The following is a 144,179-nucleotide window of genomic DNA, read 5'->3' on the forward strand; positions in this document are numbered from 1 at the left end:
TTAAAATTTGGATTTTAATATTTACAGAACAAAAATTATCACACTGATTTATATAATATAACATTAATAATGTAATTAAATTATTATTTGATAATTTAAAATTTATTATCATTATTATTATTTTTTATCTCATTATTTAAATCTAAATTCAGAATTTTATTATTATTTATTTTTAAATCTAAATTGAATAAGGTTAAGGAAGATATTAATTTGGACTTTGGATACTATTATTATTATATAAATTATTTTTTACAACATTATATCAGTATGATTAACTTGGCTTTATAATTGATTATTTAAATTAATAAATTTACTTTTATTTGATCATTTAATATAATTATTATATTACCTTTATGTTAAATTGTTAATATCATCATTTACATAATTTTTATTTTTATTTTTTTTAAAATAATAAATTATATTTATCACAACTTTTATATATTATCAGATAAAACCTTTTTACTTATAACATAATCATATAAATAATATTAAATACTTATATATTAATTATGTAATATAATATTATCTTACACATGTTTACTTTAATTATGTTATATATTTTGTCATTATTATTATTATTTTATATAACCTACAGTTATATTGTATTACTACTATATTATTACGAAACATAATATTTATATTTTACCATACCTTAATGATCTTATAAACCTTTTTATTTTATTTTATTTTATTATATATCTTATTATATATCATGTTAATACTGATTACAAATTACAATTATATAATTTATAATTTGTTACTATTATTATATATTTTTATTTTCTTTTCATAATCATATTTGCTTATATATACTCATCAATCTTACATCACTTATATTCACAATTCTCCATAATGAATCATCAATACTTTAAATAATTAATTATATATTCTGTTGTACTATAAAATATTGTAAGATATTATAATTTATTTGAGATTTAGTTTAATAAATTTTTTTTAACAAAAAAAAATTTAAGAATTAATAAAATAATCTTAAATAAACTATTTATTTTATTCTGTAAATTTATTTTATTTTATTTATATATAAATTATTTCAATATTAAATTATTTTTTAAAAAATAAAATAGAAATTTCTAAATGAGTAGATTCCCTATATATAACAAAAAATTCAACTGACAATAATATTTCTATGAAAATTTGGATTAAATAAACATAATAATAACTGAAAATAATAAATTTCAGATTAAGATCACCTACCTTAAAGTCTAATGATCCGGCCCCGCTTTAATCTCTCTCTTTCTTGATTTACAGCGCTCTCTCTCTCTCCCACTCTAATTTTTTTTTATTTGATTGATTCCTTCGATTCTTTCTCTCTCACTTTTTTTTTTTTATTTTTATTTTTATATAAAAGGATGTGTAATGGAATAGAGGAGTGAAAATCATGGAACGGTTTCATTTAGTGGGAGGTTCGGCGGCCATTACCGTACAAAACGGAAGGAAAGTGGAAAAAGTGGTTTAGTCGTGCGGAATATATAACTTTCATTTTTTAATTTTATTTTTATTTTTAAGATATAGTGGGTCCCACTAACAATAATTTAAATCTACTCCATTCATCATCTCGGTCTGGACAAGAAAAGATATAAGGCAAAAAAAAATGAGGCTGATCTGAAACACAGGTGAGCCACACACAAGCGGACGGTGGGGTTGGTTCCCACAAAAAAATGGGTTGTTCTCGATTTTTATTTTATTTTTTAACAACAATCTAGTGGTTAAGATCAGATTAATCTCAGTGCACAGTCAATAGTTGATGTTGGCTAGATTTAGATTAGTTAATACTTAAACACGTGGTCTTAAGTATATGAGTTGAGAGAGTGCATTATAAATAAACTTATATATATTCTACCAAAATCATGTAATCATTAATGACATTAATTAATAGTTCGTACCAAGCAAAACGATCACACATCAACGGTCACAATTTACATGAGCCAATAGATGCATGTGTGCATGGGTGCGTGGATGTATGCATGAGTCTATGTGTGTATACTCCAATAAAGGCAATTGTACATACATGTATGTGTACACACGTGTACCAAAATTCTGGGTCATTACATTCTACCACCCTTACAAGAATTTCGTCCCCGAAATTCAAGCACACCCACCAAAAGGACTGATAAGGATACCTTTTTATAATCAGCTGTGTGTCTAGATGTTTACTACATTCCATGTATAGTAGTTTTGTGTAAGTACAAGCGTGTGTAAATTACTACACAAATTTGAGTTATTACACTTATGCCCCAAAATGATCTCTCCAAATGGATGGTTGGGGTGGATACAAAACATATATCATGGTAGGACCCACATAATTAACTAGGTGACGTCACTTTAGTAGCAAGTCTTGCTACTCAACCCGTTGTGCTGAGTCCCCAAATGGAAGGAAGCGGATTGCGTGGTGAGTAACTTAGCGTACCGAGTACACTGTCTCTAAAGTTTACGTGATAATTTTAGGGCTTGAGGCCAAAAATGAAGCATATACAATGTTCAAATGGACCACACCATAGGAAACACTTGAATTGATCGTTTACTATTGAAAATTTCTTGGGGCCACAAAATTTTTGGATCAATCTTATATTTGTGTTTTCCCTTCATCCATGTCTGTATGAACTTATGAATGGGTTGGATGACAGATAAACATCACTGTGGGGCCTAGCAAGGTTTCAACGGTGGAAATCATTATCCCCACTGTTTACTGTGTTATGATCCACTTGATATTTAGATACACTTTAATTTTGCGCTCAACCCCCATAAATTAGATGGAAAAACGGATGGACGGTGTGGATAGAAGGTAAATTTTTTTTTTTTTAATATATGTAATAAAACTGGTGACGTGGACCAATAATAAAGCTGGATTCAGCCGCTGTTTCCACGAAACAGAGGATCCGCACTCGTGTCGGTGAGGATTGCGTGTGTATTTGCCTGCTGAGAAAGTAGACTACACGAAATCCGGCTGGACGTATGTAACAGGGACAGAAAGGGACACATGGACGGCTGCCAACCAACTTGACCTCAACATCCTTTAATGATAGCTAACCAGAGATCAGTTCTTTACCTAGAAACAACAACATACATCTACTGCATGTGAGCTTTCACGTGCAGCCACTTCATTCCCTCCAACGTATTACAAGTATCGAATAGCCAATCCATGCAAAAGCGGGGCCACGCCATGATAATCCCCAAGTATGCAAATCAGGGTATCGGGGTGGCCCACCAGTGATTGGATCCGTGATAATCAGGGTGCAACTCACTTTTTTTTTTTTTTTTTGCTGGAAAGAAATGACTGTATGTAAAAATTCACGTACAGCCGTGAATGTGATAATTTCTCCTTTAATGAGAAAATCTCTGATGTGATCACATACAACCGTGCATGTGATTATTTATCTTTTTAACCAATTGAGTCGTGAATACAAATGATATAATATTAGATGTTCTGATCATGTGATGCTGATATATGTGACTAAACGGCTGACTGGTGGACCCTACTTTAAATGTGTCATGTGCCAACAATTAATATGAACTTATCCCCCAAGTCACTGATTAATGGGAAATTAATGTATGATTCTTTTTTCAAATCATTAAAGTTGAGAATAAGTACCAACGGATAGATCTATATTAAGATTGTCATTTATTGCTTGGCCTCCGTGACTTCCTCCAGCATTGCCATTGAAAATCTTCTAAAAGTTGGTTCATGCAACCTCCCATTCCAGCTAGTGAAGCTACGGTCACATCCTCATATGCTAGCTAAATCTAGCAGTTTGTCGATGATGATGGACTTGTATAGCTTCTAGTGCTCTATACGAAACGCCGGATATGAGAAATTGGTAATATATCTCTGTATAAAACTCTACCTGCTACCAAATTGATACAGTTCAATTTTTTTTTTTAATTAACAAAAATTACAGTAAATCACAACAACAATAGGAAAAAAAGATGGAAGAAGGAAAATTGGGGAAGTTGAGGGCAATTAAGAAAACAAAATCAACTCAAAATCCACCGGAGGATAAGAAAGAATAAGTGTTGGACGTAGGCCAGTGGTGCCCACTTGTGAGCAATCACTAGTGGGTACGTCCCATGTTTTCTCCAGTCTCTTCCTTTGAATTAAATTTCAAATTCAAATATGAATTTGATTTTTAATTAAAAATAGAAATTTGATCAGATTATTTTGCCTTATTCCAATCCCACTCAAACTCTCCTTCCTCTGTTATAAAAAGCAATTCGCTTCTCTTGTGTAAAGCAATTGAGTCATACGATAAACCGAGAGTATATAGAGAGATATTGTGTGCGCTATAGTTTGTCCATTTTAGCTTGTTCTTGGGATGATCTGATCCATGGATCGCAATCCGGGGCCACTATATACCGTAGGATCAGAAATGTGAATAGTTCCATCTGCTCCAGTAGTAGATAGGCGGGCCGTTGAAGCACCGTTCTTCTGTTTTGTGAAGGTTCCAAACTTCGTATAGACCGTCAGGTCTTGGGGCTCACCTTCAGCACTTTCCAACAATAAGAAATAAAGATTTTCTATCACAATCCTTTATTTTATTCCAAAATTCATGTTAAATTTTTTTTTTTTTTTGAGGTTTTGTACAATCCCAACTAATTAAGGTGATTAGGACTGAAAGATTCTATATTAGCACTGATACAACTAACTTATTACTAGTTACAAAGAAAAGTACAAAATCACCATTCATATCTCATCTCAGCCAAAATAAGAATCACATCTGCACTGTTAAAACATGAGGTGTATCATGTCTACCTGACAGAGAGCTCCTAGATACAACTAGGAAAGTCCACTGACCGGCGGAAATCGCTCCCTGACAACCGGGAGCAACCCCTTTCCTTGTGTGGTCACTGGTGGATGGCGCCCTTTGGCAGTTGTGTCTGAAAGTTTGAGGCACTATAGGACCGTTGTATATGCAATATTAGCTATACATGAGAGGATTAGATTATCAGAACACCGACAGGATTGGATTATCAAAACACCAACATCATGGTCATGTGGACACAACAGTACTGAACCAAAATGTATTTTTTGCGCGAATTGACCAACAAAAAAATATTAAAAAAGGGACTTATTTCTTGCTTTTTATTCTCTCAAGTGTTATGGTTATTATCAGTTCTCTCTTCACAGGCCACCTTAAAATGAATTTCATCGACTAATCATATGTTCGATGAAAAGATAAAAATTTGCCGATTGATCATATGTTGGATAAATATTTAGTTATGATTGAAAACATCCTAAAATATGTCAAATTACCAATTTGAGTTGTAGTCTACTCAGAGGTCCCTACCTTGGATGGGAACGGATTGGTTACCCCCCGTCACCAGCCAATGGCTGATGGTCGGTGCTCTGGGGCCCACCATGATGTATTTGTTTCATCCATACTGTCCATATATTTTTCCATATCATTTTATGGTATGAGACCAAAAATTAGGTATATCATAATCTAAACTGGAACACATTACAGGAAAGAGTGTTGAATGAGCATCGACCATTAAAAACTTTTTGGGAGCCATAAAAGCTTTGGATCAATCCGATCTTTGTTTTTTCCATTCATCTAGGCCGGTATGACCTAATAAACAGATTGGATGTCAAATAAACAGTACAGTGGGTCTTTGGAGGATTTTAATGGTGGATATCCAATCACTATTGTTTTCCTGTGGTGTGGTCCACCTGAGATTTATACACCTCTCATTTTTGGTATAAAGCCCTAAAATGATCTTTAAAAATGGATGAACGTAATGGATGAAACACATACATTATGATGGGGCCCACAGAGCACCGACTACCGGCCACCAGGCTGGTGCCAGGGGGAGTAGCCGATCCGTTTCCGCCTTAGATTGCTTACAGGTCTAAATAATGATTTTTTTTCCATAAATGCTAAGCATCCAATCATTTTGACTTAAAAACAGATGGTTATCTAAAAGAGAAAAACTTGGATACTCTGGTAGAGATTGTAACAATGACATGTGGCTACTTAAAAATTACTTAGGAATTGCCTAAATTGCATGCAAGTAATTCAAATTAAAATAATCCAAACGATGGGGTCCTAGTTTAAATGCATCATGAACCAAAAATTATGATTATTTGACTCTGACTATTGAATTGGTAGCCATTTATTGGACAATTAAAAATGAATTAGGTATCCAAAGTTCCTATTTCAACAAACAATTAAGTTCCCTAAATTGAATGCTGATAAAACTGTTCAGCCAAGTTGATTTTAGGACAGTTACTTTAGGCACGGTGGTTCCACAATTTAATTTAAGATAGAATTATTCCATGTGTGCACCACCTGTACGCCTTCCTATCAAGTGTCATATGTTGTGAAAGTATCAGGTAATTCTCCTTTATAAAATGGGGAATGTATGGTTTTTTTTTTCTTTCACAGATATTGCTAACTTTTTATTACTCTCACCCCCCCAGGGCAAGTGCATAATACCCCAATGCTACTTGAATCAACCTCACTTCACCTGCACCACCTATTACTTCAGCTTAATTAGTGTTAGTGAAAATGTAATAGGGCACCAGAGTACTAAAGAGAGTGGAAATGCATGTATTGGAGTACAAAGAGAATATTACAATTTGATGAGTTTTGAGTCCCAAATGAGAGAGATCTCCCATACAGTCCTGGGAATTTTCTAGAAATCCTACATTAAGAGCTTGGATTGTGCCACTTAACACTCACTAGCAAGCAGCTAAGAATATCTGGAACACTTTTAGATACTTCCACACTATCCTTACTACAAATGTCATTGGGGGCTGGTTTGGATGCTTGTAATTAGAATACGTTGAAATCCAAATCGCGTGGTAAACAGAATTCATGTGAATTGGAATCTTTAGTTGTATTTGGATGCCTATACATAGAATACATTGGAATTCAAAAATTGTATTTGGATGCCTATAATTAGTTGTTGTTTGGTTGATTGTAAACAGTTGTGGTCAGTGGTGAATGGATGCAATTGAAATCCATTTACTTAATGCATTTCAATTATAGGCATCCCGATGTAGGGATGGACGTGATGAGGTCGATCACCATCTTCCTCAATGGGATAATTAATCCGAATCTACGAGCTTCTTTGGACTTCTTATAGAGATTCCTCGAATCCATAAAGAAATTTTTTTTTAAAAAAATCTAATAAATTTGAAAATAGCTTTATTCATAATAAAAATGAATTGACAACCCTCTAAATAATGATACCAAATTAAGGAAGAAGTTTCAGAATCAAACTCCCTAAAATTCGGGGCTTACTATACTATTTATAACAGTCATGATTTCTACTAGACGTCATGGTTTCAGCCAAACATAGTAAGTATTCAATTTGGCCTAACCACATTATTCTCTTAAAATTTCTAAGCCCTTTTCATGTTGGGCACGACTCCTAAAACTCAAAGGATCAAGAGTTACGATCGAATTAAAACTTACTATAAATAGTAAAAGTGAAATTAATTTTTTTAAACCGTCGATCTGATGAAATCTCGCAAATTCAGCATGGGCAACCTAGCGTAGCGGGTTGGGTGACTAAAGTAGCTTCTCCTACCCCAAAATCATATATGGTATGTCGAATAACTCATTCCGGTTTGCGAGATATGCCTGTTTTAGGATTCTGACGGTCCTGATCACTTCCGCTTCCGATTGGGTCTTCTCTGGTCCATCCTAGACATGAAAGTGTCTACGCAACCTGCTCTACATCACATCCAAACATAATTTTTGGATTCAAGTATACTCTAATAACAGGCATACAAGCACAACCAAGGACTCCAAGTCGAATTCCATTGATTAACCGTGATTAGGATTCCAGTCTATTCCAATTACAAGCATCCAAATGAACCTTAACAAACTTTGAAATCTCTCAAATATCCCTACACAACTTTAAAGTTCTAGCCATTTCTAGAATTCTCAATGCAACACTTTAAGACTCTAAATTTCTCTGCACTGGCCATGTACAAGACTACCTAAAGTGGATCCAAAAATGGCTAAGCCTATAGTCAACCTCCACGCCTAGTGCACTGTCTCATCTCTAATTAGTACATGTTATTGGAATTAATAGTCCAAGGCAGACTCTTTGCATAATAAAGAATGCAGCCACATGGTGCAGAGACCCCTCGCAATCAACCAATCATGCCAATTTCAGACAAGTGGGGCCTTGATTTACAGTCTACCCCACCAATCAGAGATCTTAATTAACAGATCTCCTCATGGAACCATCCTCGCCGCTGTTGTAGTAGTTACAGTCGTAGCTTGTTTTCTTTTTACAGGGTAACAATTTACGGTGCTTCTGACGCTGGCTGCTGTCACTGGCGCCCTCCCTGTCGGGCTATCAATGGCTTGGGCCAGGCATGCAACAAAGAGATTTTTGAATAGAATCGGCCTGAACAGTTCAAAATCTGGGCGAAAGCCAATCCCAGGTCTGGACCATTGACAAGACCTACTTCTGAGTCAGTAAACCTCCTTGATTCTTATGCAATCTGACCTTTCTAGTGTCCAGTACGATGGCTTAAACGATCTCTTTCAGTAACCTGGCGAGTGGACTACCGTAGCCTCCAATCAAACGGTTTTCTTTTGCTGAATTTCAACAATTGACTTTTTTTTTTTCTTTTTATTTTAGTCGTCCATTTCAAGTCCACTGATGAAATACTTAGGACAATCCATCCACTATGGGACACTTCGACTCAGTGGTTTGGATCAATATGCATGCATCCCCTATACTCAACTATTGATTTTCCTAAAGTGCTAACCCCTTTAATAAACGGCTCAGAATCCAGGACCAACCGAGTCCCGGGCGTGAACCAGGCCTGACCCAACACAGTCTTAGAACCCATGACATTTAGCAGGGCTGCACGCAGGGAGGGATATGATGAGGTCGATCACGGTCTTCCTTAGGGGATAACTACTCTGAATTTACTGAGCTCATTGGACTCCTCACAGAACGAATTAATGAGGGATAAAAGCATAAATAATTATAATAAATTTGAAATAACTTGATTAATAATAAAAAATGATATTACAACTCTTTTGATAAGTAACTCAATTGTAGGACGGAGTTTTAAACCTAGACTTAACTCAAACACTCTAAAAACACTCTAAAAATGTGACTTACTATAAATAATAAATTTACTGTTTATAGGCCACCTCTATTATTACTTAGACTTGGTGGTTTTCATCCAAAAAGAAGTAAATGTTCAATTTGGCCTAACCACATTATTCTCCTAACTTTTGTAAACCCTTTACATAGGATCAAAAGGGATATTTGAACTAAAATTTATTGTTTATAGTAAAATGAAACTAAATTAGACTTTTGACTGTTGATAGAATAAAATCTCACAAATTTGGTGTTGGCAACTCAGTATGGTGAGTTGGTTGCCTTAAGTAGGTCCTCTTACCCCCAAAATAATATATTGAAAATCTCATTCCGGTTTGCGAGATAGGACTGATTTAAGGTTCTGATGGTTGGGTCGTTTTTGCTTTTGATCAGCCCTTCTCCGGTTCGTCTTTGCCATGAAGGTGTTTGCAATCTGCTTTACATCAGTTCCACACCACGGGCTAAAGACTTTGCAATTCAACCTGACTTGGTCAGCCCTGAGTCGAGTCATGCCCTACCTGAGTTGGGGCTGAATCGGTCTGACTTGCTTGAGTGGGGGTTGATTCACTGCGAGGTAGGGAATGGGGGTTGACCCATGATATCGAACTGGATCAGGTCAGACCGAGTCCGAGTCAACTCGGACGAGTTGCATAAGACTCATCCAGTTTGAAAACCATGTTCCTGTGCTCCTGCTTATTTATGCATATATGGATTAAATGGCCACGTTCTCAGCTGTACTTTTCTGATGCCATGACTACAAATATTTCTTTCCAAAAAACAAAAAACAAAAAAACAAAAACAAAAAAGAAGAAAAGTGGGTCTCCCACGGAAATGGCCTACCTTTTCTCACCTGATCCAAAACCCCAGAACTCATCCCAACCCTGGCTTTTAAGTCAGCTAAGTTCGTTGGCCTGCAGGTCAAACCCGACCTATCGCTAGCTAGCTCTATCAATAAGCGAGGCCCATGGTTTGGTAATCTACACCATTTGTCTGCATGTGGTCTATCATATACACTTACTCGTCCAACAATATTCCTGATAAGAAGATCCAGCCTCCAATTTGGGAACCTTTTTGATTGAATGAGGCTTCATCTCGTATTTCTCTTCCCAAATACCAATTCCTAGGACACAATCGGAGGGTCCGGTTTGTACCAAAGAAGAAATTTTTGCGGCGTAATACATCCAAGGTGGCACCCAAAATATCAAGTGGTTTGGATTACCTAACCATGGCCCACCTCTCATAATTGAAAACAAGCATACTACACAGAGCCCACGTACTTTTTGAAGGTTGAAGCTGTGCTAGACATAGTGTGATGTTTAATTAATGCCATCCAAACAGTCTATTAGATGCGACACCGAATGTTAAGTGTAGATCCCAAAATCTAGTTTGGTCCATGATTAAAGTGGGCCGCTTAATAAAAATGAGAGACATTGGGTAGGGATGCTCACCATAGAAACTTTTACATGTATGGAATGTGAGTTCACCATGTTGTGCATATATCATCCAATCCAGTCATTCGACACAACTCACCGGCACAAAGGAACACATCAAAAACTCGAACCCATTAAAGCTTGTTTGTTTCAGGTACCAAGGTAATATAAATATAAAGAACATGGTGCAATCATTATAAATTATTTTACTTGCTTATAAGCACATGCATTGTATATAAACAGTAAAATCATAATTATGATATTTTCATATTATTTTTAATTTCAAATTATTACAAAACATAAAACAATGCCTTGCTATCCAGATTTCACCATAATATTATAAAAACGTGCAATGATTATAATATTTTTATCTTTATCATGAATACATTTACAATTGATATACTTACAATTTAACGGCGGTAAAATTGTACTGATGACATTTTTTCCCCCCTCAATTACTAGAATAATTGGGGAAACAAACAAACCTTAAAAATATTTAAGTGGGCTAACAATAATTAGTAGATAGGTGTAACTGTGCATGTCCCTACTTGAGTTTTCGATAGAGATGACTCTTGTGATACACCGTGCCCATGAGGATTTTATCTAAACTCACGGTTTAGATTCCACATATAAATCATGTGTGGGCTCCACACAGCTGATACATACGGTAATTAGCGTAGGTTGATATGCATGTGATCATTCCCCGTTCGTGAATGCCAAAATGTAATGTAGGGACATTTTGTGAGATTTCCAAAAATGCGTTTATCTTTGGGTCGAGAACCACCCCTGCCGTTAAAATCAGGGCCGCTCCTTATTCAATCCACGTGCATGTACGCGTGAATTCAATGCAGCGACCAACTCTCTCAACTGTAAAAGCCCATACGTGGTCATCATCTCTCCTCTTTCTCTACTTTCCTTCTCATACTTCCATCTCTATATATTTCCCTCTTTCCACTTTTCATTTCCCACACCACCTTTTTCCACTTACTCTCTTTCTCTCTCACCTTTTTTTCTTCTTCTCTTTTCATGGCTGGTGTAATTAGGCAAATTTGGGTGGTGGGGATCTTGTTCTTGGTCTCGGTTTCCCTCCATGGGGCCCGATCAGAACCACAAGTTCCTTGCTACTTCATCTTCGGTGATTCATTGGTCGACAATGGCAATAACAACAGGATCGCTTCGTTGGCGAGAGCCAACTACCAGCCTTATGGGATTGATTTCCCTGCTGGGCCCACCGGAAGGTTTTGCAACGGTCGGACCACGACTGATATCATCGGTGAGGTTTTACTCAAGTTCAAATGTTTACCCTATGATTTAGAACATGAAATGTGAATGTGAAGGCTTGATCCCATGTCTAAATACCATTGTAGGCTGGTTGTTTAGGTGGACCACACCACACTAACTTGTTGCACTAGAGTTACTCTTTTATTTTTCATTTTTTGATAATTCATCATCTGAAAATCAGTTACATACTGTTTTTGGTCCAGCAGACCAGCACTCGAAACCAATAAGCTGTGGGGCCCACTGGCATGAAATGTGGTTCCCTTAAAAAAGATTGGAAGGTCCTTAAGCAAGAAAAGAGAGTTTTTCTAGATACGTATAAAGGCATTTTCTTCTGATCTTTGCGCACCACAGGGAATTAACATTCAATTGCGTATACGATCTCTTCAACTTGTGTCATTTCTATCCTGAGAATTTTTTTATTTTTTATTTTTTTTTAAAAATGCTCTGACAGTGTATGACGCTTGATACGAAGGCACTCAGAAATTGTACACCTGGAATGCATTAACTCAAACTAAATAAACTAAATTATGGTACCCATTGTCCCTAAGTCACAATCTTAAAATCAGATTAGCTGAGCAATCCTAACATGTGATTGGTGGACACTTATTTGTTGTAATTGGATCATGGGATAATTTTTATTTTTAACATGTCCACTAAACATCCACCATTAATCCAATAATAAGATAATAAAATAAGTATAATATTTTTCTCAAGGCATATCTAAATTGGGACCTATTTTGGATAGTTTAATTTGAATAACTTATATGCAACTTTTGAAAATTTTAAGAGCCCTCGTAACATCCAAGACAATCCTCAAGAGTATCTAAGCTTCTCTTATCTTATTATTATTTATTGTTATTATAGTCATTATTGTTTTACCATATTTGTTTGCTTTGGCCGTGAAGATATTTATGGTGTGAGCTCTTGTAGCCGTTGCAACGTACGCCCACGAGACTGAATTAGGTTCACGTGAATGGCACCTCTCAAGCCAATACAAATGTTCCCATGCAACACTTGTTTTTGTACTAATATATCAGTTATGTCACACATGAAAGATTTGGGAGAAAATATGATTAGTTGATTAAGTGGGCCACACCTGTGCTTTGAGTCAGATTACGTCTTTCGGTTGATTTCGACTCTAGTCCACCCTGATGCTCGCCCAAGGTGATCTTTATGGTGTGGGTGACATTTTGGACGGCTCAGATTTTCTACACGGGTGACATGTTGGCATCAAAGAAAGTGTTCTCTGCCAACATTTTTCCAACTTGATATCGCGTGCTTGTTTTGCCCATGTGGTGACTCGATATCACCTTTGCGGCATGGGCCCACATGCGGAGATGGTCGGGTAATCTGAACCATCCATCCCATGCAAACTCTTTTAATCTAATTGAAGGATGAACCTCACCCTTGATTTGTTGAATTAATGTCAGCCATCCAAACTTCATGGTTAATTAATTGCTACTCATTCAGTCATACATTTATAAGTTCCGAATCATCCTTTCGGCTCAAATTTCTATCGTTCACATTCTAAGGTGGCAGACGAAATCTGGACGGTTCCAATCACCAGATCATATATACATGTAGGGCCCAATGGGGCGACACGTTGCTAGTCCTGAGCCGCCAATGGTCAAAACGATCATGTATGCACACACGTCCGTGCATGTATATAAGCAAGTAGAAATGGACGCGGATTGCGTCCTGCCCCCCCGGGTCTCCAGCTAGGAACGGGCAGGAGCTCTTTGTGGCCACCTTAATGTATGGGTTTTATCCACACCGTCCATCTACTTTTCCGTGATATTTTATGGAAAATAACCAAAAATTAGGAAAATCGAAGGCTCGAGTGGACCGCACTACAGGAAACAGTGGCGGTGATGATGCTCACCGTTGAAACTTTTCTACAGCCCACGGTGATGTTTATTTACCATCGAATCTATTCATAAAGTTACAATGACTTGGATGAAGGGAAAAAAAACATATCAGCTCGATCCAAAACTTCTGTGGCCCCTAAGAAGTTTTCAACGGTAAGAGTTTAATACCCATTGTGTAGTCCACTTGTATCTTTTATCTGCCTCATTTTTTGAAATATATACTGAAATTACACGGATAAATGGATGGACGGTGTGGATAAAATCCATACATCACGGTGACCACTCAGAGCTCCTGCCCGTTCCTAGCTGGAGACGGGCGGGGGAGGACGCAATCCGCGTTCAGTAGAAATACGGTATTTCTCGTAACTTTCAAAAGCCCATCCCTAAAAGCGGCATTCCCGGTACAAGCCATATTTCCGGTAGATACAGTACAAACTGGAGAATCGGATTCTGGAGAAGCCATCTCGGTACATATACGTGGCTGGGAGGTGTGTCGAACGGATATGTACACCTGGTGGGCCTGACTATGGATGGAAATGGTTATCTTATCACTAGCCTACAAAACGGGTCCTATTAATGGTCACTATTAACTGATGAAAAGTTAAGGGCTATGATTGTCTTATTACTTTGAATTTTTTTAACATAGACCATCCGTAATGATTCCATCAAGATGTACAGTCCAGATTGATGAATAACCATTCTAAGTATACTGTAGAGAGAAAGGATTCGCTTAGGTTCGGTGGTCCAGGCTCTCGCAAGAGGCCTTTGACATAGACAGAGCACTGAATTTGGGCCGACACATGCAATTTACTCGGCTAAAAAATCGTGAGTCAGCATTAAATAGGGTTGCGGTTGGGTTCAATGCATTATTATTAAATGCGTGTCTATGTACATGTGTTATGTACGTACAGTAGGTATGCACGCGAGTTCAATGATCCAACGCTCCTAACCATGTTTTACAGTGCTCCTTGCTACATTGGTATATATTGACTGTCCGATCAATAAATCTGGAGTGGAGCTTATCTCTACAACTCACTGTCTGGGCCATCATGTGAAAATCACACTGTTAGATATCATCCTATCCGTCCAAATGGCAGGCCTTATATGTTTTATAGCTCTTTCCCAGGCCATTTATGAGATGGTTGAGAATTGATCAAGATCATCCGATAGAAGTGATTCTCGGGGAATATAAGAAACCCGTAATGAGACCCACCAACAAAACCGCACACATCGATGGTTGACCATTTTCTGACATACAATCTTGACCGTCCATTTTATAATCCATTGGTCGGATGGTTAGAATTGCGACCAGTGCGATTACCGCATTTTCTGACAAACAATCTTGACCGTCCATTTTATAATCCATTGGCTTGGACTTGGTAAGACCTGATCTGGTTTGATACCACTGAGTCATCCTTGACTCGGGTGAGTCATGATTCGATTCAGGACAGAACAAATCAGTCCGAGTCGCCGAGTCTCTTAACCACGTATATTAATAATGATGGAAAGCTTAAATATATAACTAATAGGATCTGTTCGTGGTATGCAGCTCAGCTGTTGGGCTTCGATGATTTCATTCCACCTTATTCAAATGTAAGAGGCCGAGAGATTCTAACAGGCGTAAATTACGCGTCTGCCGCTGCTGGAATCAGGGAAGAAACTGGGCAACAATTGGTAATCACTTTCTCAATACTTTTTTTTTTTTACATCATGTATGTGTGAAATCCGGATTGTTCATCTGGTGGGCCACAGCAAGCATGCACCCCACCATCATTTGGGCCACATCAGTAAGAAAAAATAACTAAATCAATTGCTTAAAAATCACACCAGAGGTCTGTATTTGTCAGACCCATGCGGCCCAAATGATGACAGGACCGACCTGATTTTCTTATCATGACACAAGCATACTTGGGTGGGCCCCACACGATGAATGAATTGGGGATTACTTCATCGTCGCTCATCCATGATCAACGGTTAGTAATTAGGCATATAACATGTTATGTACATTTTGTTCACATAGGGAGATCGCGTCAGTATGAGTGGGCAGCTACGTAACTACCAAGCAACAGTTCAAGAGGTGGTGAATATATTGGGAGATGAAGATTCTGCAGCTAATTACCTAAGCCAGTGCATTTTTACAGTTGGAATGGGCAGCAACGACTACCTTAATAACTATTTCATGCCTGCTGTTTACTCCACCAGCAGGCAATACACTCCAGAACAGTATGCCGATGTTCTCATCCAGCAATTTTCTCAGCAACTTCAGGTAATTTTGAGCCATTGGAAGAGGAGATCTGCAGCAAAAATGGCACGTTTATGGTTTGTCCATTCTTCAGGTGGCCCCACGAGTGTAGATGATAGGTTATTTTTCTCATAAGCTAGTGGCCTAAATGAAGAATGGACCAGGGATGAGTATGATGGACCCCACCTGCCAGACGGCTCATTTTCTTCGCTAACCAAGTATAATTAATTCATGAGAAATAATTTTAAGGATTAGTTGTCCACTAATGGCAGCATTATTCATTTCTTGTTTTGATAGACATTATACAATTATGGGGCGAGGAAAGTGGCAGTGTTTGATGTGGGACTAGTCGGGTGCAGCCCGAGCGAATTGGCTCAATACAGCCCTAATGGTGCCACATGCGTCGACAGAATCAATAGCGCCATCCGGATATTCAATGCCAGGCTCCGATCTCTCATTGATGACATCAACAATAGTCTCGACGGTGCGAAATACATCTACATAAATGGGTATGGGATTTTTGCGGATATCCTTAGTCGTCCATCGTCTCACGGTAATAATCACAACTTCACTCAATTTTTTTATTTTTATTTTTTCTTCTAGGTCTTATTTTGTGCATCCATTTAAGAATACAGTCTCTTATTAGTGCAATAGCACATACCAGGAGAAAAACAAGTTTAAGTATGATTTAGAATGGCACATGTGTGAAATCCAGCCCGTTGATCTGGTGGGTGTCTCAAAGATCAGACCAACACCCCCATCTGTCCACCAGTGTTTGAAAAAAAGAAAAAAAAAAGAAAAAGAAAAAAGGACAGCCCAAAGAATTACTAAACAGTCTATGTTCATTAAACACATGTAGCCATCATGATGACTGGACCAGCCTAATTTCAGGCCACATTAAATAGATGGTGGGGTCAGCTTGATGAACTGCCCATATCTCTCGAAGAGAGTCGAGAGTAGCTATTGCAGGACTCTGATTAGTTTGTCATACCTTTTCCTATTAGCACTAATAGAACTAATGTTGGGTTTTTTTCTTTCTTTTCTTCCCAGGTTTTACAGTTACAAATAGGGGATGCTGTGGGGTCGGCAGAAACAACGGTCAGATTACATGCCTACCTCTACAAACTCCGTGCCAAAACAGAGATGAATATATCTTCTGGGATGCTTTCCATCCAACGGAGGCTTTCAACGTGATCTTTGCTGGGAGATGTTACAGTGCCCAATCTTCGTCCGACGCATACCCCATCGACATCCGTCGCCTCGCTCAGCTGTAATGATGATGGATGATGGACGGTGATGATGATGATAATAATGGTGAGTCGGATCTTAGTAGTAGTCTCCAATTTCTATCTATACTATGGTAATAAATGTGACTTGGTAATATAGGTAGAGCATGGATGATAGGTCCATTTCGTACTAGAGTGCTTGCACATGAAATGCACTAGGGTTGTGACCATATAGTCTTTGGTTAAAAAAAAAAAAAAAAAAAAAAAGCTTTTTGGGTTTGTGATGTTAGTACCATCGTACTCAAATTGGGTCTTGGGTGCTTGAATTCTTTTGTAAGAGGATTTTTCCAAGTGAAATAGATTGTATGTTTTGCTTAATGTAGATGGTGATGATTATGAAGATACAATGATGGTTGTGGTGTTTTTATTTTTATTTTTTTACTTTCAAGGATTCCTCCTGTTTAGTGGTAAAAGTTGGATTTTAGAGATGATTCTAGAGGAGTGAAAGCGGTCCTTGTTGCATAGGGACATTTGGCCAGTCAAAATGATCGTCTGGACTGTAAATTAATTCAGCCCACGCTTCATGGCCCACCATAAAGATAAAAGTCTTGAGGGCCTGACATATTGACAAGTACAGCTATTAGACATAAACAATCTTGTCCGTCCATTTCACGAATTGTCGATCGGGTAAATGTTACTTTTGCATGGTGGCCCGGCCCGTTAAAATTGAACAGGACCTACTCGGATGTCCAGATTGATTGATTGGATCACGTGTTTCTTGTGAAGGTAGCAGTACTCCCGAGTGCTGGATGTATCGTTCAACATGATTAGGCTGTTGAAAATGATGAGTGGGCCCATGGTCTGCTCTCTGTGTAGAGGTGTTCATCTCTACTTAGTAACACAAATAGCATTTAGACAATTTTATTCCTGCAATTAATCTTTTAGAAAATGGGCTCCAAGGCCTTTTCTCTTTGCATCTACCAGGCACCGACAGTCATATTAGGGAGCCTATTCAAACAATTGCTCTCTGGGCCCAACCCAATCGTAGCTCTTGAACTGGTTTATGTTAGGATATCATCCCAATAATACTACAGATGAAAAAGTAGTGATGGGTTATCCACTATTGAAATTATTTTGAGAACCCTTCTCTCTCTAAGTACAGGTTTGCACCCGGCCATAATATTGTCCTCGTTTTCTCTCCTACTTTCTCTACATGTGTTGCATGTGCCATACTCTAGCAATGAAGAGTGTGATGAAAATATTGTGATAATATCCCAAAAACTCAAAATGTGATAATATCACAAAAATACAAAAGGATATTACAAGATTATCAAGAGATTTTCGTTATATTATAATGTTTTATTTTATTGAATTTTGCTACAATAATATCACAATATTAATGAGAAAATGGTAAAACTTTGAGAGCCTATTTGAATTTCCATGGCATATAAAATGAGGAGACATCATTTCCATAAAATAGACATTTGTGTTGTTTGGTTTTGTGAGGGGTCGTTTGAAAACATGGATTTTGATATATTTGAAAGGATTTTAATTTTTCAAGACATTTGGTAGCAAGTATTTTGAAAGATTAGAATTTTGATTCCTCCAAAATTTCTCTATAGAGCTCTCCGAAGAGCCCTTCTGCATTCCCACTTCAAAGTTGATTCACGGAGATTCGCTCAACTCCATGGGTTTACCTGAGATGATAAATGATTATTCAATTTCTTTAAATGCTATTTCCACTAAAAGGAAAATATCTCTTTTTCATTTCCTTACCCCAATAAGTAAATAAATAAATTGTCATTTCTAAACAATTGAGAAAAATAAGAAGAAATGATCAAATTTAAAATACCTCAAATAATAGTCACATAAGCCATAACTCATTTCTAAGTGCTCCAAATGCGATGATGTGGTAAATGTGCAAGATGCATGTACCACAATCCATCTTAATGTGTGAGCATGTGCTATTATTCTATATGTGTAATGTGTGTGAGATGTGCCATCACCAATATTTTATTGATCCGCACTTTAATGTGCCGTACACCCGAATGTGCTAACCTAATCTTCAAATGCTTACATGCTCCATATGTGTCAGATGGCTGCCATCCATCTTCAATCACTTCACATGGGCAAGGTGTGCCAATGTGTAATATATACTTGTGCCATGCACCAACCGCGTTTAAGCTTCCCACTATTCAAGTGCCCTTACATGTGTCACAATCCATCTTATAGCACCATACACGTGTCAAAGTGCAACATCTACAATAATCTAGTATCACATGTGCCAATGTGCCACCCTCATGTTGAAGCAACCCACGTATGCAAATCACATGCATGTGTCACATGTTACCATCCATTTTAAGTGCTCTAGATATGCACCATGTGTCAACATGGGAAACATGCAACACATGCCACCGTTCACCTTCTAGCATTCTATACATGCCAATATTTCACATGTGCCAATGTGTCATATATAATAATGTGAACAATAGCCCATCAAAGAGGTGGTGAATCATTTCTTCGGTCCTAATTGATAGATGCACTCACCCATCATTTTTTATATATAAGGTTGATGCCATGTACTGATAGGTCTCTTTATTCATCCACGGGCAGATAGCCTTGCTACCCTGCATTAATGACAGCGACTCGGTCCTGTAGGCACCTATTTGGCTACGCCTTAGTTATTGGCCCTTTCGATTAGAGCAGTAAATAAATTACTTACTATCCATCTTAAAGTGCACACATCTGGTGTGGTCCACTTGATCCTTGGATCTGCCTCATTTTTTTATGGACAGCAGAGATAAAGCCTATACATCAGGGTGGACCCCACAAAATCCCAGCCTGGATATATAGATTTCAGTCCAGGCAGAGCTCTATGATACCCACCATGATGTATGGGTTTCATCCACACCGTTCATCCATTTTTACATATCATTTTATGGTATGAACCCAAAAGTGAGTCAAATCCAAGGCTCAAGTGGTCCATACAAGGCGAATTAATGCAAACCATTAAAAACTTCTTGGGGGCAAAGGAGGTTTGGTATCAAGCTGGAATTTGTTTTTTCCTTTCATCTAAATTTGTGTGACCTTATCAACAAGTTGTATGGAAAATAAACATCATGGTGGCCCTAAGAAGGTTTCAACCGGGGGCATCATTATCACCGCTGCATCCCATGGTATGGTCCACTTGATCCTTGGATTCTCCTCATTTTTTGGCTCGTTGTATAAAATCATCTAGAAATTTTGATGAACAACATAGATAAAGCCTAAACATCATGGTGGACCCCACATAATTCCTGCCTGGACACGTCCAGGATGCAATCGGTTATACCTCTTAAAAGTAACTTATTAATTGTTTAGGTAAAAGATAAATTATTCTTCTAACAATTTTACTTTCCTTCTCCTTTTCTCTCTTTCTCGGTCTCCAAGTGATTGATGGATGGTCTAGGTGGAGCCCAGGCGATTGATGATCTACATCAAAGTTGGGCTCCACATGATGGGATGTGGACATTGAAAGTGGCCCACATGATGGGCAATTAAATTGATGATGGTCACATCAAGGTGAGCCCCACATGATGGACCGTCCACATCAAAGGTTTGCCCTAATGATGGATGTGCCACATCCAATGTAGGCCCTGCATGATGGGCATCCCACAGGTGGCTTGTACAATGGATGGTCCACATCAAAGGTGTGCTCCATGTGATGGCCGGTCGACATTTGAAAGTGGGCCCCACATAATGGACTATTCGCATCAAAGGTCAACAATGATGAATGGGCCACATCCAAGGTGTCCTTGCATGATGGATGGTCCACTTTAAAGTTAAGCCCCACATGATGGAGGGTCTACATTAAAGGTGGCCCCTCATGATGGATGATCCATAACCAATATCCAATATGATGGACAACCTGCATCCAAGGTTGGCGTGGAATTATAGATAGCTCACATTGAAGGTGGAGCTCGCGAGGTGGATTGATCACGTTACGGGTATGCTCCACATGATGGACAATTCACATTGAAGATAAGGTCAAGGTGGGCCCAACACAATGAATGGTCTATATTGAAGCTGTTTTTTAGTTAACCCTTCCTAGATCGTTGAGTACTTGCAGAGAGAGCAAACAAGGAAGACCCTGGCTAATGCGGGAGACCCTCCGATCCAGGTCTTTGTAGAGGTTGTATAAAGGTAGAGTTAATATGCGCGTACCTTTCAACATTAGAGGTCTCTCTATTTATAGTAGAAGGGAGATCTATCGTAAAGGGATCCTTCCTGTTTAGTAGGTGTATATTGTAGTTGGATTAGAACTCTTAATGTATACAAAATCTCCCGAAATCTTCAGCTGGAATCTCAGAATCCTGAACTAATCACAAGTTAGTTTCTGCGATCCTTGGAGGAAAGATCGGACATATCTTCTTTCATATTAGGTCGATCTTTATCTAGAGACCAGGTCATAGTCATTCGAGCTTTGATTAAGGTCGACTGATGGAAGTTATAATGCCGGCTGAGCTATAAGAAGGTCGGCATCATTCACTTACTAAACCGATCAAAGGTCATTATGATGTCTTTGTGATATCCAGTTCCTGTAACCTTTGAGCTTCCTCATTGTCTTCCTCGGAGAGTCCGTTCTGAATTGTGCCGACCTCTCTCCTTAAACAGTTGCCGGATTTCTTGCCTCTTTTAGCCATCAATACCCGTCAGGTCTTGCTCTGACCTGCTTTTATAGGTCAATCCATTTCTCTTCATAATAGTCTACCTTAAAAGTTAGCCCCACATGATGGATGGTGGATATTAAAAGTAGCTCACATGAATAAATAAATAAAAATGAAAAAAAATTTAATGAAAAAGATTCAAAGAAAGAGAAATGGGAGAGAGAGAGAGAGTAACTAAGAGATTTGAAAAATAGTTATTTAATGTTGATAGCCAAATGTATATTTTTAACTTTTTAATTGATAAGTATGCTACTTATCAAATGATTAAGTTACTTTAAAAAAAATAAAAAATCATGGAAGTTAGTTTGGTAAGCATGGTTGTAAAAGTAATTTTTGTGCCAAAACCTACTCATCTTAGTAAGTTTTTATTTTATTTTATAGCCTTTTAACTTATAACTTTTGTACTTATCTCTCTTAGGCCTGTTTGGATGCCACTGAATAAGTTACTTTTCTTATATAGGTAGCAGATAAGTAACTTATTTCATATAAGTTTGGTTTACAATTGATTATAAGTAACCTTTTTTACTTGCAAGTCCTTTCGCTTTATATATATATATATAATATAGTTTTTTTTACTTTTCATAAATTAGTGAAGAGAGACATATAGAGAGAGGAAAGAGAAGAAAAGTTAATAAGTATATTGTTTACCAAACATACTTACCTTCTTAATAAGTACAAACTATTATAAGCTACTTGTAATATAGGTAGTTTATCTTAAGCAACTTGTGATCAAAACACTCCCTTAAGGTCCGTTTGGATACCACCAAATAAGTTACTTTTTTACTTATAATAGCTGATAGCTTATTTCTGATAAGTTTGGTTTATGCTAAGTTATAAGTAACGTATTTTTACTTAAAATAACTAAATCACTTCAGTCAATTTTTATAGCTTTTAAACTTTTTATAAGTTGGCAAAGAGAGCCATTGGAAGAACCGAAGGAGGAGAGAAGTGAAAAATATATTACTTACCAAACATACTTATTTACTTAATAGTTATAAACTAAGATAAGCTAGACATAAGTGGCTTATCTTAAGTAACTTATGATCTAAACGCCCCCTTATAATTTATATCAAAGGAGGTCTCAAATGATGGACTGTCCACATTGAAGGTGGCGCTCATTTGATGGACCACATTAAAGGTGGGATCTACATGATAGATGACCCCATATTAATGTGGGCCAACATAATGGATGGTCCACATCGAAGGTTGGCTTGGCTCATAATGATAAATAGCTAAAGCTATCTAGTGTGATGGACGACCCACTTTAAAGGTAGGGCTTATACAATGGACAATCCACATCAAAGGTGGGCTCCAAATGATGGGCAATGGACATTAAAGTTGTGTCCCACATGATGGATGACCTATATTGAGGTGGCCCCACATGATGGACGGTCCACATCAAAGATTGGCTCCTAATGATGAATCGCCCGCGTCCAAGGTGAGCCCTACATAAGGAGCAACTTGCATTGAAGGTGGGACCCACATGATGGACAATCCACATCGAAGATAGGCTCCACATAATGGGCAATTAATAATGGTGGGCCCCACATGATGGATGATCCACATCAAGGTGGGTCCCACATTATGGACGGTCCACATCAAAGGTCAGCTATAATGATGAGTGGCCCATATCCGAGGCAAACCCTGCATGATGGATGACCCGCACCAAAGGTGGGGCCCACATGATGGATAGTCCACATTAAAGGTGGGCTCCACATGATGGGTGGTGGATATTGAAGGTGGGCCCCACATGATGGACAATAACATTGATGGTGGGCCCTACATAATATATGAGCAACATCAAAGGTGAGCCTTATATAATGAACGATATAGGTTAAAGGTCAGCTCCTAATGATGAATGACCCACATCCATGGTAGGCTCTGCATGATGGACGACCCACATTAAAGGTGGGGCCCACACAATGAACCATCTACATCAAACGTTGGCCCTACATAATGGATAATGGAGGTGAGGGGGGACCAAGTAGACTTGAGTAAGATAATTACCTATAATGTTGGAAACAAATCATGCTTTTCTACTTTTTAGCTGGTAGGTATATTGTATTCTAAACATACTTATTTCCTAAGTAAAAAACTAAGATAAGCTACTTACGACATAGGTAGCTTATTTAAAGTAACTCACAACCTGAACACCTCCTAAATAAGTGACACAAATGTGTGTCAATCCACGCCATCAGTATTGCAGGCCCCATTTATAAATAGCGCATAGCCCAAAAAATACACCAATTGGACGATCTCAACCACCTGCTTTCTCCTAATGATCATTTTCCTTTCAGCTGCTGACCATTTGGACTATTGGTATCATCAGTGATCATGATTTTGGGCTGTGCTCCATTCAAAGTGAGCCGGTATATTGTGTGCAAAGGGTGTGTACCTGACCTAATGATTAGGAGTGCCCCATCTTAATTGACAGGCCCACCAAAATAAATGAGCCGGACATTGTGCTTGTGTTGTCGGTCATATCATTATATTGGTGGGCCATCTTTTTTTTCCTTCTAATATTGATAGGCCATTAAATAAGTGGGCCTGTCGATGTTCATGTCAAAGACAAGTGGTCCTGGCCAATTTGAACCTCGCTGCCGCTTAGATGCCCACAATGTGGTCTTCCCTTCCGCCCACTATGTGATGATCTGTGCCGTTCATCTAAAAGTCCCTGCCAAGGTGACTTGGAATAACCGTTCAGAATAAGCATTATAAAACTCAATTTTGCATGAAAGGCTTTTTCAAAATTCAGATTTACTAGGCCCGAGCCCGGCCCATTGACACCCCTGCAAATGTAATTGTATGATGTGAGAGAGTGGATTAGGTGGGCCCCACTTTATTGATGTGTTGTATATCCACGCTGTCCATCCATTTTTTCAGTCCAATTCAAGACGTGCAGATCCAAATTTCAGGTGGACCAGTCCAAAGAAAACGGTGGTGACTGAATGCCGACCATTAAAAACTTTTCAGGCCCACAGTAATGTTTCTTTACCACCCAATCAAATTTGGACGCGTTAAATAAAAAGATAAGCTTGATCCAAAATATCTGTGGTCCACAAAAAGCTTTTAAGGTCATTCACCACATTTTCCAGTGGTGTGGGCCACCCAGGTAACAACTAATCCGCTCCCGTACGATGAGACCCGGTTTGCAACGAATCCATGACGTACACCGACACATGGCTGCGGGTAAAACGAGCATGGATGGGGACTGAACCTGTCCAACTCGCTTGTACGAACTCAACGACTGAGCTTTCAAATCAATAAGTCGACTCAACAAACGACAGGAAGAAAAGGACGATTTCCATCTCGCGGACGGTGAAATTGTGAGTAACTCACGCGTACTGAGTAAACTCTTTGAGGTCCACCGTGATTTATATACTTTATCCTGCCCGTCCATCAATTTTACCAGATCATTTCAGAGCTCTAGCCCAAAATGAAACATATTAAATGTTCAAATGGACCACACCATAGGAAACAGTTGAATTGAACATCTACCATTGAAAATTTCCCGAGGGCCATAGAAATTTTGGATCAAGCTTATATTTGTGTTTTTTTCATCAATGTCTTTATGATTTTATGAAAAGGTTATATTACAAATAAACATCACCAGGGCCTTGAAACGGTTTCAATGGTGGAAATCATTTTCTCCACTGTTTCCTGTAGTATGGTCTACTTAATCTTTGAATATGCTTAAATTTTAAAATCAACCCCTTAAATTAAATGAAAAATGAATGGACAATGTGGATGGATCATGTACATTCAAGGTGGGTCCAATTGAGTTTCCTCTGTATGCAATCTGATTTCCGTACTTTGAATGTATGCCGTTTATCTACTCCGCCCATCTAATTTTTTCGTATCATTTTAGGGCCTGCTTGGCCGTGTCATTGGTTTGGTGCAAGGTCTATGGTACACCCTGATCCATCATACACCGAGTGAAGATACCTAGTTTCAATATTGAGGTCTTGCTATCGATTCCCTAGTGGGGGTGGCTAACATTGGGGTGTGTACTGACACTGTTGTGTACTAACAAGCTAACACAAAAAATATAAATAATTTTTTTTTAAAGAAAAAAAGAAAGAAAGAAGATTCAGGTATGCTTTAATTATTTTTGGGCTCACCTTAAAATAATTATCTAATAAAGTAGATGGATATAACAGATAAAATACATAAATCAGAGTCAGTTTACTCTGGCGAGTAAAGGAAGCAGATTGCGTGGTGGGCTCCACTAACGTCATTGGTGTGTTGATGTCACCAGGTTATGTGGGGCCCACCATGATGTATGTGTTATATCCACATTGTCCATCCATTTTGTGAGATCATTTTATGGTAGAAATGAAGATCCAAAGCTTAAATAGATCACACCACATAAAGTAGTAGAGATTGAATGCCTACCATTGAAAAAAAATTTAGGCCACAAGTTTTGGACACCATGTTGAGCCTTAAGAGGGTTTCAACGGTGGGATAATTGTCTCCACTGCATTAAAAAATTTAAAAAAAAAGAGAAAAAAGAAGAAGAAGAAGACCACTTACATGCTTTTGAAACATGATTTGGAGGTTGTTAGATGTCTTTAATTTGTTTAGAACTAGGTTTATTGATGACATCGACAGACCACTCAATTCCATTGAGTAGTTGTCGATCCCATAGACAACTAGCTCAATTCATTTAAGAAAATCTCATTTTTGAAACCTTTACTTGCTGTATAGTTTTTGAGTCCAAATCGATTTGATTGAAGATAGCTTTGATCCCATCAATGGATCATCGATGGCACTTAATATGATTGAAGCTTCCATTGATCGACTCGCGTAGTTTTACAGAATTGCAAATTTTGTTTCTTAATTTAGTTTTAAAAAATTTTAAGGATTTATAATAGTGAATTAGGGTATTGTAAATATGCTTAGTGCTTTTGGTGAGCAAAGGGAGAACACAATAAGAGGGATTTTTTTATTTTTTATTTTTTATTTTTATATTTTTTTTATTTTATTTTTGTGTGTGTGTGTGTGTGTGTGTATTTTCAGGTTGGTAAGCTCTTCCATCTCTTGTAATGTTGATTATAATGATGGATTCGTTATTGCTTTGTGTTATGATTTTTTCCTACGAGAATTTTTCCATGTAAAACATTGTGTTTTCTTTGTTTTTAATTTGTTTGGTCTCGTGTTGTTTAATTCTGACTTAGAGTTACTTTTACCCGTCCCCCAACATTAGGTGGGTCTCCAATTGAACGATGGATGGGAGGAAAGACATACCCTCCTTTTGATGGGCCTAGTCATAGGCGGATTACTGTTAAAAAAAAAGGAAATGAAGCCCAGAGGAATGATCCAGTGCAGCAAACCCGTCTGATTAACGGGATTGTCCACTAGGTGGACTGCACCTTGGATTGTCCATCTCCCAAATGACGTTGATCAGATGCTCCACTTCTAACCTTTCGATCAAGAACTTGCAAATAGACGGTCCAGATTCAGTGTCCGAAAATTCATTCAATGAGTGGTAATCACATTTTTTTTTTTCATCAGAATGATTTTTGTGCCACGTGCAGCCCATACGCCCACATTTGAAATACAAGCACAACCTCACGGTATTATGATACGAACATCAATGGCAAGTCATAGAAATATCTGGGTAGCTCATTTGGTGGGCCCCAATTTGCATATATCGTGCTCAGAAAACCAGGCTGGTTCGGTTATCAAGTGGGCCAGAAATGCATGTTGAATGTGAACCGTTGGTCATTTTTGAACCATCCATTGCTTCTTATATGCTTACAACGTACACACTGTTTTGGCAAATATAATTGCATGATTTACTATTGGCCAGCCGTTGATAATTACAGCAGCTATTAGGGTCGTCAAAGGCCTGAGCCAGGGTTTGTTTGGGCTGAGCCTTCAGGTCATTCCTAAAATTCAAAATTCTAGAGCCCAGGTCGGGCCCATTTCGGCCAAGTGGCTATTGTAGTATTTCAGAGCTACTGTTTTGTGTTGCACGCCCAATGTAGACTTCTTTTCCCAGAATTGGATGGTTTGCTCAGTAAGTGTGACACAAGTGCACATAAGGACAGTCACACTAATGTACATGTCTGGCCCACTAGATGAGTGGACCGTCTTATTCTTATTCTATTTCTTTTTCTTTTTCGGAGAATATTCAAAATAGTGATTGCTGTACTTAGGTTTTGGATTTTATTCTTTTTCTTTGTTGGAGAATTTTCAAAATAGTGTTTGGTATACTTAGGTTTTGGATTTTATCAAAATAGTTGGTACTTGTTCCAGTGGTAGAGGTCTATCTACCGAAGTTCAGGTGTCCAAACCATCCACACCCAATTCACCATGCTCCCTTCATTTCATTGGTTTACCTTCTTATAGTAATTAAGGACTGGTTTTATCTCCACTGTTCATCCACACCATTTCTATCTGCTCATTCAAACTGGTTCAATATTCTAAGTTAGGGATAGGAATATTGGTCCTGATGGCCGGATGGATCCAGCTTAGTAGAGCCAGGGTTTGGACCCCTAAACTTAGACCGACTGCTGGGCCTGGTCTTGAAATCTACAGCTTCGTGTCTGTGTCTGGCTGATGATGAATGCCCCGTTGGCCTGGTCTAATCATCAAGTGGGCCACCATTATCGGAAAAGAATGGACATTTTAAAGACACTTTTATAGCAATTCTCATTCACCGTCCATGTGTAGTTTAACGATATTTAATTGGATTTAGGTAATGTTTCAGCAATCCAAACTGTTTGTACAATGAGACTGTTGAAGATGGAGGGTTGCCACGAAAAATATATTTTAAACTGATTGGATCAGGTCTGTCACATTGGCCTTTCAAAATTTCAATTTTGGTTGGCCGAGCCGTCGCCCATTTACAGTATTGGTGGGTCACTCCACTCAAGGCTGGTGTGAAAATGCTCTTGCATTAGACCTCCTGCTCTAATGCCACTTTAATTCAGGGTAATTAACCATTCGCTCTAAAAGCTTAAATTGATAGAGCGTGGCGAATCAATCCCTTTTTCTCACAGCTCAGGCCCAACATCTCATGGGTCAAGTCCTAGGCTGAATCCCCTCATAGGCCCTACATCACATGAGTTCTACCTTACATGACTTATCTGCCTCGTGCAGGCCGCCCACTCTAAGTTTGCCCCTGCATCTCCCTGGCCATTCCACTCGAGCCCGGTGTAAAAATGCACATGCATTACTCCTGTGTTCATTTTCCAGTATTGGGAAGATTTGGTAGTGACCCTTCAAAAGTAGTATTCGGGACTGCCAAAATAGCTCCAAAATGTGGGAGTGGGAGGAAAAATTGCACAGAGAAGATAATACCAACCAACCGTCTAATTTTTACCTTCGAATTAAGACAACATACTATTTTACTTTTAACCATCTATTTCATAGGCATTACTTTCTAGATTTGGATCAAACGATGGGACCGATAATTTGGATGCTATGAATAGCAGCCGTACATCAGCGCCACATGTGAGGATAAGTGGTGAAAAACTAACATAGTAAGTCTATCTCCTGGCGTAGAATTAAACTCCTCCATTCCTGTGTTTCCGACGAAAAAAAACTTGCATTGAGCACCCATGTGTGTAAACTCCTTTACAAGCACGGGCTTCAACTTCATACACGGGAGAGATGAAATAAAAAGGGATATATATATATATATAGGTAAGGTACAACATACATTCATGGAAATGAACCGTTCTCTAACAAAAACAAAAGACGAAGTTATGAGTCTTATCGGACCATCTACATATATCAAGAGAGAAGAGGATGCGAAGGCTCTAACTTCTGCGTTTCGACCCCTTGGATTTAGTTTTCTCAACACTAGTCAATGCCTCTACCTTTCATTTTGATTTGAAGATGCCAAGAATCCAAATCTGTAAGAAAGCTACTGAGAACTTCCATCCTTTCAACATCTCATCTGCACCCCAAAGTCATTAGATTTTCAAATCTAATGCATGCTTGTTGCAATCTGTTCTAGAATGAGAAATTATTCAAGTGTGGCTTATGGTTCAGTGGTCTAGACCATCTAAGTGATGGGATCCAAAGATTAGATGGATATGATCTTCTGTACTGGAGTTTTGTGGGTTGGTCCATCCATAGTCAGACCCATCATATCAAAGGTCTTGATCACTGATCCATAAAAATATGAAGAGGAAAACATGTATTGCATTCATGCTAAACATGTATCTCAATCGAAGCTGTCTAGATCATGGACCTCACTGCAGATGGGGGCTACATCCATTCAGTGACCATTATTTAGACGGTTTGATCATATCTGTTCGATGTGATTTTTGGTCATGACCCATCTAGAATGGGCCTCAAAATTTGGATGGTTGGCATTGAATGGGTCATTCCGGCGAGCAATGACTCGAGTCAGGATTGAACGGGTCCGTCCGAGTAGCCGAGTCTTAAAACCATGCCTTGTGTTTACCATATGTTACTATGCATGCATGAATGCTGTGGGGGGAGATATTTACCCTAGTTGGAGGGCTGTTTGCTCCTGGTGAGAGTAATGGTGATTAGCTTCCAATACATTCACGTGTAGGAAGTTCCGAGAGTCAAATCCGGGCATGACTTCATAGTCATGTCCTGGCAACATGTTCATGTGTTGTTGGGCTCTCTCGTTTTCAGCTATCTGATCATCCACAAACTACGTCATTGCTACATAATCACCTGCATGAATGCACACACACACACACACACACACACACACACACACACACACACACATATAGAGAGAAATAGGTACCTTAGCCCGGAGATACATATTATCATTTTGCAAGTCAATCTCCTGCATAATAAGGTAAGAAATAATAAAATCATGAAACAAATTTCTATTTTGGGGTGCATTTGGTTGAACCCAAATATCACGAAATTCATGATATTTGGTACACCGAATGTACCATTAGCAAATGAATGGCATCGGAATTACAAGAATGCTACAAATTACATAATATTAATGCTGATGTCATGGTATGCATCTGATGGTATCAAAGTCATCGATAAGCTAGGTTGAATGATAAGCAGTGGGGCCAACCAATGCTCTAATGCAAGATATATGCATGAATGCAAGAATAGATGTGAGAATTTATAGTTACCCTCTTCTGCATATACTCTATTTCTGCAAACAGCAGTTCATTCTGGTAGAATTCAAGAACATTGTAGAATCCATGAGAAGAGAGAAACATCAAGAAGAAGAAGAAGATTAAAGAAAAACACTTCTCCTAATGTATTTCTAATGACGAGTAATTTCATAGTAAAAATAGTTTTATCTAAAGTGAATACCTTTTTAGATCTTATTCTGCTAATGCCTTTCTCCAATCTATTCTCCAGCTGCTTGAGCTCCTTAACACTCATGGCACTAAGGGCCTCACCCATCAAATGCCTGGACATTAACCATTTGTAAACTATACAGTTTCTGAATTGTCCTGTTACAAACTCAAATGCCCGGAAGTTACCTGTTTGCATTCTGTAAAATCACGATTTGCTGGCGCAGTTTTCCTGCTTCTTGTTGGTAATACTAGGACAAATGCAACCGAAGTTAAAACCTCATACTAAGAAGATGAGTATAACTCAGAGCAGTTTCAGATGGTTTTATTAAGGCATTCTGGTGTTGCTGCATTCTCTTCTCTACATAAGAAGTATAACTGGAAATGTTTCATTCTGCTCATCATATTCAGGCCGTTGAATATTTTCTGGGTCCATTCTGCTTAAATCTTTGGTCCATGCGGCTTACTTGATTTCAACTTGATCAGTTTGACATTAGATTCAAAACTTTCAAAATTATGCAGCCTAAAATCAACTTGGGTTTCTAGATCAAAGTTTAAGAAAAACAGATTAGAAAAGAAGAAGAAGAAGAAATTAAACACCTTGATGCATTGCCACAAGCAATGAGATCCAGGACGTGAAAATTAAATATGATATGCAAGATCTCAGGCTTTAGATTATACTCATTCAGAAACAATCAAATAAAATTTCACATCCTACACAAAAGTTCAAACATTCAAGCAAGGGGAATCTGTGTGGGCCTAGGCCTAAACAGGCTAGGGCTGGATCAGTAAAATTATGGACCAAACGATACTCAAAGGGAAGTAAAAATCATATACACATGCACAACAATCAGTCTCTAATCTAAGGGATTCACCAATTCCAAATCAGAGAACCATAAGGTAAGAAAATGGATAAATAAATTGAAAGTAATGCAATCTAGGGTTAAGGTTAGGGAGAACAGGTATGAGAGGAGTAAAATATACGGAAATCTGAACCTAGAGATAGTCCCCGTGCATGGATAGCGGGCTAAACTTGTCACACATGCGTAGGGGTCTGGCTGCACGTGCGAGGGGGCACCGAACATGAAAAGCGCCTCATTGGCTTTGGTCGGCCAGGGGAGGGCTTTAAAACTCCCAAGTTTCGTGTCGATCGGATGCGCGGTCTGTTTATGGTGCTTTGCCAAAGTTTCAGCCCTCTTACAGGGCCAAAATCTGTAATTCTACTGTAAAGAGGAAAACTATTGTAATAAATGACAGATTTGAAGCGTGGATGGTGGTAGGAGATGATAAATAGAAATATTAGATGATGAGGGTGAATTAGGATCGATGTGGTTTCGCACCATGGTAATCAGCCCTTCGATGAAGGGAGGGCTTCGCACCCAATTGGATTTCCACAACTCGAGAACTCAAAGGAGTAGAAAAATGTAAAATTTTTATAAGCTTCAATGAGAAAAAAACCTACAAGGGGTGCCTATTTATAGGAAAACCTATACCCTAAAACCCCCGCCATGTGTGCAACCTATTACTTTTTTTTTGGAAAGAAGACAAGTAAAATTGTGGTTTTTCCTGATAGCCATCGCAATGTGCATTCAACATGCTTTCCTAATATGTCACAGACGTGTTTCCAAACATGGTTATTTAAAGAAAATAAAGCATTTCAGCCACATAACTAAGAATTAACATGAAAGTGAATGATCTTCTGCTGATGGTATGGCCCCTTATATACATATCTACAACAATAAATACCAAACAATAAAAAGGTAGAAAGTAAAAAATAGACCCATCTTAATGGTACATGCCCTAAGGTAATGTACATAAGCTTAGATTACTTTTTTTTTTCCAAAAAGAATTCATATTTTATATCATCAAAAGGAGAATGGATTTACAACCTAAAGCTAAAAGGACAACCCTGAAGTAAAAAAAAGGAGGGCTATCCTTGCACAACAGCAAAAACTGAACATCAAAAGAAGAAACGAGGGATGGGAAGGCTAACTGGCGGTATGAATAGTTCCAAGCCCAACCTTATCTAGGAAAATGAGGCCCCTAATCTCCTTGGGAATGGAACGAAAATGCTCATGAATGATTAACGCCTGGGACCTGCTTCCTTCTTTTGCCAAGCCATCAACCGGACCATTACCTTCACGAAAAATGTGATTGAAGTAAAATATTCTGGAATTCTTCAATGCTAATATCCTGTCTACCCAAGGCTTCCATTTCCACAAGCACCTTGTTTCTCCCAGCAGAATGCCTTTAGCCAACTTTGAATTCGTCTCGACGATTACCCTTTCCATGCCTTTTTGTAAGCAAATCACCATACCATCATGAATAGCGCGCAATTCTGCGAGGTTATTTGATCCAAAACCATAACCTACAGAGAAAGTGAAAAGAAGCGATCCATCATCATTCCTGCAAATACCGCCACCGCCAAAGTTGCCTGGGTTTCCCCTTGCAGACCCGTCTACATTTAATTTTACCCAACCCGGGGTTCGATGCATCCATTTGATCACTGAGGAAGTTGATCTAGGAAGCCTGGGAGAAGGAGTTAATGAAGGCGCTGTGTTCCGAATTGAGGGCCGAGTTAGCAGCTGAAAGTTATGAATAGTTTGGGAGCCCCACCAATTGATCCGACCAATAGAATTTTAGGCGTTCATCGACTTTTCACCGAAGGTTGCTTCATTCCTAGCTCTCCACAATTCCTAGAGAATGAGCAGGGGAAGGGTGAATCTGATATGATTTGGGGCGGAACTTGGTGCGTCAACACTCCTCCAATGAAGGATTCTAGTAAACACCGAAATTGTGGAGGAGGTGGATACGCCACAAAGCCTTTCGAAATGCTTCCAGATTTTGATCGCCTGTTGGCCCTCTAGGAATAGGTGATTGATTATCTCCGTGTTGGGAAGAGAAGAATCTTGCAGATGGCAACAATGGCAAATTGAAGCTAGCGCAATACCCTTTGCTTGGACTCTGCTATCGACCAGGATGGCATTTTGAAGCAGCCTCCACATGAACACTGATATTTTTGGGGGTAAATGGTTATGCCAAATCTAGTTTCCCCACATGACAGAATTGGAGGAACCTCTAAGCAGCTTCCACGCAGATTTTAGACAGAAGTCGCCAGATGGATCTTGTGACCAAACACACACAGTCGACTCTTCGGACGTAGCATAACCCCTTGTGAAAATTCCATCAATGATATTCTAAGGCAGGAAATGAAATATCCTGGATGGGGGTAACGGGCTTGCCCTGCCTAGGAGATCCTTCACCTGCAGATCTCGCAATTCGTTAGGGATCTGACTTTCCACATATTGCACAAGCGGACCTAAATCACTCCAGCTATCTCTCTAGACGTTTGCGTCTCCCCGCCCCACAATCCACTAGGTATAGATTGGAGAGGCGTTTTGCTGGGCAGACGTAGGTTGGATCTCCTGCAAATCCCTGACGTGCTTATGTTGCATTAGTTTTGCCCCAGGCCCCTGCATATTTGCATGTTTTACATTCCAAGCAAGCTTTAAGCGAAGGGCATTTAAGACTTCCCTGAGATTTCGAATTCTTAGACCCCCCCCTCCTCTTTTGGTTTGGAAGCTTTTTTCCATGCAATCCAATGGAACTTCTTCTTTCCTTCGGCCCATCCCCAAAAGAAATTGGCAAACTTACTTTATAATTTTTGAATTACCTGGGCAGGAATGTGGAGAGCTGCCATTGTGTGTATCGGATAGCTTGCTAAGACATGGCAGATCAGCGTCGCACAACCTCCCTGAAAAATGTGTCTAGCCGCCCATCCTGCAACTCTATTGTTGACCTTGTTTAGTAAAAGTTGAAAATTTGCAGATTTAATTCTTCCTCTGAGTAACGGGGTCCCCAAGTAAATCATTCTGTCTCTAGCTCTACCAAAACCCAGTTCCTCTTTCGTGTTCCTGATTTTCATTGCTGGCCACTTCGATGGACAAATGAACTTGCTCTTGTTAGAATTTATTTTCTGTCCTGTCGCTGCCTGAAATATGCGTAGGAATTCCTTCATTGCTCTAACAGAATATTTACTGGTGTTGAGAAAAACTAACATGTCGTCAGCGTACAGGAGGTGAGTCAAGGTGGGAGTACCTTACGAGAAATGAAAAGGGAGGCAGTGCCCCACCGCAAACAGCTTGGTCAAATTAGTGGAGAGGGCTTCCATTACAATGATGAAAAGGGTTGGGGATAGGGGGTCACCCTGATGGAGACCTCTATACGACTTGAAGAAGCCTGTTGCTTCACCATTGATAAGGACAGAAAACCAATTGTCAGTCCGGCAAGCTTCTAGGAGATGCACACTTCTGTCGTTGAAACCGAATCTGTGTAGGGCCTATTTTAGATAAGTCCCGTTGACCCTGTCATATGCCTTTTCAAGATCCAGCTTAAGGATTAGATTTCCACCCCTGACTTTTCTGTTGAGCGTTCTCATAGCTTCCTGAGTTAGTGCAATGTTTTCTGTGATGTATCTCCCTTTAATGAAAGCTCCTTGCTCCTGCGAAATCATCTTGGGCAAGAGACAGCCAAGACGGTTAGAAATAATCTTTGCAAGGATTTTGTAGAAAACATTACATAGGCTAATTGGCCTAAATTCTGAGAATTTGGTAACCGAGGGAGTTTTTGGAATCAAACAAATGAGTGTAGTTTTGAAAACACGAGGAATAGGCGCCCCGAAAAAGAAGGCCTGGGCAGCCTTGAGAACATCCTCGCTAATGGTTGACTAGTAACTCGTGAAAAAGGAAGTTGAGAAGCCGTTCGGACCCGCGGCTCCTTCCTTCGAAATGCTCTCGATAGCGGAGAGGATTTCCTCGAGGGAGGGCAACACAAGGTCTCGTTATCCTGCTGCTGAAGACGCCGAGGGAGATGTTGAACAAAATCAGCCCTGAAGGAAACATGCTCGTCCTGAAACAGGACTTTGAAGAAGGAGACAGTGGCCGTCTTGATTTCCTCAGGTCAGAGATAATTGTACCATCTTCAGTGGATATAGATTGGATAACTGCTCTTCGTATCTTTTCGATTGCCGACGTGTGAAAAAAGGCCGTGTTCTTATCCCCTTCCTCTAGCCATGAAATTCTAGATTTTTGTTTCCAAAAAACCTCTTCCTGGATCTCAAACTGATCAAGTCGATGTTTTAATTGAAGACTTTGCTGGGTGAGATCATCCGAAGTTTCAACTTGCATGCGATTGTCGAGACTTTCGATTTCCTCTTCAACTTTCTGGATTTGGAGGGAAATATTCTCAAACTGGTCTTTATTCCAGACTTTCAGCAATTGTTTCATCTTTTTTAATTTAAGATATATGTTGATCATGGGATCAACTGCACAAGCACCTTCCCACGCCTTTTTAATCACCAGCTGAAACGAGTCATGGAGCGTCCACATTCTAAGAAGCCTAAACAGTTTGACCTTTGGTTGAATGTTGGATGGGAAGACTAGACAAAGCGGGGCATGATCGACCTGCTTCTAGGAAGGTGCTCGACACGGAATTGAGGGAAACGGTTAGCCTACCTGCTGTTCATGAGGACTCGATTGAGCCTAGCCTAGACCCAGGCATTTCCGGCCCAGTTATTGTACCAGGTGAAACGATTACCCATATACCCTGCATCAAGAAGACCTGCTAAATGGATAGCGTCTGCAAACTCATCCATACTTGAGCTATCAGGAGGCCGAATGCCCCTTCTTTCTTCCATATGAACTACAACATTAAAATCCCCTGCAATTACCCACGGGCCCTGGATGATTCTACTAAAAGAAATGAGGTCGCACCTCAGGCTTTTATGCTGGATCTTACAGCAATTGCCATAGACAATGGAAAGGGTAATCAGGGCTGACAGGGGAGACAAAGTCGCCTTGACCGTGATCATTTGATTGGTAACAGATTCGATGGAGATGTCAAGCTAGTTTTCAGAAAAAATCCAAAATTTCCCCTCCAAATCACTGTTGGAGGATAAAGAATGAAAGTCGATCTTCAGCCCTGTAGGCACTCTTCTGTCGTCTTTTAGCATCGGCTCAATAATAGCCACAACTCGGGGATTGAATTTCTTAACTAGCTTTTTGAGTGCTCGAATCCTGGAAGCATTTCCCACTCCGCACACGTTCCAAATGATTGCATTATCCATCGGTCACACAACATGTATTCAATGCCCTTCTCTTTAATTTCTGCAGTCTATTGTACCATATGCTTGTAGCGAGACTATCAGCTCTGATTCTAGATACTTTCTTTTTGGGTTTGTGTTTTGTTATTTTAGGAATTTGAATCTGAAGGGGTTGAGCAACCGAATGATGGGACTCTGGAGCTATTTCGTCTGAAAGAAATGAGCCATCTCGTTCAGGCTCTTTTTGTCTTTGAAGATCGAAATATGGGGATAAATCGATAGAGATGTCCCCCATTGCCCTTGTCGTAGAGTCATTGGTCTCTAATCTCTAGCGTCTGAAAGCCTGCAGTGTAGTTCCTGATCTGTAGCCTGCTGAGCATCCTTGTTAGAGGCCATTTGCTTATGAAGGAAAAGGGGGGAAGCTCCAACTGATCTGGCTTGAGTCTTCAGATGGTGGGAATCAAACTTGTCTTTGCACAAGCTCTTAGCCTGAGGGAGGTAATCTGTCAGGATATGAATGCCTAAATAGGCTGCAACTAAGGGTGTGGGAGGGGTCATTCCTTTGTTGTTAATCTGGGCCATGGAAGGGGAGGGCGAGGGGTTGAGAGTTTCAGGTTGTCCTGTAGCCAAGGGATAATAGGAGGATGCAAGGGATGAGGTAAGGGGCGAGGGCTGCAAGATAGGGTGGCCAGCCTGCAGACCTGACAAACATATTGGACGGATGGGGGAGGAGGCTTTGTAGGAGAGCTAGGAATAGTCCCCTCAACTTGAGAGGGATAGTCTATGAGAAGGGTGGAGTTGTAGTTATTGAATGTGCAACCTATTACTTAGTGATGAAGTAAACAAAAATAAAAACTAATCAAAGAAATCTAAATCGTCTAAATACTCTAAATAACATTAATAAGTAAAACCTAAAATATGAGATTAATCAGACTAGTGGGCCACGATCATGAGATCCCATGATGGGCTTTACTTGACTATCGGGCCTACTCTAACGAACCAAAATTCCATCTTCTATCTAGGAGGCCCTCCCTGGATGTCGTCATCAATTCAGATCGATGGTGTGGTCCTCCTTCTCCCTACATATGTGCGTAGGAGGGCGGCGTGGGTGTGCGTGTGCGCGTGATGTCCCCATCAACTCTCTCCAGCTGCAAAGATTTCACCACTGGTGAAACAAAACTCCTGAACCGCTCCAAGATTTTAGGATCAAGTCTCTGAAGCTCCTCCTTAGTGAGCCACGTGTTGTCTAAAGTTGGGCGTGACTTCCATTTAACCAGGTACTTCTGAAACCCGCCGTCCGACGTTGAAACTATCTGATGTTCTAAAATATCCTCTATTTCCTCTATGGGTGTGTATATGTTAGGTATGAGAGGCAGAGGTTGGGAAGAAAAGTCGGGAAGTGGACATGTATCAAGGGACGATATAGGGAATCAGGATGGGTGGGCGAAGGGTTGGACAAAGTATCAGGGGTCCCTTGAAAAATAACTAGATCATGCACATTGAATGTGGAACTAATTCCCATGAAAGGTGAAAGATCAACCACATATGCATTGAGACCATTTCATTTTATAATTTTAAAGGGTCCAACGCTATGCGCGTGTAATTTACGAATGGCCCTCTGACGATACTGCTTGGGCCTAATGCAGACCATCATAGAGTCCCTTACATTGAATTCCTTGAAACGTTTTTATTAGTCTAAAGAAAATTTGTAATGTTCATTACTAGTAGTGATCTTTCGCCTGATTTCTTGATACAATGAATGGATGTGATGTGCAAAAGACTCTGCAGACTCTGATGGCCTATGTGACAATGACATAGGAACAAGATCAATAGGCTTCCTAGGCTTATAACTAGTAACAAGTTCAAAAGGACTTAGACCTGTGGACCTATTGATAGAACTATTGAATGCAAACTCAGTTATGGATAGTATAGCATCTCATATCCCGGTATGCTCCCCCACTAAACATCTGAGCAAACTCCTTATGCTCTTATTAACCACCTCAGTCTGACCATCGATCTGAGGGTGGTAGGCAGAAGAAAATTGGAGCCTAATATTCATAATGTGTCATAGTGTCTTCTAAAAGTAACTCATGAATCGCACGTCACGGTCAGAACTATAATTTTTGGTAACCCATGTGGTTTAACGACCTCACTAAAGAACAGCTTGGCAACAAGAGATGCTTCAGAGGTCTTAGAATAAGGAATGAGTGGGCCATTTTATAAAAATTGTCTACGACAATAAATATGGAATCGTGTTTCCGAATAATCTTGAGAAGTCCAAGCACGAAGTCCATACTAATGTCTTCCCAAAGGATAAATGGGACTGGCAAAGGTGTGTATAATCCTGTATTTTATTTCTTTTACTTTGCCAGTTGACAAGTATGACATTGCCCTATAATTTTGGCCATGTCTCGCTTGAGGCTTGACCAATGAAACCTATCATTCACTAAGGCAATAGTTTTGTCTCGACCGAAATGACCCGTGACCCCTCTTGAATGTAACTCTCAGATAAGAAAATCATGGAGGGAGGTGCGTGGTATGCATAAGCGATTATTCCTAAACAAATATTCGTTTAAAATCAAATACTCACTGCTAGCTCCTAACAGACTCTCTAACAATGACGAGTACACAACTTTAAAATCTGGACACTCATAATAATCTTCTTTAATGAGCTCAAGGCCCTTAACTTCGACGTTTATGGAGTTGAGTAATGTGACTCGATGACTCAATGCGTTGGCAGGTTTATTCTCTACGCTGGCCTTGTGCCTAAGCACAAAAGTATACTCTTGAAGGAATTGAACCCACTTAGCATGCCTAAGGTTTAATTTCTTCTGAGAGTTTAGATATCTCAAGGCCTCATAATATGAGAATAATACGATTTCTTGCGGCAATAGGTAATGACGCCAATGGCATAGTGATTGTACTACCGTATAGAATTCCTTGTTATTAGTAAAATATCTTTGTTTCTCTTCATTCAGTTTCTCACTAGAATAGGTGACAGGGTGCCTTTCCTGACTAAGTACTTCTATGTCGATTGCTGACGCGTCACGTGCGACTTCAAAAGCTTTTAAAAAATCTTTAAGTCGCATGACTGGAGCTTCGATCATCTTAACTTTTATCTCCTTGAAATCCTTCAAGGCTGCCTTTATCCATTGAAACTCTTCCTTTTTTTATGTAATCCTTGATAGGAGCTATAATGGAACTGAGACCTCGAATGAACCGCCTATAGAAGGTGGTTAAGCCGTAAAAGTTGCGCACCTCATGAATATTGCAGGGTTCAGGCCAATTGACCATGGCCTTGACCTTCTCAGGATCCCCCGATATGCTCTAAGCTGACACAACAAAACCTAAGAAGATCACACTACTAGAAAAAAATGCACACTTCTTTAGGTTGGCATGCAACTTCTCAGATCTAAGGATCTCACATACCTGCCTCAAGTGGTTGAGGTATTATTTCTTGTTCATGTTATAAATCAAGATATCATAAAAGTATACGACCAGGAACTTCCCCATGAAAGGCCTAAACACTTGGGTCATCACATTTATGAAAGTGCTTAGGGCACTAGTTAACTCAAAAAGCATAACTAGCCACTCATATAGCACATCCTTTGTTTTGAAGGCCGTCTTCCACTCATCACTAAGGTGTACACGGATTTGGTGATAACCACTTTTGAGTTCAAATTTTAAGAAGATAGTAGTATTGGCCATCATATCCAACATGTCATCAAGACGAAGTATGGAAAACCGATACTTAACTGTGATTTTGTTAATGGCCCTACTGTCAACACACATCCTCCATGTGTCATCCTTCTTAGGTGTAAGAAGGGCGGGCACAACACACGGGCTCATGCTCTCTCGAATGAAACTCTTCTCTAGGAACTCGTCAGTCTGCCTCTTCAACTCAACGTGCTCTTTTAGGTTCATTCTGTAATGCGGGAGGTTTGGTAGAGTTACCCCAGGGATTACATCAATGATATGCTGTATATCCCTCATAGGGGGAAGCTCATTTGGTAGATCATCAGGAAAGACACCATGAAACTCATGCATTACCTGAATGGCCTCGGTGGGTAACTCTGCACTAACCTCTGGTACACTCTCTCTAGCCATAAGGGCGTTTACCATCATGTCCGCATCCGTTTTTCGCTTAAAGTCTTTAGCATTCAGAATATGGAGAGGTTTGGATTCAACTTCAACTCCTTCAATTCTTTTAAGCCGTTCACACCACTTTGTGTGGTGAATTCCTTTCTAGTAGTGTTCTTAAGTGGCAGTGGATTTAACTTGACCTTCTTACTATCGAACCAGAATGTATACACATTTGAATGACCAAATATGGTAACATTTCTATCATAGATCCATGATCTACCCAGAATGATATGACAAATATCCATGGGAACAACATCACACCAAAGTGTGTCTTTATATGACCTAAATTGGATCGGAACAAGACAACGGTGCGAAACTGGAATGAAAGTTTCATCAACCCAGGAGACTCTATAGGGTTGAGGATAGGCTTCCAGCTTTAAGCCCAAATGGCTCACAGTGCTAGTCAATGCCACGTTGGCACAACTACTGTTGGCGTGAGCTGTTAGAAACCAACTTAGGAAAGATATAGCTGTAGACGTAAATATAGACGGTATAGCTAGATATAGCTATAGACTTAAATATAGAATTCTCATAATCTTTGCCAAGATATCTGTAATTGACAAAAATAGGATTGCAAGTTTTCCTATTTATTTGTATTCTCTCAATGTAAAGAAATATTCTAAAAAAACTAAAAAAAAAAATCATTGACATGGTATCAAAGCCATCAGATCCTTGGTTCCCTCCATCGAAAAAAACCTAGCTTTCTCTGTTTGATCCGTGCCTTCTAGCTATGGCCGACACCGGCGCTGGTGACCCTCCACTACATACCAACTCCATCCTCACCACCCTTACCGACCAAATGATCGAAGCTTTATTTAAAGTCCAGGTCCCGACTTTAACCACTGAAAACTCGACCGCTCCAATCGGCATCAAGTTAGATGGTTCCAACTACACCCTCTGGTCCCAGGTTTTCAAGATGTACATCTCTGGTAAAGACAAACTAGGCTACATCAATGGCAACTGTCCACCACCGTTGCAGGGAGATCCATCCTTTCGAAAATGGCATACCAATAATGCCATTGTCAAAGGATGGTTGATAAACTCTATGGACCTGACACTCATTGGCAATTTCATTCAATTTCCCACTGCAAAATCGGTCTGGGATACCATTGTTATGACTTATTTCGATGGCAGCGATACTTCTTAAGTCTATGAACTCAAGCGACATGTGTATCGCTTGCAACAAGCTGGCAGCTCCCTTGAGAAGTTCTACACCGAACTACAAGGACTTTGGTGAGAAATTGATTTCCGCCGTCCGAATCCAATGGAATGCACCACTGACATCCAACACTACAACAACCTACTCCAAGATGATTGTGTTTACACCTTCCTTGACGATCTTGATGATTGCCTCGACAACATTTGCAGCGATGTGCTTCAGATGCACCCATTTCCTTCCATCGAGCAAGCTTATGCTCATGTTTGCAGGGAGGTTCTTCGACAGGTAGTCATGAGCACTAGCGACCTCGACAATACCTCCGGAGCGGTTCTGGCCACCAAGGGGCTGAAACTGAGTTCAGCCATCTCACCCTCTATTGTGATCTCCAGCCAGCCCACTGGGAAATCCACTGCAGTCTCTGAGTCACAGATTGTTCCTGATGGAACAAAATGCTCCCATTGTGGCAACCATCGCCACACAAGAGAATTGTTTTTTAAAAAATGACTATCCTGATTGGTGGTATGAGTTGCAGGCAAAGAAAAAGAAGGACTCGGCGGGTGCGGCTGTGAACACAGGAAGGTGGCTGTAGTGTCATCCGAACCCCACCTTTCCTTGATTCCCCAAGCTGAGTCTTCTCGGGATGTGGGATCCGTCTCCGATATAGGTAACTCTGGTTCTGGTTTAGTTACCTCCTCATGTAATGTTGATCGTGGTGCCTGGCTCCTTGACTCCGGAGCCACATACCACAAGACTTTTGCAGCTTCCGATTTTACTATGACATCTCCACCGCGACGCACCAGTGTTGCAAATGCTAATGGGGTTGTCTCTCTGGTCATAGGGGCCGGATCTGTGTATATGTCTCCTTCCCTCCAATTGTCGAATACGTTACTTGTACCATCGCTCTCGCATAAATTACTGTCTGTTAGTCAAGTTACTACAAAATTAAATTGTGTTGTCCTCATTTATCCTACATTTTGTCTTCTTTAGGATATTCTCACCAAGGAGATAATTAGGCGTGGTACTAAAACGGGGGGGAGGGGGGCTATATTACATGGAAGATGTAAGCATGGGTCATGCTCATCACATACAGAGTGATGGGAGGGAACGATAAATCTGGCTATGGAATCGACGTTTGGGACATCCAAATTTTGGTTATTTGAAACATTTACTACTTGATCTTTTTTCTAATATGGTGCTATCAGATCTTAAATGTAATACCTACATTTTAGCCAAAAGTCACCATACTTCCTATCCGTTAAGTATGAATAAAAGCACTATTCCCTTTGCTTTAGTTTACTTAGATGTGTGGGGTCCCTCTCCTATCTCTATTGGTTCTGGTGTTCATTGGTTCGTTATTTTTATTGATGACTGTACCCGTATGACCTGACTTTACTTGATGAAACATAAAGATGAACTGTTACACATGTTTCAATCATTCCGTGCGATGATCCAAACTTAGTTTTTCGCCCAACTACGAGTTCTCCGCTCTGATAATGGCGGCGAATATGTTAATCAGTGCTTCCGCACCTATTTCGAACATCATGGACTCGTTCATGAGGCATCGTGTCCTCAGACCCCTTAGCAAAACAGCATCGCTAAGCGGAAGAACCGCCATATTCTTGAAACTGCCCGAGCTTTACTACATGGAGCTTATGTGCCGGCTCGATACTGGTCTGATGTGGTGTCTACTGCCGTACATTTACTTAAGAAACTACCCTCCAAAGTCTTAACTTTTCAGACTCCGCTCCAGGTTCTGACATCCCACGTCTCCCTACCCACAGCCTTAATGCTCCCTCCCCAAATGTTTGGGTGTGTGGCTTATGTGCATCTTCACAAAACTCAATGAACCAAACTAGATCCATGTGCTCTCCGCTGTCTTTTCTTAGGCTACGCCGTGCATCAGAAGGGCTATCGGTGCTATGATCCCTCTACCCGCCGCACCTATGTGACTATGGATGTCACCTTCCTGGAGTTCGACACCTTTTTCCCATCCCCTCATTCTTCTCTTCAGGGGGAAACACGAGATGAAAAGCAGAATTGGTTGCACTTTGACTGGCTAAATAGTGAAACAGTGGCGGACGAAGCACCAAGCCCAAGGCCGGTTACGCCCACAGGACCGGATGGGCTTACAGAGCAGAATACATGTGAACCAAGCTCCCCCCCTTCCTCAGTACTTGCAGACCCATCTCCTGAGAATATCCCTGAGGTAAGCACTCTCGACACGCCTTCAAATATAAGCAACTTGAATACTCCTGCTGGATATACATTGCCTTTCAGGAAAAATCGTGGCAAGCCACCAAATAGATACTCTCCTGATATTGAAGAGTGAAGATCGAAGTATCTAATTGCCAACTACGTGTCTACTAGGAGATTTTTCGAACCCGTCAGAGCATTTGTGAATATACTTTCCTCAAGTTAGGTACCAGCTGGAGTTCAGGAAGCCTTGTCTGATCCGAAATGGACTCAGGCAATAAAGGAAGAAATGGAGGCACTATAAAGAATGACACATGGACCATAGTTCCATTACTTGAAGCGAAGAGAGAAGTAGGATGCAAATGGGTATTTTCCATCAAACACAAGGTAGATGGATCGGTCGAAAGGTACAAAGTAAGACTGGTGGCAAAAGGCTATACACAAACATATGGGGTAGACTACCAAGAAACTTTTTCACCCGTTGCGAAACTGAGCACTGTAAGGATATTATTATCTCTTGTAGCCAACCATTACATCAATTTGATGTAAAAAAATGCCTTTCTACACGGTGATCTTGAAGAAGAAGTGTACATGGACCTTCCTTCGGAATACACAACATCCACTGAAACCAAGGTCGTGTGCAAATTGCAACAAGCACTATATGGATTGAAACAATCACCTCGAGCATGGTTTGGGTGGTTTAATTTGGCAATGAGGAAATACGGGTTCAAGCAAAGCAACTTAGACCACACACTGTTCAAAAAGCACAAATTGGGCAAGGTAACCGTGTTGATAATCTATGTGGATGACATGATTATCACAGGAGATGATGAAGAAGAAATATCCACAAAAGGAGTTGGCCACCGAATTTGAGATGAAGAACTTGGGAGGACTCAAGTACTTTATGTGAATTGAGGAATATTTCTTTCCCAAAGGAAGTATGTGTTGGATTTATTAACTGAGGTAGGAATGTTGGAGTGCAAACCAGTGGACACTTCAATTGTTCAAAACTACAGACTTGGAGAATACTCAGATCAAGCACTAACGGATAAAGGGAGGTACCAAAGGTTAGTTGGCAAACTAATATACCTCTCACATACTCGGCCAGACATTTCATACGCTGTAAGCATAGTTAGCCAATTCATGCATAATCCTAGCGAAGATCACATGGATGCTGTAACCCGAATACTAAGATACTTGAAGTCCTCGCCTAGGAAGGGACTTATGTTTTCAAAGAATAATCATTTAAGAATTAATGGCTATACAGATGCGGATTGAGTTGGAAATATCTCAGACAAAAGGTCTACTTCAGGTTATTTTATGTTTGTTAGGGGGAATCTTGTTACATGGAGAAGCAAGAAGCAAAAGGTGGTAGCACTTTCCAGTGCCGAAGCAGAATTCCGTGGAATGGCAAAATGGCTTTGTGAACTACTCTGGATCAAGAGACTACTTACTGAACTAGGCTTCCTCTATGTTAGAAATGGATCTCTTTTGTGACAACAAAGCTGCTATTGCAATATTACATGACCCAGTCCAACATGACCGTACAAAATATGTGGAAGTGGATTGACATTTTATCAAGGAAAATCTAGAAGCAAAAATAATTCGATTTCCATTTGTGAAGTCCGAAAATCAACTAGCAGACATACTCACAAAGGCGGTATCAAGTAAAGAATTTCACAACTCACTCAACAAGTTGCGCATCAGAGATTTGTTTGCATCAACTTGAGGGAGAGTGTTGGTGTGAGCTGTTAGAAACCAACTTAGGAAAGATATAGCTGTAGGATATAGCCGTAGATGTAAATGTAGATGATATAACTGTAGACTTAAATATAAAATTCTCATAATCTTTACCAAGATATCTAAAATAAACAAAAATAGGATTGCAAGTTTTCCTATTTATTTGTATTCTCTCAATGTAAAGAAATATTTTAAAAAATCAAAAAAAAAAGAATCGTTGACAACTACCGCTATCCGGATCATTTACAGCTCTTTTTTCTATACTTTGTGTAAGTATAGAAGATTATGTTACGACGCCAATTGTCAGTATTCTTGGCTTGAGCAAAGGCGTAACGTACAACTACGAGGGTCACAGACTCTTGCACCCCCTCTTCATTATTAGTAGGGGTTTCTACTGGCTTATATTCTTCCTCCTCACTGTCACTCTTTGGTGACACTACTTCTACTTGCCTATCAATAAGGAATACTTTAGTGCCCTCTCTCGTGCCGCACTGGTGGGCAAAGAGATCAAACTCTTGACACCTAAAACACCTAGTTGCTTTACTTCCACGTGAGCTAGACCTAACAATTTCTTTACCCTTATCATCCTTGGGCTTGGGTTGAAAACTGTTGGAAGGTTTGTTCTGATACCCAGTGTCAGGTTTAGCCCCAGAGGGGTTGGCCTTAGCACTAGAATCGTGAAAGTCAAATCGCCTTCCCACAGATGCGTTGAGGTATTGCTCGACGTCTAACACTACTTAATACAACTGCTCAATAGTGTCGATATCTTTAGCGAGCAATTCTTTCCTAATGTCAGGACGGAGGCCCATTTTAAAACGAGCAAGGGTGAGTACAAGGTCCTCATCAACCTTGTAGCGGGCCAAGTATTCTTCGAACTTCTCAATGTAATCAGCAACATTCATGGAACCCTATCGAAGAGACTACCACACCACTCCTCAACTAACCACAAGTGATAAGAGAAAGGGAGGTATTTCTCTTTAAGTGTTTCTTTCATTTCTCCCCAATGGACTATTAGGAGTTCCCTCGATTTTTCTTTCTTTCGCTCTACCGTCGCCCAAAACCTCTTTGCTTGGCCCACAAACTTTATCTTTGCAAACTGGACTTGTCGAGTATCCGACATATCATACCACTCAAAATAATGATCCATATCCACCAACTAATCTAAAAAGGCTTTAGGGTCTAAGTGGCTATCAAACGTAGGGGCATTTACTCTAACTACCTTGAGGAGTTGCGCATCTGTATCATATTTGTCATGATGTCCCTCACGGGGTGGGTGCATAGGTATGCGCTTATGACCAACTCCTTTACCGCCTCCATTCCTTAGTCTAACCTCTTGACCACCTGCCTGAGATTGGATATCTTCCCCAATGGTGGGTTTGCCCCGAGAGAGGCCTTTAGTTGGGTAACACGATCATTAAACTGGTAAAGGCGTTGATATATGCGTTGTTCCAAGTGCTTACTCAAAGAATCAACCTGCTGGGTTAACTTGTTCACCGATTCTTACAGTTGCTCCATATTTAGTATAGGGTGCAAACCAAAACCACGACCCGTATGTATGGGCATACAACTGCTAACTCCACTTAAGGACTTTCTACTACGACTATATGCAACTAAATGGGACTAAATGATCCTATGAGACTCTATATGAGGGAAACTACGCAGTGCTACTAAAATTCAGCAATATAGTTGTCAAAATAAGGGAATAACAGAAAGTTATAGCAATGTGAATTACTAGCTTCCTAATAACAAAAATTTCATCAACTAATATCAGTAACTACGAACTTCTAAACAGCTATATATGATGAAATTGGATGCATGATGGACTTAAACAAACTACCCTAAACATGTAACGTATTCCCCTATAAGAACCCTAGGCTCTGATACCAAATTTGATGTAGGACATGAAAATTAAATATGATATGTAAGATCATAGGCTTTAGATTATACTAATTTATAAACAATCATATAAAATTCCACATCCCACACAAGAGTTTAAACATTCAAGCAAGGGAAATCTGTACGGATCCGAGCCTACACAGTCTAAGGCTGGATCAGTAAAATTATGGACTAAACGATACTCAAAGGGAAGTAAAAATCATCCACACATGTACAACAATCAGTCTCAAATCCAAGGAATTCACTAATTCTAATTTAGAGAACCCTAGGGTAAGAAAAGTGGCAAATAAATTAAAAGTAATGCAATCTAGGATTAGGGTTAGGGAGAATATATATGAGAGGAGTAAAATAGGCCAAAATTTGAACTTAGAGATAGTCCCCGCATGCGGACAGCGGTCTAGGCATGTCGCACATGCGCAAGGGTCTGGCTGCATATGTGAGGGGGCGCCGAACGCGGAAAGTGCCTCCTTGGCTCTGGTCGGCCAGGGGAGGGCTTTAAAACTCCCAAGTTTCGTGTTGATCGAATGTGTGGTCTGTGTGTGGTGCTTTGTCGAAGTTTCATCTCTTATACAGGGCTAGAATATAAAATTTTGATGTAAAGAGGAAAACTGTTACAATAAATTGTAGATTTGAAGCGTGGATGGTGGTAGGAGATGAGAAATCGAGATGGTGGAGGATGAGGGTGAATCGGGATCGATGTGGCTTCGCACCACGGTAGTTAGCCCTTCGATGTAGAGAGGGCTTCGCACCCAATTGGATTTTCACAATTCGAGAACTTAAAGAAGTAAAAAAATGTAAAATTTTTATTAAGCTTCAATGAAGAAAAAAAACCTACAATGGGTGCCTATTTATAGGAAAACCCTATACCCCAAAACTTGCGCCATGTGTGCAACCTATTACTTGGTGATGAAGTAAACAAAAATAAAAACTAATCAAAGAAATCCAAACTGTCTATGATACTCTAAATAACATTAATAAGCAAAACTTAAAATATGATATTAATTAGAGTAGTAGGCCACGATCATGAGATCCTATGATGGGCTTTACTTGACTATCGGGCCCACTCCAATGAACCAAAACTCCATCTTCTAGCTAGGGGGCCCTTCCTGCACATCGTCATCAATCCAGATCGATGGTGGGGTTCTCTTTTTCATTGCGTATGTGAGTAGTGGGGGCGGCGTGCATGTGCATGTGCACGTGATGTCCCCATCACAATGAAAACTATCAACTAGTAAACTAGAAGGTTTGAAAATTGAAAGGGTTATATTTATTAAAAAAGGGCTTCTTGTAGTAATAGTTCACCGACTGATTTTGTGGTTGTCGGCAGCGGTGATCATGGGACTTTTTTTTTTTTTTAGTTTGAAAGATATGATCATGGGACTTTTAAGGTTCATATAAATAAAAATGATGCTACCCCAGAGATGGCAGTGTGTGGTTCTTATCCTATATTTAGCAAGATAAGAGTCTTTAAGTTAGGAGTGCTTTATTAGCAATCCTTTGTCACTATTAGTTGAATGTTATTTCTATGATTTCTAGTGGCTATTGTTGCTAGGTGAGTCTCTCTTGGAGAGAGGTAGGTGAGTCTAGTTAAGGGGGGAATGTAACTCAAGAGAGGGATATGAAGAAATAAATGAAATGTTCTTAGGAGGCAGGTTCCCCTTCAAGTGAACCATCTTCTTCTTCTTCTTCTTCTTCTCCTCTCTCTCTCTCTCTCTCTCTCTCTCTCTCTCTCTCTCTCTCTATTCTTTATTTATTTTTATTTTTAAAAAAATCTTCCAAATATATATTGAAAATTTAGGATCTAAAATACTTTGGATTCATAGGTGGTCCCCTTTCTCACATAAAAGTGACCAGAATTCAAACACACTACGTTTTATTGGGAAAGATAGAACCATGCGAGTGAATCTATAGGACTATCACCTTCTAATGGAGAAAATTGGTTGGGAGATTTCTATAAACTGCTTCTTGAGGGATTTCGACAATGGTTGCTTCTGAATTGTCCAAACAAAACTAAAATAATTTATCTTCCTTTTAAAAATAAAAATAAAAATAAATTTATCAAGGGGTTAGAACAAGTAGGATTTGAGTCATATGTAAACAACTATTAGCATTCTTTTCTAATCTATCCTATTCCCTTAGCAATGTTTTTTAGACATCCTTTATAAAGATTTTATATGTTTTTTTGGAAGAAACTAGTCACTAATTGTTTCTCCATTGAACTTGGAAACATGAATCGTAAGTCTATTGTAGGATGCTTATTAAGTATAATTTCTTTTAGTAGAGAAATGAGGGCTTTTAAGAATTGAAATTAAATTAAATAAAATTAGATGGGAGTTGAAAATCCTGATTACACTTATAGTTTTGAGTTTTGTCATTTCTAAATTATAAAATATACCCCCTGGAAATGAACTATGAGGTTGATGTTGATGTACATGTTTTATCCATGCCGTCTATTTATTTTGTCAGATCATTTTAGGACGTGAGCCAAAAATTGAGGCAAATCTAGAAGTTATGTAGCCCCAGGAAGTTTTCAATGGTAAGCCTTTAATTGTCATTGTTTTCTTTGGTGTGATCAATTAGAGTTTTGGATTTGAGTCATCTTCGGGCTCATGCTATAAAACAATCTGAAAAAATAATGGATGGGTGGTTTACACACACACACACACACACACACACACACACATACATACAGGGAAAATGTTCTATGCATCGAGCTCATGGGAACTTCCCATGAGGTCGAGCTGTGTGGGCCCCACCATGATGTTTGTCGAACATCATCACCGTGCATTTGATGGGTCCCCTTGAAATTATGGGATATCTAAAAATCAGCCGTATACGGAACTCATGTGGGCCATACCATCTAAAATCATGTGAAGACATGCCTAAGACATAAAAAAGCATTTGGTGGGGCCCACTTGAAATTTGGATGCCTCTTAAACTTGGTCTGACTCCTCATCCAATGAGGCACACATAATGGATGGGCTGGATTTGTGAACCACATCTCGATGGGCCCAACAAATGATTATGAATATTTTAATTGGGGGGGGGGGGTAAACCCCTCTCAACTTTTGTATGAGGTGTGGCCCACACAAGTCATGGATTGACTTGGTTTTTAAGCCTGAGGCCCACCATAGAATGATGCATCTGACGGATGGGGTTGATGTTTAACACGCATCACGGTGGGGCCCACACAACTCAACCTCATGGAAAGTTCCCATGAGGTTGACCGCATAGAACCATTTCCCATATATATGTGTGTGTGAGTGAGAGGGATCCAACTATTACTAGGTTGAGTTTTGTTTAATTTCAAGGTGAAACTCTTACATTAAAACAAACAGCCAAAACTTGTTCTGATTACTTATTTACCATCTATTTCACGCATTATGATTACTTATTTACAATTTATTTCATGCTTTTTTTTTTTTAAAAATAAAAATATTTCCATTAACGAGAAATCAACAGATTTACAGAAGACGAGCTTCAGGAGGGAACCCAAAAAAAGTTGGACCTCTCCTATCATATACCCTACACATCAACAAGAAAAACAACCAAGACGGGACCGGGGTCCACTAAAAAGGAGCAGATCTGAGGGTCCCCAACCTAGACCTGTCTAGAACGAGCATCCCTCGTAAATGCCATGGAAGAGAGTGAGGATGCTCGTGAACCGAGTCCACTTGGTGCTCACTGCCCATCCGCGCCAAAGCATCCGCAGGCCCGTTCCCCTCTCTGAATGTATGGGAAAAGGTGATGGAACACTCCTTGAGAAAGGCAAGAATCCACACAACTCAAGGACTCATTGTCCATGGGATACAGGATTTCCCAAGAACGAGGTTGAGAGCAAACTCAGAGTCCAATTCAACAACGATATTCTTAAGACCCCTCGACAGACAAAAATAGATGCCATCATGTATTGCCCTCACTTCCGCAATATTATTGGAGCACACCCCATAGCCTGAGGAGAAGGCGAAAATCATATGGCTAGTGTCCCCACGACAGATACCCCGCCTCCTGACAGGCCCAGATTCCCTCTAGAAGAACCATCGATGTTAAGCTTGACCCACCCAGCTACTGGCTTGTTCCATCTGATTATATGACACCTTATTGGTCTATCCTTGGGTGAGGAAATGCCCAAGAACCTTCTGCCCCTGCTCGAGTTCCAGTTAATCACCGCATCCTTTTGAAGGATAAGGTCTGCCCACCATTTAATCCGAGCAATGGAGGACACGACCCTCATCTTTCGACCCTTGAATTTAGCTTCATTCCTAGCACGCCATAATTCCCAGTAAATGAGAACAGGAAGAAGGTACTTGATAACAACTGGGGCACCGTCCGCAGTCTCCGCAAGACGCCACTGCAGCCATCTCCCTAGAACGTGCTGATCTTGCATGATTGGGATCCCGTAGTAGCCACCAAAATAGGACCATATGGCAGCCGCATGCTGACTGTGCAAGAACACATGATCAATAGTCTCAGTGTGCGGCAAAGCGTGTTGAACATCACCTAAGCAGCAGTTGCATATGGACGCCAGAGCAACTCCTCTGGTCTGCACCCGAGCTTCCACTGCAATTGCCCCATGCGGTAGCCTCTAGTAGAAAATTAACATTTTTAGGGGCAGGTTTTTGATCCACAGCCACTTGCTCCAGCTGATGGTCGGAGAAACAGCCCGACACACCTTCCAAGCCAAAGAAATGGTGAAAACGCCTAATGGGTCAAAAGGCTAAAAACGTTCATCCTTTGCATCTTCATCGATCGCGAAACCTCCATTAAAAATGCAAGAGAGTACCTTTTTTTTTTTCAAAAAGTTAATTCTATATCTTTTATCAACAAAAATTCGCACCTATACAAATGAGGCACCCCTTTACTTAAAATAGGGGGCCAGCCATGAGAAGCACATAAAAATACAAAAGACTCTAAAAGCTGATTAGATCATCTTAATAGATCTAAATCCAACCTTCTCAAGGAAAATGGAACCTCTGACATGTGGAGGAAGCTTCGATAGACGTTCGAACCATGCATTCACTTGAGTAGCACTTCCTAATCGGGCCATCAAATCCACAGGCGAGTTCCCTTCCCTTAGAACATGTGCAAATCTGATTTGCCTCTGCGTTGCAGCTGATGAATCCTATATAACCACATTTTCCATTTCCAACCCTGCTTAGCCACTCAAGTAAGCAAATCAACAACTAGTTTTGAGTCCGATTCTAGAGTGATTTGGCTATAACCCCTTTGAATTCTGAGGAGGCCATCATATACCGCACGCAATTCTGTAACCGTGTTAGAACCGACCCATAACCTGCAGAAAAAATGAAAAGGAAATTACCCATCTCCCCTCTTCTGATACCACCTCCTCCCAAACTGCCCGGATTGCCTCTGGACGACCCATCAATATTAATTTTCACCCATCCCGACGATGGCCGCTCTCATCTAATCAGAACTGCTCGGCCACTAGATCTAGAGGCAAAAGGTGAGATGACACCTACTCTAGTATGATCGGTCCTTCCTGGACTAGGCGCGCATCTGTCAGCAATAAAATTGCTGAGAAGATCATCCCACCACCTGATTCTGGCAAGAATACGATCTAACGATAACGGCACACCATCGAAAATTTCACCATTTCGTGCTTTCCAGATCTCCCAAATAATTGTGCAAGGAATAAGCATTCGACTCATAGAGTTGGACCGCATTGAAGAGATAGCCGCCCACCATTGAGATAGCTAAGATTCAACCGATAATGCTATCATAACAGAAATGCCAAACCATCTACCCACAGTTTGCTAAACCGTCTGAGCAATGTTGTTATTAACGAACAGATGGAGCAAAGTCTCTATATGATGGGGTTGGGAACCATGAGTGGAACAACAAACACAGCTGGAGGCAATTTGGACACCTCTGGATTGAACTGCACTATCAACCGGGACTGCGTTATGAAGCACCTTCCAGATTAGAAGCGAGATTTTAGGTGGCAAATTGGCATGCCACACCCATCTTGACCAGCTCCGACCTGGACACGGATCCCTGCTCAAAGACCACGCAGATTTAACTAAAAATTCACCTGAAGTCGTGAATGGCCAAAAAGGGACGTTAGCGTCTTCAGAGATGCTGAACCCTACCTGAAACACATGATCAATAACCGTCTAGGGAAAGAGGAGGAAAACAGCTGAGGGGGGAAGAGGACCATTCGGACCAAGCACCTGACGCACCTGAATGTCCTGCAAGCTAGCTGACACCTCTGCTTCAGCCAGCTGCACAAGAGGGCCCAGACCCGTCCAATTCGTCTTTCAGAAATTACAATTGCCAGCACCTATTTGCCATTGAACTCGGGATTCCACCATCGGAATGCGCTCCCTGATTCTCTTCCACAGGGGAGAAGGAACCCGCCTTGATCGATTAGAAGCCTTTGGAGACAAGTCATGAAGATATTTGGTTGCCATAAAAGATTTTCAAACATTGTCTTCCTACCCAAACTTAATTGACCAAGCCATTTTCCATCGAAAAGCTTCCATAATATCCACAAGTTTTCTAAAACTGATTCCCCCCTCCTTTTTTGGCACTACCAGCAAGTGCCAATTCCTCCAATGACACTTTTGTTTTCCCTCAGACCAGCCTCAGAAAAAAATTTGCCATGTGCCTCTCAATTAATTTCAGCACCTAAGAAGGAACATGGACAACTGCCATAGAGTGCACCGGAATGCCTGAAAGGACGCTCTTCACCAGGACCGCTCTCCCGATTTGGGATAAAATACGGACCTTCCACCCATTGATGCGACCCACAACTCTATCAACCAACGGCTCAAAAGCGCTTGATTTTAGCCTCCCATTGCCATAGGTACTCCCAGATAAGTGAAAGAAGAAGACGAAATGCCGAAACCAAGGATAGCCTCAATTGATCTAATTCTCGCCCGAGATAACTTTTTTACACCCAAAAAGGAGCTTTTCCTCAGATTGATACTTTGGCCCGAGGATGCTTGGAAGGAATCTAGAAATTTCTTAATCTGTAGCAGCGTGGCTTTACTCCCATTTGAGAAAATTAATGTATCATCAGCATAAAGTAGATGCGAGATCGCTGGGCTCCTCTACACACTGCAAACGGTCGGCAGATTTGATGATTAAACAGTCTTTTGAGACCTTTGCTTAGAGCTTCAGTTGAAAGAATGAACAAGCTTGGAGAAATCGGGTCTCCCTACCTTAGACCTCTTGTAGATTTAAAAAAACCCGCCATCTCTCCATTTACAAGAACAGAAAACCCACTATTCTCCCAAAATTTTCTACCATCTTAATCCAACACAGGGTAAATCCAAACCGATTCAAGACCTACTTCAGGAAGTCCCAGCTTACCCTGTCGTATGCTTTGTCCATGTCTAGCTTTAAAACAATGTTGCCCCTGCGAACTAGTCTATTTAATTCCCTAAATAGATCTTGAGCTAAAGCAATATTTTTTGCTATCAAACGACCTTGAACAAATGCTCCCTGCTCTGGTGATATTAACAAAGGCAGAATCTGAGAAAGCCTGAAGACTATTATCTTGGAGAAAACTTTGTACAAACAATTGCACAAACTGATAGGACGATAATCCGAAAACCGCTTAAGAGAAGCTGATTTTGGAATTAAGCAGATAATAGATGTCGAGATAGACCTGGGAATATTTCCTCCTTGGAAGAGAAAGGAGATCGCCCGATAAATGTCCTGACCCACCACTTCCCAACAAGATTGAAAAAAATTGGCTGAGAAGCCATCAGGCCCAGCCACACTGTCTTTAGGGAGAGAGTGAATCGCCGAACGGACATCCAACAACGAAGGGATCTCCAACAAATGGTCATTGTGGGCCTGGTCGACCAACTGAGGAATACAATGCAGGAGGTCCTGGTCAATCTGAGAAGGATTAGCGCTGAAAATTGTCTGAAAATGTTCCACTGCAGCTGCTTTTAGCTCTACCTGGCCTTCCACGATTTGCCCAGAATCCAGCTCCACCCGACTGATAATTGCTCTCCTATGTCTTTCCATAACGGAGCATGAAAAAACCTTGTATTCTTGTCCCCCTCTGTCAGCCAATCCACCCTTGATTTCTGCTTCCAAAAAATTTCCTACATGATCTCCAAGGACGCTAACTTGTTGGAATTTGAATTGATTTGTTGCTGTAGGCTGACAGTTTCATCGTTAGATCCTGATGAAGCTTGAATACGCTCCTCCAGCTCAACCGCAAGATTCTCTGCAAGCTTTATCTGCTCAAAAATATTTCCAAACACTTCCTTGTTCCAAATTTTCAGATCTTGTTTCACCTGCTTGAGCTTAGATAACACATTGTAAACCGGGTGAGAAGAATCGACCTTGTTCCAAGCAGTCCTTACCACATTCAGAAAATCAGCATGTTGGGTCCACATTCGTTGAAATCGGAACAGTTTTGTCCCGCCATTCATCGGTCGAGGGAAACTGAGGAGAAGCGGAGCGTGGTCCGAATGAATACGCGGCAAATGGGAGACATGGAATTGGGAAAATAAACTGCACTAGCTTGAGTTGAGAAGATCCCGATCTAGCCTTGCCCAAACGCGAGCATTTTCGGACTAATTATAACTCTAGGTGAACTGATTACCTAAGAAACCCGCGTCAAGAAGACCCACGAAGTTAATAACATCTGTAAATTCTAGAGAAGAAGCAGAATCCACAGCCCTTCTACTTCTTCTTTCTGAATCGACGATAATTGCATTAAAATCTCCACAAACAGCCCACGGCCCTGAACAGAGGACGAAAGGAGAGCTAGGTCTGCCCAGAGAGCTCTCCTCAAAACTCGAGCACACCTAGTATAAACAAAAGTTATATGTAACTGAGAGTCACAGTTATGAATGGACACTACTATCGACAGACATTAATTAGATTTGAATACTATCGAGCAAGAAGTTTGGGACTTAAAGAACAGCCAAATCTTGCCACCCTCCTCACAGTTAGAGAAAGAGGAGTGAAAGCCCAAAGCTAGCCCAGTTATAACTCTTTTGTCATCACCAAGCATTAGTTCCAGGAGCGCCACAATCCAAGGATCATGTAATTTGAAAATCCTTTTTGCAATCTACAACGATTTTTTATTTCCAATACCACGCACATTTCACACTATGATTTTATCCATCAGACACACATCCAGTATTCACAGCCCTTTGCTTTAACCAGCGCAGTCTTGATTCCCAGTTTCCTTTAGCATAAAGAATTTTGTGTCGTCTTATCTTCCTCGAGGGTTTATCTGCATCAAACTCCCCCTATTCCTCCTGTGTCCAGTGTCCAGCCATCTCCTGATTCCGGATGTGCTACTCCATGTCATCCCTCAGTTCTGTCTGCTGTCCCTGTACCTATTCCTCAAAATGGTTGGTCACCTGCCTCCTACAATCACCATCCAGATTTCTGATCGAGCAGCAAACGGATTTGTTCACATCTGAAAAATAAGGAGATAGATCTACCTCCAGAGCAGCTCTGTCCATCACCTTTTTCTGCCTTTCATATGCTATTGTTTGGACTGAATTTGTACCCGATCTAGGCTCTGACCTGCACTCTACTGCTGCTCCAATCGCACCACTGTTTTCAGCTCTTCCAGTTACCTCTGCTTTGTTCCTCTCCAAACCAAATATGAGATTTGGTGAGTGGTTCTCCTTTCCAGTAGCAGACCTTCTCTCAAGGATCTGTGCCTGGCCTTGTAGGGGATAGCCAACTGCACCTTCCAAAACTGTAATGCCATCAATCTCATTCATAACATTTCTGTTACCTCTAAATCCCTGGCTGAGTTATGGGAAATGGGTTTCCTCACCAGAAATTGCAAAAGGGTTTAACATATCACGCTGGCATGCCAAAGGAAAATTGTTCTGTTGTGATTGTGAATAAGGTTGCATTCCACACAACATTTGATCTTCCCCCTGATACACTGATACCTAGAATTTATTCTACTCTAATAGATTTGAATTCAGATAGGCCTTGGATCCATCATGCTGAAACTCCTCTAGCCGAATGGATAGAACCCCTAGACCATCTTCAGATTTGTCTAGCAGGAGCAAAGGATCAGGAGGGGAGGGCGGTGGCACTTGCAACATACCTTCCCCACTAGATAACGCTGGCTGGCAATGAGTCACTCCCCTACCATCAACATCTGTATTAGACTTCCGGCTATCATCTAACGATCTTGTATCACAACCACCTTCCATTTCACTTATAATTTCATTTGCACTAGCATTCAAACTAGCATTGACATTATCCCCCAGATTGGTAATTAGACAAACATATGAATGATTTCCTTGAGTACCACCCTAAAAAGCATCCACCCCTGCTGTAGCCTTTTCACAAACAGGTACTAGGGGTCCCGATTGGCCATGAAATCCTCTGATAACCCAAGCCTTGGTGTTCTCGTTGGTTGCATGGTTGATGGACGATGAACATCTGTATTTGAATAGAGGTTCCAACTCCATAATAGCTGGATAGATCTTCCCCAAAACTTGCAACTCCAGAACTTGGTTGAAGGTAACACCCGGTCGAGGAATGACCTTGATTTGAGCAAATGCTTGGAAATAGCCGAATCTAGAGTTAGAGTCAATCTGAACTATTTTACCGAAGAAACTTGCAAGATCCAAGAGGACTGACTTAATCCAGGCCTTGGCTGGAATGCTAAATAGCTGAATCCAGACGCCGCTACGCCCATTAACCTCTTCTGGAGTCCACCTTTCAACCGTTTGTATCCCCATTTCTTTGTGCAATCTTGAGCTTTTTCTAAACACTTCAAACTCGTCGTTTGATTTAAACATTAACAGGAATTTCTGGGCTGTAATCCTTACTATTTCCACTTCTGAGGACATAAGGCTCGAAGCCTTCAGAGCATCTGACAGTCTATCTACCCTGACATCCGGATCGATTGCGGGCCCCACCAGAGCAAGGCGCAACATCCGCATCCTGTTCTCCACTGCTTTTGAATCAGCAACGGTTGTGAATCTCGAGCTCCCGTCCATCAGATTGGATGCTCCCTTCTTTGGAGCTCTTACTGCTACAGCAAAAGATCTGTCCGGATCTGGTATTACCGCCCGGTATTGGGGTCGAGGTGATACAGGCACTGATGTCACCCTGCGAGGTTGCCCTTTCGCCCCCTCAATGTGAGCAATCCTACCATCAATCCACCGTCCGTGGAGGCATTGAATCACATTGAAAGCATCCTGCTCATAGCAGAAGCGAATGAAGGTGAACCCTCGAGAACGATTTATCTCCCGATTCCATGGAATGAAAACATCTTGCAGCTTTCCAAAACGATCGAAAATGCGAAGAAGATCTTCCTCCATGGTATCAAACGTTAGATTCGCCGCAAAGAGAGAGAAACTTGTCGGAGACGATCGAGATTTCCTTGGTGGGACCCTTTCCCATGGTGGCTCTCACTCCTGCTCTCCCATTTTACTTGGTGGGACCCTTTCCCACAGTACCTGGTTGGGCAGGAAAGAGAGAACTGACGACGGAGGGAGAGGGCCTGCCGTGCCCAAGAAGTCTCTAAGCCTTAAATCCCTCAGCTCCATGGGAATAGGATCGGGAATGAGGCACCGAATAGGACCTAATCCGGTCCAATTTTCCTCCCACAGATTTATACCCCCTCGCCCCACCTTCCATTGAACAGTTAGCAATCAAGGGGAAAAATTGCCTGATTTTAGCCCACAACGGGGAAACTAACGCAGAAACACTGAACGGGGAGCCTTCCCTCATATCCCTATGGTACTTGGCCCGCATAAGAGAGGCCCAGGACTGACACTCTGCCCACACTTCACTTCCCACGCCATCTTCATCCAGAGAGCACCCAGAACTTCACAGTCGACCAAACAGGCCCTTTATGAAATCCTAACTTTTGAGATCACAGAATACTGAAGAATTTAACTAAGAAAAGACAAGGAGATACGTCAGTTGATGACTAGGGGAGTATATATACGAACCCAGAAATGACGCAACCCAAAGCCCTGTAGGCCCGCCCCGCCCTTTAGTTCTTTATGACATCCAACCTGGTTGATTCTCACCTCGATGATCAGTGTTGGGGACAAAACATACAAGTCCGCAGACTCGGACTAAATGCCTCGGGCCACCAAAGGATGTGTCAAATCCGAGGAGTTATTCGCTAGACCGAGGCAAAGGTTGAGTCGGCCCCGACGGGTCGGTAGGGTCGTCAGTGTCTCGGGCATGCTTCGGGCGGACCTCTTTATCGGATCGACCGTCACAAGATGAAGCCGCACTCCGGATGTCTTGGGATAAGATTCCCGATCCCGAAGCTCACGGGATCGGATGAAGGCATGAGACGGGCACGATCCTGTTTCCATGATCCCAGGAGAAGATTCCGTGATCCCATGAGAAGATCTCGCGCACAATACCAGGAAGAGAATCCTCGTACGATTAAATGCCCCAGCAGCTATATAAGAAGGGGGGGCCCTCACCTTGAGAGGTACGAAAACAAATTCCTCCAAAAGACTTTTCAATACTTTAAGACCCCGAGTCCAGGCCTGACTTTGGCATCGGAGGGTCCCCTGCGCTAGCCAGGGTCTCCTTTGTCCTTTTTCTGTGCAGGCATACAAGGATCCAGGAGGACGAACCAGATAATTGCATCAACAGTTTGGCGCCGTCTGTGGGAACGTGTATACTGAGTCCAATGGTGATGACTCGAAGGACGGTCCCAGAAGAAGATTTGAATGAGAACGCGATTACAGGGCCACCCGGTCCAATCGCCGTTCCCCCAGCCCACAACGCACCTAACAACCGCCGACGAGGGGCGACCGGAACAACGGGGTCGCGACGATGGGCGGTTGGACAAGGAGGTTCAAGAAATCCGTTCTGATATGAATACTGAAGCAGATGCTTGAACGAATGTATCAGCAGCAAATGCAACCACTCCCGCATCCTCGAGGGGAGACGCTCCGACGGCGGCGGTTGATCCTCAACCTTCCGCGCAATCTTTCCGGCCGAGCCAACCCAAGGCGGATCGAAACCATCTCGCGCATCACCAACGCCTCCCTCCCCGGATCTTCGCACGAAATAGAACGAAGAAGGCGCAATCGCCCTTCCATGGAAGGCACGGCGAGCGAACCTTGGAAAGCCGACATTCAAAATTTAAAAAAAAGTTCGGGAAGAGATGGCAAAAGAGATGGCGGACATAAAGCACGGCCGGAATGTATATTCAACCGGGTCCGAAGCGAAAGCGTCCCCTTTGTGGACTCGGTAATGAAAGCCCGATTGCCCGAGAGGTTTCGATTACCTCAAATCACTCCTTTCACCGGCAAGAACGACCCGACCGAGCATATTGAGTGCTTAGAACCTATATGGAACTCCATGATGCCTCGGATGCGTAATGTGTCGGGCCTTTTCTCTTACATTGGTGATGTAGCTCGATGTGGTTCAAAGCTGAAGCCAAAATCCATCAGTTCATTCGTTGAGCTAAGCACGCCTTCCTCACCAACTTCATCGGCGGAAAGAAAAAATTAAAGCCCCCTGCACATGATATAAAAGAAGAATCGGGAGAGCTATTGAAAGATTACATCAAGCGTTTTAATTTGAATCCCTTCAAGTTCGAAACATTCGGAAGAAACGGCCCTCAATGCACTCATGCAAGGAGTTAGGGATAAGCCATTCCTGGCATCTCTAGACAAAACTCCGCCCGATACTCTGGCAGAATTTATGTCACGGTCCGATAAATATGCCAACGCCGAGGAGCGCGAATCCTGCGTGAAACCAAAACCTCGGCCAAAGAGTCGGCCAAAAGAAGCCGACTCGGCGGGGGGGAAAAGCAAAGAGGATCAAGCACGTGACGAGCGAAGGTCAGAAAGCCGGATCGAAAATTTTCCACATATACTCCCCTGAATAAGACTCGGGAAGAGGTACGATGGAAATAAAAAACGAAGGCTTTGTCAGCTAGAAGCTCAGGAGTAATCCTAATCGGCGGGATAAGGATAAGTCTTGTCATTATCATCGCGATCACGGGCATAACACAAGTGATTGCCGTCACTTAAAAGAAGAGATCGAAAGACTCATAAAAGACGGCCGACTCAGAGAACATATGGTCAGGGGCATCCGAGGCGCGCCCGACCGAGAGTCAACCTATGGAAGAAATCCGGACGATTATCGGCGGTCCACAATGTGGGGGCGACTCAAACAACGCGCGAAGGAATCACGCACGAAAACTTAGTCAGCCTCAGTCCGAGCTCATGATTATAGATCGGCCATCAAAGGAGAAGAAAAGAGAAAGATATTGCATCTCGTTCACAGAAGAAGATGCCCGAGGCATCTATCACCCCCACGATGACGCATTGATTGTCACCCTGACTATCGCTAACCGAAAGGTGTTTCGTATACTAGTCGATACGGGGTCATCTGCAGACGTGTTATTTACCCAGGCGTTCGACAAAATGGGGATCGAACGATCCGCACTGCGCCCAGTTCGGACCCCGTTGATCGGTTTTTCCGGAGGACAGGTGCTGCCTGAAGGGATTGTCTCGTTGCCGCTCACTGCTGGTAGTGCCCCATGTCAGACGACGATGATGATTGACTTCTTGGTCGTCGATCAACCCTCAGCGATACTCGACCGACCTTCATTGAGTCTCCTCCAGGCAGTGGTATCCACATACCATCTTACAATGAAATTCCCGACCGAGTCAGGAGTCGGAATTGTTAAGGGAGACCAACAAGACGCAAGGCGATGTTACATGATAGCTGTAAAAGGAGCCGCCGATAAGATTCCGACCAACATATTAACAATCGAATCGTTGGACCCTCGGGGCGAGAATTATGAACGAGGACAGCCGGTCGAAGATCTTGTCTCAATCGCCTTAGTCAAAACAGATGGATCCAAGACAGTGCGAATTGGCTCATCTCTGCAGTCCCCTTTGAGAGAAAAGCTGATCGCCTTGCTCCGAGAGTACGCCGACGTATTCGCTTGGAATCATGAAGATATGCAAGGATCGACCCCTCCGTGGTGACTCACTCAACGTCGATCCGTCATATCGGCCGATTCGACAGAAGCGAGATCGGCCCTGAACGATACGCCATCATCGAAAAGAAGTCAACAAACTACTACAGGCTAATTTCATAGAAGAAATACACTATCCAGTGGGTCGCGAATGTCGTGCTTGTGAAGAAGTCCAACGGGAAATGGCGAGTCGTATTGATTATACCGACTTGAATAAAGCTGCCCCAAAGATAGCTTTCCGCTTAGGATAGACCGGCTAGTAGATAGTCGCAGGACATGAGCTCCTTAGCTTCATGGATGCTTATTCGGGATATAATCAAATTGTAATGCATCAAACAGATAAATCAAAAACTACCTTTGTCACCGACAAAGGCCTTGATTGTTACCGAGTGATGCCATTTGGTCTGAAGAATGCCGGTGCAACTTATCAAAGGTTAGTTAACAAAATTTTTGCTCGACTTATAGGCCGAACCATGGAGGTATACATCGACGACATGCTTGTCAAGAGCATACACGCGGCGGATCATGTGAATGATTTGGAAGAAATGTTTCTAATCCTACGGAAGTTCCGGATGAAGCTGAATCCAAGTAAATGTGCTTTTGGAGTAGGCTCAGGAAAATTCCTCGGTTTCTTAGTCACCGAGGAATAGAGGCAAACCCTGAGAAGATAAAGGCTCTGATTGATATGGAATCCCCCAAAACCATTAAGGACGTCCAAAGATTGGCCGGACGAGTCGCAGCACTCAATCGGTTCCTGTCCAGAGCTACGGATAAATGTCTCCCTTTCTTCAATCAATTGAAAGGGAGACAAGCGATGGGTTGGACGGAAGAGTGTGAAGCAGCATTCCAGCAATTAAAATCATATCTCGGTTCTGCACCTCTCTTATCAAAACCCGAACCAGGGGAGTCGTTGCTCCTCTACCTAGCCGTGTCCGTGGCAGCTGTTAGCTCGGCTTTGATACGAGAATCTGAAGGAAAGCAACTGCCGGTTTACTATGTCAGCAAAGCATTACTGCCGGCAGAAACAAGATACCCAAGCTTGGAGAAAGTTGCCTTGGCTTTAATAACTTCATCTCGGCGGCTTAGGCCGTATTTCCATGCCCACACCATCATTGTAATGACCGACCTTCCGCTTCGCCAGGTATTGCAGAAACCAGAAGCTTCCGGCCGACTCACCAAATGGGCTATCGAGCTGAGTGAGTTTGATATTCAATACCGACCAAAGTCAGCAATCAAAGGGCAAGACGTAGCTGATTTTATCGCCGAAGGAACACCTTCAACCGAACTCTCAGTGAACGATACGCCGAAGGTCGATGCAGGGCCCGCCTCGACCGCTTCCCCTTGCCCTATTCCATGGAATCTGTATGTCGACGGTTCTTCCAACTCGAAGGCCAGTGGGGGTAGTGCTGGAAACCCCCGATCACACCTATATACCGTATGCCTTACGACTTGGATTTCAAGCGTCGAACAATACGGCGGAATATGAAGCGTTGCTACTCGGCCTCCGACTCGCCGCTAGCATGGAGGTCACGCACCTAAGCGTTTTCAGCGACTCTCAGTTGGTTGTTAATCAAGTTACCGGTGTATACCAAACACGGACTAAGGGCTTACATGGAGAAAGTGAAAGAACTTATCAACAGATTTCAATTCTGTCGTGTAACTCGGATACCTCGTGCGGAAAACAGCAAAGCCGATGTGCTAGCAAAGCTCGCCTCGGCCGAAGAAGACGATATACCCCGGTCCGTCCCTGTCGAATACGTCGATAAACCAAGTATAGACGAGCCAATTAGCGAGGCCGTCAATACAATCGACTCGGAACCATCCTGGATTGATCCAATCCGCCAATTCCTTGACGAAGGAAAGTTGCCAGAAGATCGCACCGAGGCCCGACGAATTAGGATCCGAGCTTCCCGTTATACCATACTCAACGGAACCCTCTACAAGAAAGGTTACTACGCCCCGTTGCTGCGGTGCCTCAAACCCACCGAGGCAAACTATGTGTTACGGGAAATTCATGAAGGAATCTGCGGAAACCACTCTGGAGGGCGATCCCTCGCCTACAAGGTCTTACGACAGGGATACTACTGGCCCACTATCCAACACGACGCTCGTGAGCTCGTTCAAAAATGCGACAGATGCCAACGGTTTGCGGCAATTCCGAGGCAAGCACCCGAGGCACTGACGCCGAGGACTGGTCCCTGGCCTTTCGAACAATGGGGCATCGACCTCATAGGACCGCTCCCTATGGGAAAAGGGCAGACCAAGTTTGTTGTGGTAGCAGTGGACTATTTTACGAAGTGGGCCGAGGCAGAACCATTAGCTAAAATAACAGAGCAGAAGATCACCGAGTTTGTATGGAAAAACATTATCTGCCGATTCGGAGTACCGTACCATTGTCACAGACAATGGAAGGCAATTTGATAATAGGAGCTTTCGTGAGATGTGCAAGAACCTCGGGATCAGGAACATTTATTCATCACCGCATCACCCTCAAACCAACGGACAAGTCGAGGCGGTTAACAAGATTATCAAGCAACATCTTCGGACCAAGCTTGACCGGGCCAAAGGAGCATGAGCCGAAGAGCTCCCGAAAATTCTTTGGGCTTACCGAACTACAACCCGAACGGCCACAGGAGAAACCCCGTTTTCACTCGCTTACGGCTCGAAAGCAGTCACTCCCGTCGAAATCGGATTACCTTCGGCTCGAATCACCTGATTCAATGCGGAAGAGAATGAAGAACTCCTTGCACTCGGACTCGACCTTCTGGACTAACACCGGGAAAGGGCGAGGCTGCGCACGGAGGCTCGACAACGACAAGTGACTCGGTTCTACAATACCCGAGTTAAGAATAGAAGATTCAGAAGGGGAGATATGGTCCTTCGGAAAGTGTTTTCCAACACTAAGCAGATTGGGTCGGGTACACTGGTACCCAATTGGGAAGGACCCTATATCGTCTCGGGCACCATTAGACCGGGAACGTATCAGCTGGAAGACCTGAACGGACAGTCATTGCCTCATCCATGGAACGCTGAACACCTCAAGGTCTACTATCCTTAGCTTACTATTTGATGTTTAAAGACATGCTTTTTCATTCGTCCGAATACGTGTAAGTACAAAAGCAACCGAATACATCGGAGCAAAAAAAACCAAAGTCTTCATGCGTCGGCCCCGTCCCCGGCAGTTGTGTCTTCAGCGGCGGCGTCCGGATTCTCGGATTCTGAGGCTGCCCCGCCTTCGATTTCTGAAAGGTCAAGGTCAGGAAAAGACTTCTTTATATCCTTGACGCATTCCAGGTATCCGCTCTGGAACAGGCGATCCCTCTCGTCCTCAAACTCGGCCGACTCAAGGAATGCTTGGACGGCCTGGTCCCTAGCCGTCTCGGCCTCCCGAGTCTTCTCCTCGGCCTGCTGAATGCGCTCCGCCGCCTCAAGCTTAGCCCGAGCTAAGTCATCCGCGCACGAAGCATGGACTGCCAGAACTCGCTGATTCTCCTCTTCGGCTTTGGAGAGCGACCTCTGCCTGCGCTTCGTCCAGGGCCCTTCTGGAAGAAGCCGCCTCTGCCCTCGCGTCTTCGGCAGCTTTCCGAGCGAGGGACGCCTCGCCTGTCAGGACGCCGACCCGGATCTCGGCCTCAGACAGAAGAGCCTGCAGCCGATGAGTTGAGGATAGCCCTTGATTAAGCAAGAAGCGAGTTCAAAAAGCATCCGGGCAGCGTGGCTGACGGTCTGCGACGACGGGGCGTTGTAGAGTTTCACAAACTCTCTTTCACACCCATGGGCCAGGGCCCAAGGAACCATCCCCGACACCACTTGCTGTAGGATTGACGGCCCCTCCTGGTTCGTCTCTTCCCCTCGGGAGGACGCGCCTCGCTCTTCCTCCCCCTTGAGGTCGCGGCCCGGTCTCTTCTTCCCAGGCTCGGCTCGCCTCAACGCGTCAGTCGGCCGCGAGGATCCGGCGGAATCGCCGTCTCTTCCGCCCTTTCGTCCGGGTCGGGAATCACGACGACGGAAGGCAGAAGAACTCGCCGGCTCTTTCTCCTTCCGGAACCCTTTGCTTCTTCGGTGGCCGAGGCTCGAAAGAAGAAGCGGCCGTGGAGGAGCCTTAACTCGTGGAGTGCTAAGGGCGGGGCGAGCTCCGATCATCTCGGTTCGGGACAATCCTTAGGTTGGGGCGAGCTTCGGCAGATCTGCAAAAACAAAAAAAGGGGGAGAGCAAGGCGAAGTAAGTCGGCGGAAATTTGAAAAATTCAGAAGATTCGCTCAATTACCAGTAACTTCCGAGTCCAGACCTGCAAGGTGAAGGCGCTCCGTTAAGAAGCACCTTCCAAGACCTGTCCCTCGGATCCAACGACTTCAACTCTTTGATCCGAGCCGAGGCAGTGCTGCCGAGCTTCGGCTTATTCTTCGGAATATCTGCTCCGTAGAAAAAAAAAAAAAAAAAAAAAAAAATGAAAAAGGGCGAGGGAGAGAAGACCCAAGTCACCTGCTAGAGGAAATTTCCGGGGGACCCGAGCCGCGCCAGACCCGGACTCGTCCGTCTCCCATCGACCACATGCCCAGAACCAACGCTCTCTCCAGTGTTTGTTGGAAGTGGGAGGGTCGGTTATCGGGGAACCGCCTCCGCCTCGCCAAGCAGCAAAGACGTAGAAGCCGGGGTAGTTCGGATTTACCCGCACTGGTGTGGAGAAACTCGTCGATGTGGCGGTGGGTTCCATCTCGCCACAACACCGCACATCCGAGTAAGTTCCTCCACCCATTCGGGACTATCGGCCCCGGCAATCTGTATGCGAGATAAAACTCCCCGGACGATGGTCCGAAGGGCGCAAGCCGCACGCATCGATACTTGGTAAATTCGCGACCCCAGGAGGGTGATCTGGCAGTCATTCGGGCGAGGAAGATACGTGATGACCGACTCGGGATATGATACCCGACTCGATTCTGTCCAAGTCCGCCTCGGTTAAGACCGAAGGAACCGGACCGCTTAAATCTTCCCCCGATTCTTCCCCTGACTCGGCCTGCGCCGATTCATCAGCAGGAACTGGGTCAGGGGTTCCTCCGGCGATTAAAATTTCATCTTCTTCCTCTTCATCTTCCTCCATGTCCCTTGGTAAGTTGGGCCTCCCCGGGCGGGTTAATAAGGATGACCCGCCACGGGAAGGAACGACGGAAGCAGGGCGCTCCGCCTGATCGTCGGTGACTCTCTCAGGCATACAAGCAGCGTTGGCATCCATTGCTATCTCCGTTAGTAAAGAAGGCGATTCCGCAACGTTCCAAAAACGTTGCGCTTCGCCTTCGTCTCCGGAAACTCCCACCTGGGGGCTTTGAGAACTCCTATCCGCCATTATTATTATGTAATAAAGAGGAAGGAGAAACTCACCGGAGAGAAAGGAACAGTGGCGGAAAGAAGTGCCGACGATAAAGAGAGAAGAAAGGAAGGAGATGAAAGGCTACGCAAATCCCAGAGAAAACGCAGAGCGAGAATGGCAAGAGCAGTAAAAGTTCGAAGTGCGGGACCCCTGACGTTTTATAAGGTCGCCCTACGGCGGAGACATTAATGGGGAAATGATTCGACGCCTGCATCGATTCCCCCACTCGACACGTGGAGCACGCCGACTAGCAACAATAATAGCTTTACTACGTGTCCAATCCTCATTGGCGGGACCTGCGATTTGATAGCTGACGGCGCATACGATGTCAGAAGCTGAACCGTCCCCATCAAAGGTCTCAATGAATGCGCTTAACGACTACTTCTCGTCTCGGACTAAGTTATGAACCGACTCAGCACTCGCTACTCCTCAGTGTCATATGAAAACACTCGGAGTAAGGGGGCTTACTGTTGGGGACAAAACATACAAGTCCGCAGACTCGGACTAAATGCCTCGGGCCACCAAAGGATGTGTCAAATCCGAGGAGTTATTCGCTAGACCGAGGCAAAGGTTGAGTCGGCCCCGACGGTCGTCAGTGTCTCGGGCATGCTTCGGGCGGACCTCTTTATCGGATCGACCGTCACAAGATGAAGCCGCACTCCGGATGTCTTGGGATAAGATTCCCGATCCCGAAGCTCACGGGATCGGATGAAGGCATGAGACGGGCACGATCCTGTTTCCATGATCCCAGGAGAAGATTCCGTGATCCCATGAGAAGATCTCGCGCACAATACCAGGAAGAGAATCCTCGTACGATTAAATGCCCCAGCAGCTATATAAGAAGGGGGGGCCCTCACCTTGAGAGGTACGAAAACAAATTCCTCCAAAAGACTTTTCAATACTTTAAGACCCCGAGTCCAGGCCTGACTTTGGCATCGGAGGGTCCCCTGCGCTAGCCAGGGTCTCCTTTGTCCTTTTTCTGTGCAGGCATACAAGGATCCAGGAGGACGAACCAGATAATTGCATCAACAATCAGGAAAATGCAAACAACAGCTATATACAAAACTTTTGTTACTCCCAATGATGTTTCAATAGTTAGGTGGATCTGAATTCATATGTTTGTTGTGATGTGTATCCATCTGATTATCATATCTTGACATCCAGGAAGCAATAGATGGACGCATGTAGACCTCACACATATCATGGTGAGCCCCATGTTGCCTTTCGTTGCACAGGCTCCCTTTAATCCATGTTTAAGCATTGCTAAGATTTTAAAAATCCCATGATAGTATCATAACATGAAATTTTCAAAATCTCTACAAATTTTAAAATACTTTTATTATTAGCAATGGTATTTCTATATTAACATTAAAAAAATTAAGAAATTTATTCTGTAACTATATATTTATATTTTCAATATATTAATAATTTAATGTAAATATTTAGTTTTACAATCTCTGGAAAAAAAATTCCACGATTAGAAATTGCCGAGTGCTGAGATTTGTCAGGTGTTGTTGAAAACTCGCGTGACACCGGCAGAATAAAAGTAGCCGGCCTGCGCAGCCCACATGCTTAGGTCTGTCACGTGACTGTCATAAAGTAAATTGCCTACCTGTCAAACTCGGAGGCAGCGACTGTGAAGGCATGCGAGTACCTCACGGTCGTTGCTGCACGCGCGCATACATAGACCAAATCAAAATCGTTCATTTTAATAAGTCAAATATTGGATGGCCCATAATTCAATAATTGAACCGTTTGGACAACCCTAATACTTTCAGATGATCCAATCAAAACCCTTTTTTCTTCGTGCTATTGTCCAATTAATTGAAAGAGCCACTGGGTGTCTGTTTGATATTATCATAAAGGTGGGCCACAGGTATGGTACAAGATCCGGAGGCATATAGGGTGCCTGGTTCAGATCATTATTCACATGTGGCCTCTGTAACATTCAGGGTCATGAGAAGGACCATATCTACTTCTATTCCTATTTTGGGGTTGCTTCGTTTTCTAATTTCAACTGTAATTTACCATAAATAAACAATAATTACAGCCACAGCAGTTTGGTCTTTGTATTTTCCGCAGGGTATGGTGTTGTGTCCAACAACACGGCTGAAATGCAGGCGCTCTTCAAAGGTATGGAGTTGCGTGCTAGTCTTAGAATCAGCAGTGTCTTTTAAAATCAAGATTCCAAATGGCAGGTATACTGCATTAAGGGCAACTCCAATCCTGCTTGGCACTGGAAGTATTGGTTGGATAGGATCAGAAGGATTGGTAGTAGAGGTTCCTTTTGCTTCACTCTTATTCCTAGGGAGATGAATGGGCCGGCTGATGGGTTGGTCAAGGAGGAGAGCTTGAGACAACAGTGTAGTGTTTCCCGAGACTCTTTAAATCTCCCTCACTTAGTTAAGGGTAGGATGTTCCTTGATAAAGTTGGGCTAGACTCGATCAGGGAAACTCATAGAAATTCTTTGTATAAGATATGATAGTTAGAGCCTATCTTTTGTCTTAGGCCTTGTCTGAATGACATCTTTTTAAAATGAAGATATGAACATTTTGATTAAAAAAACAAAACTATAACTAAACCATAATTATTTCCTTTGTTACTCCGACTATCTTTCCAATGTAATACACAGATCTCTGTGGTAACATTTGGTCAACTTTATATGTGTGTGTGTGTGTGTGTGTCTTATTAGAACTGTCCATCCATTCGGCCAAAGCTGAAGTGGACCACGCCATCAGAAAGACATTTAATTCCCACTTTTCCGGTGGCGTGGTCCACTTAAGCTTTGGCCGAAGGGATGGACAGTGCTGATAAGACACACACACATACACACATGTGGCTTAAGTGGATCACGCCACTGAAAAGTGGGAATTAAATGTCCACTATAGAAAACTTCTTGGTGCCAGAGAAGTTTTGGATTAAGCTGATATTTGTGTTTTCATTTAATCTATGACAATGTGACCCTGTGAGCAAGTTGGATGAAAAATAAGCATCAATATGGGACCTAGGAAGGAAATAATTTTCAATAGTAGATGTATTCAACCACTTTACCTATGGTATAGTTTACTTGAACTTTCGATCTACCTCAGTTTTTGGCATGTCCTAAAATGTGTTAGTAAAACAAATAGATGGCCTGGATAAGGCACATAATCATGGTGGGGCCCATGGATTTAAGTCAATACTACTAATGTCCTTTAAAGAAAGGACATTCTTAAGTGATGATGACTTAAAATATTCTACTCTCGGATAGCAACCAAATCTCTTGAAATATTCGGGTTTGAAGGATCTCCACCCAATCCTCGTTGCATTCCCTGCCCATGCCCATGCTTGAAAAAACATAGGTAGCATGGGTCCGAGTATCAGAAGCTAAAGCGTAATGCAAAATCCACTTACCTGGTTCACAGCATGGATATTTATGCTGCTGGTGAGGAAGATCGGTGCACATGGTTTGATGACTCGCTTGAGTCGACTCAGACTTGGTTGAGACTGGTATGGGTCAGTACCACGACAATGGAAATGATTTCAACAAAGCCCTAAGGACCCCTCCAACAAAGCTGCCCAAGCTAACACTTTTTTCATGAAAAGTGTTGTCTTGGGCAATCTTGTTAGAACATCTCGTTTTCCTTAGAGAGATCCATGGTGCATCTGCCTTGCACATTTGATTGATTCAAACCTTCATTTATATGATCTAGTATACATAAAATATCCAAACTTTCATTTATATATGGCCCACCGGATTAAAAAAAATAATAAAATAAATAATAATAATAATAAATCAACCCTTCAATTATATGGTCCAACCAATATAAAAGATCTCTCCCATCTGAGGAATGGGTCATGGGGTATTTACTCTTACTAGCATCTACATATTTTTTGTAGAAGAATCCAAAGATCCCACCAGGCAATCAGTCAGTGAATGTAACAACGCCATCTAGCTCCTGGAAGAAGCTTTTGGGCTGATTTTCTATAACTATGTCTAAGATGGTATGAAGAAGCAAGCTAGATACCAACACTTTTGAGTAGCTATTGGGTCAAGAAGAGGTGAAGGGATCTAGCTGCAACCAAGAATGGCTTGCGCATTTGAAGAAGTGCATGCAGCAATCGAAAATCTGCTGGAATAGTATTTCAATGGTTTGGGAGCCAAAAAAAATGTCATGGGGTGCAAAAGAGGAAAAACAATTGCCTGTTCGCTCAAGCTTCATTTTCCAAATCAGAAAGACGAGCTCAGTTGAAAATGTCATAACCCAACTCATGTATCTGACCAAAAATTTCGCCGTTACTTCTGCAGGCTGAACAGAACAATAGTTTTAAGTTTCCCTTGGTCCATTATCCGACTCGTCTGAGTGCCCCAAGATTTTTGCAATGAAGCAATTCATACGCGGCCTTGCCTTTGAAGGTTTGTATGAGGCTCAATAGATGCTCCTCAATGTAGTGCACATAGTGGGTCATAGCTATGTTACAAGTGGGCCACACGTTTAGATGTGGTGGGACTTATGTGTGTGTCTTGGCTATGACATGTGGTTGGAAATTTTCAATGAGTGCAAAGTCATTCCTCTCTTGGAAAATTGTTAGAATGAATATCACATAAGCATGAATATGAAAGGATTTGAAATAAAGGGATGAGAAGCTTGGGAGCTTTCATATCGTGACATGGGGAAATGGTAGTTTCTTAGGAACTCTATTAGTTGATGTTTTCCAATAGTTAGGTGTTGACCTTTTGGATTGGTTGAGGTCTTTTATTGTTATTATTATTATTATTATTATTATTATTATTATTATTATGTTTTCCTTTCGGTTCTCAATGTAGCATTAAGCTTTTCTCTTGTAGCAATGGCTGTTGCAGTTATTTCTTCCTATTAGATCACAAATCATTATCATCATCATCTAAGCCTTATCCCCAATTCCCCATTACTTGGGTCAGCTTATTAGATCACAAATGCAAAGAATAACATGTGAAAAAGCTTTAGCTGTGATTTTGTATGATTTTTATCTCATGAATGCAATTGATACTCCCCCATTATTAGATCGGAATGCCTCTCTTCTTTGCATAATGTAAACAACCTGAAGGGACAAAAGGAACATTCTTACCTGAGAATTGGCTTCAGCAACAGATCCAGTGTTCAAGGTATCCGCACATGCCTTCTTGTACCTATCAATCGTTGTCTTAACACTGTACCAATAGAATTCACGGCATTATAAAAAAAAATAAATTAGATCTTTGTTGGTGCTAAAAGCCTCTATTTGTGTAAAAATAATAATAATGCAAAACAACTTCAAGAGTATCAATAAAATGGGCTGTTTGTTTAGACAACTTCCTGGTAAACTAACATAAATGGACCATCAATACTATTTCACAATGTTTATTTAAACAGTATAACGACACACTTCGAGGGTCAAATGCAAATGTAATAGGAGACATGCAAAGAAATTTATAATCATTACAATTTTATTTTTTATTTTCTAAAAAAAAAAAAGAACTCAAAACATTGTATTGCAATCAAAACTACAATCCAAACACCAATATCAATTTATTTTAGTGTTGATTTGACATTTAAGTAATGTAAATTTTCCATCGTTACAATTTAACCACGATAAACCAAATAATATAATTGGCGCCATTACTGCGGTCAAATGCAGTTGTTGTCATTAGGTAACTAATTTGTAATTATTGCCCATTTCCTATACTCTTGTAATTGGTAAACAAACATATAAAGAAAAGTGGTTGTAGGTCATGGACATGAAGGTTGTGTCGGGATTCTCAACTTGAGTTTCTTGTTTCAGTTCAATAAAGTGGAAATTAATGGCCAAATTGCAGTTAGGTAGACTAGACCTCAAAATGAAACTGAAAGTTGCAGTTTCTACCTTTAATCCATGGAACTCCAATTTGGATTTGGTTGTCATTATCAATTAAAATGGAAGCACATCCACTTCGTTTATTTCTTCCATAGTAATTTGGGGTATTGCAATTCAGTTCAACTGAGCATCCAAATGCACCCAAAGTATAGGATTGAGATTTTAATTCTAGCTTCTAGTTATACTGACAAAGTTACTCCCACATGACCTTAAGCATACTTGTACCTGATGGCGTTCTTTCAAGTGAGATAAAGGAAACACTAACATATCAAGATTCTAAGCTTCAGCAGACGACATGCATTTCCATAATTGAAAGGATCTACTTGGTTCTCAAAGCTCAAGAGGGTTGGGTGATTTCTTGTGTGTGTGTACAGACACACACACACACAAGAAATGAGCACATCTTTGAATCTATTGTAATCTACCTAAATACCAATCTAAGATATCTATACAGTTGTGCCATAAACCCGCGTATCTATCGTCTGCTCTAACACAACGCTGAATCATTTCACATGATGAATGAGAATGCATGTAAATAGGATCAATCATGCAGGCAATCTAATTTTTTCTTTCCATGATGTAGCAGATGTTAGAGCTATGCTAGACGGGATAAAACAATTTGTCAGTCGGGAGCTCCAAAATGTGATTATTGAATCCGACTCAAAAGTCCTGACAGAATGTTTCACTAAACCTTGCTCAAACTCCCGTTGGAAATCTTGTTCTGGATGGGGTATATACAAACAGTTGTTGGTTCTCCTGTTGATGTTGTTGGCTTGTTTGTAGAAGTGGGCAGAGAATGCAGACTTTGGAGCCTTCTTCACTCCAACTGATTGTGGATCAATAGTTTAAATAATAATAATAATTAAAAAAACGAAATTAATTTCATTCAAAAGGGGAATATATACAAGTATATTGGGAGGGCCACACAAAAAAAGGTGAAGGCCCCCTTACCCTGAAGCGATCCTAAACATCCACAAATGGACAGAAAAAACTACCCGCCCTAGCATACTGCCATTTAGAGGTCCAAAGAGGACTCAGCTGCACCAGACTAAGCGGAGAAAAGAAAACTAAGGCTCTCTCAGGTAGCCCAAACCTACCCTATCCAGGAAAAGAAGACCTCTTGCGAAGGTAGGGAGTGAAGCTAGAGTGGCATAGGAAAGGTTGGCCTGAGAAGCGCTGCCATGCCTGGCCAGGTCGTCAGCAACTGCATTCGCCTCCCTTTGGGTATGGGTGAAAGAAATGTCCAAACATTCCCTCAACGTCTTCACCCTCGCATACCAGTAGTGTAAGGACCATGTTGGGCACACGTTCTTAGATGTTCCCTCAACGTCTTCAATCTCTCCAAGTGATTGTGGATCAATAGTTGCTCTAGATGTGTAGTAGAGATATATATTAAAATATATGTATTTGTATAGGTATGTATGTGTGTGTGGAAGTGTGTGAATTGTGTGTGTGAGAGTTATTGGCATGAGTGTCTATTTTGAAGCGTGTGTGTGTAATGCCGTGCCTGTTGAATTAATGCACTTTAAGAGAGACACATGTATTTGTTCCAATACATGTACCTCTTGGAATACATGTATTTGTTGCAATACATGCATGTATTCATGTTTAGAATTTTGTGAAAAGGTTCATGTCTCTTTGTTGAAGAGTCACGTGTCCCTTAGTTTTTTATACATCTATTAAATAGCTTTTATTTGTTGAATATATCCAAAAGTCTATAAATATGTGTATGGATTTCATTTTCAAGTATGAAGAAGCAATACAACAAAAATCAGTATTCTCCTATTCCCTTCTAAGTTACTTTTTTTAGTAAAAAGGCTACAATAGCATACAAAGTGGTATCAGAGCTTAGTTTTGGGTTTTGACTGGGTGTTAGAAACTTCTAAAGAAGTAGAATCAATGACAACGAATGGTGCAATGATTCATCATGTAATTCCCATTTTTGGAGGGGAGAACTTTGATCATTGGAGCATCAAAATAAAGATTTTGTTCCAATCTCAAGGGTTATGGGAGATTGTTGAAACCGGTTATCCAACTACAACCGATCTCACATCTCTCTCAGCCATACAACAAGAACAACTGAAGGAGAACAAGAAGAAAGATGCGAAGGCCCTCTTCTTCATCCAACAAAGTGTCTCTGATTCTATCCAGCCAATGCATTCAGTCATCTCTGTGCTAAGTAACACCATTATCTTTAAATCAGAAATTGAATTCTAACACCTGAAATAGTGATTACGATATCTGCGGATTAATTAAGATTGTATGCAACAAAAGTAAGAAAATTAAGGTGGAGATAATACCAAACACCAATCCACACTTCATGAAAAGATATAAGATTGTTGTGGTTCATCACAACAACTTACATCAAGGTTGTTGATGCAGGTGGGACTTGTGAGATGCGGGTAGCTCATGGGGAGATCTTGGTCAATTTGCCTATGAGGGCCTAGATAAAGGGATATTCTAGTGCTTTCCCAACAACTTTAGAACTTTTGGGTTGTTAGCCAGTACTCCTTGCATCAAGTGGTATTAAACCGGGAGACTAGTGTTCGAATCTTCTGCAGGACAACTAACCACTTGCTCTAAAAGCTCGAACTGATAGAGCATGACAAATTAATCCCTTATCTTATAGCTTAAGCTCCACATACCATTGGTTAGGATCTTGGCGGAAACCCCCTCATGACCCTAGTTGAAATCTCACCCCTAAATTCATTTTCTTTCTTATCTCCCTGCCCTCTTTTTAATATAAAAGAGAGACCTTTCTATAGTAGGTTGTGTGCTCCTTTATCTTTCAACATAAACAAAAAATAAAATAAAATAAAATAAAAATGGTCGTCATTGTTGTCATCATCATCATTTAAGCCTTATCCCAACCAAATGGGGTTTGTTACGTGATCATCATTCTTAATTTGCTTTGCACATGAGTAAACAGTCTTTTTTTTAGAAAGGTGGGAGCACATCACCTATAGCTTTGTTGATCATTAACCAAAATATTGTACATAAAATTCAAGTAGGCACCACAAAAAAGATGGGCCTCACCTATCATTTGACACATCTGCAAAACATTATACTCATAAAATATAGCAAACCATAATCACTCCTAAAAAGCATAGAACAAAAGTACCCATGTATGACCTAACCATCTAAGTATGCTCTTCCTCATCTTATTACCTATTGGTGCTACTCCTAACTTTCCTCGAATGCATTCATTTTTATTCTTATCTTTTCTTGCAACTCACCTTTCGATTTGAACAATACACGATTATCAAACCCAACAACCGTTCCAGCCCCTCAACTCCCAATTGATCAACATGAGCCAATAGCCTACTTACCTATCGATACCACCGCGCCTATCACCTTTCCTCGGGTCCCATGTCTTCCCCAGCTGGACCAGTCCCTCGCCTAGATTATCCTACCCCCTGTTGAACGGAATATCACCCCTGATTTCCTTCCAACCTCCCCCAGAATTCCGGGCCCACTCATAGGTTCAGTCTTGCACCCGGAAATCATTCCTCTTATAGATTTCGATCCAGACAGAAATCACCCTCAAGCGGTCCTCAACCCCATCCCAAATCTTGTAACCCCTCCTCTTGATGTTAACAACCAGCCCTTCCCCATTCATTTAGACAACAGCCACTAGGATCACCACACTGATCAGAATGACAATTTGCTTTCCCCTAAACCTCAAAAAAAATCCAGACTAATATCTCGAGCTCTCTCGAAAGGCAACGGTCCTATAAATCTTGGGGTCAATTCTGAGCCTATTGAAGAGGAAGGTTTTCGGTCGTTCTGGAATGCTTTTCATTAGAAGACAGCCCCCATCAAAGAACCCCGAACCGCCTTCAATCTATCAGTTGACCTGTCCCCATTCTTTCAAAACGCCCTTTCTCAGTACCCGCCAAACTTAGTAATCCATCAAACAATTGCTCCATCACCATGGTCAGAACGCTCATCAGGCAATTGTAATAGAACCATGCGCTTCTCTTCACCCGAGATTATACTCCCTGGAGCTACCCCCCCTTTGGCCCTTGCACAATCGCCACCGATGATGAATCCCAGAATATAGTCAATCAAGCGCAGTTGGACATTACCTCCAACAATCAGGGGACGGATACAAACACAGCTAGAAAGACGATCAGTGCTACAATACAACCTTACAAAAACTTATGCTACCATCGCAGAAGGAAAATAGCAAATTCAACCTCTAAAGGCGTTGAAATAGGATGGAATTGCAGATTTAGAGAATTGAAGCGCAGATCATCACTGACTGAGCATTGTTCCAATGGATAGTATGCTCATTTGGAACGCACGAGGGGTTGGTAATCCGCCAACCATCAGATCTCTCAAACGATTGATTAAGCTTCACAAGCCAGCAGTCGTGGCGATCCTAGAGCCGATGCTGAGGGATGAAAAGCGAGTGAAGATTGGCCTCAAGATTGGATTCCACAACTCCATCTCAAATGCTGCCCAGGGAGGTAAAGTGTGGGTGTTTTATGTTAATTTTCTCTCCATAAACCTTGTTGCTTCTTCCAGCCAATTGCTCTCAGTTGCAGTGGATTTTCCGAGTCATCCTACGGCTTTGATGGCCTCTTTTGTTTATGCTAAATGCTCCCGCATCCTGAGGAGATCGCTTTGGAATCAACTTGGTGCGATTGCGTCAGGATCGACGCTCCCTTGGATGGTTGCAGGGGATTTCAACGCTACTCTATCCCACGATGAGAGAAGGGGTGCTGCCCCTTTTGACAGTCGTAGTGCGGAGGAATTCTCGGAGGCCCTCACCAGAGCTGGCCTATCTGATGTAGGGTTCTACGGCAACAAATTCACATGGTGCAATAATCAGAGAGGTCAAGCCAGAGTTTGGGCCAGATTGGACAGAATTTGCTGCAACAACACATGCCTCTCTGCTCTCCCATCTCTACAAGTTCGTCACCTACCTCGTCATAACTTAGACCACGCGCCTCCCCTTCTATCCTTCCCGCATCAGACCCAGTCTTTCCCCAAACCTTTCCGTTTCCAGCGAATGTGGCTGCAACATGAATCCTTCCTCGACCTCATCAGGATGTCTTGGAAAACGGATTTCATCGGCCCCCCCATGCAGACCCTTCAGAGTAAAATGAAGAATGTGAAGAGAGCATTGATTACGTGGAACAGAGATACTTTTGGGAACATCTTCCATAATATTAGGAAAGCTAAACAGGCCCTCCTCGAAGCGGAACAAGCCACCCAGTCCTCAGACGAAGTAGAGTGCCACATCGCAGTTAATAAGGCCAAAACGGAACTGCTGAAGTTGGAAACCTGTGAGGAGATTTTTTGGAAACAGAAGTCAACAAATCATTGGCTCCAAGAGGGAGATAGGAATGCAGAATTTTTTCACAAAATGGCTATACACCGATCGAGGAAATCGCGTATCAATGCGATCAAATTAGCGGATGGCCAATTAATGACTGATCATGAATCCATCAAGAAAGGTGCGATTGATTTCTTCTTAGAGCTCCTGACAGCCCAACCTTACGCTCCGCTTGAGGACCTCCTTGACGTCATTCATCCTGCCATCTCTACGAATGATAATGCCATGCTCAAGGAGGAGCCCACCCTTGATGAAACCCTCGCTGCAATGATGAGCATTCCAAAGGATGAGGCCCTCGGGCCCGACGGGTTCACTGGTGCTTTCTTTCAGGGCTGTTGGTCGGTTGTTGGCCAAGATATCCTTGCAGCGGTGAGATCGTTTTTTGCCGGCGAGTGTTTCCCGAGGGCCTTTTCTTCTACAATGATTTCTCTCATCCAGAAATCCACGTCCCCCAATACTTTTGTGGATTTTCACCCCATCAGCTTATGCAATTGTATTTACAAAATCCGCTCGAAGATCATTGCTCATAAGCTCGGTAGAATTCTGCCTAAAATCATTTCCGTGGAACAGGCTGCTTTTGTTCAAGGCAGAAGCATTGCAGAGTCCTGTGCCCTCGCCCAAGAGCTCTTTCGTGACATAAACAAGCGTGTTAGAGGGAGAAATATCTTCATCAAACTTGACATAGAAAAAGCCTATGATAAGCTAGATTGAAATTTCCTCATGGCGGTCCTGCGTCGTTTTGGCTTTGACGAAGGTTCGATTCAGCTGGTCGAAAAGTGCTGGTCGACCGCTTGGTTCTCTGTCCTGATTAACGGTGATTCTTGCGGTTTCTTCTGCTCTACGAGAGGCCTTCGACAGGGAGACCCTCTCTCTCCAGCCCTCTTCATCTTGGCAGCGGAAGTCCTAAGTAGAGGCTACAAAAATCTGATTCTTAATGGTAGTTGTCAGCCGTTCACAACCCGCAGAAATTGCCCAGTGGTCTCCCACCTTCTCTTTGTAGACGACACTTTATTGCTGGCCAACGGAGGTCGAAACACCCTTCAACGTATAAGACCTTCCTTGAACGCTACCATCTGGCTTCGGGACAATACATCAATCCCTACAAAAGCTTCTTCATTCTGTCTTCCCACCAATCTGAAACACGAGCCAGAGTTGTCCAGAATATTCTTGGCTTCAGAAGATGCGTCTCTCCATTCACATACTTGGGTATTCGAATTTTTAACGGCAGGAACAAAAAAGCGTTCTTCCAACCTATAGCTGAAAAAATTCAAAAACGGATTGCTGGTTGGAAATCTAAAATCCTCTCCCAAGCAGGTAAAATCACCCTTATCAATCATGTCCTTTCGAGCATCCTGGTCCACACATTGGCAGCTGCGGACATTCCTCAGTCACTGTTACATTAGCTTGAAGCTGCATTTGCAGATTTTTTTCTAGGGCTGGGAAGGGGATAGAAAACGTCTTCATTGGATTAGCTGGAAACGGATCTCTCTCCCGAAGTCAGAAGGTGGACTAGGCGTCCGAGGATTAAGGGACACTATGTAGGTTCTCGGGATGAAAATGGCCTGGACCATTCTGTATAGAGGCCAAGACAGTAGCTGGGCTACATTCATGAAAGGTAAATATCTCCCAGGTTATCAGGCTAACAGCTCCCCCCCTCCCCCTCTCGATGGAAATGCTGACACTTGGGCCTCCCCAGTTTGGAAGAAAATCAACAAACACTTTCAGTTGATAGAGGCAAATTCCAACTGGTTGGTTGGCGCTGGCAATTCTGCGTTCTGGGACATTGATTGGAGTGGTCTAGGCCCCCTGCGCCATTGGTCAGCCCACACCCCTCCTCAACCGTCGCAGTAAATTTCAGTCTATATTGGTCCTCTTGGTTGGCACAACCCTGTCGCAGTGAGTCTCCTTCTCCCTTGGGCTGTTGTGGACCATGTCTTTGAGGGGGACATATGCACTTCCGAAGCCGACGATATGAAGATATGGTCTAGATCGACATCTGGCGAATTCACCTCCCAGTCTGCTTGGCAGCTATCCCATCCGCAGGGGGCTATTGCTCCCTGGACCCGCTGGGTATGGCATCCCAAAATCCCTTATAAAATCAGCCTCCTTACTTGGAAAATCATTCATAAGGCAATCCCGGTCGACGGCAGAGTCCAAGCGAAGGGCGTTCACATGAGCTCTAAATGTGAATGTTGCAATCCCCGGCCGCAATCTGAGTCCTTGGACCACCTTTTCGCTGGTGGTACCCTGGATTTCGGAATAGGAAACCATTTCCAAACCATCTTCCACGTCCCAATATTTCCTGCTGACACGGCGCTAGGCAGGGCCTTAAGGTGGTGGCTCTTCGCTAATCAGTCTGATGGGAATCTTATGCTCAAGGACTGCTGCCGATGTTCATTTTCTGGGAGATCTGGCATGCCCGAAATGAGGCCAGATTCGAAGGCGTTGTCACCTCTCAATCCAAAGCTATCTCCCGTATTCTCCTTTGGATATACCACCTCAAGCCCTCCCTTCCCCCTCCTAGAATGCTTAACAGGTCCTTAATGGCGGCTCTCTCTGGTTTTCGTATAACAGCTAACCTCCAACGCTCCAAATCTGTCCACGTTGTCAAATGGAAAAGGCCGCGACCTGATTGGGTCAAGCTGAATGTGGACGGCTTGGCCAGGGGTAATCCAGGCTCGTCAGGTGGTGGGGGCGTGGCTAGGGACAACACTGGTTCTTTTCTTTTTGCTTTTGCCTTCGGTTTCGGTTATGGGTCCAATTCAAGGGCGGAGATCCGGGCCATTTGGGAGGGTATTTCCCTCTATCTGTCTAGAGGGTTCCACAAGGTGGTTGTCGAGAGCGACTCCAGGATAGTGGTGGACAACCTCAATGGGATCTCCTCCTCTCCCTGGAACCTATACTATTGGTGGGCCAGGATCCAGCACCTGAAATGTCAGATGTGTTTATCTTTTTCCCATTGCCCTAGAGAAGCTAATGGGGTCGCCGATAGCCTAGCCTGCATAGGTAGCGAAAGCCAGGCCCGCTCTTTCTTCTCAAATGTTCCAAACCTCCCTCGCATTACGAGAGGCCTACTCTTTCTGGATCGAGTGGGGCTGGGTTTCTTGCGTGATAGGCCGGTGCAGGGGTAGTTTCCCACCTGCTCTTTTTCTTTTTCTTTTTTTTTTTTTTGTGGTTCTCTTTCCCTTTCTCTTGATAGGAGGGCCCCTCCTTTTTTTTGTTGTTGTCGGCCCCTCCCGAGTACATTTGTAAACCTTACTTTTGAATGAAAAAAAAAAAAAAACATAGAACTCTAGAGGCACATTTCCATTTTTCCACCTTACATGAATTCTATAGGCAACATCTTTCTCAATCTCTCCACTCTTACTGAATTATCAACCCAAAGTTACTTTCTTTTAACATGACTAATTTTAAATCAATTTTCTATATTCTAAAGCACCTATCTATAAATCTAGCTTTTTGTTTATGCCCCACCTCAGCTTGTTAATCAAAACAATGCCATCGGTTAATAATATACACCATGCTATCTCTTTCCATATTAAATAAATAAATAAATAAATAAGAAAAACACCATGGTATCTCTTCTTGTAAATGTCTAGTTAACTCGTCAAGGACCAATGTTGAAAGGTACGGGCTCAATGTTGACCCTTGGTTCAAGCCTACAATAATTGAGAGCTCACTTCTGTCTTCACGAGTGGTACTCATATCTATTATTTCTCCCTCGTACATATCCTTAATCATTTTAATACATCCTCTTGAAACTCCTTTCTCCTCCAACACCCACCAAATTAACTCTCTAGGGACGTATCTCGAGCTTTATTTATGTTAATAAAAACCATGTGGAGATCATTCTTTCCTTATATTTCTCCATTGATTGTCTAAGTAGGAAATTAGCTTCAATAGTAGACCTCCTTGGCATGAGGCGAAACTGATTTTTTAATACATTCATCTCATACCTTAGTCTCTACTCAATCACTCTTTCCCAATGTTTCATGACATGGCTCGTAAGTTTAACCATGAAAAACTAAAATTAAAAATTAAATAATAATAATAATAATAATAATAATAATAATAACATAAAATAAGTATTTTTAACTTTCAACGGAGAAGCTAATTACAACTTCTTAAGAAAGGCTGAAAGACACTTTGAGTGGTGTTTTGTTGTAGAATGTAATTACTTCCCTAGCATGTTGCGTTCGGCCTCTCTCTCAAAGAAACAAAGTTCAAGTTGTGTGCTCCCACCTTTCTGGAAAAAAAAAATACTGCTCTATCTCACCTTAAATAATAGTCCAACTCTTATTTGAGTTGATTGAATGCTAGCAGTAACTAAAGTGGAGCCAAGCCTAGAAGAGTGGAAGATGCCTTTGGCAAAAATGTCAAGAAGCCTTGACATCTAGGAAGAGGGAATGGGTGAAAGATTTCAAAGCAGGACTAACACCTTGGGTAGAATGTTCCTGTAAGCAAGATCCAACTTAAGCATTCAACACATACCATTCATCACGCCATTTTCTAAAATCAACCAGCATCTTTGCTTGTTAGAATTTAAAAAACAGCCTGTGGAGCTACCCGCTTTCTTGGATTGTGACTATATTAAACCATTGGGATTATAATCTTGTTCACTACGAAGGGCATCTGTTCACACCCCAAGTGCAGGGTTGTGATGTAGTAATAAACTCGGTAAGACCGAGGTCGAATCCACAGGGACTGATACCTGTACGTTATCTGAAACCAAGTAGAACTAGAACTAGACTAAGATGTAATTTAAACCAAATATAATTTAAGGAATAATTGTGGAAGAATTATCTAAGACTTTCAGGAATTCAGAGAAAGGGAACTAGGGATTCAGAGGATCCACTTGTAGAGATCAGGGAGATCGTATGCCAGGATCACAAATTATGAGAATTTACTGTACTGCCATTGATATAGGTTTCAAAAGATGAAGAATGGATGAATTAGAATGGATTCCATCACCAAACCATGCCCATGAGACAAAGCAAACAACAGAATTAATCTAATTACCAATCAATCAACATGATTATGAAGGTTAGGAAGGGGTACTGTCATCCTACCATGCCCATGGGACAATGATGAACAACAGGGGTTCCTGACTTCATAAACATAAAAAGGAAAGGAATATTCAAAGCCATTGCAAGCCCATTGTAATTTCAGTCACAACATGCCATTAAAGAAAACAAAAAAATATTCCCATAAAATCAACCCAATACCAAATCTATTCAGTTTAAAATAGAATTAAAGGCAAAAAAAATCTTCCCCTCACGCTACAAGCTTCTCCCCTTAGCCCTAGCTAAGGGGTTTAGCCGAGCATGATATGGATTAAATTCTAACTAAAAAGGAGAAGAAGAAAAAAATCATTAAAGGAAGGAAATAAAGGAAAAACAAAAAGGAAAACCTCTCTCTCCAGCCGTCCGTCCCGCAGGAAGCACAGCCGTTGCTGCTTCCGTTTTTCCCTCAAACCGAACACCTCTCTCTCATTCCCTCACGTCTTCTCTTTCTTCCTTTTTCCTGCTCCACGTTCGGCAGCCACCTCTCCCACTCCTCCAAACTCAAAAAAAACCTGCCCTTTCTCCTTTCTTCCTTCGTTTTTATATAGTACTCTCGTCCGAGCCCGCTTTCCATCCTCCATGCGGAAGCCTTCCGCACCAGAAGCCGTGTTGGAGTCGGAAATAAACACGTTTCGCAGTGACAGGCGGAGGACCCGCGTTTTGCTTGAGATTTTGGAGGACTGATTGTCCAAAACCAAAATCGGCCTTCTTGGTGGTGGTCACGGCTTCCTGTTGATGCGAATGAACGGTCTGGATTGCTGATTCAATCGCTGTCTTGATCAAGGAACGGCCCGGAAGTCCCGGCTGCGCGAACAGAGCTCGGCTGGGATGTTGGTGGAGGCCCTGAATGATGCTGGGGAGGAAATCCACTCCGTCGGTTGGATTCGTCTCGGAATTCTGGTTGGAGATGGACGGTTTTGGTTGTCCGTTGATGCGGTCCACTGTATTTTTGAATTTCACCGCCCGTTCTGCGTTAAGCGGCTAGGAACGCGCGATAGGTTGCATGGTGGAGAAAAAACACCTAGGTGAGGGTCTTAGCCATCCTACGGATCCAATGGACGGTTTGGATCATCAAACTGGGGGTTGAGTGGGGCCCACAACGATCCGTAAAACGGACGTCGTCCGTTCGTACGCGGTGCGAAACGGCTGCTGCCGTGTTTGGGAAGGAAACGCGGGTCAGCGCTGCTGACCCGCGTCTGTTGGCTCGGTGCGGCTCGGGTCTGTATGTTCTGTGCACACACACATCGCATACGGGCCCCACCTTGATGTGTCAGCAAAATCCAATCCATCCATCCGCTTTGCCATCTCATTTAGACCGTCTAGACCAACTTTGAAGCATATACAGATATCAGGCGGGTCCCACATAACAATTAAAGGGGCTGATCTGTGCATTGGACCACTTCCAGAGAGATCCAATGGATGAAATTTCACGTGTACGGTTCATTTATGGTCCTCAGGCCACGTATGGAGTTTCGAACCCATCAGATGACAGGAACCCCGTGATCTTGCGTTCTGGACACTTTTCAGGCCACTTGAGCTTCGATTCCTCGATTTCTGCGGACCCCTGGTGTATAATTTCGTCGCTCTTGGTCTTCTAGAGTCCGTCCCATGCTTTAGTGTCATCAGATCGGTAAATCCATGCTTTTTAGTGTCCTTTCTCAGTCCAAGCTCATGAAGACGCCCTGCATCACAAATTCAATTAAATTAGGCTATTAAACGGTGTCATGCTTGTAAATCTATGCAATAAATGGGTCTGATATGCAATATTTGACCCTCAACAGCATCACTTTCCTAGATGATTAAAAGACATAGTTGAACCTTGGAATTGGCCAACCTGTCCACTTTTGGCTGCGCGACTTGTCCATTCTAGCAGCCATGTGCACCTGGCGGCTGGCGTTGTTATTGTAACATCCCCAAAATTTATAACTTAGAAAGGTACACTAATTTTAGGATATCGGTAACTAATTTAAAATTTAAAATTAAAATTTGAGTTTCAAGGTGAGATAAGAGATAGACAGTTTCTATCGCTCTTTAAAAGAGAGAACTGTAGGATCTCTTATCTCTCACCTAAGCAAAAATCCTAGAGAGAAAGAGCCATTCGTAGAGAAAAGAGAGTGAGAGAGAGAGAGAGAGAGGAACCAACAAGGTGTTCGGTATCGGTATCGGTGGGCATAACGGTGCCCACCGTTACCGATATAGATACGCCCCATATCGACCGATACGGGTGTGTAACGGCCGACACGGAGGCGTAACGGTGCATTTTTTTTGGGGGGGGGGGGTTAAAAAATTATGAAAAATATCCATTAAATCTAGAATATTCTAAATATTCTAAACATGCATTCATTTATAATTTGGAACATGTTATAACGGTCCACTCTTTGGTGAGAATGTGATATCGGGTTGTTTCATGGATTTATGAACTTGATAACCTGGAATTAATTGTAACTATATAATATCTATATAAATTTACTATAGTGAATGTAATACCGAAACATCTTATATTTTTAAGTTTTCCTTTTATTTATAGTGCAAGTGCATCGCATACTTCGTGACTCACATGCATTTTATTTCAACATATAGAGTTAGGGACTTTTGCATCCCATTATGTAATTCATATACCTAACATTTTTCCCTACAAATCTTTAAAAAAATTAAAATTAAATTGAGATAAATAGTGTTGTCAATTTGGGGCTGGTTTGGGGACTATTTGATGCCCCAAACTAGACTCAAATTAATGCAATCTATTAGCACTTATCCCGCTAATGGATTGGTGGACATTTATTAGACAGTGAAAAATGAAAAAATATCAAATGGTCCTATTTTTTAAAAAAAAAGTGTCTGCAAACTAACGGTGAAAATTATATGAATTATTTAATTTTGGGATTGTGACTTAGCAACAAAGGTCCCAAAATTTAATTGGTTAATTTTGAGTTGATATATACATCATGTATAAATTTTTAGGGCCATGTACTGGGGTCCACTTGATTATGTATTGTATATCCATGTCATCCATCCATTTTGGCAACTCATTTAAGGGCATTGGAAAAAAAATAAGGTAAATCCAGATCTCAGGTGGATCACTAGTGGGCCAGGTGGGCCACCTCGATGTATTTGTATATCAATGCCATCAATCTATTTTGTCAACTCATTTTAAGGTTTGGTCTAAAAATTCAGGTAGATCTAAATCTTCGGTGGACCACTAGTGAGTATCCCTTTAAAAGTGGGGCCCACCTCAATGCATTTGTTGTATATCCATGTGATCCATCCTTTTTGCGAACTTATATTAGGGCATGGTCCAAAAAATGAGGCTAATCCAAATCTTAGGTGAACTACAAAATAAGGATTTAATTCCCACTATTAAAATTTTCTTAAGAATATATATATATATATATATATATATATATATATATATATATATATATATATATATATATATATATATATATATGGATTAAGCTACTATTTGTGACCTTATCAAGGTCAAAGTCTATGTGACCTTATGAACAGGTTCGATGGAAAATAAACATTATAGTGGACGGCATGGATATACTACATGTAAATCAAGGTGGGGCCCATGTGACAAAACAGTGCAAGTGCACTGTGCAGCGTGCACCACAAACCATTTTAAAAATGAAATTCGTCCATTCATTTTTCAAGAACGAAATGAAAAGAAGGGAGAGAGAGGGAAACCGAAAAGAAAAGAGGGAAAGAAGAGAGAGAGAGAGAGAGAGAGAGAGAGAGAGAGAGAGAGAGAGAGAGAGAAGAAGAAGAAGAAGAAGAAGAAGAAGAAGAAGATGGGCCCTAGGCCCATAGTAACTGCTGCAGCCGCAACAGCCCGAGAAGAAGAAGAAGAAGAAGGAAAAAGGTAAGTTTTTTTTTTTTTTTTTAATTCCTATTTTCTTTAGGCCCGTAACAGTTGTTGCAGTACTGTAACGGCCATTATGGACTGTAACGGCCGTTACGGGGACAAAAAAGAGGGGGTGGTCGTTATGACCTCGTAACGCGTAATGGTCATGGCCATTATCGTTACGTGTCGGCCATTACGGCCAATACGTAACCGTTTTCGAACACCTTAGGGACTAGGAAGAATGGCTTATTCCAATAAGTAATCTGATCTCCTTTTCTTTTCTTTTCTTTTCAATGAATTTTTTGTCATTTTCATCAGATGTATATTATGAACGGGTTAGATTAGCCACATGCTCATCACAACAATCTAGTTGATGATTGCCATAAAAGACACCATTCTTTACTAATTGTCTTTGGCGTAGAGACTCGTGTGGGGCTACTTTAGTGTACGAGGCCAGATCCATGCGAGTTACTTGATTACTGGGGTTGAAATGTGCTGGGATGCCAAATATCGAATTGATCCGACCATCAAATGGGCCACACCAATCGAATGAAGTCTTAGGTATTAAATAGTGTTATCGTATCCTATGATGGGTTGTTAGACGTATTAAATCATATCTACACCATTCATCCTAATTATGGGATCAACCTACATTGATATCCAGATTATCAAATTGATCTGACCATCTGATGGGCCACACTGATCAAAGACAATTGTTATCAATCATTTTATGAGAAGAATGTGGACCTGGGATGGTTCAGATTTGACAGATCTATTGGCCTTCTCTAAAAAATCACGAGGGAATCTATGGTCAATTTGGATATGACAAATGTGGTTAATTGGGCTTTAAAACCTAATTAAAGGAAAATTTTCCAAATTTTAAATCAAATCTGTTAAATTCAAAGTTAAAATCTGTAATGATGGGCCAACTATAATTTAAGATTCAAGTAAATGGTGTACATTAGACTAATTATATGGCATTGGATGTTGTTAGCCACTTGATTTGATCAAGTGAGTTCCACCTTAAGATTTGATGATCACTGACCTTGTGTAAATGGTAGGATCGGAAAGAATTAAATTGTAAAGATTGTGAATCCTTCAGGTGGACTCATTCTATGGATATGATCAATCAAAGAAAGGCCCCACAATTTTAAATCAATCCTTAATCAAAAACTTTTTGAGAATGTATATATTGTTTAGGGTTTAATTAGTGTTGTCAATCGGATTAACCATGAAACCAGAATCAGTCACCTATTTATCTAGGTGGGTAATCCAATGTGTTTCCTCTCCAATTAAGTTTAGTGTAGTTGTTGTGTTGATTGAAATGGTTGTTGTTAGTAGACTTAATAAGCTTGCTTATTTATGTATACATCTGTATAACCGTTTCTTTTGTGCGAGTATAGATGAACTGATTTTCTATTGATTAATCACTTGTTGTTGATTGAATTATAATATGCCTATTGCACAGTAGATGATTGTGCTTACCAAACAGTAGAATTATGCCTACTATATAGTAGATGATTGTGCCTACTAATTGGTAGATGATATATGCCTACTATACGGTAGATGACTCAAACCTACCAATAGAAAAATTCGGGTTCGCATATTCCAATCCAAGCAAGTGGATGGTTACCTCTACTTGAATAATTAAATTTTATGTAATGATGCTCAATTCTGATTATCTTTATATTGTTCTACATTTCTTTTATTTGGATGAACCATGTTGGATCACTCACTAGGCTGGGCCAGCTTACACTTGATCTATAAAACTGTACATATATAAATGAGGGTGAATAGTTGACACACGAACAGGAAGAGACAGCCGAGCCTGTGAAAGATCCACAGGAGACGTGGCCATATCTCACGAAAGAATTGATTGCCCTAGATTGATTTCATTTATGTTTCGAATTTAATAAATTCTTAGTTTTAAATTCTGTTTATAGCACTTTGTTTAGTTGAGAAGATGATGTTGAATTGGGATCGAGTAAGATATTTCTATATAAGAATTTGAATAATTGTTCTTGGGTTTATGAATTCTAAATTGGACTAGGGACCCAAGTGATGGACATTCGACAATTTGATTGGTATTTATGAACTTATCATATTCAATTTGAAGAATCCAAATGTGTTTATTAAATGTATGTGAATGTACAAGAATGGAACTTAGAATGAACCACAAAGATTTACTTATCTAGTATGAATGAACCGCAATCACATTAAATGTGGTACACTTAGTATACGTCATGGAAATAATGGCTAAGATGTACACTATCGGTACCTGAACTTCGGAGTGTGATACTAATACAAAATTAGTTATTAAAGCAATCCCAAGCTCTACTATTTTGTAGTCATGTTGGTAAGCATGTGTCAGCGGCTTCCTGGTATTCTGTGCAGGTGAATGGAGAATGATATCATGTATATGCATGCTTTATGATTGGTAATTGTTTGTCCTTGACCGTACTTTGCTTGCTCACACTTTAGGACATGCATGTGATGGTTGGGAGGCAGGTCAATGCTAGGTGGGTCATGTCCACGTGTGAATGTTGTTAATGTGAGCCCTTGTTATATAGCAAGTTGGAAGAGCCCTTCCTTGTACATCTGTTCAATCTGTAAAGAAGCAGTCAAATTTTATTTTATTTTTAAAAAAAAAAAGTTCAAAGAGCCTGGGTAAACGTGGAAGGTTGATATCTGGTGAACGACATAACTCATGCCAGTCTGCCATTTTAAAGCCAACCCAAATTGTTGAGGGAGAGGCACCAATGCCAGTCTACCATTTAAAAGCCAACCCAAATTGTTGAGGGAGAGGCACCTCGTGTCTTGGTTGAAGCTGGATGGTGCAAGTGCGATGTTGTCTAGATTCTCTCTCTCTCTCTCTCTCTCTCTCTCTCTCTCTCTCTCTCTCTCTCGTTTCTTTTCTCTTTTTTAACAGAGTATGCATGGGGTAAGTTCCCTGCCCTCTCCTTAGCTGGAGTAAATTTTGATTCTATCAATAAAAATTATAAGTGGATTGCTCCCATCTTTCTCCAAAAAAACAATAATAATAATAAATAAATAAATAAATAAAAAGATTATGGCAAAGAATCTTGTTCATGGTTTTCACTATTTTGTTGGATGCGTTTGGTACTAGAAACATAATTAAAATTATAGATTGTGTGCTCTCACCTTGCTTAAAAAAAGAAGAAAAAAAACAAGATTATTTCTAAGCATGTGATTGGTTGCATCAAATGTCATGAAATGTTGCATGAAATTAGACTAATTAATCATGAAATATCATGACATTTTATGGTATTTGGTGAAATCCAACACACCCTAAGATAGATATATATATAAAGAAGATAAAATAAAATAAAATAAGTAAGACTAACTAAAAAGGCATTAAGACATTTTGGTCTATCCGTTGTCAGCATGGGAGACAAATTTGTGGGGTGCATGCACTTTTTTGGACCTATTCGTACTTTCTTGGGAAAAGACTCAAGTAATTATAACGTTAGTTTTTACCATTCGAGGAAGGGCCCTGACTTTTGTACTTGTGGAGACACCCTTCCAGGTTTCTTCTGGCTAGGGCGGTCTTGGCATTTTAGAAAAACTGCATTTTGTAAGCACTTTAACTTTCCAATTGGCAGGTAAAGCCGAAAGGTTCCACTCTTAAAACAAGAAGGAAAGTGTAATACATGAAAGGAAAAAAAAAATTGGAAGTGTGAGGAAGAGTGGGCTCTTAGGATCTGAGGATGAATGGTTCAGGTCTAGCGGTCCACCTAACTATTACTGAAGCAAAGCAGATGGATCTAATGATCCCTCTAATTCTACAGCATAAGTGGTCTCGGATTATGATCTACGGCTTGAATCATTTAAGGGACAAGCTAAAGTGACAATATTAATATTTCAATTTTCTCTTGTCTCTTAATATAATTTTCACAAGAGGACCTCTTCCATTTATTAGGGAAGGACCAAGAGTTTGGATGAGACCAAAAATTATCTGGTCTTATTTTTATCTCATCGTGTAAATATTTGTTTAAAGTTGAATTTGTAATTCAACTTCAAATGATGGAGAGAAATATGGATTTTTTTTTTTTAATTTTTAATTGTTTATTTTTAAACAAAAAAGGCTAAACCTTGCGGGAACCACCCACCAGTGATTGCCCACAAGTGGGCCCCACGAGCCTATGTCCAGCAAAATCAATTAAATGTAATAAGAAATCTCTCCTTTAACAATTAGGAGAAAACATTATTTTGCAATTGGCTTTTGTAATCGTACATTCATTTATGCAAATAAAAGAATCCTTATAAAAAATAAAAAAATAATAATAATAATAATTTGTCTACCATGAAACCTAGTTAAATAAACCATATTCAATAGTTAAAATATGGTTCACAATAGCCACAAACTTGTAAAAGTCATGCAATGACCTTACATCGTAGTAATTTGCATTTGAATGGAAATTTCTATGCAAGTTGGTTATCGTATTCTAAATTTTTAGTATGATGAATTAATGGCCATAAACCATTATGACAATTTTCAAACGGGAATGGATGAGTACACCCAGTGTTCAGAGTACCGGTATCGCTATAAGTTTCGTTAGCCTTAGATACGAAAACAATATCAATATTGTTAATAATATTGCTGAAAACCGAAAATGCAGGAAAACATGAGAAAATGGTAGAATTTTTAGTTAAACTTCAAGGAATACTAAAATACACATATTTGCATATTTAGAAGAAAAAAAATTACAAAAAGAATGTATACACAATAAGTTTCCATTTAATAGGCGCTTAAAAGCATGTGTCATCTTAAGAAACAGTCTAACCATCCCATCGCTCCCATCTAACCATCCGATCATCCATCCAACCTTCCATTGATATTATAGAATATCAACAACTCACAATATTTTGCTAAGTAATCATCAACAACTGAAAAGAAAACGAAAGATTATGATTTTGATATCGAGCATGTTGCGATAATGATAATATTGAGATATTATCAATATTACCAACAATAAATTGAAAATTGCATACAACAATGTGCTTATATAAAAAAATAAAAAATAAAAAATTGAAATATATATTTTTTTTAGTAAACAAACTTTCTAAGATATCTCTACATTGGTGATATTATTGAAATATCGTTGATACATTTGTGATATAAGCGTCATTACATAGTAAAAAATATTAGCGATACATTGGCAATATTGATGCATTAGCAATATAAGCAACGTTTGGAATTTACACAATTGAAAATATTGACAATATCAATACGTTGGTGATACTTAGCAATACATGATATCGATATCGATTCCAGTGATATCAATATCGCCAAGCTAGAGATAACGATAATATCAGAGATAATTCAAACAATGAGTATACCCACCTTGATTGATTTGTGCACATGCATTTTCTACTTGTAGAAGTACTACTTCAAGTATGAGAAAGAAAGGTTGGTAAAAATCAATTAAGATGGGTCTAAATATTGGCTCCTTGTAGAAGTAAGAGTTTTCAATGCAACCAATTTCAAAGATAATTGATTTGTGACAATTTATGACCTGTTGTGAAAAACGTAATTTATCAATCATATTAATCATGGACATGGGCTTGTGGAGCTTACTCATGGGTCACCTGATGTAGAACCCAAAGAAATGCAATAATTTGGATCGAGAGTACATAAGCCAAATGAGAATAAGAAACAAGATAGCTTGGGGACTCACTCACTCAAGGGGTTGGAGAATCACTAACTCAAGGGGTTGGAGAATCAGTCACCCAACAAAAGAGGAATCACTCCACTCATAAATACAAACCTTTTAAAAAATAACTATAAAATGTCCTCCCTCATGGAATGACTAGTACACATATAAAAAGAAAACTTGAGTAAGATATATTGCTTCTAAGTATACTAATTTGTTAGTGTACCAAGGACTGCATCACCCCTGATTTTTCTTTCTAATTGTCTTAAAGAGAATATCAAAATTGACTTTTAAAATCCGAAGTTGAATTCAATTGTAAATATGATTGGAAAGAGGGAGAGATAGGATGATCGTAGACAGGTATAAGATTTTCTTTACTTCAATAGTAGTTAGGTAGACCTCAAAATGTTTACCATCAATATTCGTCTTTATGTGAAAGTTACAAGATCATGTACATTGTTGGATTCTATAGGCTCACCCATCGATCTAGGCCATCTTTTAGTGGTATCGGAGTGTCTTTAGACGTATCTTCAATATGTGTGGAACAACTCGATTTGAGGTCACTGCCTAACCCAAACTGATATTTTATTTTATTATGATTTTTATATAATTAATATGTCAATCATTTTTACTATGCCTTTTTCTAAATAAATTTGATTAATACTTGTGAGTTAAGGATAAATATGCATGAGAATTCAAATAGAAGAAGGGAAGGTAATGAGAAATTAAATAGGAAGGGATTGATAAGAAAGGAAATAAAAAATGATAGAGGAGAAGCGGGCTATCACAATGGGCCGATCATTAAAGCAACAGTGATAGCTAATGCCACCACTGATCATCATTAAGAGGTACCAATTTTCGTTGAAAAGGAAAATTTAGTAGAACACATGATTGTGATGAAGCATTACAACAAGTAGTGTAAGACGAATCACTCAACCCATAACGTCTTGATAAGTACCATACAGAAGGAGTTCATACCTATATAAGGTACATGAGACTATTGAGGAAATTTGGGATGCATTGACTCTCATGCTTAGAAGTTAGAAGTACACATTAAGGCAATGGAACTTAAGTTGCATAAGTATAAGAAACTAGTCAGTTACTCCATTAAGAACCATATCCGTAAAATGAAGCAAATAATAGGTGTACAAATTGACTAAGAATAATAAGATCATTACAATGCACCGTTCCTTACTCGAGACATGGATCCGAAAAAAATTAAACCACAACGATTTGATCACAATATTCAGAGACTTTTGTAATTATTTAGTCTGTGACTTTGGAATGAATGCAATTTAGTTAGGTGAAGTAAGGCCCTCATAGTAGAGACCCATAAGTGGAATACTACTAGGAGACGACTTCAAATTCACAAGAAGGCGAAGAAGAATAGCCAAGAACAGAAGCTCGTGACACCTCTTAATTATAAGAAAGGAAAATGAAAGAAAAATAAGAAAGTATCCAACTTGGGGAAACCCTGACTGCTATGCTCGTCAAAGTGCTGATAAAATCATAGCAATTCTTAAGTTACCTAGCTAATACTTTCTTTGGGGCATTTGTTTTAAAATATTTTTTGTTGATAGTTTATCTAACAAATGGATTTTGGATTCAGGCGTAATAAAGCATATGACACAAGATCATAGAGGAGTAAGGGATTTTTGGCTCATAGTCAAGGAAATAAGGTGTACATGAGAAATAATGTCACTAAAGACGTGCTAGGGTTTGGCACTTGCAAATGATAATCCTTCATAGTACCCTTTATGAACTAGGCATCCGTTAGAGTTTGGCTTATATTTTTAGGTTATTAATAGAGAGTCTTGATATTTATTTTTCGACTATTAAATTTTCTTTAAGACTTAATAATCTTATCTTTGTAAGGGTCAATTTAATTTAGATTTATTTATTCTTAACGTAGATAATGATGATATACCACTTGTTTTATATAATATATCGAATGAATAGTTGTATTTGAATCTATAAAATGATATGCGAGATTAGGTCATATGTGAAATTATCATATGAAAAGACTGGCCTAAACTAATTTGTTAGGTTCTTTATCTATAGTCAATCTATCATTTTGTGAACATTATATTTTTAGAAAAACTTCTAAAAAAACCTTTTCCCAAGGCATGTAACTCTAACAGTCTACTAGATATAATTCATTCAGATATTTATGGACCGCTAAATATATGTGCAAAAAATGGATGTCAATACTTTGTTACCTTTGTTAACGATTACTCACGTTATTATTTTTCTTTGTGTACCTTATCTCACATAAATATAAGGTTTTTGACTGTTTTTTCAAATACAAAGCTAAAGTATAGAACTAGCTAAAAAAATATCAAAATCCTCAGATATGATAGAAGTAATGCATGTGTGTGTGTGTGTCTAAATATTCAAATCGTATGTGAAAGTATTGACATCATCTAACAATACACAATAGCTTATACTCCACGACAAAGTAGAGTTATAGAGCAAAGGAACATGATATATTTGACATGATTAGATCGATCATGGCGCATGTCAATATCTCTACCATATTCTAGGGAGATGCATTGCTTAAAACTATCTATGTTCTTAATTGAGTCCTTTTCAATCTTTGTTGTAAGCCTAATCAATGGGAAGTCTAAGATAGGCTGGTGGTGGAGGTATTGGGTTCACAGATTGAGCAACATTAAGAATCGAGACCAGTTCTCCTTTAGCTACATCCACAGGGAAGGTAACACCCCTGTGGACGATCTGGCTAGACTAGGGAGCAAAGATTAGCGATCTAAACTGTACAAGCAGGCCTCCCTCCTTCAGGCGCAGGTTAGAGGTCTTCTCCTGCTCAACAAAATCGACATGGGGAACATTAAGCTCATTCCCTCATAAAAATCGCCAAATCCTCCGCTAATCCTGGGTCAATGCTCTATTCTTTTCCTTTTGTTTATTGTATCCATATGATTGGTCTCCGCCAAGCATTTTTTCTGGTGGAAGCCTGAAAAATCTGTGTATTTGGGTGATTTTTTTTTTTTATATATTTTTTTTGTTTTGTGAATGAAATGAAAAGAGTTCTTGGTAAAAATAAAAATAAAAATTGAGTCATTTCCAATTTGTTACCAGGATCTTATAACAAATGTGGACTAAGAGGACTCCTCTACTTGGCCTACGCTTTTCGAAATCTTTGTGATATGTTTTGTTGCTCACTCCTCATAAAGATAAACTCGATAACAAAACCTGCGATTGCATATTTATTATATATCTTATGTATTTAAAGGGATACGTTCTAGTTCATAATAACTATGAAGGATGGACCGAAATAGAATTTCGGGACAACCTTTGTCGAAGATAAATATCTCAACCAAAAAAAGTAAAAGGTTGAGAAAGAACTTTTTAAAATCTGCACTACATCATAGAAAAGTGGGAGTTGTGCATCTCATAATGAAAATGCATCTAAATTGCGAAAGTATACATCAACAGGCTCCTGAATTGCATCGAAGTGAGAGATTGATTCTCCAAAGATACTTTCATATTAGGAATGAATCATACTCTTACTTTGTGATTGACAATGATGAACCTGATTCTTATTAAGATGCATTGTTGTCTCTAAATTCACCTTCTTTTTTTTTTTCTCTAAATTCACCTTATTTATTTATTTATTTAAAGCAACGTCTATTTCATTTCATCAGAAAATTTACAATCATTCAGGAGGGTCCCAATAAAAAGGGCGGACCTCTCCCATCGTATAACTCAAACTGCACAAGAGCGCTGCCCGAAAAAGGAGAAGGGAAAAAACAGGAAAGAAAAGGAGCCCCAACTACGTAAGCTGAATGTTCTCAATGCCAATATTATCAACGACGAGATTTCTCTAAATTCACCTGATTTGATAATTGCATGGACAAAAAGATTACTTGCTTAAACAAGAATAAAGTCCAAAAACTTGTAGATATATATGCTTTTCAATTCAAAAGCAATAGGCAACTATTAGGTACTCATGATTTTAAAAAAAGAGGTAAATAATATAGTAGATAACTACAAAACGCAATTAATTGTTAAAGGTCTAACAGAAAAAGAATGTGTTGATTAGGAGGAGAATTTTTCACCTATTATGAAAATTTACTCAATACCTAAGATGTTATCCATTGCCACAAGTTTACACAAAAGTTGTATACCTCATTCTTAAATTATGACTTAGATGAAAGGATATACATACAATGGCTCATGGACTATTTCGATAAAAAGAACCAAAAGAAAGTTTGCAGACTATTGAAACCTATCTAATGTAGGACATGAAAATTAAATTTGATATGCGAGATTTCAGGCTTAAGATCACGTTAATTTAGAAACAATTACACAAATTTCATATCCCACATGAAAGTCCAAACATTCAATTAAGGGAAATCTATGTGGGTCCAGGCCTACACTTGATAGGGCTGGATCAATAAAAATTATGAACTAAACGATACTTAAAGATAAGAAATAATCATTCACACATGCGTAGTAATCAGTCCTTAATCTAAGGGATTCATCAATTTCCAATCAAGGAATCCTAGGATAAGAAAAGGAGTATAAAATTTGAGATTTGAGTAATTTAGGGTTATGATGTAGAGCGGGTCGCGGACAGTTACATGGCCAAGATGGATCAGAAAAGGCCCGGTCGACGACAGAAGTGATCCAGACCATCGAACCTTAAATCGGGTGTATCTTGCAATCCGGAATGAGTTAACTGACGTAAAATATATGATTTTGGGGTAGAACGAGCTATTGAAGCCAACCAACCCCGTTACACTGGGTTGCGCAGCCCGAAATTGTGAAAAACCCCTGGATCAACGGTCGTTTCCCTGTTTTAATTTCGTTTTTACTATAAATAGTAAGTTTTAGTTTGATTATAACTCCTCATCCGTCGGGCTTTAGGAGTTACGCCCAACGTGAAAAGAGCTAAGAATAATTAGGAGAATAGTTTGGTGAAGCCAAATAGGACACTTACTATTTTTGGCCGAAAACCTTGCGCACTAGTAGACATCACGACTGTCTATAAATAGTAAATTTACTATTTATAATAAGTCGCGGATTCTAGGAGTTTGAGTTGTAGTTTGATTATGATTTCTTTTCCATTGCTTGGTACCCCTATTTAAAGGGTTGTGAACTCATTTTTATTCATCAATTAATTAATTTCAAAATTTTTAGAATTTATTTCTATTTTCTGTTTTCTTTCCTCGTGAATTCGAGAAGTCTCTGGGAGGAGTCCAGAGAAGTTCCGTGGATTCGGAGTAGTTATCCTCATCACGTTCATCCCTGCGTCAATTGGTATTAAAGCGAGGATTCCTCTCAGGCCGATAGCAAATAATGAAGGTATGAATTAAAATCCTGTGGACGGTGATCTAGGGATTCGTTATCTTTCGGAAAGAATGGAAGCTTTCCACCGAGAGAGTCAGTTGACCATGCAAGGGCTGCAGGCAACTCTCGACCATCTTGTGAATGCGCTACACCCGCCCCGAGCCCTAGGCGGTGCTCCACCACCTTTGGTTGCTCCCCCACCCATGGTGGCTCCACCACCCATATTTGCTGTACGATGCAATCCCGATTTTCGTAGAGTACTACTAGTTGCAGACCGTAGGGCTACACCAGATGATTCAAGTTTTAACGACGAGGACCTTAATGAGGGTTTTGCTCGACGACCAATCCATGGAGGTGATCATCTAGATTGTGCTGAAAGAGACTATCGAGGTAAGGCTGAACTTCCTCGTTTTAACGATTTATTACGTATAGAAGATTTTCTCGATTGGCTAGCCGAAGTAGAGAGATATTTTGATTACAAGGACATGCCAAATCATAAAAGAATAAAATTGGTAGCATTTAAATTAAAATCTGGTGCTTCTGTATGGTGGGAACAATTACAACTCTCACGAGCCCGCCAGAACAAGGTGCTCATCTCATCATGGCCACGGATGAGACGTCTTCTTCGATCCCGATTTCTCCCCAGTGATTATGAGCAGATATTATTCCAGTAATATCAAAATTGCAGACAAGAAAATTGAACAGTCACAGATTACACTGAAGAATTCCAACAGCAGGCTATATGAAACGATCTGTCAGAATCTGAGTCACAGAAAGTGGCACGGTTTATAGGTGGGTTGCGACTGACAATTCAAAACTGAGTTCAGATGTACCCAGTCAGGACTGTGGATGAAGCAGTTCAATTGGCGGGTAGGGCAGAAACACAACTTGCAAGAGCTCTTGCTTGTCCATATCCTTCAACTCGTCACCCCATGACGGGTCCCACGGAGGATCCAGTGCTGCCACGACGAAAAGACCCAGTACCTCAACTTCCTACAACCGCAAACCGTGATACGGGGAGCGGCTCATCCAGACCTCAACGTGCAGCACCCACAACAGCGGGTTCGAGTAGGATTCCAAATCCTTATGCTCGGCCAAGGTCGAACAATTGTTACCGCTGTGGCTAACCAGGCCACTGATCAAATACTTGTCCTCAACGTCTCGCAGCACACTTGACTATAAACGAAGGGGGCACTGAAGATGAGGCCGTAGAAGAAGACCATCGCTTTGATGAACATGAACAAATCACTGAAGAAATAGTAGGTGGCGATGAAATGACGGGCGAGGATCATGGCGAATTTCTAGTTGTGAGGCGATTACTGTATGCCCCACGAAAGGAATTACATCCACAACGACACAATATATTTCGTACTCGGTGCACCGTCAACAGAAAGGTCTGTGATGTAATCATAAACAGTGGTAGTAGCGAGAATATCGTCTCGAGAGTGATGGTGGACAAGTTGCGCCTACCAACGATGAAACATCCTTCCCCGTACTCAATCGACTAGATAAAAAAGGTGAATGAGACCAAGGTAACTGAGTAATGCACTATCTCGTTTTCAATTGGCAAAAATTATAAGGATCAAATACTTTGTGACGTGGTCGATATGGAAGCTTGTCATATGTTACTCAGTTGACCCTGGCAGTCGGACCGTGATGCGACCCATAGGGGACGAGATAATGTTTACGTATTCGTCAAGAATAGTCGAAAAATAATCCTTACCCCTATGGCACCAGAGAACCACCCTGAAGCCTCTAAAGTAGAAGGGAGTTCCCTCTTGACCATTCAAAATTTTATGGAGGAATCTAAGGAAACCGGTGAGGTATACGCTGTAGTGGTGAAGGGCGAGGAAGAGGAATCCTCAAACATCCCTTCAAGTTTAAGACTGTTGCTAAACGAATTCAAAGAAGTCTGGCCTGAGGATTTACCTGATGGATTGCCCCCCATGAGGGACATTCAACATCATATAAACCTCGTTCGTGGGGCTAGCCTGCCCAACCGCCCTCATTATCAGATGAGTCCGAAGGAGTGTGAGATACTTCAGGGGCAAGTGGAGGAATTGATCCGTAAGAGTCTCTTGAGAGAGAGCATGACCCCATGTGCCGTACCAGCATTATTAACGCCAAAAAAAGATGGAAGCTAGTGCATGTGTGTCGACAGTCGGGCAATCAATAAAATTACCATCAAATATCGGTTCCCAATACCATGGTTGGACGACATGCTCGATATGTTAGAAGGGGCCAAGGTATTCTCTTAACTAGATCTAAGGAGTGGGTACCATCAGATTCGTATTCAAGCTGGTGATGAGTGAAAAACGGCATTCAAGACTAAGGAAGGGTTGTATGAGTGGCTGGTCATGCCCTTCGGCCTATCGAACGCACCAAGTACTTTTATACGTTTGATGAATCAAGTTCTAAAACCTTTCACTGGCCGATTTGTGATATTATATGTTGATGACATATTGATATATAGCCAGGATGAGGCGGAGCATAAGAAACATCTCGGGCAGATGTTGCAGGTCCTACAAATTAACAAGTTGTACCTCAACTTAAAGAAGTGTAGTTTTTTAACTGACAGCCTGTTATTTTTAGAATTTGTTGTAACATCCCCAGGCATTCGTGTGGACGATGAAAAAGTGTGAGCTATTAGGGAATGGCTGATCCCGACAAATATTTATGAAGTGAGAGTTTTCACGGGTTGGCGACTTTCTATCATCATTTGTGCGAGATTTTAGCACCATTGTCACGCCTATAACAGATTGCATGAAAAAAGGACCGTTTCAGTGGACCGATAAAGCTGACAAGAGCTTTCATAAGATCAAGCATCGTTTGTCTATAACACTGGTTTTTGTGCTTCCTAATTTCGACAAATTGTTTGAGGTTAAGTGTGACGTTTCGTACGTCGGAATTGGAGGAGTATTATCACAGGAGGGCAGGCCGGTAGCCTTGTACAGCGAGAAGGTCAGCGAAGCCCGAAAGAAGTGGTCGACTTATGAGCTTGAGTTGTACGCAGTTGTTTAAGCGCTGCGACAGTAGCGACATTATCTAATTCAAAGAGAGTTTGTTTTGTATACTGACCATCAAGCATTAAAGTTTATTAATAGTCAAACTAACGTGAATCGTGTGCATGCTAGATGGGTTACATTTTTACAGGAATTCACGTTCGTTCTGAAGCACAAGTCAGGGTAGCAGAACAAGGTGGCTGATGCACTTAGCCGTCGTGCGTCACTTCTTGTTACGATGAGCAACGAGGTGGTCGGCTTCGACTGCCTCAAGGAGCTGTATACCAACGATGAAAACTTCAAAGATTCTTGGATGAAGTGCCAAGAAGGTCACCCCAGTGACCTTCATATATAGGACGATTTTCTCTTCAAAGGGAATCGATTATGCATCCTCCAAAGTTCTCTGAGGGAGCAGATTATTCAGGAGCTATATGGAGGTGGCCTCGGTGGACACTTGGAGCGACACAAAATGTGAGCTCTTGTGGAAGAACAGTATTACTGGCTGCAATTAGTACGCGATGTGGGAAAATTCGTACAACGTTGCTATGTTTGTCAGACCTCCAAGGGGCAATTTTAAAATACGGGCCTCTACACCCCGTTACCTGTGCCTAACGGTCCTTGGGAGGATTTATTAATGGACTTCGTGCTTGGTCTCCCACGAACACAATGCGGCATGGATTCGTTGTTCGTGGTGGTAGATCGTTTCTCCAAGATGGCGCACTTTATCCCATGCAAGAAGACCCTCGATGCAACACATGTGGCGAATTTATTTTTCAAGGAGGTCGTACGGCTACACGGGGTCCCCAAGATCATTACTTTCGATCGTGACACAAAGTTCATTAGGCACTTTTGGTGAACTTTATGGAATCGATTCGATACATGACTTCAATTCAGCAGTGCTTACCACCCACAGACTGATGGGAAGACCGAAGTTGTGAATTGCACGTTGGAAAACCTCCTTCACTTTATTTCAGGAGAAAAACTGAAGCAGTGGGATTTGGCATTGTCTCAAGCAAAGTTTGCATTCAACAACATGGTGAACCGCTCGATAAGGAGATCACCGTTTCAGATTATCTACGGACGAGTGCCTCGCCACACACTTGGCTTAGTCCCTCTGCCCAAGCACCCAGGCACGAGCATTACAGCAAAACATATGGCAGACAAGATCATGGGCATCCATGCAGAAGTGTAGACCAAGCTACATGCCTCGAACGAGAAGTATAAGGAATAAGCGGACAAGCATCGGTGACAAAAAGTGTTCGAGGTGGGCGACCGCGTTATAGTCCATCTGCACAAAGAGAGATTTTCCACCCGGACGTACAACAAGTTGAAAAATAAAAAGATTGGACCGGTACCAATCATCCGAAAAATTAATGACAACGCTTATGTTGTTGATCTTCCAGATGACATGACAATCTCACAGACTTTCAATGTCGCGGACCTGACCGAGTATCATGAACCAAAGCATGACGAGAACTCGAGGATGAGTTCTTTTAAAGTGGAGGAAACTGATGTAGAGCGGGTCGCAGACAGTTACATGGCCAAGATGGATCAGAAAAGGCCCTGTCGACGACAGATCCAGACCATCGAACCTTAAATCGGGCGTATCTTGCAATCCAAAATGAGTTAACTGATGTAAAATATATAATTTTGGGGTAAAACGAGCTACTGAAGCCAACCAACCCAGCTATGCTGGGTTGCGCAGCCCAAAATTGTGAAAAACCCCTGGATCGACGGTCGTTTCCCTGTTTTAATTTTGTTTTTACTATAAATAGTAAGTTTTAGTTTGATTATAACTCTTCATCCGTCGGGCTTTAGGAGTTGCGACCAACGTGAAAAGAGCTTAGAATAATTAGGAGAACGGTTTGGTGAAGCCAAATAGGACACTTACTTTTTTGGCCGAAAACCTTGCGCCCTACTAGACATCACGACCGTCTATAAATATTAAGTTTACTATTTATAGTAAGTCGCGGATTCTAGGAGTTTGAGTTGTAGTTTGATTATGATTTCTTTCCCATTACTTAGTACCCCTATTTAAAGGGTTGTGAACTCGTTTTTATTCATCAATTAATCAATTTCAAATTTCTTAGAATTTATTTCTATTTTCTGCTTTCTTTCCTTGTGGATTCGAGAAGTCTCTGTGAGGAGTCCAAAGAAGCTCCATGGATTCGGAGTAGTTATCCTCATCATGTTCATCCCTGTGTCAGGTTAGGTTTAGGGATTTTGGGTGAAAGCGGAGTGAAAGAGAGGAGAGAGACGAGCCAGAGAAGTACCGCACGCGTGAACAACAATAATGGCCCAAACGCACATGCATGATATCTCGGCCGCACATGTGTGAGGCCCACTATTCAGAAAAATGCTACCTTGGCCCTGGTCGGCCAGAGATGGACTCCAAAACTCCCAAATCTCTGCTCGATCCGATGTACGGTTTGTGCATGGTGTTCCGCCGAAGTTTGAGCCTCCTATAGGGCCAGATTCTGAACTTCTGCTGTGGGGAGGAGAATTATTGCAATAGATGATTGATTCGAAGTGTAGATGATGGGGTGAGATGAGAAGAAGGGATAGTAGAAGATGGGTAGTAGAGATGATGATGAATGGGGCTGACTCGGGATAGATGTGGCTTCGCACCACGGTAGTTAACCCTTCGATGAAGGGAGGGCTTCGCACCCAATTAGGCTTCACAACTCAGAAAGTAGGAAAACAGAGAATTTTTATTAATCTTCAATCCATTAAAAACAAGATACAAGGGGTGCCTATTTATAAGAAAATCCTATACCCCAAAACTCACACCATGTGCGCAACCTATTATTTGGTGATGAAGTAAACTAAAATAAAAACTAATCAAAGAAACCTAAAGCATCCATGATGTTCTAAATAATATTAATAAGCAAAACCTAAAATATTAAATCAATCTGACTAGTGGGCCACGATCATGAGATCATGATGAACTTTTCTTGACTAACGGGCCCACTCTTTTGAATCAAAACTTTGTCTTCTAGGTATGAGGCCCTTCTTAAACGTTGTTATCGATCCAGATCGACGGTGAGACCCTCCTTCTGGCGGATGTACGTAGGGGGGACGGCATGAGTGCGCGTGTGTACGTGATGTCCCCATCAATTCTCCCCAGCTGCGAAGATTTCGCTACTGACGAAATAAAACTCCTAAACCGCTCCAGGATGTCAGGATCAAGTCTCTAAAGCTCCTCCTTAGTGAGTCACGTGCTGTCTGAAGCTTGGCGTGAGTTCCATTTGATTAGGTACTTCTGAAACCCGCCGTCCGACATTGAAACTATCTGATAGTCCAGGATATCCTTTATTTTCTTTTTGGGTGTGTGAATGTTAAGTATAGGAGGTAGAGACTAGAAAAATGGGTCGGGAAGGATGAGTATGGGAGGTAGAGGCTGGAAAGATGGGTCGGGATGGGTAGATATGGGAGGTAGAGACTGAAAAAATGGGTTGAGAAGGGTAGGTATGAGACGTAGTGGCTGAGAAAATGGGTCGGGACGAGTAGGTATGGGAGGTAGAAGCTGGAAAAATACGTCGGGACGGGTAGGTGTGAGACGTAGAGGTCGAAAAAATGGGTCGAGAAGGGTAGGTATGGGAGGTAGAGGCTGGAAAGAAAGGTCAGAAAACGTGGGTATGGGAGGTAGAGGTTGGGAAAATGGGTTGGGAAAAGGCCATGGTTCAAGAGATAAATATGGAGAATGAGGACGGGTAGGCAAAGGGTCAGACAAAGTATTAATGGTCCCCTGAAAAGTAACTAGAACCTCCACGTTGAATGTGGAACTAATTTTCATAGAAGGTAGAAGATCTACCTCATACGCATTGAGACCGTTTCGTTTTATAATTTTGAAGGGTTCAGCGTTACACGCGTGTAACTTACGAACGGCCCCTGGAGGGTACCGTTCGGGCCAGATGCGGACTATCACAGATTCCCAATATTAAATTCTTTGAAACGTTTATGTTGATTTGTAGAAAATTTGTAATGTTCATTGCTAGTAGTGATCTTTTGCCTGATTTCTTGATGCCATGAATGAATGTGATGCGCAAAAGACTCCACAAGCTCTGACACCCTATAGGACAGTGACATAGGGATAAGATCAATAGGTTTTTCATGTTTATAAACAGAAACGACTTCATAAGGACTGAAACCTGTGGACCTATCGACAGAATTATTAAACGCAAACTCGACTGTAGGTATTACGGTGTCCCATGTTCTGGTGTGCTCTATATCCCTCTTAGGGGGAGACTTATTTGGTAGATCATCAGGAAAGACATCACATAACTCACCCATTATCGAAATGGCCTCAGTGGGTAACTCTACACTAGCGTCTGGTGCATTCTCTCCAGCTACAAGGCTGTACATGTCGTACCCCTCAAAATAGTGGTCTTGATGTCTCTCATAGGGTGGGTGCACAAGTGCACACCCATAATTGATTCCTTTACCAACTCTATTCATTGGTCTATCCACCAGGCCACCCGCCTGAGATGGGACATCTACCCCAATGATGGGGTTTCTCCAGGCGATGGTCTTTAGTCGGGTAATGCACACATCAAGTTGTTTTAAGTAGTGGTCCATTTCCAAGCGCTTAATCATAAACTCCAATTGTTGGGACAGCTTGTTTAGTTACTCTTGCAATTGTTCCATGTTTAGTGTAGGGTAACAAACAAAATTCAACAATATAGTTGTCAAAATATAACATTTTTTTTTTTAATTTTTAAAAGAAACAACCTAGTTTCTAAAAATGAAAAAGGAAAGTTTTTAAAACAACTTAGGAAAGTTTCTAAAAAAAAGCAACCTAGTTTCTAAAAACAAAAAAGGAAAGTTTCTAAGAAAAACAAATTAGGAAAGTTTCTATAAAAAACAAATTTGGAAAGTTTCTAAAAAAAACAAATTAGGAAAGTTTCTAAAGAAAAGTAACCTAGTTTCTAAAAACAAAAAAGGAAAGTTTCTAAAAACAAATTAGGAAAGTTTCTAAAGAAACAAATTAAGAAAGCTTCTAAAAATTAAAAAATTAAAAAAGTTTCTTAAAAAAAAAAAAAACAACCTAGTTTCTAAAGAAAAAGAAAAAGGAAAGTTTCTAAAAATAGAAAGTAAGTTAGTTTTTAAAAAAGAAAAAGGAAAGTAAACTAGTTTTTATAAAAGAAAAAGGAAAGGAAATTAGTTTCTAAAAGCAGATTAAGAAAGTTTCTAAAAAATAGAAAAGAAAAGTTTCTAAACCTAGAAATAAAAAACTAAGTTAATTTCTAAAATACTTCAAATAAGGGGATAACAGAAAATTTCAGCAACTTATGTTAGGGTTTATGGACCTTTAAACAGTAATATATGATGAGAATTGATGCGTAATGGACATAAATAACCATGTAATAAATTCCCCTACAAGAACCCTAGGCTCTGATACCAAATTTGATGCAGGACATGAAAATTAAATATGATATGCGAGATTTCAGGCTTAAGATCACGTTAGTTCAGAAACAATTACACAAATTCCATATCCCCCATGAAAGTCCAAACATCCAATTAAGGGGAATCTATGCAGGTCCAGGCCTATACATGATAGGGTTGGATCAATAAAAATTATAAATCAAACAATACTTAAAGATAAGAAATAATCATCCACACATGCGTAGTAATCAGTCCCTAATCTAAGAGATTCACCAATTTCAAATCAAAGAACCCTAGGATAAGAAAAGGGGCGTAAAATTGGAGATTTAAGTAATTTAGGATTAGGTTTAGGGATTTTAGGTGAAAGCGGAGTGAAAGAGAGGAGAGAGACGAACCAGAGAAGTACCGCATGTGTGAACAACAATAATGACCCAAACGCATATGCATGTGATCTCGGCCGCACGTGTATGTGTTGAGGGTCAAATATTGCATATCAGACCTAGTTATTGCCTGGATCTATGAACATGGTACCGTTTAATTGCTCATCTTAATTGTGTTTATGATACAGGGTGTATGTACGAGCTTGGACTGAAACAAGGTGCTAAAAGCTGAGATTTGACCCTCTGAAGTCACTTAAGGCAAGCGACGGACTCCAGGGGACCAAGATCAACGGAATTACACGCCAGGGATCCACGGAAATCGCGAAACTAAAGCTCAAGCGGCCTGAAAGTCAGCCAGAATGCAAGATCACGAGGTTCCCACCACCCGTTCAGCTCAAAACTTTATACATGGCCAAGGGCCCACAAATTAACCGGACACGGTGAATTTCAACCTTCAGATCCCTTCAGAAGTGGCCCAACGGACAGATCAGCCCCTAAAATCTTGATTTGAGGCCCGCCTGTTATCTGGATATACTTAAATTTCATTATCAACGCCTTAAAGTAGATGAGGAAAAGGATGGATGGAACGGATTTCTCACAAAAATCTCAGTGGACCCCACTCAAGAGAATGCACGTGCACAATGTGCATGCACTCGCCGTGCACCGCTAGTGTCCCAATCGGTCAGCGTTACACTGACCGATATATTCTCAAATTTTCAAAAAGCTCCAGCGTCTTCACATTGCAGCTGCGATTCTGGCTTGTGGGCCCCACTAGACGCCCGGAGTGATGATCAAAGTCGTCCACTCGTTCCAAGGGTTAGCCAAAACCGACGCCTAGGTTTCCTTTCTCCTTCATGCAAGCATACGGGTGAAGATCTTAACCGCACGCAAGATGAACGGTAGCTCAGAAGATCGTATGGGCCACACCGATTCCAGTTCAAAAATAGTCCTTTTCGAGTGATTTTTCGAGTGCATTCCAATGAATGGATCGGATTGTCCTAAACACCTTGATCATAGGCCCACCGATCATGAAAACAGAGTTCTGAAAGCTTTGTTTCGCAACGGAGCTTGCGAAAAATTATGTTGGACGACCATCTGAACTGATCAGGACGATCCAAGCCGTCCATTCGTTCCAGAAGGGCGAACCGACCGTACAAAAGGAGTTCCTCCAAACCCATGCACACACACTCAGAAGAGTTTTGGTCAAATGCAGTCGGTCGGCTGAAGCCCAGATTTAGTGGGACACATCATCAGAAATCAAAAATACTCCATGTCTGACTGGAATGAAGCGAAGGAGTTGATGGACGGTATGGATTTATTCTCTGATGCCGATCAGGTGCTCCACCAAGCATCAGCGCAAGAGTCCTGTTTGTAGCCTGCGCGTGCCCGAGAAAAAAACGGCCGCTGTTGGCTGATTGTGTGATTCTGATAAGCTTCGGACCAGTAATCCAGACCGTTCATCTGAAAGCTACATAAAAACTATCCATAGGGACGATTTCGTTTTACAAAAACTAGGCCCAATGCAGATCAGATGCATTGTTTTTTTCTTCCCTGCTGCGTAAACCTTCTGCATGAAGTGCGGAACTTCACGACCGAGCTTCTCCTGCTTCCGCAGCCTAATACTTTAAGGACTCCACATCAGTTCCGGTGAGGGCTTTTGGTCTTTAAAAGGGAGCTTGGCCAACGTGAAGAAGGGAAAGACAGAAAAGACGGGGAGCAAGCTGGGAGCTTGGACGATTGTAAAGGAAAGAGAGGGAGAGAAGATACAGAGTTTTTGATGTGTTTTTGAAGGTTCTAATTCTTTTATTCATTTTTGAGAGATCAAGCCCAATCATGTCGGGCTAAACCTCTTAGCTAGGGCTAAGAGGTGAAGCTTGTAGTGAGATGGGAGACTCTATTTGTTGATTTAATTATTTAATTGTGAATTGAGCTTGATTGTGGTTTAATTATTAAGGGATGTTTTTAGTTTTTAATGGTCTATTGTGACTGAAATTATAATGGATCTGTGATAGCTTTGAGCATGTTCCTCTCCTTTTATGTTCATGACGTCAGGAAGCCCTATTGTTCACCATCGTCTCATGGGCATGGTCGGATGACGGTACCCTTCCTAACTTTCATGCATTGTTGATTGGTTGATAATTAGTTTAATCCTGTTGTTTACTTTGTCTCCTGGGCATGGTTAGATGATGGAATCCATTCTAATTCTTATACCTTTCATCTCTTGAAAACCAGATCAAGTCAGTTCAGTTTAAATTCAATAAATCTTGATGCAGGCATAAGATCTCCCTGATCCCTACAAGTGGATCCTCTGAATCCCTAGTTTCCTTCCTTTGAATTCCTTAAGTTAGTAGATAATTATTCCACAAATTATTCCTTAAATTCTATTTGGTTTAGATCACCTCTTAGTCTAGTTCTAGTTCTACTTGGTTTCAGACAACGTACAAGTTTCAATCCCTGTGGATTTGACCTCGGTCTTACCGAGTTTATTACTACATCACAACCCTATACTTGGGGAGTGAACAGATGGTCAGCCTATTACTGGACATTCAGCCCACCTGGATGTCTAGCAAGGTGCTGCTGTCCCAGCCCCCAAAACACCCCAAAATACAATCAGATATGTGCGTGGTGCTCTACCGAAGTTTCAGCCCTCCTGTAGGGCCAGATTCTGAAATTTTGCTGTGGGGAGGAGAATTACTGCAATAGATAATTGATTCGAAGTGTAGATGATGGGGTGAGATTAGAAGAAGGGATGGTAGAAGATGGGTAGTAGAGATGATGATGGATGGGGGTGAATCGGGATAGATGTGGCTTCACACCACGGTTGTTAACCCTTTGATGAAGGGAGGGTTTCGCACCCAATTAGGCTTCACAACTCAAAGAGTAGGAAAATGTGAAATTTTTATTAATCTTCAATCCATTAAAAAAGCTACAAGGGGTACCTATTTATAAGAAAACCCTATACCCCAAAATTTACGCCATGTACGCAACCTATTACTAGGCGATGAAGTAAACCAAAATAAAAACTAATCAAAGAAATCTAAAGCGTTCATGATGTTCTAAATAACATTAATAAGCAAAACCTAAAATATGAAATCAATCTAACTAGTGGGTTACGATCATGAGATCCCATGATGGGTTTTTCTTGACTAACGGGCTCACTTTTTTGAATCAAAACTTCGTCTTCTAGGTAGGAGGCCCTCCATGGACGTCGTCATCGATCCAGATCAATGGTGGGGCTCTCCTTCTTGCGTACGCGTATAGGGGGGGTGGCGTGAGTGCGCATGTGCGCGTGATGTCCCCATCACTATCTATGGGTTTAAGTAATCTTCAAGACAACATTGTATATGAGGTTTCACTTAACCATCACTACTTTCGAATCCATAATGAATGAAGAAGATCATTTTATGTCTACGGGAGTGTGTCTATATATATGAAGTGGTCTGAAGATCTTTTCTGATACTATCTCTATATATAGTCGACATCTTGTCCACTAGTAATGGTGCACAACTATTGATGATGACTAAATATATTGACTTTTCTCGAACTTTGAGATAAAAGATCTTAATGAAGGCCATTTTATTTTATGGATAAAAATCATTAGGAACTATCTCAAAAAATTCTTGGGCTTGTTTCAAGCTTCCTACATATAGAAGATTCAAAAGTTATTGAAATCGGAAAGCACCCAAGCTAGTGGCGTGTATGATAAGCGACCTATAGTTTTTTGGAGCCCATCGGCCAAATGCTATGTACAACCTCTTCTTGCCAATAAAAAATTTACAAGTTGATGTAAGCAGTGTTCATATTATCGGCGAGAAATCGATAATATCGCCGATAATATCGGTGTCACCGAAGTTACGACATCGAAACTCACTTCTTTCATTTCTCTTCCTAATATCGGCAAATTTTCGGCAAATTTATCATTTTTTTGTGAAAAATACAGTTGTCGGTGAGAAATTGTTGTAACTACCTACCCTGCCACGAGATAACTGTCGCAAATAACCCCTTTTTGACGCTGATAATATCGAGAGACTGCGTAAATACCCAAAAATAGAAAAAAAAAACCGGGAGGGGGGGGGGGGGGGATGGGAAAAAAGGGAAGAAGAGGGGAAACTTTTTGGATTTCGTACCTGTACAAGAGGATTGTTGATCATTTTTTTAAATAAATCATAAATTTCAAATGGAATGGCTTCTCAAAGGAGCGCAAATTAGATACTGATATCCAAATCGCTGCTGAACTGACGTCACCAAGCTTGCATGAAAAAAGTTAATGAGATAGATCTAAAGTTCAAGTTCAATTGGACCCCACCGTTCAAAACTTCTTAGGGGCCACAGAAGTTTCCGATCAAGCTTATATGTTTTTTTTCACTTCATCTATGTCTATGTTAACTTATGAATAGGTTGGATCTAAAATCTACATCATGGTGGGCCCTATAAATGTTTCAACGGTGGGTGTAACTGATCCCACGGTTTTCTGTGGTGGGTCCACTTAAACTTTAAATCTATCTCATTCTTTTTCTAATGCCATAAAATGATCTCTACAAATGGTTGGATGGTATGGATACAACGCATGCATGATGGTGGGGTCCACAAAGGTTGGCGACGTCACTTCAGTAGTGATTTGGCTACTGACCTTGTCAGTATCTAATCTGCGGTCTTTTATTAGGAGTGGATTAGTTGGTAGTGTGGTGTACGGGCCCATCATGATGTGTTATATTTTATGAGTATCGTACATTTATTTGCTGGATATAATTTTAGGGCATGAGCCAAAAAAATGAGGAAGATTCGCTTCTCAAGTGTACCACACCAAAGGAAACAATGGTGATTAAATGCCCACCATTAAAAACTTTGTAGGGCCCATTATAAACTTCCTAGAGCTATTGTAATGTTTTTTTACCATCCAATCTCTTGCTTAGGTCACACGGACTGGGATGAAGCGAAAACACAATTACCAACTTTCAGTGGGCCCCTGAGAAGTTTTTAATGGCAAGATTCAGTCAGTATTGTTTCCCTTGGTGTGTTCTACTTGAGATTTGGATCTACTTCATTTTTGAGACTATCCTAAAATGATATGGTGAAATGGATAAATGGAGTTGATTTCCCAAAAGGATTATAGTGGGCCCCACATGGTAATGATAACACCCACATGTATCGGGTAACATCTAATCCGCTCCCACGGCCTACCGATGCTTATAGCAAGTAGCTAGTGGACGGTGCTTTGTAGGACCCACCATGATGTCCGTATTTATCCATACCGTTCATTCATTTTTTTCAAATCATTTTAGGACATGAGCCAAAAAATTAGGCAGATCTAAATCTCATGTGGAGCACACCACATAAATCAGTGGTAATTGAATGCCCACCATTATAAAATAAAAATAAAATAAAATAAAATAAATTGCAGGTCATAAAAGTTTTGGATAAAGCTGATACTTGTTTTTTCCTTTCATCCAGGACTTTATGAGCTTATCAATAGGATGGATGGAAAATAAACATTATAGTGGGCCTTGGGAAGTATTTAATGGCGGGCTTTCAATCACCACTGTTTCTTATGGTGTGGTCCAATTGAGATGTGGATCAGTCATACCTTTTGGCCCAAGCCATAAATTAATTTTTAAAAACATATGAATGATGTAGATAAAACACATATATCTTGGCATTACTTAGACAAATCTAATGATCTGTCTCACCAATACACTGCATACATTAAGGTGGGCCTATAGTCAGATGCCACCCACATTCCTATCCCTAGAAAACTTGTCAAGGTCTACCATATTCTTTTATTGATCATCCAAACCGTTGATAAGGTGTCACAAACCATTGATCAAGGCCAAATCCTATTGGGTGAAGCCATGCCCACATGCTACACCTAATATGGTCTCATTGCTTAGATAAGGTGTCATTATTGGAGTGATTTCTTACGGCAGTGTATGCTTTTTGGGTCCTCATTAAATGAAAACTTTTTATGTAATATATTCTATTTATAATTTTTTATTCCTAAATATCCATATATGTGTATTTAGGCATGTCCTGAAGTTTCGCTGAAAAATTATACAATTTTTTCGATGTTTTCTCATTTTCCTTCACATTTCCGGTTATCTCCAATATTATCAGCGATAACGATATTATATCTTTATCTCCGGCCAGCGAAACTTGTAGCAATATCGACAACTCGAACACTGGATGCAAGTGCATCTCCACATTGGGGTAGGGTGGCCCACAAGGTGGGGTCTGTGAGATGCAAAACGGCTATAAGGTGAGTCAAACTACGGGACCTGTGAGATGCGGGGTAGCCTACGGAGAGATCTTGATCGATTTGCGTGAGAGGGCCTATATAAAGGGATATTCTGATGCTTTCCCAACAACTGTAGGTTTTCATACGTTAGACAGCACTCTCTGCATCAGTGGACCTCAGGACATTAGCCATCCATCTTTAACTTTGTGTGAAGGTCCCAAGATTATGTAGACCGCCAAATCCTACAGCTCACCTATGTAGGCCATCTTTCAATTAAATCAAGAAGCAACATACAAAATTTCCTAATTTTCATTACTCCCTTCACCAGCATCATCGCACAAATTTTCTTATTATTGGTTATCATGGCAAGATCCTCGGCAACAACCATTGGAGTAATGTTTGGAAAGATCGGTCCACTAATCAATTTAACTATCATCATCACATAGCACTTGCAACTGTTATAATTGTTATTGTCATCATCATTATCACTATCCTTATTATAGCCACAATCAAAGCAACATCATTGGCCACATCACTTTACAAGCCAAAAGAATAGATGTCTCCAATAGAATTAAAGCAGACAAATGAAGTATAGAAATGCTTGCTGTGTGTTTGCCATATGCAAATAAACCTCAATGAAAAATTCTACAAGATTGTTATTTTCCTGGGTATATTGAATCTCTCTCTCTCTCTCTCTCTCTCTCTCTCTCTCTCTCTCTCTCTCTCTCTCTCTATATATATATATATATATATATATATATATATATATAAAAACAATTACTTAGGATGGAATCAAGAATGGGGTTAAAAAAAATATATATAAAAAAGAAAAAAGAAAAAAGAAAAAAGAAAAGGATGGAATCAAGAATGGGGTTACCTGAAGTAGCCGAAGAGTAGCTCCAATTGGAGATGCCTACTAATAGCAGGGAACTTAGATCAAGATTTTAGAATGTGAAAGGAAGATAAAAGGAAGAACTAAAATATAACGATTGAGGTAGCGATGAAGGGCATGAAGGCTTGTTCACTTACTGAGGATGGAACCATAGATCAGAATGTACATTGAATTTGTAAAACTGAGCCCAAACAGAAAGGACAAGGTGGAGGGCGATCAAACTATGGATATGCATGTGGTTGAGTTTTCAATTTGTACAAGAAGTGTTCATAATTCAATCACACAGACCACTGCTCCACTAACTCCCATCTTTATGATATCAATATACATCCAGCCTTTTGAAAAGAAAAAACTCCCACCTGGAATTGAACATACCCTAACAGTTTCCTAGTCTATTGACAATATTCTTGGACCTTTTTTCAATTGAATTGGATCATTGTTCTCTTTATCTTCTCACATTTGCAGGCCCTATTAGACAGGATGGTATCCTCTTAAAAAGAAATATTTAGGGCCCACAGCGACCTGAAATACCAACATTCCGGATCGTTGAACCAAAGAATAATCTCGTGCAAACTGAAAACGTGAATCCAATGTATTGTAGGGGCTGACGATCATACAAGGCCAATTCTTTCTTCTAGATCGGTCGTTATTCATTGATTAGTTATATAATTCCAATCATCTCTTGAATGGACCCATTTCAAATGTTCCTCTACTTATAGTACATTCCCCAAAGAAGACGATTGTTAACCATAGATCAAAACCTTCAAAACAACTTTGGTTGCTTTCTTAGACACCATTTTTAGATTCATACATACAAGCACCTCTTATACCTCAAGCATAACAAAATAATACTTAGTTCACAGTCCTTTTTTTCTTTGAAGTCTTCAGTTAACGTACTCAAAGAAATCCAAATCTTCAGTAATGATTTCAATTAAAACGTCTAGAGAATAAATACCTAACCATACATTTATTATTTTCTTAGATTTTCCTGTCTAATTAACCTCATTATTCTATTAGGAAATTTAAAATGATAATAATAATAATAATAATAATAATAATAATAATCTGAACAAGTACAAGTCAGAGTCAAGGTGTTATTAATACAAGTACGTACTTTCATTAAAAATAATATGATGAATGGCACATCGGTCATTAAGGCATTAATGGTGATGATATAGGTAATGCAATGGGCTTCATAGCTTTTATTATTATTATTTTATTTTTATTTTAATTTTTAAATGGGCTTCATAGCTTAACCGTTCATTTCATTCTCCATCTTTTCCATCTCCACCGTCAAGTTTCGCATGTCCAAGGTGATCAAGACCGTTAATATATAGGCTTACAACTTACATGAGCCAGCGTCATCGAGTTTTACACGAGGTTTTTTTCCGCATGGCTTCCAATTATCACCGTGATTTTTGCGCTGTAGGCTGTCCATGTGGTGGACCATAAGAAAAACAGTTCTGATCATCTGGAAGATTGCCACCCATGCAATGGAGACATTAGAGGTGGGCAAGCAACCAGCCAGCAAGCCTTGTTATGGAGCGAAAGTAATAGCAAAACCTCCACTATTCGCATATTCTACATTTCAAACAAGGCCAAGTACTCTAAGCATCGTACTTTCCAAGCTGCGCATCTGCCATTAGATGGGTCACAGTCCAAATCCTAACCATTGATATAACTGTGGACTATTTTGCATTCTATCTATCCATTAGATGGCCATCAACTAGACAGACATCACCAACAGACCAATCTTCTGCGTCATCTTCGTCTTAAAATACGAGCCGTTTCGATTGAGGTACACTTGTGCCAAGTGAACAACATCAGTCCGCACGAGTATAGATAGCAATACACTCTAGCACAGCAAAGCAATAGAAATAAATAATGGCAGGCAGTCAGGTGCTCCATTTCGACGTGGCCGTATATGATAAGCAATTTCCGAGGCCCCACTCCTGCTACCTTAGTTTCCTCGAGCACTGATTGGTCGGGGACTGCCACGCTGGCACGAGATCCGACGATATGATTGGCCAGCGGTCGAACCCGACACGTAAGAATCTTGTTCCCTTACCCGCAGTGCAAATCCCCGAAATACATTCTATAACCCGCCTCGAAAGACCCGATAATCACTAAATTGCCATCGAAATTATCTCCTGTAGCTTGTGCGGGCATCTATCATTGTCAGATCAGCTGCAAAGTTGCATACTCCCCATGCACGAAAGCACACCAAGTACAAAACGCCCATTGGCTCGCAGTCGGACGTACCTTCTCTTCCTCTTCTCTCTGCCAGAGGGAGAAAGCGAGGGAGAGACCTATCCTTTCATCCTTCGCTTCTACCTATTTACTGGTGTATATACACACACCAATACATGTGTATATACGCTCTCTACCATACATTTATAACCTTCAAAACTCTTGCCGATGAAAGTAGAAGAAACCCATGCAGTAGAAATTCACTTCATGAAAGTTCATCAAAGTATAGTACTGAGAGAGAAACCCTAGCAAGTAACAGAGGTCTTTGTGAAAGAGAACTACTTTGATACTCTCGCAGAGTGTGATGGATGATATGACGGCTACTAAAAATTACTCAGAAATTTCCTACGTGGCAGATAAATAATTCAATTTGAGCAGTCCAAATTATGGGCACCAGTTTAGATGTATTATGAACAAAAAAAAAAATTTACACTTATTTAGTTAATGAAATATTGATTTCTGAACATTTATTGGACAGTCCGAGATGAAAATATATATCCAGTGATCTTATTTCAAAAAATAAGCATCCACGAGTCAGAGATTCGGATTGTTCAGCCAACCTGAATTTTATCTCACAACTTGGATGGTTTAATTTGGATTAATATACGCCATGTGTACCATTTCTGAGTGCTTGTGTATCAAGCATCGTTCGCTAACCAGAGTAGCAAATAACTCCCCTTTTAAAATCTATTCATCTAAAATAGGTAAGTTATGCATAGAACTTGGACCGTTTGCCAGCTTCTTTTAACCGTTTACTTGGGGTTTACACGTGTGGCCCACCTGACAACCCTATAAATCTAATCTAGATGTAGAATCTAGATACTTGGGTGGCCGAATGAGGGGTCCGGATCTCGCACCCGTGTGCATCTCTTCCACGAGTGAAGCAAGTGCACTGAGTAGTCCTCCGAATGAAATAATGGTCACATCCCTTTCTGTCAGAATAGTAGAACAGAAAAATCGCATGTGACGTGACCCAGGATTCGCACCAAGGGTATGCATATTGCACACGTATGTGTGAGTTCACACGACCACCCTTAAGACCTAATCGCATCTGATAGGGGTAAAACGGTAAAAGCACAATATGAGTCTGAACACAGGGAGAGACCTTTAAAAAAAACAAACCTAACCATAACCCTAATAAACTTTTGGGTTGATAGAAGAACATGTTTAAACTTGGCTTTTGAAGCCCTGGAGATTTGGGCTATGATTCTTGTGTGTGTTTCCTTGGTTTTCTTTTCGTTTTATGTGGAAAGAGCTGACTTGTTACCAAGGAAGTGTCAAATGAAGGAGTACCTTGGCATAGGAGTAGGCTAATGGGAGAGTGACAGCTTTGTAGCAGGCTTTCCTATGCTGAGGGGTGACGTGAAAAGAGAGAGAGAGAGAGAGAGAGAGAGAGAGAGAGAGAGAGAGAGAGAGAGAGAGAGAGAGAGAGAGAGAGAGAGGGAAGGAGGCGGTTTAGAAGTAACAAACAGCAGTAGGAATAAAGGCAGGCAAATAACAGAGAAAATGGCAATGTCATAAACCAAGGAAGGAAGAGAATGGAGATACAAGGGAGGGATAATTTCCTTACAATTGCATATTTACTAAAAACTCCTTATTACTTTCTAATACAACAGATCTGTTCATCTACCCTACAAACAAACAAAAGAAGGGAAAAAGAAATAAGAATTTTTTTCTTTTTTCTTTTTTTTAAAAAAAAAAAAAAAGGAAAAAGAAAACTCACCCAAGAAAGGAAATTCAACAAAGAAAAAGAGAAATACCCAAGTTAGTATTTGATAAGTTTAATATATAAAAAGCACATAAAAAATGATAAGGTTGTGTTGCCTTGTACTTGAATAATCTACCAGAGCAGCTGAATCTGGGCCTAAAACAGCAAAATGTTGTCATGTAAGTATCTAAAGAAAAATCTCTATAGATTTCTAACAGTTTCCATTACCATTTAGATGTAGAGAACAAACGAGGCCTTGGATAAGAGCAGAAGCAATTCACATCTCTTACTAAACAGAATAACAGACTTGAAAGTATACTTCCAGACCTAACAGCATAAATAAATAGAAAGATCTCATTGGATCTTAAATAAGATGCAAGAAAGAAGGAATAATATCATAATAATAATATAATAACTTTAATTATTTTAATAATAATAATAATACCTGTTGTTGGCATATTCAAAGAGGCGACCACGGCTGGAGAAGACGATGAGGGCTACCTCAGCATCACAAAGAACAGACAATTCGTAGGCCTTCTTGAGGAGGCCGTTGCGGCGCTTGCAGAAGGTAACCTGTCGGTTAGTCGTGTTCTCGATCCTCTTGATCTCGATCTTTCCACGGCCCATCTCTCCTTGTATCAGCGGCTATCCGTTCCCCAATTCGGAAAAGAAGATCGGAAATACGGAAGCCGAAACAAGCCACAAGAAAGAACAAAAATGGAGGGAGGATAGTTAAGATTAGAAAATTAGTTAGGCCTGAGTCGAGATCAAAACCAGAAAAGATCGATAGGGGTTGGTGGGATTAGAATAGCTACTTACATAAACTGAGAAGGGAAAGTTGTGGGGTAAAATATCAAAAAGAGGGGTGAGAATTTCTCTCTACTTTACTTTTTCTTGTTTTGGAGGGGGCTACAGTAGAGTGATGCAGAGAATAGAAGGGGATGGGTTTTGGAGAGATGAGTATTTATAGGCATTAAAACGACGGTCTATCAGTCACCTCTTACTCTCTCTGCAGAGATCGATAGGAAGGGCCTGTTATTTACTGAGGCCCTGCATTCATGAATGATGGAATGAGACTTTTGGAAGGAAAGCTATTATTTATGGGTGAATAAGACGTTGGGCTAAGTTGCACTCAAGCTAACATAGCAGAGGGGAGAGAGAGAGAGAGAGAGAGAGAGAGAGAGAGAGGATGTGGGTTTGGCACAATCCATAGTACTGTGGCAACTCTCTCGTTGTACATGTGGCATTAATGCACACCAGACATGGCCGTCCAAATTGTGGTCCCCATTATGGACAGTGGATAGTCAAGGGAAAAACTCTGATCGAATTACCTTGACCATCTGATTCTTCCATTGAATTTTGATTGCTGACGACTTCTGCTTCTGACGTACTGGACGATTACGATTGTCCAGTCAGTATGATTTTTTGTGTACTTATTCATGCGCGATGTGGTCTACGGTTTGGATCATCCCGATTGGTGTGATTGGATAACACGTGTATGGCAGATGAGTCACCATAGATTAGTATGTTCTGGAAAACGCACATTGCAGTCTAGAAAGTGGATAGTTTTCTTGTACAGCGACGAGTTGTACGGTCGTTAAGAATCAAAGTATGAATACTGAGATTACGGAACCATTTTGCACCATTTGCGATCATGATTAGGTGATCCAGTCCGTTGGTATGGTGGGAATTATCCCTGATAGAATATTACTCATTGTTGACGGAATATGGCCCAAAAATCGACCAGATTAGTTGACACTCCCCATCAGATCTGTGACACCATTATTTTTTCGTTCCCTAACCGTTTAATTCCAGGTCACCGATCCAAGGGTTATAATCGTCCAATCCGAGAGATATTTTTTGCATCTCCTAATAATTGAGGGTACCTTCAGATCAACAGTTGGGGCCGTCTCCTCTTAATATTTGGGAAGTGGATTCCACTGATCCTCTCAGCAGGACCTAGCCACTGGCGTGGGTGATCTATGGCCCCTATGATGTTTGTGTTTTATCCACGCTGTACATTCATTTTTCAAGCTTATTTTAGTGCATGGGCCCAAAAATGAAGTAGATTTAAATTTCAGGTGGACCACACCACTGGAAACATTGGTGATCGAATGGCTATGGTTAAAAACTTATTGGGACTACAAAAGTTTTGAATATTAATGTTTTCTCTTCCTTCTGGTCCGTGTGACCTAATCAATATGTTGGATGGTAAATAAACATGGGTCTAAGAAATTTTTAATGGTGGGCATTTAACTACCACGGTACGTTTTCATATGGTGTGTCAACATGAGATTTGAATCTTATTCAGTCTTTAAATCATACACTAAAATGATATGGCAAAATGAATGGAAGGCATGAATAAAAAACATACATTATGGTGGGCCGACAAAGCACAAACAATACCAGTTTACAATCATATTTGTAGGGCTGGTTCTTATATCTTGATGTGGGCTGAAATTCGCGAAGAATATGAAATCTCCCGATAAGTTAGTTCTCTCGTAATGATTGAAGATTAAGTTAGAATAAGTTTAGGGCTCCTATGTAAATTGAATTTAGAATGCATTGGATTTCAAGTCACAAATTAAGGTGTTTTTGAATCCTCAATTCCGTGTAGCAGCTTACAACTAGAACGAATTGGGATTCAAAAATAGAAATGCATTGAAATTTTGTAGTAAACTAAGTGCATGTTTGTTTTTCCAACTACTTTGGTAATAATGTAAGATAATTGGGTCATTATTATAACTTATTTTACAAATCTGCTACTGTTAGAGTAAGTTGACTGACAATGATGGTGATCGTATCTTGTCTTTTTTTTTTTCTTTTCTTTTTTTTAAAAAAGGTGGGCTCCACTGAAGTTCATTCATCAAAATCATGTACATCCATTCAGGTGGGCCCTTACAAAAAGGAATGGGACCACCTATCGTAAGCTACACAAAAGGAAACAACTGAGGAGAACGGGAGAGCAGTAAAGAGAACCAAGAACCCGGGGCTCGCCTATGGAAATGACGGGAAAAACAAAAGGAAAAACTGAATCACAACGTATCTTGTTGGTATTGATCAAATCAAAGTGGTTGTAATGGTGGGCATTCAATGACTACCATATTCTATTTTATGGTACCTGAGATTTAGATATGCATCTGTTTGGGGCTCACACCTATTTGAAACTCCTCAACGAAGGTGTCCCAGTGGAAATTAGCATGAAGAAGAAAGGAGCAATCCTTGCCTCATGTTGTGTTTGTTGCGGATCAGATAATAGTTGTCAGGAGGAGTCCCTGGACCAACTTTTTGCAGGAGGCACGTTGGCTAGAAATATGTGGATCCACTTCTCATCTCTCCTCTCTGTTTCCTTCTTAGAAGGCCAAACAACAGTGGGGCAGGTGGCTCAGTGATGGTCCACAGCCGATGAAAAGTCATGCATTGGGATGCTTCGAGGGCTAGCCACAACCTTCATTTTTTGGAAAATTTGGAGGACAAGGAACGGGAAGCGCTTCGAAGAGTCTCAGGTCAATGTGGGCCAGATAATTCTTAAGATTCATAGATGGTTCTCTCTTATCGTGTGCTCTTTTCCGCTCCCGCCAAGTAGGGATCAGAGCAGCCTGGAGGTGGTCCGAGACTTAGGCCTATCTCCAATTCGAGTAAATAGACAGTCCCTCTCTATAGTTACATGGAGAAGACCAAAGGAGGGTTGGGTGAAACTGAATGTAGATGGATCTTCCCAAGGAAACTCGGGTCCATCGAGAAGTGGGGTAGTTTGTAGAGATGATAGAGGCGAGCTCATTTTTGCTTTCTCCAAAGGCTATAGTGTTGGATCAGACTTTAAAGCCAAAGCTGTGGTGAACGGGCTCAACCTATGTGTGGTATAAGGTTTCAATAGGGTGGAAGTGGAAAGTGACTCGCTTGCAGTGGTGGCCTTATTTTTCAAGGAAGGACGAGTCCCGTGGAACATTTACTACTAGCAGAAATGGTTTGATTATATTTGGGGCATTGCATGCTGGTTTGCGAGGGCAGCACCAATCAAATAGATAAGGAGTAGTTTCTGACCTTCCGCTCCTTTCTCAAGGGGAGCTTGTCCTATACCGGACGGGGCTGCGAATGGTTAGGGAATGTTAACAAGAATGCTTTAGTCTTGAGGTTGTCATTACGATAGGTTGACCCTGTCTCTCCTTTTTGCTGTGATGGGCAAACCGAAATTGTATTTCTCTGTACAGTTTCCTCAAAGCTGGAATAAACTTATCAGTAAAAAATAAAAAATAAAAATCCATCAATATTTATTGGTTAGAAAGCCTTTTTTTTTCCAAAGGTAATTTACCTAGCATAAGTAGGGTTTTTTTTTTTTTTTTTTTAAAAAAAAAAGAAAAGAAAAGGATCTACCATTGACTATGCAAAATTACAACCTAGGCCATTTGGGAGGGAAACGGGGAAAAATTTCCTACCCCACCTATCATATACTATACAAAGGGTGGCCCCGACCACCCCCAAAAGATTCGGAACTAAACAAAAGAGCAAAAACAGAGAGCAAGGGGCTAATTTTGAGGCTTAAACACGTGATCTCTGATGGCCCCTAAACCCGCTTTATCTAGGAGAATCTGGCCTCTCGTGAAGCAGGGCAAGGAGGAGATGTTAGAAAAGACTCTGTTGATTTGCAAATTACCCCCAAGCTTAGCCAAGCTATCAGCCGGACCGTTTGCTTCCCGGAGGACGTGAGTACGTGATTCAAAAGGAACTCCTACCAAAGAGTGAAACAATTTTATTTAGCCAATAAGACCACTTCCAGGAGAGAGCATAGTTCATCTTAAGGCAGCGCACAACCCAGCTGGAGTCAGATTCCAAGATCACATTTTGAAGGCCCAAGTCCAAGTAGAGATTGATACCATCGTGAATGGCCCTCAATTCTGCCAAATTGTTAGAGGTGTTCCCATACTCGTTGGCGAAGGCAAAAATCACATTGCCCAGGTGGTCGCGACAAATATCTCCTCCTCCAACATGGTTTGGATTGGACAAAGCAAAGCCATCCACGTTTTTTTTTTTTTTTTTGGGCGGCGGGGGGGGGGGACTCCCACTTGAATATATATTGCCAAAAGGAGCTTACAGACTAGATTTTTGGGTGGGCTCCGAAACCCAAAAAAAAAAAAACCTTTAGGCCACACCTATCATATAGCACGAGCATTATCCTAAAGGAAAAAAAAAAAAAAAACAAAAAAGGAAAAAGGAATCAGCATGAGCCATCCACATTTAACTTGAGAAAACCCTCCCTCGGTCTGATCCATTTGATGATTGAAAAAATGCAGAAATGGCGAGGAGCTCGGAGAGGAACTGAGGCAGTGGGCCTGGCTTGAGATGCAGGAAGCAAAGCTATGGAAAAGTTAGGGAAGAGGGTGATCAACCACCACTTCACATTTGAGAACAACCCTAACATAAGGAGGTTACAATTTGGTGGTCAATGCATTTTCCAAGGCAATTACCTAGCACAAGGAGGCTACAATTTGGCGATCAATGCATGTCTATCTTCCAATCTCCCCAAATGGTAGTGGTTAATAATGATAACTCATTTACTAGTATTTGCATTGGAAATGACAAAACAAACAAACAAATAAACACGCCCTTATAGAAATTTAAATTGATTACTAAATCAACTTTAATATCCACAATTAGTGTACATGTATGATATTTAACATACAGCAACGAGGGTTTCTAGGGGTTTCTAGAAATAACGAGGTGTATTTGAGTTCGCCGGCAATGAGGGTTTCTTTTTCTGAGGCCCTCTGTGAGTCTAGGGCATCATCTCGGGCAACGAGGGTGTGATCTTCTGCCTTCTCCAGGCCCTCTGCCCTGAAATCGGGCACTGGCTATGATTTTCCATTTCCATTCAGGTACAATGAATAGCAACAGTTGATGGAATAGGGATGAACCAGGGATCTTTATGAAGGGGATTGGCAAACGGTCTACAACAAGCGTTGCAAGGAAGATGAATCTAGCCTTTTCGTAGGAAACCTCCCGTTTGCAATTGCAGAGGATGATATTAGGCAAAGATTTGGTCAGTTTGGATACATTTCTGATATTTATATCCCCAAATTTGCAGTCTCCGCTAGATGCGGAGGATACGCTTTTGTCCGTCTTTTACGCAAGGAGGATGCCGTTTCAGCGAGAAATATGCTCCACGAGCGGTTTCTGGGTAAACGGTGTATGTTCATCCACTAGGCTGCAAGAAGAGTGGAACCCAAGTGGCTACAGCAGACCAGCGAAACAATGAACCCCAGCGGAACCTTCAGCCCCGAACCCACCCTCCCAAACACCCGATTGCTGAGACCAATCACTTCGTCCCATGTTAACGACCTCCGGTCCCAGATATCAGAGGCAGGTCAGCGACATATGCGAAAACCCTCTCTTCACAAAACCCACCCAAGCCCCCAATACACCTCCCCCCCAATTAAATACCATCATTGTCCCAAAATGGATCTCAGATCAAGCCAGAGCCCTTCTGTCCAATGCTCTAGTGGGTGAAGTTATGGGAGAGCACGACGCCTCCTATTCCATTGCAGAGGCACTCAAAACATCCCCGTTTCACAGCTCACAGGTTTAGATCTACCGCATCTCCACTACTACTTATGTTCTATTTTTTCAGATTAGGGAAGGAGTCTTAGCCTTCTCTAGGGATAAAATCCTGTAACGGAAAATGTCCTTAATCAACACCCAGCCATGGAAGTGCTGGGTAGAGGAATATGGGTGAGAATGGAAGGAATTCCCTTACATGCTTAGAGTGAGCATACCTTTGATCAGATTGCAGAGAAAGTGGGAATAGTGCTAGAAATTGACAAGTCGTCCATGGATGGGCCAGATCGCTGGTACGCCAGGGCTAAAATTCTTCCCTTCCATGACCCTCCTAGATCCATAAATCTATTGGTAGAAGGGAGGGCCCACCAGATATTCATTGTCCCCAGCATTAATCTCCAACAGCCCTTCGACCCAAATGGTACATCAGCCCCGAATAAGACTACTGAAGGAGGAACAAAGCATTGGGTTGTTTGGACGTTCGGAAAGCAGCAGCCACCTCCTGACGCTAATAGGGATTCTGGCCACAACCTCTCTATTGTTGCCATTCTAGATCCCCCCCCCCCCCCCATGTTCGATGTCGTGCCCAAGAGACCAAGATAGAGCCTAATGAAGATTATAATATTTTGATGACCCTAGCCTCTCCTTCTTTCATGGAAGCAACCAGGGATATTGGACCACCAGACCCTGGACATGATTCACCCTCCTTCGCCTCTGAAGCTGCAGCAGGCTCACCACTGTGCTTCTGCACCTCATTACCCTAGTTTCTCTATCGAACAACATCTGTGGCCATATGACAGAGATACTATCTAGGAGTCTGGCATGGCTCAGTCCTATCTACCCCCAGCCCACCACCTGCCTCATCACCACATCACAGCACCCCCTCCCTCTCAACTAATCGAGCCCACTCGCTTGCTCCAATCGGATCAGGCTCCGCTAACTCCCACAGCTACTAGGTCCCAAGGTTCCCCACATCCTGTTATTCAGCCTCAACGATTTTTCAACCAGTCTAACACTCCCCCTTGGTCGGTCCGCCCTTCGCCAGACATGCTAGCTGCTTGGGAAGTTTGGCTCTCGGGGGTGAAGGAATTGTTTTTGGAGAAACTGGGAGCCATGGACAAAGTAAATAACGACAGGCTGAGCTGATTCCCATGTATTCTTCAGCCCACAACCAGTCCATTGGAGACCCCTCCGACCCTGCCCCAGATCCAATTGCTGGACTTGCTGCCTCCACGAACCCTTAGCTTCTCAGGCTGGATAGGAATGAGAATGTGAATGTAGAACCCTTTGATCAGCCAATTGAAACAAAGTACACAAGCACCGCCAATCCAGGCAGTCTGACGGTTACGAAGGCTGCAAATAAGAAAACACATGAGACCCTGAATCTTTAAGTGGACATTCAAGGTAACAACATGGACATTGCTTCTAGTTGCACAGGATCGACCTGTAATTCTCAAGACAATGTTCTGGGTGTCATCAAGGAACGTAAGAAGCGGAAGAACCTTCGCCAACTAAATATCAGCAAACGGACAAGTCAGTGACTAAGGAGTCTGCAGAAGAAGGTTGGGCTCAAAGGCTGGGTTACTGATTATTACCCTTCTATCGTGGAATGTGCGTGGGGTAGGAAATTCTCCGACTACCCGCTTCATTAAGAGGCTCATAAGGAAATACAATATTGGCATATTGATCCTTCAGGAACCCATGATTAGAGAGTCGAAAAGGACCGCGGTTGCTGCCAAACTCGGGTTCGTTAACCAGATTGTTGAAGAAGTAGTGACAAATAAAATTTGGATCCTGGCTAGGGGTGACATCCAAATTCAGTCTATCAAATCTACCAATCAAAGCATTACCATGAGAGTATCTGAGGCGAGCCTTCCCCACCCTATATTCATCACGGTTGTTTATGCTAGCTGTTTTAAAGATCAACGTAAGGCTCTTTGGGATGAGCTTAGAAGTATTTTCCTTGCCACGGTGGGGCCTTGGATGGTATGCGGGGACTTCAATATGACTTCAAGTCTTGACGAATGACTTGGTGGCCCCTTACAGATGACTGCGGCGATGATCGATTTTCAGGAGGTTATTCAAGACACAGGGCTGATGGACGCGGGCTTCTCCGGTTCCCCCTTTACATGGTGTAACAATCGTGTGGGTAGGAGCCGAAGATGGGCTAGACTCGATAGGATCCTCTTTAATCCTGACTGGATGAGAAGCTTCCCAAGATGCAAAGTTGAGCACCTAACCGATTCCTTCTCCGACCATTCCCCCATCCTTCTCACCTCCCAGGTCGACTCAACCAATTTCCCCTGTCCTTTCAGATTTCAGCGTATGTGGACGATGCACGACCAGTTCACAGAGGTGGCGAAGGCTAGCTGGGACAAAGAGATCTTCGTGACGCTGATGTATAAGTTCTTTATCAAGATGAAGCATCTAAAGGTTGCTTTAAGAGCTTGGAACAAAGATACATTTGGTGATATTAATAACAAAGTCCAGGAAGCTGAAAATGAAGTTGTCAGGGCTGAGTTATCCCTTCTCAATTCGCAATCAAAAGCTGACACCATCGATGAAATAAGAGAAGAAGCCATTAGATTTTATAAGGACCTTCTCTCAACTGAGAATTGCGGCTCAAATGAGGACATAGTCAACAGCATTCCCCACATGGTGACGGATGAAATGAACGCAAACCTCATGAAACCCCTTTTATTAGAGGAAGTCAAAGAAGTGGCTCTCGCCCTTCCGATCGATAGTGCCCCGGGGCCCGACGGGTTTGATGGATCCTTCTTCACTTCTTATTGGAATATCATAAGCCAAGATCTCTATGAAGTGGCAAAAGATTTTCTTCACGGTGGCCGGCCCGATCCCTAGAGCCTTTCAGTGTACTCTTATCTGCCTCATTCCTAAGAAAAAAAACCCGGAGTTTCTCGCTGACTTTAAGCCCATTAGTTTGTGCAACTGCATCATGAAGATCTTCTCCAAGATCATGATGTCCAGGTTGGCCATCGTTCTTCCAAAGCTTATATCCAAACAGCAAGGTGCTTTTGTTAAAGGTCGTTCAATAGTTGAGAACATCTCCATTGCAAGAGAGATGGTCCATGAGATAGACCACAAGGCTTTTAGGGGTAATTTGATCATTAAAGTGGACATGGAAAAGGCTTATGATCGTCTGGATTGGGGCTTCATTATTCAGGTACTCCAGAAATTTGGTTTCGCTCGCCGGTGGATATCTATGGTGCAACGGTGCTGGGAAGGCATCTGGTTCTCTGCGCTTATAAATGGCAGAAGTTTTGGATTCTTCAAATCTAGTAGAGGTTTAAGGTAGGGGGACTCGCTATCCCCTTCCATATTCATCCTCGCTGCTGAAGTTCTCAGCAGAGGTCTAACCAAGCTATTTGCCTCTGAGGCCTGCAAACCATTCAGCCTACCTCGCAGATGCCCGATGATCACCCATCTCTTTTTTGCTGACGACGCTATTTTGTTTCTCAATGCAGGATTTCCAATGTCCGCTCCCTCCTCAGTCTCATCCAGCAATACGAAAGGGCCTTAGGCCAAAAACTAAATACATCCAAGACTTCTTTCATCGTCCCAACCAAGACGCCCAGGACCCGATCTAACAAGTTGAGCGCCTTGACGAGTTATAAGCAAGCCTTCCTCCCTTCTACCTATCTCAGCGTCCCTCTAGCCAAAGGTCGAATTCCAGCTGCACTTTGCCATCAAGTACTTCACAAGATTATCGGCAAGATTGACGGATGGAAAGCTAAGCTTCTCAACTCGGCTGCAAAACTTGTTCTCATCAAGCATGTCCTTTCCAGCATTCCGATCCACATGATATCAGCCATTAGCCTTTCGAAATTGGTCTTGAAATTGGTGGAATCTGCCATGGCCAATTTTTTCTGGGGGAGTTCGGATAGAGGCAACAAAAGACACTTGGTCAAATGGCCCTCCTTATGCTCGCCTTATTCCGAAGGGGGTCTTGGTATTAGATATCTTGAAGAAACTACAAGGGCTTTCAGAATCAAAATGGCGTGGCAGCTCTTACAAGGAGATTCGTTGTGGGCATCACTATTTTCAGTAAAGTATTTCGAGAAGCTCATGCTATTAAATGGCTTGAATGGTTCAGCTATTTCTCATGGTTGATGGGAAATTTTCAGAGAGTTGCAATTCAAGTTACACCACTCCAGATGGATCGTCGGTAAGGGGAACATCAACTTTTGGTGCTAGAATTGGACGGGCAGAGGTCTTCTCGTTGGTGCAGTAGTGAGAAGCATCCCTCCCCACCTGTTTTCTGCCACAGTTAAGGATTTCTTCTCCTATCCTGTCTCCAGGAATCTGGATGATGTGTGTCCCTTTCTTCTTCCTGTGGTGATGAAAATAGTCTCTGCTTCCCCTATCATTCTATCTAACAGAACTGACTGCCTGATATGGGATCTCTCTTCATCGGGAAGATTCTCGATTAACTCAGCGTGGAATGGGACTAGAACTCATCAGCCGTCTCTCAGTTGGGCCAAATGGATATGGTCCAAGGCCCTTCCGCCGAAGATGGCCATCTTCTCTTAGAAAGCTATCCGTCGGGCCATTCCAGTCAACTTGGCCGTTTATCAATTTAGCATTGCCTTGGCATCAAGATGTGAATGCTGCAGGCCCCCTCCCAACCACAACAACAGCAATTAGCTTCCCCCACTCAGCTCTTCTCTCATCCAAGGAGCGATGGAAGACCTGGACCACCTGCTCAGCTTCAGCATTATTGCTGAGAGTGTATGGGCCCACTTCAGCAACCTCTTTGGCAGGGTTTCCTCTCCTTACCAGTCCACCGTCCAGAGAATCAAGTCTTGGACCTCTAGTGCTAGCAAGAGGTCTAGAGTTTCCTTTCTATCCGACCTGGCCCCTAGCATAATCATTTAGAAGATTTGGATTAGCTGGAACAAAGCCTGATTTGAGGGACTCGCAATGTCTTCCAAGCAAATTATCTACAATGTTTCCTCTTAACTGAGTGAAATTGGAGCCTCCATCCCTCTCCCAGACAGATACTCTATGGCGGAGTCAATATCTCTCCAATCCCTCAGAATCTGCAATACCAATCCATGTCCGGTTGATAAACCCATCATAATCCGATGGTCTCATCCCCGATCGGCTGGTTAAAATTAAATGTCGACAGCTCCTCCAGGGAGAATCCGGGAGCAGGTGGTGGTGGGGGAGTATGTAGGGACCACCAAGGTAAGCTAGTTTTTGCTTTCCACCGTCAGTACGGGCTATCCACGAACATGAATGCTAAGGTGCAGGCAATGCTAGATGGCATAATTGTCTGCTCTAAGCTGGGCCTCTCCAACATACTAGTCGAAACTGACTCCATGATTTTAGCCAAAGCGATGGCAGAGCCCTAAGCCCTCAACTCTTAGAAGAACTGCTACCAGCTAAGTGTCATCCAATAGCTTCAACGACCCCTGAATATCCACTTCAGCCACATTTTCAGGGAAGGGAATTCAGTGGCGGATGCTTTGGTAAGATTTGCTAATGAGGGAAGCCCAAACAGGATCTACAACTCCCCTTCTCTCCTTCCTCGTTCTGTCAGGGGTGCTCTTGTGTTGGATAGGGCTAACCTTGGAGCCATTAGGAGCTCCTGACAGAGGCTTGCGTTACCTTGTATAGAGGCAGATCTCTCCCCGACTTAGGCCGCGGTGTCTTCACTGATTCATCTGGAGTTGTTTCTTTTTTGTGTATAACTTGAGCTTATATGATAAGTGGGACCTGACATTTTTTCCAAATCCTACCTAAATGGCTATACAGTTTCTCGATCAATGAAATTTATATGGCTATTTTCCACTTTCCAAAAATAAAAATTAAATTAAATTAAATTAAACAAAATGTATGATATTTAACAGAATGCTTGTAATAAGCCCACTAAAATATATACATTGATAAAAAATGATAAAATTCCGACTCTCAGGTGGACCACAAGCATAGGATCACCAACATTTTTAATGGTCCATTTACGTGGCCAATGTTTGGACTATTTTGATCCTTCTATTAATGTAATTTTAGTAATGCGGCTAATAATTTGACTATCTTAAAGTATCATTAATTAGCATGTTATTCATATAATAAATTAGTAACCCAGCGACATTCTTTCTATAATGCACTCTCCAACCTTTAAAAAGGAGCCAAAACAGTGGTAAACGGGCTCAACCATAAACCTTAAATCACAATAGAAGAAAGATTCTGAAAAAAATAAAATAAAATACATATATTTCAAATACTTTCTATTCTGAATAACTCTCACAATGTATAATTTCAAATACCTCCTATTTTAAATACCTCTAAATTTACACCAAACAACTTTTGAACTCGGAATGCACCAAATACATTCAAATCTAGGTTGCCAAACAACCCTTAGTCTGCAACTATGTTTGGGACACATCAGGATGTGTGCATGACATTCACTCCATTCATCATGTACACCGTGACCGACCGGCGCAAAACTGCGATGGGCAATCCCATGTAAAATCATGCCAAAAGCCTCTATAATCATGTTGATGGGGCGGGCATTTGGCACAAGGTATTAGATGAGATTAGGTGGGATAGAATTGCATTTTGCCCAGTGCAATTCCATCTAGCATTTGGAGAGGATGGGAAAGTTTGGGATTAGGTGGGATGGAATTGCATTTAGTCCCATGCCTGGAATTTCATTTGGTCCCATGCAGGATTTCCGTGGATTTTGAAATCCACTACACGTGGGCCCCACATTGATGCATGCATGCATCCATGCCGTCCATCCATATACACTATTTACTAGTAAACGACATCTATTGTGAATTTGGTCCGTGGATTATAAATCTATGGTCCACCAAACATGATTTGGCTTAGTAAGGTGTTTACCTGCACCAAAAATTTTATCCCAAACATGGGATTGGATGGCTACAATACCATGGTATTTCCATACATGCAATCATTGTGCAATAATGATGTTAATCCCATCTAATACAATTCAATACCATTCATATCCATCCCAACTATTTTCCCTGGTGTGATCACCTGTATTTTAGATCGGCCTAATTTTCTAGACAGAGGTTTAAAATGATGGGGCACACCTTATGTAAGGAATGGATATGGTCCTACATCATGGTGGCCTCACACACGTAGTTACAGAAGGAATTTATTCTACGTTGGAGAGCAACCGGCCGCCCGATTTCAATTTTTTTAGTTCCCCCTCTCCATCGGCAATGAAACAAGGTGATGGTGACTACCATGTGATTTACTGGCCTTCATTTCTCAATCCCTGCCTCATTTATGGTAATGAGAGGAGGCCGCTCACCAGCCACCCAAGGTGGCCGTTTATCTCGCCCTCTTCATGTGAGGCCCACTACCACCAACTGCTAAGATGGTTGATACCAACAGGTTCAACTCAATGCCCTGTCCACGTCACCTGGACCCCAGCACATGGTACGATACGTCGTATTTCCTTTCCACCTATTTACTAGTACTCCTCACTTGCTGCGACCTTAATGCCACGTCACTGCTCGGGGCCATTGCTGCGGACCCACCATCATGTTGCCGTATCTGACACTGGCGATGACACGCCGTTCAATGCTGTTGTCCACCATCGTTGCATTACTTCCCGTCTGTTTATCAGAGCTGCTCTCCAACACATGCTCTGGCCCTATTGCCTCATCGAGTCGTATTGAGAGCAGCATGTACTAAGCTTGTTTTTCCACTGAATCTATCCTTCTTTTCTTTTCTTTTGTTACCTGGTTTCGAAATGTTTGATTTTACTCTAGCGCCTTTAGATGTCGATTAATTTCGTTCTGTTATAATGAGGAAGGTATTCTGTATTTACAAAGGGGTTATATGCATGCTGTACTCGGATTTTTAGCCCGTACATGTGGGACCCATGGTTCAGTGATGGCAAATCACATTTGCTGGGGCCATTGCAGATAGACCATGCGATGAATTATCCTTGTTGGAACAATCTAACCATTGGAAAGGTGGTAACTGAGAGATTTTCAGGCCACGTTCATTTAGGATGAGACCCATCAGGTGGGAGGCCTAGAAAACCTAGGAAAGAATAGGAAAGAATGGATGCCTCCCTCTACGCCCTCCTTCCTCTTTTTTTTAGAAAGGTGGGAATACACCACTTATAACTTTGTTAAATTAACAAAACGAGGTATATAGAACATTTCTTTAAATAAATAAATAAATAAAAACACAACCAGACAAAACTCTAAAATCCATCCAATGCATTCCCTATGATTGAGGTCATTTAATTACCCCAGCGGCAATCAGATATGATCTTCAGCCTAGAGTAAGCGTTCAAGTCTATAGTACTGGAAATGATGTTACCATCCTACGTTTAGAAAGCTAATGGGCCAATATACAAAAATAAAAATAAAAAATAAAAATAAAAATAAAAGAAGAAGTTAATAATAATTACCAATTAAGCTCATATGATAACTGTAATTAGCCAAATTAATCTCAATTACCTAAAGTAAGGATTAGGTAAAACACTAAGGCTGTGATTGGATACAATAACAATGGAATTTAAACTATTAGACCAAGAAAGCGGAAATAACCAAATTGCTATGTCCTTCCCTTGCATTCAGAACGAGCTTTTAAGCTTTAAATTCTTTCTTCTTCACCATCTAATCCTTAAAACAAATTAATTGAGGTCAGCTACATGCATGAATCATATTCAGTCATTTCACTCTATCAGAGGTCGCATGTTCAGTTAGACCATATATCATCAAGTCTTTTTTTTTATTACCCCCATCTTAATCCTTTTGGACCTCCTATGTCATTTTTTGAGTTTCAACTTCTACCCATTTGCACTTTCCAACTCCCAAGCTTCTTAAATTCAAATTGCAACTACATTACTTTCATGTCAGACATGAAGCATAACCATTTTTTTTTTAATCAAAAGGTGGGAGTTCATCGCACTACCTTTAAATTTTTTTTCTGAGGGGCGACATAAACCATACCCTAGAAAACATCAAAATAAAATGATTTCAACCTAAGCATAGCTTCAATTTAAGGGCTATCTCAACCATTTATTATTATTATTATTATTATTATTATTTTGTGAGGGGAGGGGGAAGCTTACACCTATGGAGGGGAGAGACTTGCCTACTCTAATGATCTGTATAAGAAACAAGAGAAATGACAATAATATATATATATATATATATATATATATATATATCAGTATGAAAAACTCCATGCAACAACAATCATAAAGCCCTGAAATTCACCATACCAATTCTGCCCATGCCTCTCCTAGAAAACATCATTGGTTTTTATCATTTTCTTTTGATTTGTTACATGTCTGAAATTCTATCTTATATTCCTATTACCCAACTGAAAATAGGGTGGGCTGATAGCCTCTCCTTTATTAAAGTATATTGGAGGGTTGGCAGTTTCCAAAAGCCCACAAGCGAGGGTATGGTACATCCCACCAAATAGTAAAAGAGGGGCTTCTTTTCTTTGTCATAATAATAATAATAATAATAATAATAACTGCTGAGTTTCCTTCCGTGGGTGAAACTTCCATGCTGGAACTTTTCAAACTTTACTAGGTCTTTTTTCCTATTCCTTGTTGAATCAGAGTTTGGGACGCGATGTATAAAGTTGGGTTGCACAATTTGAATGAGAAAGGAATATCGTTCATTGTAATATTTATTATGATGAAATCTCCTTGATTGTCTTTGCCCCATGGGCACACTATCATTGCGTCCCTCCTGGTGAGTGCATTTGTTGGGGCCGTCATGTGGATTTCCTAGCCCATGGATCAGCCAATTCACTCATAAGGTGGGCCACAGCTGTCTAAAAAACTGGATGGCTAGAAAGAAAATGTAAACGGATTGGCTATGCCTCCACCACTAGCCCCATGGTCGGTGCTCCGTAGGCCTAATCATGATGTATGTGTTTCATCCACGCCGTTCATCCATTTTTATAGATCATTTAAGGAGTGATACCAAAAATGAGAGGGATATAAATCTCAGGAGTGATACCAAAAATGAGAGGGATATAAATCTCAGGTGGACCACACCACAGGAAAATAATAGTGATTGGATATCCACCATTAAAATCCTCCTTACGCCCACTGTACAGTTTATTTGACATCCAATCTGTTGATTAGGTCATACAGACCTAGATGAAGGGAAAAAAACAAAGATCAGCTTGATTCAACATTGTTTCTATAATGTGGTCCACTTGAGATAGGGATATACCTCATTTTTTCAGTCTCATACCCTGAAATGATCTAGAAAAATAGATGGACCGCATGGATGAAACACATACATCATGGTGGGGCCCACAGAGCACCGACCATCCGCCATTGGCTGGTGGCAGGCGAGTAGCCAATCCGTTTTCAAAGGAAATCCCTAGCAGCTTATTTACACGTGTCGCCACGTGATGAGAAGACCAATATGGACATCGTGACATGACATGTTCGTTGCGCGGATCCTGCGCATGTTAGCAACACGGGCGCGGTAATTTTCACTCTCTCGTAGCATTTCTCTCCAACCATCGGTACTTGAGGAGTGTTCACGTGCACCGTCGTATGGAAATTTTTACACACAAGGCCCTCTTTTTCTACTCAAAGTGGGACTTTTCGTAATCATCCGGACGGTGCAGAATGTGGGGCCATACCATAAATGATGGTCTACAGGTACGTTCCATTCATCACTTAGGATACAGCTTTCAAATCAATGGACAGCTGATGGTATGACCCCACCTAAATATTCGATTTGTCTAGTTGTATAAGATGATAATTAATGGGTGGCCCACCTTTGTAAATACTCTGATGATTTACCTATGGAAGTCAGGATCATCTGCTTCTCATGAGCAAAGATTTCTTATTTATTGCAATGTGATTGAGTCACATCATCACTTAACTACAATTAAAAGCTGCAATCAGATAGCTATACTTATGGTAAGCAGAGGACCAGATTTCTGCTTACAGCAAGTAAGGAATCCAAGTAGCAATGTAGGAACCCAACCAGATTCAGTGTGGCTGTGCATGTAAGTAGATCTTGGTCGTTAGGCCCACACTGGATGGACCATATACTGAATATCATATTGATTGGACAATCTGATTCATCCACTGTCCACTATATTGTTATTGGATCTCCAATAAACTTTTTGTTCCATCCATTTGCGGGCCACTAATGCATGGTTAGGGGCCATCCGATATTTTGATTTATTAACATAATTGTGTTTTCTCGTTACAGAAGCTCTGATATATCCTAGGGGACCTAGTGATGTAGAGCAGGTTGCGGACAATTTCATGGCCAAGATGGACAATAGAAGGCCCACTCGGAGGCGAAAGTAATTCGAACCATCAGAGCCTTAAAACAAGCATATCTCACAAACTAGAATGAGTTGTTTGACATATATATGATTTGGGTAAGAGAAGTTACTTTAGCTAACTAACTCAACTACACCAAGTTGCCCATGCTAAATTTGCGAGATTCCATCAAATTGATAGTCGAAATCCCCTTTTATTTCTATTTTTAATATTTTTAGTAAGTTTTAGTTTGATGCTAACTCTTCATCCATTGGGCTTTAGGAGTTGTGTCCAACATGAAAAGTGCTTAGAAAAAGTAGGAGAATAGCATGGTTGAGCCATATAAGACACTTGCAATTTTTGGCTAAAAACCATGAGGTCTAGTGGAAATCATGACCGTTGCCCACACCAAATTTGTGAGATTCCATTAGATTGATGATCGAAAGTCATTTTTATTTTCGTTTTTATTATAAATAGTAAGTTTTAATTCATTCATAACTTTTGATCCTTTGAGTTTTAAGAGTCGTTCCCATCATGAAAAGGGCTTATAAAAATTAGGAGAATAGTGTGGTTGGTCCTAATTGGACACTTACTATTATTGGCCGAAAACCATGAAGTCTAGTAGGAATCATGACGGCTAGTCACATTTTAAGGAGTTTGAATTTAAAACTTCATCCTAGGTTTGAATTCACCATTTAAAGGATTGTAATTTTGTATTTTATCATCAATCAGTTTATTTCAAATTATTAGAAATTATTTCTGTTTTCATTCCTCATGGGTTCAAGGAATCTCTATGAGTCTAGAGAAGTTCTGTGGATTCGAAGAAGTTATCCTTGAGAAAGACGCTAATCGACTTCATCACGTCCTTTCCCGGGTCACTTTAGAGATGAAATGTATCCTAACAATGAATAATGCAAGAATTAGCCATGTCAACTGTAGATAGCTCCAACAAAAGCACCTACTGAATCATTCCCCCGACTCAGTTGCCGTCTCTTATGTCTGGTAGTTCAGTGCTAGAGTAATCTGCATAGTCTTTCGCAATGCAGGGAGCTCTTGTTTCAGGGTCTCCATGCTGCTGATTTGCCAAGGTTTGGTATGCATACTTGCACTTTGATTGCAGATTATCTAGTCCTGCTCAATGTTGTAAGCCTAGTTTTTATAATTTTCTGCAAATATGCTTCTTTGAGAACTTATCTCACATTGAAAGTAAATTGGAGTTGAAATGTGGTATATATAAGATCTTTCTTGTATAACTATTACTTAATTTTCTATCAAGCAAATGGTGGTCTAACAAGTTGGTAACGGTGAGAGAGGAAATAGAACTTTTTGGATCACCGAGGAGCTCCCTGGGAAGGTAAGAGGATGCATAGTGGGGGACCTGTCGGGCATCGGCAATATCCACATGGCATGATCCAGCCCATGCATGTTTTGTAGTATCATGGAGGCTAGCTAGGTGCATGCCTTGTCCCTGTTAGTGTGTATAAGCTCTTTTTATCCATCCACACACTGGTGAAGCCTATTTTATGAACGGTTTGGATCATTTTGGACGAGTCACGCTTGTACAAACTGAAAAAACACATGCTAGCTGAGTGTTCGTGATTTTTGTAGTACATTCAAGCCCGTGAACTACCTGGGTAAAAACTTCGACCATTCAACCATAGAATGGACCAAATAAGGAGGGAAACATAAATATTGGACCGCCCAAGTACTTGGAAGTTTTCTCCAGATTGTTTTACTGTAATATTCAGTCTACTCTAAATGGGTAGTAGATTGCATACTAGGGAAGTCCACTGTTGCTTGGAAATAGAAATATTGGGCAGCAAGGATAAAGAACCTCTTACTCAGGGGATCATTTTCTCTCGCCCTCATCCTAGAGAGGCCAACGGTCCGGCTGACTACTTGGGTAAGCAGAGTAGTGCGTCCCAAGACATCCAGATTTACACGGTCCCCTCTGATCTCCCCTCTCTGGTTAGAGGTTCTTATTTTTTGGATAAATCTAGGCTGGGCTCAATTAGGAAACTAAAAAGATCTAATATGTACAGGATATGATAGGCGGGCCAGCCTTTTTGTCCCTGGTCTTCGCCCAAACATCCTCTTTGTAAATTTTGCCTCATCAATGAAATCTCCTTTGAAAGAAAAAATAAAAAGAAGTAGCTTGTTCTACAGTTGACTAGCCAGATCTTTTAGCTGACAGATATAGACAGTGGGCCCCCGCTAACATGGATCCAATGTCCCTCTAACACATGTAGTTGGTGTTTCCGATTAGAGGTTCATGTGAAGCTGGCAAATATATTATTTAGGTGTGCACATCCATGCAGACTGTAGGTGGAGATGGGTTCGGGTGGTAGCCCTAGGCTGGATTTTTTTTATTTTTTTATTTTTTGTATGTTTTTGTAAGCTGTCGTTTGGTCTATTGCGGATTGTATTGTCCTCGCTCAAGAATTGTTCAGGGACATTAACCAGAAGATCAGGGGAGGCAATGTGGTTATGAAGTTAGATTTAGAAAAAGCTTACGATAGAGTGGAGTGGAGCTTTCTCAAGCAAGTCCTTAAGCAATTCGGCTTCAGTGCTCCTTGGGTCGAAATGGTGGAAAAATGCTAGGTCAACTATTGGTTCTCGGTCCTAGTTAATAGGGAGCCGTCGGGGTTCTTCAAATCTTCTAGGGGGCTCAGGCAAGGTAACCCACTCTCTCCCAGCCTGTTCATCCTGGCAGCTGAGGTTCTTAGCCGGGGATTCAAAGAGTTGATTTCTAGAAGGGCTTGCAAGCCTTTCACTCTCAAGCAAGGTTGCCCGGTGGTGTCCCACTTGCTGTTTGCAAATGACACCCTTTTGTTCCTGAATGGAGGTTTATCTTCGTTGAGAGCAGTGAAGGAGTTCCTTGGGGAATTCCAGTCAATTTCTGGTCAAAGGATTAATCTGGACAAGAGCTATTTTCTGGCTTCAGATCGTCTGACGACGTCGAGAATTAGGAGCATCGAGAATTGCCTGGGTTTAAGCGAGCCTCTTCCGGTCTCACGTATCTGGGGGTTCCTATTTCTAGGGGCAGGGTCAGCCGTCAGATCTTTCAACCCTTGATTAACAAAATAGAAGTGCGAATCAGCGGGTGGAAGGCCAGGTTTTTGTCCCAAGCTGGGAGGGCAACCCTCATTCGTCATGTGTTATGTAGTATCCCTGTGCATACGTTAGCTGCTTCTAATGTTCCAATCAGTATTCTCGACTCGCTTCAAAAGACCTTCTCCTCATTTTTCTGGGGATGGGCTGATGGCATCCAGAAGATGCACTGGGTGAGCTAGAATTGGATTTCTATCCCCAAGGCCGAAGGCGGGCTAGGAATTCGCCCGTTGAAAGAAATCATGAAGATGTTCCGAATCAAGCTCGCTTGGACCATCCGATTTGGTGGAGATAACGGTCGCTGGGAGGGCCTGATGAAGGCCAAACACCCCAGGGATCTGGTATTGTTTACCCCGAGGCCAGCCTCCACATCTGAGGCGTCTCCCATGTGGAAATCTGTCAGGGAATGTTTTCCCCTGGTTGATAGGATTGCGCAATGCAGGATCGGGGAGGCTAATGGGAACCTTTGGCGAGACAACTGGTCAAATCTAGGTCCTTTTCACCTTCTCCTATCGCTCCCTATCCTCGAGGGGATGCTGAATTTACAAGTTAAGGATTTCCTGGGCCCTCAAGGCCCTCTCCCTCCGTCAGCAGTCTTCTCTCTGCTTCCATAAGGGGTAATTGATCATATTTTCCAAGGCGGATTTTGCACATCGGAGGCACCTAACTTGCACTTCTGGCCCTTAGATCCGTATGGCTCCTTCACTGTCAGGTCCATGTGGGATGTGGTTCAGCCTCCTAGGCCGAGAAAGGCTTGGGCTGCCTGGGTCTGGCACTCAATGATACCTCCAAAAATCTCCTGCTTCGCATGGAGAGTCCTCCTAAACGCTATCCCTGTGGACTCCAGAGTGCAGGACAAAGGTACTCCTCTCATCTTTAAGTGTGTATGTTGTCCTCAGTTTGCCGCTGTGAATCCTTCGGCAGAATCGCCGGCCCACCTGTTCCTCCACAACTTGCTTGCCCAAACTATTTGGGGTCATTTTGGCATAATGCTTGGCATTGTCATTGGGGCCAACCCCTTGATTGAAACTAGGCTGGCTTCTTGGTGGAATGCATACACAACTGCGGGTGAGGTGTCGGTTGTGCAGGGACTGCTTCCCCTGTTCATCATTTGGGAACCGTGGGTGGCGAGGAATAAGGCAAAATTCGAGGGAAAGGAGGCCCACCCTGCAGAAATTATTTGTAGGGTGGTCGGTTGGCTTAAAGCTCTCAATCGGGCGAATTCTGGGTGGCCCTGTCACTCGTCTGCTGAAGGTAGGATGCTTTGGGTATCTTTCCTCCCCCCCCCCCCCCCCCCCAAAGCGAAGAATTTATCTGTTATCGTTAAATGGATCCCTCCCTGGGGGGATTGTTTCAAACTCAATGTTGACGGGTCCAGCAGGGGTAACCCGGGTAACTCTGGCGATGGGGGCATTTGCAGAGGATCAGGAGGCAATTTGCAGTTTGCCTTTGCTATCGAGTACGAGTCGGCTCCAACAACATTGCAGAGCTGAGAGCCATTTGGGATGGTTTGAAGTGGTGTCAGCAAAAAGGAATGTCCAACATTTAGGTTGAATCAGACTCTAAGCTCATTGTGGATCTGCTAAATGCTAACAGCCAGGTGAGTGTTAGGTGGAGCTATTGGCTGGATCGGATTAATGCGATATGCCGGGGTGCCCAAGTCTCCTTCCACTACATTTACAGGGAAGCCAACGAAGCAGCGGATGGGCTAGCTAAACTCGCCAGCTCTTCTCAGATGCACTCCTTTCCCAATGTTGTTGACCTCCCTCAGCCAGTTCGTGGGTCCGTCTTCCTTGATAAGGCGGGCTTCGGCTCCATCAGGCACAGTCAAGGGGTTTGGAGGGGCAGCTAGGGGTTTTCGGGGTGTTTTATTTTCTTGTGCTGTCTTTGTTGAGGGGCGATTCATTGCTGATTTTGGGCGCATAGCTCTCTTCTTTCGTATATGATAGGTGGGGCCCTCCCTTTTGTTTGGGCCCCTCCTGAAGGTCTGTAAATTTTGTGATTAATGAAATTGTGGCAAGAGTTCCACCTTTAAAATAAAAAATAAAAATAAAAAAAAGTGCGAGACTCTTGTTAATCTTTCTAAGCCTCTTGTTGTTTGTGTAAGTTATGTTTTTTTTTTTTGTTTTCTTTTTTTTTTTTTTAAATAAAATTAGCTGGTGTGCTCTTACCTTTTGCCATGTATGTGTGTTGCATGCTAGTTAGTTATGTGGTTGGGGTGTATGTGTAAGAAAAAAAATATATATATATATATATATATATATTCAAGTTTGGGTGCGATGGATCTCCTAGTCTGATGCTTATAAGCAATCCATGCCACTGTGAGTGATCAAAGGCCCAATTTTAAAGTTCATCCATTGACTCACACAATTATGTTGTGTAGGGAAGGAGGTGATTCGACACTAAGTCGGCCCCGATCAGTGGAAACTATCCATCCTGAGACAAATTAGTTCCTTCACATGAGACGATCATCTGATGAGAACACATGTAGGCGCAGGAACCTGTACGGTCATGCATGGCCAGCATAATGAGATCTATGAAACACAACTATCCCTTAGCTACTAAGCCAACATGTCAAACCTTTAGCGCCAAAGAGCATTAAAGGCGATGACTCTAAAATCCACTCAAACATTTACATAAGAATTAATTAAGAATAATAAAATACATTATGCCATATATAAGGACTAACATCATTTGTTTTCCACATTGCCAAAATCGTGATTTTACGAGTCCGTCGCAAAAAAGGCTCGATTTAACAAGGGACTTAGTCCGTCACTAACGGAAGATGTCCATCACATGCAACTCTTTTATGGAAATTAGCGGGTATAGTGGCGGGATTTAGCAACGGACCAAAAGTCGTCGCTAAAATGAATTTTACGACGGATTTAGTCTGTTGCAAATTAAGATATAGCGAGTACCACCCAAAAAACCTAACAACAATTTGCGACGGATTATATTTACTTTCACGACGGTTTGTGATCCATCGTAATTGACTTTTGCCCCTAACGGCATTTTTCTTTTTCTTTTTTGTAGAATATAGTGGAAAATTGTGTTTTATTGTAATCTAAGAAGTGTGTTTTAATAGAATTTCAGTGGTTTAATTGTATTTATTTGTATCTAAGTGTTATTTTTATATCAATTGATTAAATGCATTGACTTTTTTATTTTGTTTTTATATGAATTGAGTGGTAATTATTATTATTATTTTGCTTTAAAACTGATATTTAAATGCTTTGCAATATCACATGAAAAATCTCACTCTACATCCTTTGTATTTTATAAAAAAAAAAAAAAAAAAATCGAAATTTTAGGAAATGAAGTTCGAAAAAAAATTGAGATTAAAAAAACGGAGATTTTGATATATAATTGTTAGTTTGAAAAAGAAAATGGAGAAGTTTAAAAATATTTATGATTTTGAAAAAAAATTAGTTGAGAAGTTTAGAAAAATAATTAACAATGTTTGAGAAAATTTGAGATTTTGAAAAATAAAAATAAAAAAATTGTGGTTTAATAAAAATATACATTTTGAAAAAAAAATAAAATTAAACTTTGAATAAAGTTGATAATTTTCGAAAAAAAATAATATTTTCAAAAAGAAAATTGAAAAGATATTAAAAAAAAAAATTTGTGAAAAATTTGACTACTTTAGAAAAAA

The 144,179-nt window shown here is 41.1% G+C and overlaps 3 protein-coding genes across 6 annotated transcripts; 2 read left to right on the forward strand and 1 right to left on the reverse strand.

Annotated features, from left to right (window-relative positions):
* Positions 1 to 11,486: 11,486 nt before the first annotated feature.
* On the forward strand, positions 11,487 to 17,518 carry LOC131240923 (GDSL esterase/lipase At1g29670-like). Its single transcript, XM_058239458.1, has 5 exons — positions 11,487 to 11,796; positions 15,222 to 15,346; positions 15,693 to 15,938; positions 16,212 to 16,467; positions 16,965 to 17,518. Exons 1-5 carry the CDS (start codon positions 11,550 to 11,552, stop codon positions 17,186 to 17,188), a joined length of 1,098 nt encoding a protein of 365 aa, XP_058095441.1. The 5' UTR covers positions 11,487 to 11,549; the 3' UTR covers positions 17,189 to 17,518.
* An 11,860-nt stretch (positions 17,519 to 29,378) lies between these two features.
* On the reverse strand, positions 29,379 to 120,688 carry LOC131240924 (agamous-like MADS-box protein MADS1). Of its 4 annotated transcripts, XM_058239461.1 has the most exons (10): positions 120,412 to 120,688; positions 120,038 to 120,237; positions 115,620 to 115,658; positions 73,737 to 73,818; positions 31,296 to 31,357; positions 31,123 to 31,222; positions 30,936 to 30,977; positions 30,587 to 30,628; positions 30,315 to 30,472; positions 29,379 to 29,755 (listed from the first exon to the last, which is right to left on the reverse strand). In XM_058239461.1, exons 2-10 carry the CDS (start codon positions 120,217 to 120,219, stop codon positions 29,752 to 29,754), a joined length of 711 nt encoding a protein of 236 aa, XP_058095444.1. In that variant the 5' UTR covers positions 120,220 to 120,237; positions 120,412 to 120,688; the 3' UTR covers positions 29,379 to 29,751. The 4 variants fall into 4 exon arrangements, with proteins under 4 accessions (XP_058095444.1, XP_058095445.1, XP_058095443.1 ...); XM_058239462.1 differs by lacking the exon at positions 120,412 to 120,688 and having other exon boundaries at positions 29,382 to 29,755; positions 115,620 to 115,655; positions 120,038 to 120,370; XM_058239460.1 differs by lacking the exon at positions 120,412 to 120,688 and having other exon boundaries at positions 29,382 to 29,755; positions 120,038 to 120,370.
* An 8,412-nt stretch (positions 120,689 to 129,100) lies between these two features.
* Positions 129,101 to 130,275, forward strand: LOC131239111 (uncharacterized). The gene is made up of 2 exons (XM_058236668.1): positions 129,101 to 129,456; positions 129,630 to 130,275. The coding sequence occupies exons 1-2, from the start codon at positions 129,101 to 129,103 to the stop codon at positions 130,273 to 130,275; spliced, it is 1,002 nt and encodes a 333-aa protein (XP_058092651.1).
* Positions 130,276 to 144,179: the final 13,904 nt, after the last annotated feature.

Source organism: Magnolia sinica, chromosome 3 (assembly GCF_029962835.1).
Source record: "Magnolia sinica isolate HGM2019 chromosome 3, MsV1, whole genome shotgun sequence".
In the NCBI taxonomy this organism is placed as follows: Eukaryota; Viridiplantae; Streptophyta; class Magnoliopsida; order Magnoliales; family Magnoliaceae; genus Magnolia; species Magnolia sinica.

What these genes read in the sequence shown, in the direction of transcription:
- LOC131239111 (XM_058236668.1), top strand. Translation starts at nt 129,101, where the DNA reads ATGAAGATCTTCTCCAAGATCATGATGTCCAGGTTGGCCATCGTTCTT. An exon ending in AAATCTAGTAGAGGTTTAAG is followed by an intron (nt 129,457 to 129,629) that starts GTAGGGGGACTC and finishes TTCTCAATGCAG; the next exon opens with GATTTCCAATGTCCGCTCCC.
- LOC131240923 (XM_058239458.1), top strand. Translation starts at nt 11,550, where the DNA reads ATGGCTGGTGTAATTAGGCAAATTTGGGTGGTGGGGATCTTGTTCTTG. An exon ending in GACCACGACTGATATCATCG is followed by an intron (nt 11,797 to 15,221) that starts GTGAGGTTTTAC and finishes CGTGGTATGCAG; the next exon opens with CTCAGCTGTTGGGCTTCGAT. An exon ending in AAGAAACTGGGCAACAATTG is followed by an intron (nt 15,347 to 15,692) that starts GTAATCACTTTC and finishes TTGTTCACATAG; the next exon opens with GGAGATCGCGTCAGTATGAG.
- LOC131240924 (XM_058239461.1), bottom strand. Translation starts at nt 120,219, where the DNA reads ATGGGCCGTGGAAAGATCGAGATCAAGAGGATCGAGAACACGACTAAC. An exon ending in TTTGAATATGCCAACAACAG is followed by an intron (nt 115,659 to 120,037) that starts GTATTATTATTA and finishes CCCTGCTATTAG; the next exon opens with TAGGCATCTCCAATTGGAGC. An exon ending in CTACTCTTCGGCTACTTCAG is followed by an intron (nt 73,819 to 115,619) that starts GTAACCCCATTC and finishes CTATTGGTACAG; the next exon opens with TGTTAAGACAACGATTGATA.